Source organism: Hetaerina americana, unplaced genomic scaffold (genome assembly GCF_022747635.1).
Source record: "Hetaerina americana unplaced genomic scaffold, ioHetAmer1.1.p SCAF_16, whole genome shotgun sequence".
In the NCBI taxonomy this organism is placed as follows: Eukaryota; Metazoa; Arthropoda; class Insecta; order Odonata; family Calopterygidae; genus Hetaerina; species Hetaerina americana.
This window is the reverse complement of record NW_027286719.1, coordinates 5,903,826-6,048,004: the sequence shown is the minus strand read 5'-3', so window position 1 is coordinate 6,048,004 and position 144,179 is coordinate 5,903,826. Positions and strand designations below refer to the sequence as shown.

Here is a 144,179-nt window from a genome sequence, read left to right as displayed (position 1 = left end):
GGAATACGCTGCCCACTTTCTCCATTCTTTCCCCCAAGCAGACTTCGGGGGGAAACGAAACATGTGGAACCCAGCTGATGGAAGTCGGGGGTGAAATTTGCCCTCTCCCTGAATCAAAAACGAACATAACAATCCTCCTAAGTACCATGATTTTGATATATGGAAACTCAGGGCTTAACAATATTCTAATCAATAGACTGACTACTTAATGCTCTGGCAATTGGTTATTTGACCGAATTTAAACAAAATTTTGCCAAAATTAAGCTCTTGAGTTCCTTGCAAACGGCATTTCCTGCAGAAGATCACCATTAGACTTGGGCGCTTCGGATGGCTTGGAGTTCGTTGGCGACCTTGTTGAATAACATTACTGGTGACGACGCGTCTATATTTGGAAGAGAAATTGCTTAGCCGAGGTACGACTTTCTTCACTGTGGCTGGCAGGTAGTAAAAGGTCTGAGTGCAAAAATTTTAGCGGCAAAAATAATCCTTCAACCGTAAATTCAGGACTTAACAGGCGGTATACGTGGATTAGTGCCCTGGAAAACGAAAAGCGACAAGGACATAAAATGGAAATGGGAAACCTTTTCGATGGATTCCCGAGTCGGAGATGAAGGGATACCATCCGCCTAAGGAAAAGAAATCCTCGAGGATCGGGCCCTGATCGTCCTCATGACGATCGGGGCCCGATCGGGGCCTCGGGACCTGCTACTTCACACACGAAGCTCATTGGCATTACCTCCGGATGGAAAAAATAATTTCTCCTCGCTGCCCGGCTGATCCCAATTAATCAATATGCTTTTTCTGAGAGAGGTGAGAGAACACTTACCCAGAAGGCAGAGGATCAGGATGGTCCTCATAGCGCAGGAATCGTCAGAACATGCGAGCTGGTGGACACGAACGCTCCGGGCGACTAAGGGCCACCAGAAGCATACCACGCGCGAAGTTCTCAACTGATAAAATAAATGCTGACCGACTCGACCCGAGTGCAACGCGATCTGACCCCTTCACTGATTGACGTTTCTCTGCGAGTCGCGTGGATGCCGGGTAGGCATTTCGTCTGCTTGGTTAGCACATTGATTATTACAGATTTATGGATTATTTGCGGCACGCGCCGGGCATTCGATGGAATCTTAGCAGATTTGCTGCGCAATTCGGCGCCTTTTCAAAGAATATCTCGATGAGAGTGAGAAGTGGGGGAGAAAGAGATATAGCCGGTCAAATGAACACGGAGAGAAGTTAACTGGAAGCTAACCGGAATTTTTGTGGCCTAGATGATCGGCCATGGAGATTCTACATGAGGACACGATGAAAGTAAGGGAAATGATGCATCGGAATATCATCCCCACATATTTGCAGAATGCGTCAATCTCACGTCCGCACGGAGACTAAATAAACTTTTTCAGGTATGGAAAAGGTGAGTTAGGGCCAGTGCGTACACTGCCAATGACCAGCCAGCGTATAGTGCTCATACAGCAGATGACTTCGTTTAAAGTTACAAATGCTATGTATCCAAATGCGACTCGGTTGAGCCGTTTTAATCAGAATGGAAAATGTCCCGTCAGAAAAACCCCCTCAACGGTAATTTCTGCATTCACTCAAACACTTCTATTGGTCTCATCTCTCCTTTGGCACAATAGCTGTTCAGAGACTTAACAATTTCGAGCACCTTCAATCTGTAGAAAAAAACCATTGTCACTATTCATTTCTTTTTGTTCCGTCAAATATTTTTCAATTATTACTTTTTCCGGCATTATTCTCTTTTATGTGGTCCATGTCAGATGTTTCTAACCGATCGAAATGCAAAACATTTTTGTGAAAAGAGCATCCTTGCAATTCTTATGCTCTCTCTTTGCAATTCGTCGATAGGGGTACACCACACAGCCTCTCTTTCTCTATCACACTCAAACACTAACTAATCCCTCCGATCCAAGGCACAAATCAGATTCATCTCAATAATGCTTTCATTTCCATTATGGACTCTCCCGGCTTGATTTCATTGAGCCCGGAGGCCCTTCCGGGGTTGAGCACCTCACAATGGATTACGCAACAATTGCGTTGGCCTCTCTTCGGAACCCCTCCACATCTTGCGCGCTGATCATCGCCTCGTGGACACCCTCATTAACCCCATCACGGACCGTACTGGAGAATTTTCCGATGCAGCAGATATTTACGCAACACATTCGTCATAATCTTGTAATAGGGTTCCCACCTCTCCAGGGAGTAGGCCTGCTAAAGAATGATGGCATAAGATCCGGCAATGCGGAGAGCCCGCGTTTAACCACAAGGGAAACCTGCTATATCTCCCCCTATTTTTTAAAATACTTAATATTTCACGTCCCCTTTAAAGGTGGTTTGAAAGTAACTGTTTTATTATAAAACAAGAATATTTGAACAAATCATATTTTCAAAGTTTTGCTTTCGAAATTACTCGGTCTTAAAAATTTGTCGGACTAATCAAGTTTTTGAGGGACCCCAAATTCTTAGAAAAGAGTTATTGTTCGTTGCGGCCCGCCCCTGAACACCCACTCCCCACACTGCAGTTTCCTTGGAGCAAACATTGTGAAATCAACAACGACATAATCTCATGATAAAGTCAGTTCGGTTGTGAAGCTTAAGTTTGCTGCCAGCTAGCCAAGAGGCTGCAAACCCTCGTGGGAGCATTGGACAGTCTGTGCGATAGGTATTGGATGAGAAGGAATGTAAATAAAACAATACTTATGCGGTTTTCGAGAAAGAGAAAGTCTAAGTTAAATGCTGAAATAAAAATATGGCAAAAACTAGAGGAGGTGGAACAGTTACATCTCCCGAAAATGTTTAGGATCAAAATGAACAAAGCGGTGGGCACAGAAAAAGGACTGCATAAGGCAGAGAAGCATTCACAAGGAGGAGGGATTCACAGGGATGTGGAGTAAGCAGGCTAAGAAACGTCGGGTCAAAACATTTTTACGGAGCGTGGTTTGGTATGGTGTAGAAAAATGGTCATTGAAGCAAGATGATAGGCATGGATTGGGGGCTTTTGGAGAGAGAGGTGATTGCTGTGAGAAACCCGAAGGAGGCGGTAAGATGGATGCGGAGCGTTTTAATTGGCAGCGGGATGTTGAGGACTGTGACAGAGGGCAAAAGTTAAGTGAAAGGGAGAAAAATAGGATAGGGATGTTGGACGCAATGAGGGGAGGAAGGAAAGATGCGGAATCGATCGTTGGTTTGTTTCGTAGGAGAGACAAGGATATGTTGTTGTACCATTTATGTCCATCCAAAACCTAATTAGCCGGTATATTATCTATAATAATAATTTCATTAAATGTGTGATATGTTTCACGATGACATTACCGTTTTTCTCAGCTCGTAATACGCATTATTTTTACTTCAAAATGTGCTCAAAAAACAACCTGCGGCTGATTGCCTGGGGGTACACTGGGATGACTGCGACTTAAAACCACAAGCTGATTCGCCAGAAAAATATTTACTACTAAGTTTTCCCGCCATCAGGCATAGTAAATGGTTGCCGTAATTGCAAATTTCACTGTTTTGAGCAAGTAGCGCGCAACAGAGTTTTAATTTTACCTTGAAATTACTTCCAAATTAATCGTAAATGTACACAACGTAGTGCTTTCAGTCGAGACTCACATGTGGTACTGCTGCCACACTAACAAGCATTGAGCTAACGGGTATGTCGACCCCCTGCCAATACCGGCATTGTACCTCTCCCGATAAACTCGGGTTCTCGATGGATTCAACTTCAAGCAGTGTGAGAGTGTCGTAAATACATAGAAAATTGTTGCTATTAATACAAATTTCGGTATATTAAAATAAATAACAGCAACTAAGCTTCGCATAAAAAGTTAATGATGATAACCTCGTCAGATCTTAAGAGAGAAGATTATCATTCAGCATTGCATTTAAACTTGTAGCTGTTAACTACGTTCCGACAGAGAAACAAGACAGCTGTAAAACGTTTTGGAATGGGAAGATGGTATGGCTAAAAACTTTTAAGTTTATGTGCTCTGAATAGGCCAAAGCTGATTTTTCTAGGAAAACGTCATGGTACGAGAGATTCACGAAGAGAAATTGTTTGTGCATACGTGTCAAATATACAATAGCAAAAAAAATGCGACATGGATACGAAAGAAAGATTAAAAGGCACCAATAATGACGTCACGCCGACGGTAAGAATAAAACAGCCGTCGATCCCTAGTGTTTGTGATGGACCGAAACTATTCCTGGCGGTAAGTCAAGAGTGGGACAATTATACCGTCTTTGTAAGAATGTGAAATCAGCAATGCAATGATTGGAAGTAAGGATGACGTTGTGTATGAATAAAGTGACAACCCCAGTAAAAATAAATGCGGAAATGATTTAGCAGCAGTGATAACCAATTCCTGGAATTATACAATAAATTAATGTTGATTTACCTGCGAATTTTTCAATGCTGCAATACCATGTTCTGCATGTAAAAACTGTTAAAATTAAAATACTTTGATCCTCTTACGACTGATCCAAATATTTTTCATAAAATCTAACCTGGAATATCGCAGTGTATTTCATTGGATGGTGAACACGGTAATAAACTGAGGGATACAATTTTGTGAATGAACAAATTATCTCTTCAAGTAATCAAAAATTATTCACAATTCAAGTGCAGACAGTATTATTATGCTCTCCTTTGTTTATGATGAAATATTCATCAGCCTGAATATATAAATAAACTATAAGAAGCAGGTAATGAAAAATATCGACAATGGGAGCTGTGAGGGAATAAAAAGTTTGGATGGGAATGGGAGAGTTTGGAGTGCTCCCACGAACCAATCCTTCGATTGATGGCACATGGTGACATTAAGCCTCTAACGATCCCATATCACAGCTACATTCTTCACTAACCCAACTGGGAATTTTACCAGTCCATGGAGACTCCTCTACCGCAAAGTGAATTTGGCTGTAGGAAGCCATGGCCCTAGGCTGAATATATCTTATCTCATGTTGAATCTTACACTGAGAACACAGGAGAGAATTAATATAAGCTAAAGACCCATAGTGCTAAATGGTTCCAGTGAACCTCCAACAGAGTGTTTCAGAGCTTGGGTGATGAACTACTTTCCGAAAATAGATAGCTACTTAGGGATAATAATTACAAAAAAGGGCATATATTCTCTCGTTTCAGGCTTCACTTCGTGGAAGTATTTAATATCCATACTAAAAAGAAAGACGCGTACTTTTCCACAGATTTTATTATACGGTACAACGCGTTTCACCGACTTGCGGCATCATGAGGTACAAATTTGCCCTTTGACCCTTTGTAACGAGCAATTGTTCCCATACCCCTCCCCACTCCTCTCCGAGAAACTAGCCTGGAAATGGTCAAAACAACCCATCAACGCACCCGAGAGCCCCCACCCCTCTCAGGCCCTTCCAACTCTCCCCGCCCCCATTCTGTCCTGAGGGTATATATTCTTGCTCTGTCTGTTTCGCAAATTTGTACCTGATGATGCCGCAAGTCGGTGAAACGCGTTGTACCGTATAATAAAATCTGTGGAAAAGTACGCGTCTTTCTTTTTAGTATGGACAAAAAAGGGCATTTAAGATGTACGTTTACTGCAACAACAGTATAACTGAGCAGTGTATCAAAATACAAATTAAAAATTTCAACAGTTGCATTACCTAATTTAAAATAATTATGCCAATGCAAGCATATTTATGATGCCAATGAGCCTTCCTGGCCATACTCAAGGGCCATTTTTTGTAGAAATCATAAGCTTGTGATAATAAATTCAGAATATTAAGACCAGTGTCTTTACATAATGTTTTAATAGTTCTTGAAACAACGGTATGATAGAATTCAGATAGCCCTTCCGGGGGCTGTGATAGAATTTAATAAGCAAGACAGCAACAAACAACTAGAGGTAAATTGCTAATAGATGCTAATGACCCCTTTGAAAGCAGATAATTAAACTCATTTCACGAATGGAAAATATAAATGATGGTTTAATTAGTGGCTGTGAAAAATAATGAGTCATCATTTTATAGGACGATTAGTCTTAATCATTCCTCATCTACAAAAAATTAAAATGCGCTGATTGCGAAGGGGGGATTTTTATACCTTGGACCATGCCATCAACACATGAAGATTCTGGTGTGTAAAATATTTGAGTATGCAACCCACAGGACAAAAATGGAATATACATAGCAATCAACTCTGGGAAATGCATGATCATTGCACAGCAAGAATCATTTCAGTTCAATGTGCTAAGTTAATTAAATGAAGAGCACAATGTACATTTCCACTGTTCTTTATTTATGCACAACTAGTTTCAATGCTTAGGCATCATCATCAGGTACCTGATGATGATGCCTAAGCGTTGAAACTAGTTGTACGTAAATAAAGAACAGTGGAAATCTACATTGTGCTTTTCATTTAATGAACATGAACTTCCACAAAGTTGAGCCGGGAAAAATTGAGTTAATGTTCACTCATCAGGGTACTAAGAGTTTTTGAAATTTTAGATTTTTCCCAGATTTTGCAGGTTTTTAAAACTAGATTTTTCAGGTTCAATAGCATCCCACTCAATGCATCAAAAAGGGCCACTCAGAAAAATACAGCCATGGAAAAATTTTTAAAAATTACTTTTTTAGGAAATTTTATACTATACATAGAAAATCAATAACCATATATCACAGTTTTCATTAAAAAATTTGAATGAAACTGACCAGCATTTTTTGAGAACTATATTATTTTTTGTGGTCAACCATTTAACTGTTCATCAACGGTTAATACTTTCAAGGATTGGGATGATGTAGTGGTTAAAGCACTGGCTGCCCACTCTGAGGGCCCAGGTTCAAATCCCAGTGGTGGCTGGATTTTTCAGTGGTGTCCACTCTAACATTGATTTCACAGACTCCTGGCTCTAATATATGCTGCAAATAATCCATAAAGACCCTTCCTCCTCCTCCCCCCACTGCCTTTTTGGATTTCATTTCCCTCAATGCCCTTTCTATCTAATCATTGAGTAAGCCTGAACCTAAGCTATCTTCATCCACCTATGTCATATTCTCTTTCTATGTCCAATGTTGCTGGCCTAAGTTCTTTGCCATATTCCATCCATCTTTCTTGGATCTTTTCTGGCTCAACTAGTATTTTTCCCAACTTAACTCTAATTATGAACACAGATTTTATCGGTATTCGATTGTTTCTGGCTCAACTCTGTGGAAGTTCATGTTCATTAAATGAAGAACACTATATATTTTTCCACCGTTCTTTATTTTTGTACTGCTAATTTCAATGCTTAGGCATCATCATCAGGTAGAAATTAGTCAAGCTGCGGTCAATTCCATCCAAACAGTCATGGTCCGAAGGGAGGAGAAACAAAATTTTGTTTGAACACCTCTCCCTAATCCCCTCTCCTCCTTCCCATCAATGCCAGCCACAACCCCACCTCTTTCCCCTACCTGCCCCCCTCTATCACCCACCCCTTCCCCCAATTGAATGGTAAATATATGGATCGCCCCTTGACTAATTTGTACCTGATGATGACGTCTAAGTGTTGAAACTAGTATTCAATTCAATTCAATTTATTCATTCACCATAAGCATAGAACTATGCATGGCTTTGTCAGTACATGTTTTACACTTCATATCAATAAAAAAAACATTATGCAAAATATCAAAACAATATGAAAAATACAAATACATACAATTTACAATTTTTTGGGATTAACACATTCCAATTATACATTTAAAATGGTATGCATTAGAAAATCATCTACACTATAGAATAATTTACATGAAAGTAGTTTTTTCACGGCACACTTGAATTTAAAGGAACTTTTGATATTTTTAATATAAGCAGGCAATTTATTGTACATAAGTATTCCCTGATGATCTATCCCTTTAATCGTTTTATTTACTCGGTGCTGACTTACATGGAATGCATTTTGGCTTCTCGTATTATGACTATGAAGGTCACAATTTTTAATAAACACATCTTGATTTTTGTTAATAAGAGACACTGTTTCAAGAATGTACATACAAGGATGAGGTAAGATTTCTAGTTTTTCAAAAATAGGTTTACTGAGAGCTCTATTATTAGAATTAGTTATTATGCGAATAATCTTTTTTTGCATTTTAAATAATTTTGGAAGGAAGATAGAGGAGCCCCAAAAGGGAATACCATAATTGAGAATTGACTGCACATAGCCAAAATATATAGTTCTCAATACCTTAATGCAAATGATTTCCTTGAGTACACGGAATGCATGACAGATTTGTGCCAGTTTTGGAGTTGATTTATTAATATGTTCCTCCCATGAAAGATTAGAGTCAATCCAAATACCTAAAAACTTTGTTACCTTTAGTTCTTTTATGGGGCAACTGTTAATTATTGGATTAAAATTTATTAACTTCTTCTTGAGATTGAAATTTAAATAATGGGTTTTACTAACATTTAAAGATAGCTTATTGTCAGTGAGCCAGTTCATCAAATTGTGTGTAGTTTCTGTTACCTCGTTCATCAACTGAATGGGATTATGGTTATTAAAAATTGAGTTAGTATCATCAGCAAATAGTATTGTATTGGAGAGTGGTAAATTTGCAGGTAAATCATTTATGAAGACTAAAAATAGTAGTGGTCCAAGAATGGAACCCTGCGGAACTCCGCAAATAACAGAAGTTGTACTTGATACAGATGAATTCATTTCAATATATTGTGACCTATCAGTTAAATATGATTTAAACCAGTCCTTTGCATTGCCTCTTATACCATATGTTTCTAATTTTTTTAAAAGAATTCCATGGTTAACTGTATCAAAAGCTTTTTTTAAATCAATAAAAAGCCCTGCAACATGAATATTACTATCTAAGGCATTCCATATATTCCTTGTAAATGAGAAAAGGCCATTAATATTGGACTTATTCCTTCTGAAGCCAAATTGATGATTGTCAATGACAGAGGATTTATCGAAAAAGGAAATCAATCTCAGATACATGACCTTCTCCAAAATTTTGGAGAAACCTGAAAGTAAGGAAATTGGTCTATAATTCTCAATGTTTTCCTTCTCTCCTTTTTTAAACAGAGCTTTAATTTTTGCAACTTTAAATTTGGAGGGGAATTGACCAGCACTTAGGGAAAGATTACAAATTTCAGTCAGTGGTTCAGCAATAAAGGTGGCACAACTTTTTATAACAGCATCAGGTATACCATCAGGGCCACATGAATATTTATTATTTAACTGATTGATTATCCTCAATATTTCATTTTTAGTAACAGGTTCTAGATATATAGAGGAGGAATTGATGACCATTTTAGAAGTACCTGTGTTAGTGGGTGACTGTTTGGGAGTTTGATTGACACTTACTTGGGCAAAGTAATCATTGAAAATGTCTAAAATTTTTTGGACACTTGTTATTGTTGTGCCATTATAACATATTTTAGATATTGTGTTGCTATTAATTTTATTTTTCCCTGTTTCCTGTTTCACTACTTTCCAGATAGTCTTAGATTTATTAGATGATGTTGTTATCAATGAGCTGGTATACAGCTTTTTTGCTAGAGTAATGGTAGTTCTTAAAATTTTACAATAACTTTTGTAGTATTTTATTAACTCTGGATCATTAGAATCAATACATTGCTTATACAATGCTCTTTTTCTATCACAAGAAATAATTATTCCTCTTGTTAACCAAGGACTATTTTCAGGTTTACTTTTATTATGCTTGACAATTTTTTAAGGTGAAATGCTAAATCATGGTAATAAGTAATGATATTGATAAGCTGTCAACTTTAGTATCAAGATCATTAGGGTAAATAATATCCTCCCATGTTTCTTTTGACAATAATGCATTAAAATATTGAAGACTATAAGGATCATATGTCCTTTTATAAACAATTTCTGCATTTAACTTTTTATGGTGTCCATCGTCATGTGATAGGGATAAGAGAATTGCTTTGTGATCAGAAAGTCCTGTACAAATAACTTCAGAGGACTTTTCATGAAAGTCATTCCCAATTATGAATTGATCAAGACATGAGTTGATCCTTGTTGGATCTTTAATCGTTTCTGTCATATCATGAGAGCACAGAATAGCAAGTAAATCACGTTTAATGTAGGAATTTTTCAAGAAATCTATATTAAAATCACCACATATTAAAACTGGTTTCTTTTTGTTTTTAAGTAACCCAATAAGAGTATCTAATTTATTTAAGAATACATCTTCAAGGCCGCTTGGAGATCTATAGAAACAAACTATAAAAATACTACCATTAAGAAGATAGATTTCAACGACAGAATGCTCAAAGTTTTTTTCCTCATTTAGAAATGAAGTAAAGGATTGTGTTTTGGCTTTAATATTATTTCTGACAAGAATAGCTGTACCTCCATTTTTGCAATGTGTTCTGCAATAAAGACTAACTAGATTATAATTGGCTAGATAAAATTGCTCACTTTCTGTCTTAGATACTTAGTAGTACCAAACTTAAGAACAGTGGAAAAATACATTGTTCTTCAGATTTTCCCTTCTTGCTTCCCTATAGTATTTTAACCTTCTCATATAGTGCACAAATTTCACCCTACTTCTGCAAACTTTCCATATCCTCGCACTGTCTCACACCATGCTTCTTTTGCACTATTTGTTACCCATTTCAATTTATTATCTAACTCTTTTTACATCCCTTTGCCTAACTCTTGTGTTTACATTCTTCCATTTCCTTCTCTCATACATCTTTCCGGTCATCTCATCCACGATTTGCTTGTCCTTTTCCTATTAACAATTCCTATAGTTTCTTTTGTGGCTTTCGATATCTCATTTCGGATAAATTCCCATAATTCCTCGATTGTGCTCAGCTCCTTTCCCTCACTCACGATTATCTCTACAGCCTGCTGATACTCCCTGCTTTTCAATCCTGTTAATGCTGCCACATCCCATTTCCTAACCCACCTCCCCACCCTTATCTTTCTGAATAAGACACTACACTTCACAACAACTAAATTGTGATCGGAGTCTGCATTTGCTTCCGGGAAACTGTGAATTGATCATGCTGTTCTTAAATCTTTGCCTTGCTATAATATTATCTAACTGATCCCTTTCTCCTAAGCTGATCCTAGTCTCCTAGCATTTCCCATGTATACCAAAACCATAAATGGTGTTGGTATACATGGAATGTGTGCATGTTCTGTGCTGATGCTATTGGTTTTGCTTTGCAAGGATTTTGTGAAACAATGACCCCAGAAGCCCTGCCTCTCCCGCTGCCGGGCACGACATATGGGTGATTGGGTCGAGTCTTGTAGATGCCAGGACTGATTTTCTCTATGCTGTGCATCATAAAAGTCTTGGAAATAATAATATAGATGGTTTCCCGTTTCCTTCCTCAAAAGTGTTTTTAACATGACACCATCACTCACCCCGCAGCGGCTAGATGCCTTTGCAACCTGAGGAATGGACACTGCACCTACCACCTTTAATCTGGCTCCTAACCTTTGACTTACTACCTTGATCAAAAATTTCCCGGAATTTATTCAGAAAATTAAAAATACAAGTTTATTCATCTAAATCTATATTGTCCCCTTCAAAGTAATCCCCATCGACTGCAACACACTTATGCCAGCGCTTGATCCAATCCTCGAAACATTTTTTATATTCGGTTTTCGGTATGTCCATCAGTGCTTCCTGCGATTTTTCCATTACTTCCTCTCGGCTGCTAAAACGCGTTCCCCGTAATGGTTTTTTTAACTCGATTGAACAGAAAGAAGTCACAGGGAGCCAAATCAGGTGAATTCGGTGGCTGTTGGATGGTATTTGTTGCATTTTTCGTCAAAAAATTACGAATAATGATAGCACTGTGCGACGGTGCGTTATCATGGTGCAAAATCCACGAGTTTTCTGCCCACATTTCTGGTCTCTTTCGGCGAATTGCTTCACGCAAACGTCTCATAACGCCCAAATAATACTCTTTGTTTACTGTCTGGCCTTCTGGCAAAAATTCATGATGCACTACACCGTTGTAATCCATGAAAACCGTCAGCATTGCCTTCTTTTTTGACTGAAAACGACGTGGTTTTTTTGGTCTCGGCTCATTTGGTGAACGCCATTCACTTGCCTGATGTCTGGATTGCGTGTCGTACTCATAAACCCACGTCTCGTCTCCAGTAATGATCCTTTTGATGAATGTGGGATCGGATTCAGCCTCGCAAATCATGTCTTTTGCGACGTCAACACGGTCTCTTTTTTGCATGAAATTGAGGTCTTTTGGCACCAACTTTGCTGCTACAAAACGGAAACCCAAATCATTAACCACAATGTCTTGGGCGGATCCATAGGCAATGTTCAAGTCCTCCGCTATTTCTCTGATGGTTAATTTGCGGTTATTGACCAACATTTCTTTTACTTTATCAATTTTTTCACCGACTTTCGATGTCGATGGTCTGCCACTGCGTTCATCATCTTCGATTGACTCACGACCACTTCTGAACCGCTCGTGCCACTGGTAAACGACCGTTTTTTTGGGAGAATCGTTGCCGAAACACTTTTCCAACATTTCCAACGTCCGTGCGCCACTAAATCCGTTTTTTACGCAAAATTTAATACAAGTTCGTTGTTGCAAATTTAAATCCATTTCTGCAATTGTAAAAAATCGCCAACACACACAGAGATAGATGTACTCTTGGCTACGTAACTTTTGCAAATGTCAAGTTATGACACTAAGATTTAAAGGGAATATCAACAACAGATGTACCCATTTAACAAAAAAAACAGAACTCAAATCGGAACGATGGGAGCGCCACACGGTGGTTATTCCGGGAACTTTTTGATCAAGGTAGTATCTGCCATGGGTGACCTACCAGGAGCTATTATCACTGGTGTCACCAGCACAGCTCCAGAGGCCATCAGAAGCGAGCCCTTGCACCACATCAAGGTTGTCGTCCATGGGAGGGTGCTGACCTCTACTCTTTTTAACTTATGTACACATAATTTGCTCACAATAGAATATTTAAAGCACTACTCTGCCTTAGAGTAAAGAGTATAATGCCACATAGTTATCCATATAATTATGAATCACATTGTATTCATTATCCTTACCAAGAGTGCCATGCAGCCAACGCATACATTCCATGAGGTTTATATCATAGGAGTGGAGTGCATAGCATTCATTGGATATGCTTAATTAAGGTATAACACAGGTGAAAGTGGATGGCGTAGCATCGGAATATATTCGGAGCTGTTTCTCGAGTGAACAAGATAATAACATCTTATAGTGGTATGCGACAAATTATATATTTCTACCAATTCACGTCCCTTTTAAAAATTTCCCTCATAAGGAACTGAGGAAGGAAAAGAATATAAAACATCCATGTAACTTAAACCACAATCTTTTGTAGATTTTTGTATGAGCATTGTGGGATTATTTTAATGCACAGGGTGGAGCAGAATGGACTCCCTGATTTGACGGGTGAATTGTAAAAAAACCAACCAAGATAATTAAAAAAAGGTTTTATTCAATGCATTTCATTTTCATTGGGTTTTGAAAATTTTTTCATCCAACCCAACCTTGGTGAGCGATCCACATGCTGTGTTTTTCAAAAAAGTTTTCAAAAACTCTTCTCGCCATATTTTGCATTATTTCAGCCATGATATCTATAATTGCCTCCTTAAGAGTCTCCAAGGTCCTGGTCGAACTTTGGAAGCCTCAGTTTAGAGATATCCCACAAGAATTAAATCAGATGGGCTCAAATCCGGGGAGCGAGGGGGCTATGAAACATCCCCACGTAAGGAGATGGGGGGGCTGGGAAATTGTTCCGCTGGATTTGGCGTGAGCGATGGGCGGTATGAGCCGTGGCACCATGCGGTTGAAACCAAAAGCCTTCTGCGTCATATTCTTCACCACACCCTTCCATTTAGGGGAGTGATGAGCTCTCCAGCATCTTACAATAGCGCACGCAGTTCACAGTAACAGTTGAACCTCGAGATTCAAAAAAGGAGGGCCCAACAATGTCTATGGAGGACACAGCATACCAACCTGACACTTTGGGGCTATGAATAGGTCTTGGGTGAAGTTTGCAAAGGTTGTCAGTTGCTCAGTAACAAATATTTTGCTGAGCCGGAGAGGTGAAAATGCACTTCATTGCTAGACCACGGCGCTCTCTGCGTCGCCACTGAACTATCATTGTTCGTAAAGAACATTTCAATGACAAAGCCTCGGTGCTCACCAGAGCACTGCATGGCGACTACTAAAAATGGCGTTGTTTCCCCCAGCTAACCCCACTGCTTCGACTCCACTAAGTAACCTGTGCACTCTTAAGTGATTTTTTGGAACTAGGGAGTCAATTCTGCTCCACCCTTCATTTCTTAAGCTTTTTTGCCGAGCCTTGCAGTCATTGAACTTAATTACACCTTCTATTAATTTTTTACACTTAAGTAAACTATTTCATGTGTTGGAGTTGACGTGCTTTTCTGGAAGTTAATGGTTATACCTAGCTGGAACTGTATGAATTCTTGCACTAGGTCCACTGATGCATCATCTTCAATTGGAAATATCAACCAGTCATCCAGATGTGGAATCATATTTAGCTTGAATTTATGATGACTTTCCTTAACGATCACCATTGCACAATGCTGCATCATATTATGGCCATGATATGACCATTGGCAACCAATTGAAGGTGCAATAGTTATTATTCATGTAGATTACATAAAATCATCATTAGGTTGCATACAATTGAAGCAAAAAAAAATCCTGATTTTAAATATATTTTTACCTTCCTCGAGTCATTAGGTGCTCTATGCAATGCTTGAGCTGCACTACATAATGAAAAGGATGGTTGAATATGTCCCCTGTCCATGGGGAGATGTCATCAATGAATCTGGCCATATGATTTTGAATTGGAATCAAAAATGCTCTATAAGATGTTACCGGCCTTTTTATACATGTCTAGCAATAAAAGACCAGTTATTAACATCAGTAACCATATCAATAGAATTACCAGAGTATATAAAAACATTATTCATTAAAATATCATTATTCAAACATTCAATATCATCATTATCAACAAATTTGGACACATCGAGATCTCCTGGTCCCTTTCCAGACGTCCTAAATCTGGGTTGGTAGCGAGTTCTGATACGATAGAAAATGGTCCGCCCATTGGAGCTTATAACAATAAAAATAAATAGTGTTTCCGCAGCATCTTCAACCTTCATGCGAGTTTAAGTCTTCCCTTTAGGCTCCCAAATTTTAAATTTGAAGCCCACCCTCACCTTCTTCATACATACCTTTCACCCTTCGTACAATCTCATTTGTCATCAAGTTCCACTGGCAAGCACTATCTTGTTCTATGGGCTCTTTTCACAGACATATAAGCCTATATGTTACCAAAATAACATCCGCCAAGTAACAATTGCACATTGGTATGTATAACATGCATCCCAAACTGCACAAAAAACATTACAACTGGACGTCCATGGGCAAAATTCCCCAGGAAATTTAAGACTTCCTTAATCTGGATTTCCTTGCACAAAATTGTTCTTGTTGTAAAACAGGGCTTTCCAAATAGGGTGAGTTTTTGAGGTATTATATGAGATAATATTCCATGCTATTCCAGAACCACCCCTAAGGAAATTCTTCCAGTCTACAATTTTAGTCTTACCTCTTCCTCATTGATTAATAACAGCACTATCACCCACACCCTCCTTCCAGGGAAATCTCCCACAGAGCTGGTAATTTTAGCATTTCTTTCTCTCTCCCTTCACTTGGCCTTCAAAACTCAAAAATATTACTTATCACAGCATCAAAAATCTTTTCCACATTTTTAACTGTAAAAATATGGAGGCAATGTATCAAGGAAAAATATCCAAATTATGATGCCCACCGGAAAGTATGCTCAATATTTGATCAAAATATTTTTTGTCATATTTCAAAACTGAAAACTATCTTAGAATGACTAAAGCAGAAGTCATCAATTCAACCTGCTCTTAAGACCTGGCAGTTGTGCTATCAAATGATTTTTTCAAAATATTGAAGTCCCTGTGCAACCTGACAATAGCCATCAGAGAACCTAGAAATTAGGGTTGAAAAGTCTTGCTTTCCTCCGCGTTAGAGGAGAGGAGGCCATCTATCAGCATAACACTATTTGGTGGTTTAATGTTCATTAAGATATTCTTTTAGAAAACCCAGAACTCAACTGAGAAGTCAATGGCCATTGTCTGCAAATAACATTTATTGTACTCCATACAGCGTGATCTTCTGCATTATAGCACTTCAACCACAATTCAATATTGTGTTCTTAATCACAAGAGAACCATTTAAAGAAGCCCAATTGAAACCATTCAGTGTTTAGTAGAAGTCTGGTTGTTCAAGGGTAGACGCTAAGCTGTATATAAAAAACTTGCTTCTCTCACTTTTTCCATAATTCATGGACCTAATGCACTAATATTTAGTTTGTACAAGTGTGCTTCACCAATTTAATTGTGGGAATATGATATCACAAAAGGGTTCACCAGTTTGAGGTTGATGCAAATATATTCATGTTTCAAGTTAATCATCTATGTGACATGAATAAATTATGCATCCTTAAGAAACTTCACCACCATAACTAACCATCAACATGAAAGATACCTCACTGGTATTACACCTAGAAGGTGTGCTCTCTTTAACCGAAATTCACTTCTGCGAGCTGAAGTTAACAAAATTAATTCAATAATTGGAGATCTGCTCCCCTTGATTCATTTTCATATACTCTCCTTTGTTTTGAAACAAAGATGACCACTTGGTCACAGTCTAGTTAGCAGATGCTAGCAGCTCAAAAAGTAAAGGTTTATATTCATGGTTTGTATGAAAAGCATTGGGAAAAATTTAGGAATTTGAGATTTATTTCAGATATTGCTACAATGCCTCAAAATCTTCAAAGCACATCCTTTGAGGGTCAACACACTTTTGCCATTGGCTCCTCCACAACTCGCAGACTCCCTGGTGAGTGGATTACGGAAGGTCCTTAATGGTACACATGCAAGCAAAGTTTCCTTGAGAGCACTTATGGCCCCATGGTGGCATCCTTTGAGGAAGGATTTCACTTTTGGGAGAAGGAAATAATCTATTGGTGCCAAGGTGGGACTGTTGAGGGCTTGGGGATTTGTCACAATGCAGATGCAGGTCTTCACAGGCAGACGCTTGACTCTGCTCTTGGTCGTCCGTCAAGACCAACAGGACGACATTAGCACAGATCTTTCGCATCGCCAAATTTTCAGTGATAATGGTGTGCATTGTTATCTTATCAGTGCCATATGATCTGTGATCATGTGCACAATTAACCAACAGTCTGAATTCAGCACTTCCCGAACACACATCAGAAAAATATTGTTACCGATACTTATTATACAAACCTTATATATGAAGCAACAGATGACCTTAGAAGAAAACAAGCAGATGCCAAGTCAGTAACCTATAGCAGTAACACATTCCCAGCGGTAATGTAATTCTGAAAGATCGATTCTAATCTTAAAAAGAGTGTGAAAGAATTCCTAGCTCTCTTATCATCACAACAGCCAATATTTGGAGGTCTACATAATCAAAGAGCTATCACATCGCTTTATGAAAGAAAATCATGTACCCTCCTCATATTATCCAATAGGTCCACAGATATAAACAGTGCCATCGACAGTTGAAAGCATTTGGATTGCATTTGAAAATAAAAATTATGTATCACTCGCCCTTGTGAGGAAGAGGAAGGGTAACTTAATTTTAAAATAGGAGTGAAAAAATTAGAGTGGTCGGAACAGTTTACCCAACTCAGAAGTGCTCTGGACCAAGATGATCAAAGCAGTTGGGACATCAGGAGGAGGCTTGCATTAGGTGACTCTTTCACAAGGAGGGGAGGGGGTGTGATGATGGGGACATTGAGCAAGGCTGTTGAGAAAAGACTCAAAAACTTTGCTGTGGCGCACGGTTTTGTGTGGCATGGAAACATGGCTCTTTGGTACACATAGATTGGAGACTTCGGAAAAGTGTGTGTGGAGAAGGATGGAAAAGGTGAAATGCACAGAAAGGAAAACAAAAAAGGAAGTGGTAGTCAGGGTGGAGAGGGTTGGGAGAAATTCAGGGGAAGCAGGAAAGATGTGGATAAGCATTTTGTGGATAAGGAGTAGTAGTAGTATTTAGGGGCGGCGACCGACTGCCGAGGTCATTTGCGCCATAGGGGATGGACAGGAAAGGATGAAGGGTGGAGAGAAACCCGGTGTCGGCATTAGCTTACTCTTTACGAAAGGTGCCAAGGGGTCCACAGCTTAACATCCCATCCGACGGACGGCGTACTCACTCAAAGTGCCCTCCACAAAGCACCTCAAGTAGGGATCGAGATACCTCTGAAAAATATTCAAGCGGCCGGAATTTGAACCCAAGCCCTCTGGGTGGGAAGCCAGTACGTTAGCCACTGCACCAATCCCGATCCCCAGAGGATAAGGACACTGGAGGGAATGAATGAAGTTAGATAGAAAGTATTTAGATTGAAGAATGGTTAAATGCAGCTTGGGTGACCGGGTTGTCTTTAGGGAAAGTGCTGGGAAGTGCAGTGATGATCAGCCTGTCTGCTCAAAACCTACTTAAAATCCAAATCACCAATAATTATAATAATAATAATCGCTCACTATCTGTGATCTATCAAAGCTTTCCAAATCTTGTTTTTTCCCATAGTGATTCGCAAATCTTTTAAGGAGGCTATAAGTGATACTTTGCTAATACGTCCCAATGTTTTGCACACCCATGTAAATGCAAACCTGCATCCTCACTTGTATGCATACCCTAAGACGATTGATTCTAGAGTCAATGAAGCCCTATCTTCCGTTATGGTCACGTAGTCGCTACTCACTTTCACCCTACCACCCAATCAACCGCGACCAACCATCTTTTTTCTGCCCCACCTCCTCCCTACTCCTGACAGTCCCACATTGGGTGCCCTTCACTCGTCTTTCCCCTCCCCCCTCTCCCTTCACCACCATGTACCACTCAGTTTCCTCATTCCGACTCATTTCAACATTGTGTTGCAGGGGTCTTTCTCCTTCCAAGTGCTGAAGAATTACACACATCTGCTTTTCATACTATCGTGTTTCCCTTAGTTTGTTCATGCTGTTTTGCCTTCCTCCAATATTTACAATTTGTTTCTTTCATTTGACTTGAGGGATTCATTCCCTACCAGTTTTGGTTTGACAATGCCATTAGGCCATCAAGTGCTTTGTCCACTTCATAACCCCTAGTCTTGTTGGTGTTACCTTTCGGTAACACCCGAGCGGAGTAGGTGTATGCCTGCATGTGAGTTTGTGAATTATTCCCCCAAATTTGCTCACTGGCATCCAAATTAATTTCCTTGCTCACCTATTCGGCCGCCTTCTAGTAAACATGCAAGGTGTTAAGGTGGCCCGGATCCAGCCCCTGGCAATGGCAATCTGTCCCAGTAAATGAATTGGGGCTAACCAGTTTGACTGAGTGTGAATTTGTATGTTCCCTAATACAGTCCCTGGCAATAGGATGGATTCCCTTGTAAACCAATTCGGGAAACCTGAGTAAATTTGAATGTGTCTGATCACTGGCATGGGATTAACTTTCCCTATTAGTCACCACACCAAACTTAATATTCCCTTCCTTTTCCGTTTCTTAGTAGCACAGAGGTTTTAAGGAGGCTATTGCCCGGTCCCTGGCATTTAGAATATCTCCCCACAAGCTATGTTGGGCTAACCAGTGTGATTGTGCATCTTATCAATGAGGTCTAAGGAGAGGGATTGACGTTACCCTAAATCGCCAATCCAAGCATAATATTCCCCTCCTTTTTCCTCTTACAGTGGTGTAAAAATATTTCATATAGTCATGCACCTGATTTAGAAACCAGAAATTCCAGGGACCAAGCGTGAGTTTCCTCACAAAATGAAGCACCTCGGAAAGATGTAAAACTTCTTCCTGTGCAAACCAAAAACCGTAACTCAAAAAGCAGGGCTGATGGATTATAAACATTCGATGTATCTTAATAACTAATGCCAATTATATTTCACCAATATGAATATATCATAATCTCAAGAGGCCTACCAATCCTCTTCATGTATAGAATATTCCTCCAGATGCAGCTGATAAGATTTCCATTTGGCGGCACTCTGTTAGAACACTGAACAAATGAAATAGTCTTCCGTCCAAGATCTACTATTTACCACCACCCCCTTCTCATTTACACTAAAATTTACCCCCTATTGCAACTTTATGGCCATTAGTCTGTACACACTGCTAATCAATTTTATTTGCAATTTCATTGCTTCTATGCTTTGCTTGATATGTACTTATTCAGCTTATTCCAAGCATTTGACAAGGGGGAATGATTACTGAAGTACTGGGAGGTATTCATAGAATGAAATGAGTATGCAAATATGATTTTCTTTCATGCATGTCAGGTTATTTTCATTTAGGAAGATTCATTGCAGGCAGATAGTACCTTACGAAATATCAAAATGCAACTTGGTCAAGAGGGAAGCCAATTTTATCTTTCTTTTACTTTTATTTTGATCTAGCAGTTAGTGACAGAAACACCCCCCTTCGTATATTTTTTGCCACATCCTGTATGTACTTGGCTTGATTGAATAACATGTATTACCCAAAATAAGAATAAAATGGAATTGAGATATTTTTTTGTTAAGAAAAGAGAACTTGCAAAAAGACTAAAATATATTATACCACACCAATCAGATGTTTATAATATAACCAGACACTGATATGCGTTGAAGGCAAGTTCCATTTTAATAGTACAAATGTTATTGTGCAATGGGGAGCATACAACAGATAAGTTTGCCAGATAGAACCAGATACAAGGAAAATGCCAAAGAAACAAGTTTAAAAAATCAGCAGTTAGAGGGTAGTTATGGTATTTCACTTCCCTTTATTGAGAATTCTCCTCCCACCATCCTGTCAAATTTTTTTAAGAGAAGGAGAAGTCCACTGTTAATGAGCACGTGGGCTTTTAAGCGAGCTTTTTTCATTGGAACGCGCAACCAAGGAGATGGCAAAATAATTCAAATCCATAGTGGCCATACTCAATTCTCATCCTGAATTTTTCCGAACAGACATGCCATCCATTCTCCCGATTTTTCTTCCGGGTGTTGGGGTATCCGATTAGATATTTCTTATGCCAATTGCCACTTTATGGTATCAATGAATTCAGTCAAACTACAGTATTCAATAATCCCATTACATGTTCCCAATTCCATTATTAAATTCCCAACTTTTTCACAGATTTCCCAAAAGTGTGCTTTCCCAACCTGTAATCTACCAACTCCATGACAACTGTAAATATATTTAGCATCACCACTTCTCCTCAGCACCAGACAAAAATAGCCTCAAGTCACCTTTGGCAACTGCCAAGCAACTCCGCAATGCGTGGGAAAGGTTACAAATTATAAACTTTTAAAGAAAAATTTTCAACATTGAATATAATGACTGTGCCACTGTATTTATTACTAGATGAAGTTAATGATTACATGTCTTATATACATTTATGATAAATGAATGATTTCATTTTCAATTGACAGTATAAAAATTATACATTATTATTTCCTGTATATTGTGGGCGCATCATTAGGAAAATCACAAAATGAAAACCAAAATGGCTTATATTGCTATGATTTCTCATCTCCTATGTAACATTAGTATACTTAACACAATAATGTTAATAACAATGTTACCTTAGTAGAATCTGATATTTGGTATGCATTCATACTACGTATCAAATATCAGAACACAAATTTTATAAAGCTGAAGTTTTAGAGACCGAACAGATATTCTTCCGAATACTGCAATGATTTAACTCCCTACAATGGCTGTCAAAGAGTAGATATTCACATGACAGTGTACACATCATCTTCAAGTCAGACATTAGCTCTAAAATTAACAAATGACACAAACTACCACTATAGTAATAATGTGCTGCATTTATGAATGCATAGAATCTGATTATAAATCACAAACTTACTTTTAAGTAGATTGGTAGAAGAAAAAGACTTCTTATTGACAATTAAACAAAGGCATTGTTTCAACTAACAATGCTAATCAACTATGTTGCTACCAAATGTATTCACAAGATAGTTTGATTTAAGGTGATGAATGACACAATATATTATTTTTAACTGGGGCATCTTTAGAGTTAAATAACACAACCACCACACCCGCTAACTGCCTCTGCAGTTTATAATGGCACACACAACACCTTTGATGTTATATTTTTGGAGTAATTGCATTGTATATACATATATATATATATATATATACATATATATACATATATATATATATACATATATATATACATATATACATATACATATACATATATACATATACATATATATACATATATATATATATACATATATATATATATACATATATATATATATACATATATATATATATACATATATATATATATACATATATATATATATACATATATATATATACATATATATATATATATATACATATATATATATATACATATATATATATATACATATATATATATATATATACATATATATATATATACATATATATATATATACATATATATATATACATACATATATATACATACATATATATATACATACATATATATAATACATATATACATATATATAATACATATATATACATATATATAATACATATATATATATATATATAATACATATATATACATATATATAATACATATATACATATATATAATACATATATACATATATATAATACATATATACATATATATAATACATATATACATATATATAATACATATATATACATATATATAATACATATATATACATATATATATATATATATATATATATATATATATATATATATATATACACACACACACATATATATACATATTTAGATTGTTCGGAGGCCCAACTACATCGACCATAACCAATGGAAATGGTATTTTTTTGGGAAAACTAATCTAATTTAAATTTTTTGTATATAACAAATATATAATATTGACAATCCTACAACAAGCATCAGACCCAAAGCAGAATCTCCCATTCATGCAACCATTGAAAAGTGATATCCATTTCTTTCGCAAGAAAAATCACTTGGCTACTTTAAAAAAGATTTCATCAGGCTAAATTTCAGAATAACTGTGGCTTTGAGGAGGGGTGTCATGACCACAGGAAAAAGTGCACAACTAAGCACTTGACGCACCAGCGATGGAGTAAAACCCTACTGTTTGTACTACAAAGATGTCATCACGTTTAAGCAAACCAACATTAAGTTTGATTTTACATGGTCTCGTTCTGGAAATTAATGAGATAAACATACAGATATTGTGAAAACTAGAAAAAAAAATCAGGTGATAGGCTTATTACTTGCAAGGCATAAGAGATTAGATGATCACATATTCCCCAAGAAAATTTACCCCTTGCAACTTAAGAAATAAAACAGACGGCAGAAAATTAGGCAAACATATATGACAAAAGTTGACAACCATTCCTAACACACAAGGAAAAGGAGAATCCATTTACCCCAGGAAAAAATTTAGGAAGCGAACTTGTACACACTATGTTGAGTGAATTTCAGACATCGTTGGTCTTAGTACAGGACGAACTCTAACATCACCCATCAAATAGACATTTGGGTTGATAACTATGTATATGGCTTTAAAAAGCAAATAATAATAAAAAACAATCATGAAACGGCACGAAGAAGATAGGTTGCCAACGATTTCTCTTTCATAGATAGGAAAAAAAGAGGTTGAAGCCTCACAGGTGAGCTTGATTGATACCATAACATAATATATCAATGGAAGTTGGGCTGGTTAGATGAGCTAAAGAAGTGCATCTAAGAAATAGTCAGTTTTTAGGGCACCACTAGCACTGCTGGCTATGATGATTAAATTAGAATGTAGTGAAAACACAAGGCAACAGCATTGAATGCCTCTTATGCCCCGTGGCATTATGGAATAGTTTCCTCACAACTATTTTCGATTATGACCCTTTTTAATGATGACCCTCGGAGCTGTTTTGAGTTCCTTCAAGAACAATCAAACAAAAATGTTATTGGATTATACTTTTTAATGATAAATTTTAATAATGTTAAAAATTCCTTGTGCATGTATGATAGATTTACTGCTTCAAGGGTCTTTACAAAATACCTATGTACATATACACTTCTAATTTCAGAATAACAACTTCAAAAGTACAAGTATTAAAACGAAAGCATTTAAGTGAATTGGTAGCCACTGACATCATAACAAATAAGATGGATGTTTTTTTGGACAATACAAAGCCCAAGTCACCTATTTTTTTACAGAACAATTTTTATGTAGTACTCCTTGGCAATTATTAAAATCCATCACTGCAATTATTCATACTGGAATTGCGTATGAATTTAATGCTTCCAAAAGGTGCATTTATCCATAATTTATCAAGGTCAATACAGTAAACCCTTGCTAATCTGAACTATATGGTATCATATAAGTATGGAAAAATTTGGATTGTCCTGGGTTTTGACACACACAAACCCATAGAACATTTTCTCCCTCTAATCTTGAGCATCATTGATTGTTGACAACTCCTAAAAGTGGGATAGATCACAGAAGTGTAAGATTCGACTCAAATATATGAACTTAACTTGCAGTAAAATCTGTTGCTGTTTTTCTCCAAAAATTAAATCAGTAGTAACTCAATCTTCAAAAGTACAATGGTATTTCGTTTTCAGTTGAATTATCTCATTTATAGAATCTATTTCCATTATTAAGATAACTGATCGATCAATTATTATTCAAATAAGAGGCACTTTACCTCAGAAAAATAGCACTAGTAAATAGTAATAGCACTAAAAAATCATTAATTTTGTCCCTCAGAATTTCTGAGAACATCAATTGGTATTTCATGATTTTAAAAAATGATACTGGAGCCTAGAATTCATAACAGTATTACCCTGATAAACTATGCATTTATCTAATTATTTTGCTGTAGAGGAGACATCCATGACCCTTTTAAAGCCCAAGGTTGTCAATCCAATGGCAGCACTCTTCAACTACTATCAGACTTAGCAGACCAATTTTTCATCCAGGAACATTAAATTCACTTTGTCAAGCTTGCATATTTCCTGCCAAAGCTCTTCAGCACACAGCAATTTCAACACTATTGTAAAGCCGAGATTACTGAAAAGTGTATTGTCACCATTGTTTGCAATTTTTTTGTAAATAGTTCAATGTTATCACTATCAGCACTCATTATTCATGATTTAAGCACAGCACATACCTCCTGAACAGCAGTAGCAATCACTTATTCCATTGTTTCACGCAACAATTGTACACTTATTTTGAATGCACAGGTGCAATATTGATTCAAAAATAGTTATTTTTCCAACCATATTCATAGAAACCTACAAGCTAAAAATTTATTTTGACAAATTACAGCAGAACTGCTTCTCGTGACCCCTAGTGGAGCCACCTGCCCTACACACCCAGACTCTTTTCAGATTAAGCAGTGGCAATAGTTTTATTATACGACCTGGATTAGCAAGGGTTTATAATACATAAAAATATTTAGAGTATTGCGGTTTCAATCATTTGCCTGAACACCATGCAAATGCATTTGGTACTATTTCCTCAAGGTTTTCAACCATAATGCCCTTGATAACATATGGTGCTGAGTAAATTTCACACTAGTTGCGTTAATATCATATTAGATTATGATTAAAGCATGAAAATACAGACAGCACATTAAACTTTCCTTCAGCTGACTGAAAACAATTCAGAATGCTTACATACACCACCCATATTATGAACCCTTTAATTTTATTTCTTACTGAATTAAACTTACCTAATGTAAAACATTTGATTAAGAACATATTGCAGTTTCCTAACACGGACTAAGCCCTGTTGAAAATTCAAACCTATGACAATCCTAATAACTTCGAATTCAATATATGACAGCTATTAAATAACATAGAACAACAAATGAAAAACATGAAGGCCACTACCCAAGTAAGTAGTAATTAAATTTTAGATACCTCAACAACCGAGGTCTTTTGCACCACCACTATCCAATATGCACTTTAAGACGTAATTTGAGATGCCTTATACATTGAGAGCTATGGATATGCTATTTTAGAGCAAAGTGGTCGGACTAATGATGCAGTATGTGCGTGAGGACTTGTGTGGGAATAGTTTTCAAGTTACATTTACAACCAAACATAATAGGTACCTTTCCAAACAGTTTCTCATTAAATGATGCCTGCATATGGACTCCTGTCATTCGTATTCCAATTGTTAAGGGATAAAAGAAGTTAAGCAGTCAAATTAATGAAACACAAGAGTGTGTAGATGTTTCTACCTCAAGTGTCGTATGCTCACATCTTGCCAAAATACTCATTTCTGAAGACACTGAAGTGTAAAACCATATTTAAATGAAGCAAACACAAAATATAAATTTGCCTGTTTGAAAAACATACATATAGCTCTCATCTACAATAAAATAACATACAAAAACTCTTCACCTTATTTAAGTACCTGCCAGTAGGGGCTAATTATTATCATTTTGTATGAATATATATGCATATTTCAAAAATAGGTTAGAAATAAATTACAATCCCTGGCAGTATTGTATAAAGAATATAACCAACTCATACAATTTCTTCACTTTTAAGTTCATTATAACCACAGCTATCATTAGGACGGAAAACTTAGCAAACCATATTCTCTATCACACAAGCAATTCAGAATTCTGTCTATTATTAAAATCTGTTAACATGAAATTATAAATACTCCACACCTGTCCAATTTGGAATACATAATATTTTGTGGTAAGTATATACAACAATGAACAGTTGAGTTAAGAATGGAATTATGCAATGGCATTAGGGCACTAAGTGTAAACTATATTAATTATCATGAGATGTCAATTTGCACTCTATAGCACACCCGCGTTTTGAATCACAAGGCTTGTTGGTGATCATTGCGTAAACCATTACTCTAGAACAACACCCTAATACACAATGCATCAAACCAAATACATGAAGAGGTCATGCTTTCTCACATTTCCAAGCAATCAAACCTCTTCCACAATTAACCAAATATTGAAGATGAAATATCAAAATAATATGCATCTATGTACCTAAATGCTAAACTTTAGGAATTAAAAGGAATCTAATGTGAATTGTTGGTTTGAGGTAAAGTGTTCATTCGCCTTTGAGAAAATAATCTTTTAAATAAATCAATCTATTAGTAAAAAAACATCCTATCAACTAAGACACCAATCATCGCTCAACAACAGAAAAAATGAAGTACAATGCAGTTCCTCTTTGCTCCATTATAACAAAACCAGATCTTTGAAGGGACTAACATTTTTTTAAACTGTGGCACCATGTAAATTGTCATATAGTCATCAACAGAAGTCTAAATTAACGGCTTGGTATTCATAAAGAAAATATATTTCTCCGTAAGATTTGAGATCCAAATGACAAATAACTTACAACAGTCAACAGTGTTACAATTTCTACCACTAATTTGATCCAGAGTAATCTTATTTACAAATTGCTGTCATCAGCATATTTATCAAAAGTATGAGATTCATCCCAAGGCCTAAGGAGTAATTTAAGTGCCATGCAACAATATTGCACCAAAAGAGGATCAAGCGAAGTTTAACCGGGCATCTTAAACACAACTTGCCCACTTTGTTACCTTCCTTTGAACAACGACCACCACTCCTCATGGATGCCATGACAAATGGTTAGGGTTATGATTTTTAACCTGCATTACCCCAATATTAAGGACTTATTTTCAGTTGATTTACATTTGTGGGTAATAAAATTTTATTATTAATAAATTTTTCATATTGCTATTTATAATGCGCCACATACGCTGGAAATAAAATTTCATTAAGGCTTCCTTTTTGATTGTCATGATTGAGAAAACCCCAAGTATGTATGTATTTACAATGAGAAAATGTTTTGAATCTGTCTTTAACATGAATGTAGATAGTCCATATTTGAGTATAATACAGTCCAGGGCAAGTTGATATACACTCATTGGTTAAAGCATTTTTACATGATTCTACCACTCTTTATCAAGAGCCTCTTAACTGTGTATGTTGGCATTTAGCATTTATTCGGTAACAGCAATCTTCAAGTTTAACTCTCAATATAATTGTAACTACAACAAGAGGTAATATAGCCCCTCTTGAAAAATTTGATCCCATATTATATATAATTATATATAATAGGTATTAATGATGTAATTATTAAAAGCAAATGGTCACAAAACAAAATGTCTAGGTTAAATGCATTAATGGTAAATTAATCCATGTGACATAAGACCACACAGTTAAGTTAAATTTTACAATAAATGTCTAAAACTTCATTTTAACGTGAAATAAATATTTTACATTAAAATATATGAGTCTAAAATTCATTTCATCGTCAGACCCATGAGACAAAAACAACACATCCAATTGCACTAATTTAAAACAACTCCTTCACTGTATCAACACTCGAAATTAAAGACAACAACTCAATTTACCCACATTTGTGGTACCCTTAATGATTTCCTTCTGTAATATCATGTCGGAGATGTCAATTTGAAAGGTCCATATTTGTTGGCACTACGTAACATTTTCTGCTTATTTTCACTCGAGATGCTCTCGCGATGTAAAGGCGAGCTCTCTTCGAGCTGCTTCCTTTTCGAGCCATTTCCCCTCACCTCACAACAATCTGAAACCACTTGCACAACTAATGCCACTCCTTGTTATACTACCATGAACCCACCAAAACACTAATCGGTCACAAACAAACTTGCAACCGGGCTACTCAGTGAGTTTGTATGGAACCAGAAGTGAATGAAAACAGTAACACCAAGCTATCTTTCCAATGCACATCATGAATCCTATTTGCTGGTTAATACTTCAGACAAAGTTATGAAAACTGAGGTGAGACCATAGGAACTTCAATGCAGTGATTAGATGTAGCCTATCCCACTCACCCGGATCAGATGATAGAAAAGCATGTTTTTAAATGCATGGGTCCATCTTGGCTTCATTAGTGACAACTACTTCACTTTTCTTTGATTGGCAATAGGGTGATGTAATCCCCTACTGCAACCTACCCCGTTACGTTGTTCATATGATCCAGGTTCCAGAGCTGCAAGTTAGTCCTAAGTGGTGAGTGCAGTTGTCTCCACCGTGCAGAGTTACTTAACACAGGGAGGGTTCCATGTTAGCACTCGAAGCCTACAGGCCAGGGATGTTGTTAACAAGAAAAAAGAAAGAAAAACAGATGGTTAGTTTTGAGTTTGTGGACAATCCCATGTGTGTGTGAAACAGTGGCTACGATGGATCAGTAAGGATAGGTCAACATTAGTTTATGTCACTAGAAATGAGAGGAACTCAATGAAGATAGGTTACCTCTCTAAATTTGGGCAATATTTCTCAATAGCTGCATGCAGAACTATACAACATTAGGATACTTTATAAGGTATGTAGTCAAATATAAACTATGTTAAAGTTATTAAAACTTTTAATGTCTTACTTCCCAGTATGAATTTCTAAGATATGCTTCAAATTATGAGCAGAGCAAGATTAGTGGTTTCCTTTATGACATGATAACATATCTAGGCAGTAACTTGATTTTTAAGTGGTCAAAGTGCACTTCAGAGGTGGAACAAATTTGTGATAGGAGAGAAAAGCAAGTAGTCAAGAAAAATAACATATCCCAGGCCATAGAGATCAAGTTAGTTGATGAATATATGATTCTATATACCATTTTTATAAGTACTAATTACACATTTGAAGGTTTTTACAAAAACACAGAAATTAGTTACTATATAAATGGGTTGACTTAAAATGTAAGCAAAAAGGCATTCGGTTATGGAAGGTACAAAAAGGCTGAAACCCAAAAAAATTATAAAAATCCTCCTCTTTATGTTCCACCACCGTTCCGCAATCTATTATACAGTTTGGTCCCGCATTCATGATTAATTAATCCAGAGATTTTTCCAGGAATACCTATTGCTGGATTCTGGAGTAGGTATCTAAAAATTTTTCATGATATCATTAGTATCCAATTAGAACAATTTAGATTTGTTCAAGAGCTAACAATTGAGAATCCCAATGCATAATAGCTACACTTACATTATTAAATTTATTTAAGCAAATAAAAAATTTAATTAAATTATTTTAAAGACTTTCAAAAAAGCTTAAAGAGGCTTTTGATCTAACTGGATAAATGGAAAAAGGTTTGCAGTTTAGGACTCATGCCAATTTAAAGTCAAAAGTGATTCTTAAAATTTTAAATTTAAAGAAGAATTGGTAAGAGTGAATTAAAGGCTAAGGTATTCTACTCTTAAATGTAGAAGAGATTTATCTTCAGAGTATTTCAAGGGGATAACAAATTGATCACTCAAAATATGAGATACAACACATTTATAAAATATTTGTTTATTTTCAGGTGTAATTTCACCTCATATTTATATATATATATATTTACGTATACATACTTGAGTACATATACATACATATATATATACATATACATTTATTTATAAATATATACAGACAGGAAAAGCTCCACTCTTTCATATTCTATTTCTAAACAAAATAATACAAAATAGTTTATATTGAAAATAATTTACATCATATAAATAAAATGACCTTACTGGACACTAATGCCAGGATTCCATTAAGAAAAGAAGCTAATGGAGAGAAGTTCTATTGGTATTCATAAAAAATCTTCCTCTTTCAAATATACAAAATAGTGATGAGGAAAGAAGGACACCAGTTTGGCAAACCAGCCAACCAACATATCTTCTACCTAAAATAAGATACTGATAACTGAAAATAAAATTACAAAATATCACAACCATCAGATATATAAAATATCATTGTCCACTATTAATTCAATTTCAAACCAATTTTTAAAAATGACAAAATTTAATTAAAAGAATTGTCCGTAAGATTTCATCATAATACCATGCTCATATATATAATAAAAACAGCAAATTACAATGTCCTCAGTGATGCATAAAGCAAGCACACTGATATGCATTTTCCAAGAAAATGTTCCTTTGCTTTAGAGCAAGAGATACTGACTTGTCCAAATGCCATCCAATGAAAACAGATGACGGCTAGCACTTGCAACCACACACCAGAAGATACATATTTAAGTATCCAGCACCACAACAAATCACTGGCAACTCAATGCATTACTCCTCAGATGAATCTGAGAAACTCTTATATTATACAGTCAAGGGTTCATAGGAAATTGGTAGATGATGGGAGAGGTGAGGAGAAAAATGAGACTAGTATGGCAGTAACTGACACTGCAGCACTTAAAAAACATAATGTTACATAATCTCAGAAGTTTATGTATACACGGTAACATCAACAGTTTTTTCTAAAATTGGGTTTCCATCAGAGAGTGGTCTCTCTCTTGGGAAACCTCTTAGCAAGAATGATAGGGTGGAGGGGAGATAGAGTGACTGAGTGGATAGAGAGGGTGGATAGAGGGGGTGGATAGAGAGGGTGGATTTCAGGGTTCATGGGAGGGTGGTCCTTCTTTCCTCCTCCCTAAAAAGGCATTGCTGTGTACTGATCACCATTATTCTACTGCTAAGGTGTCAAGTGAAACAAAATAAGACATTGAGCAAAGAAACTAACCTTTTCATAGGTCAGTTTCTCATGAGAGGGCTCCTGCCCTTTGATAAGGATGTTCCCGAAACTGACCCATATGTCTCCGTTGCTTAGCTGCTCCACCTACAGTCACAGAAAACATTTAATAACATACAAAAGTCACCCACTGACACAATATCGTATTCATATGACTGGTTAAAAAAACTACTACTCTTTAACGTCTTGCTCAGTAACTCCTAAACCTGAATATGCTTTAACTAACCATTTCTGATTTTTCATCTACCTATGAAACCTGTACTCATACTCAGCAAACTACCTGACATGAAGGATATTTATCCCAAAATATAGAAGAGCCAAGATAGTAAGCACCTAGAGATCAAAATACAAGACGGCTGCTTTAAATTTATAAATCAGAACAACGCAGTGCAAATTAAGTAATTGATTACATGAAACATGTGGGCCAAAAATAAACATTATCCCTCAACACCTCATCTTAGGCTGCTTATAGAATGTCATGCTCTTTGTTTCAGTGTTATAGTTAGTTATCCACCACAGATTGAGGTATTTTTTTTACAAACAATCAAAACAAGGATTCAACATCATTAAGTTAATTGCAAATTCATGCAATCATTATAACAAACATGGCAATGTTATTTGAAGAGCCACTACACTATGGTAACAAAAGTATTGAAAATACCAAGACAATGACTATATGCTCTTGCACGAATTAAATTTTGCAATGACAGAGACTACTTCTGTGACAATGATTAATATTACCATTAGAATTCTCATTCTAGAGTATGGAAAATCAGATATTTTCAATCAATTTTGAGAATGCAGTAATAAGAACAAAGGAATCTTCAAGTCTATTAGTTTATGCTCGTCTAAAATACTTTCAACTGACACATGGATTAAATTCAGATTTCACGGGTGAATATGAATAGCTGTTCAGAAAGAATAAAGCCAGGTTTTCAACAGCATGATATGAAACATCAACAAACTTGAATGCAGAAAATCATATGCAACAGCAATAGAAGGCCAGTAAATATTATGCGAGTGGTGAATGATGAAAGAACATGACTAGAAAATGGCGGTTGTTTGTCTAATCACCTTTTAGCACCATTTTGCCACATTTTTAATTGAATATTTTCAGTTCTTTACACTACAATTAGATTTTCACGATTAAAATTGATTTTCATAGGAAATTTCCTTAAGCAACTACAGAATTTTAAATTCCAAAGAGAACAAAGTAAAATACAATTATATTAAGCAAGCATACTGCACATTTCACACCAAAGCCCTTAGCAACAACGTCTGAGAAACATTCGAAATAATTTCTCAACATGCACTAGCATTATAAATAAGCACACAGGGTGTATGCCTCAAGTACTTTAGCTTACCCACTCGCCTGGTGGAATTACTGTAACCCTGGCATGATGCAAACTTTTGTTTCTAATTTTGAATTTTAATGACCAAATGGAAACTGGTTCGCAAATTGAAGCAAAATATAAAGCAAGCTAAACACTGATTTATTTCAGGTTTTTAGGATAAATTATTTTTTTATGATGATTAGAGTTACTCGTGATTTTATATAAAATACGAAATTGCATTTTCAATCAATTAAAAAAGTTATAGGGGGAAAATATTCTTCAATCAAAACTGCATTAGCCTGAAAAGAGAGTACCCACTTAAATACGAAGGAGTTTTGAATTGTATTCACATCTTTTCTGATAAATGGCCCAAAGGAATAGTTTTGCTGAGACTTCTACAAATCTGAGCTGCATTACTTACATTCAAATTATCAGTTTCGTTGAAATTATACATTTTAAAAATATTTATACTTGCTCTTATATAAAATTAAGGCATCAAGTATCTAAACATAGTGAAGAGAGCCAGAAAAGGTTAACCATGATGCACTAGTAAGCCTAATTTACTAGCAACGTAAAGATGTTTGAATGGCACATCATTATGACTTTGATGGAAAGTATTCCAATCGGATGAAACTAATGGCTCGATGGCAGAATGTCTAAATAGTATGATTTAAAATGCAACCTCTGAGAACTTCCCCACATTAATTAAGATAAATTAGTGACAGTAAATTATCAGTTGTTATGAATAATTCTTTCTGCTGTTAATCTCAATTCCCATTATTCTACTGCTACCATTTAACGGCACATGAATACAACTTCAGCATGCTTTGAAAAATACACCATTGTGAACCAATTAATAAAACATATTCATCAGTCATTTGGTTCCTGAGTTGAGTTCCCTAATTAGTAAAGAATTAAATTAAGTATTGTTTTAGACTCGTTTTGAATGGTCATAGAGAATCAAAAATGTTAATGCATACATTGAATGAGGTAATTTAACTTGACGAGGGTTCATAAAATTTTACATAATATATTTGGTAAATAAAAAAATTTAGCCCAGGGATAAATAAGATTCTTTTTTAATGCTGCAATTTTTCACAAATGGGCATGCAATGAAAGTAGCTATGTGGCATGACTAAGAGTGGATTCATTTAACTGGTAAACTGTGTATTCCGCAAAGAAATACCCACAGTTGCCAAAAGTCAACATGCTTGCATGTTACTACTTTGTTTCCAAGTTTGGTGCCTACTTTTCACACAAGTCATTTTTACTTCCCAAGGCCTTATATACATCAAAATATTAGACACTTCAAATTGTGTCGCTACTAAGCCTGGGTAACCAAGGGGCTGTTTCTCCACACTACATGATTTCAGAATTTGGTCATAAAAAGCATAGTGGCAATTAATATGCTGCAAATTTATATCTCATTTAAATTAAACTTTATGCAGTTAAATTTATCATACTATGTGTATGACTGCTGTTAATGGATATGTGAACTGGCTCCATAATTAGCAAAACGGGCACCTAAAGAGAAGGTTTTCAATTACCCTTAGTTTAAGCAGTAAGCCTACCTACATGGAACTGGGATAGTATTATTGCGAGTTCAAACCTATTAGACATCCCAATATTGCTTTGAACATTGCAAGTTGCTCTCGTCCTATGGAAAAATAAGTTGAAATTGCATCCTGTGCCTGACATGAATGACCTGCATATTTTAATGGAGTTCAATTTGGATATGGGAACCCAAATGGAATGGAAACATGCCCAGGCTGCATCATCCCATGAATGCTGCAGCCATACTAACACCAATCCTGCATCTCCCTTCAGATACGGACGTCTGAAATGTGCAAGAGTGGAGCCACATTCAGGGAATTGGGGCATTCCAAACTAGCAGACATAATTTCAATTCGACTCTTCACTTTGCATAAAGAGCCTAACTTCATAATATCGTCCACTTTTAGAATGAATGAATCGGGAACAATTAGCACTACTGCTTTCAATTTCCTGGAAACTAAGCATACCATGCAAACATTTTTCAATATTCTTTTAAAATTCTAACAAAATTATGAAAATAACATGATATCTGTATCAAATATATATTTAATTTTACTGACACCAAGAAAGGCCTTTGATCAGTGATAGTGGTATTAGGGCAAAGCCCCTTTACTTAATGGAATAATATGTGACACTTAAAAAGAATTATTACCCTAAAGCCTAACAAAATATTATAATCAAGGTTCAAAGATATAATGCCAGTCAAAAATGCCACAACTAGACTTCCAACAAAGAAAAATTAGTTTTTGCTACTTTCCATTCATCTCTTTGTAACACGTCTATTTCTTTACTTAAAGCATGTTCCCCATAAAATACACTCCCAGAGGTAACGTTAGAAAAGAAGAAGTAGGCACTGATAACATTTCTATATACTGCAGACAACACCGGAGTGATGTGAATTCTAGCATTAAATATGCAAACTTGTCAGGAACAAAGATATAACCCAGCAAAAATTCAACGGATATGATTTTCAAAAGATAAGCCAGTATGACCGAGTTTACCATTACTATTAATAAGCATTGTTTACCAGAAATATAATGAATTTCTGCCATGGCATGCATTTTGTGATTCTACAAAGGACAAGAAATATATGAATTACTTTATCCAGCGAAATGCGGACTGAATATGCTACAGAAGGTCATAAATATATTAATGGCCATGTCAACCATCGAGGCTGAACCATGCGGAGCCCTTTTGGGTAACATGCTTCAAGTGAAATTCAATTAGGTAACTTCTAATTACATAGTATATATTGGAAATGAATAATGTGGAGCCATTGATTTAAAATCTGACTGACTAACCCAACTGAAGGTGTTCGCTGACAATTTCAATCATATATGTGGAGAATAGATTTCATGTGGGATATTAAATGTCAACACAAATGATGAATCAATCATGAATCTATGTGCCTTAGCTAGCCACATAATATCAGCACAGTAGTTAAAAATTACAGCTATCCAAGGATATTTTCTACGAGCTGAAAAATTTTAGAGACAAACTAACAAACCTAATCAAGAGTCAATGTGGTTACACATGGATTTTTAAGCAAATGCAAACTTAACTATCTGTACCTGACCGGCCTACTTCTGCGCCAAAAACTGATGAAGCATTTCATGATCACCTTTCTATCAAACTCAGTAAATGATAAAAAAAATATCAGAGATACATAAAATATCATGTACAAAGAATATGAATACCATCTAATGAGAAGTACACTACATACTCCATTATGAAAAATTGCAATATGCCTATTCATAACCTAACAAGCTATTTTTTTAAGAACCCCAACCTTTAAATGAGTTAAAGATGGTTGTCCCTCTTAAACTACATTAATACTTTCTAAAAGCAACAGATATAAATCATAAGCAATTTACATAAATAGCTAAAACAACTATGATATTTTAGTCAATAATAATATTTTTAACACAGCTAAGGTAACACAGCTAAACAAAGCACTATCTGCAGGGCAGAATAAAACAATTTGTTAGAGCTCTCACCACTGACTCAAACAGTTAGTTATAAATATCTTCAAGCCATCAAAATGACTGTCATAAGGCACCAGCCACTATACAGTAAAACCTCTATCTAGCCAAATTAATTAATAGCCAACATCCATCTCATGTTATGACTTGATGACGTACATAAAACTTTTGTGTATCATCATGAAAACTAAATAAATTTCAATTTAGTTCTGATGACACTCCTCTAAGTTCTCAAATGGGATAGATACTGGCTCAAAAATGCCTGCTGGTATCCATGTTCTCCCACACAGTATGAAAATGATTCAATTAGTCTCTCCACAGATTTTTTCAATCAAGACTATTTTTCTTGCATGCAAATATTTCTCTAATTACCCTAAGGTAATGATTTTGGCAACTCTTCACAAAAAATATGAGTAATTTCCATTCTCAAAGTACTTATTACTAATAGCACCACAAATGAGACAAGGTAGCAAATTTCTTAACAGTTGCCGAAAAACTAAATAGAATAACAATCACCAATTTGAAAAGTTATATCTCCCTTTGTATATTTTGCACGTAAATACAATGATTTTATATAACCCTGGTATTTGCTGGTAACTGGATTATAACTCATCATTTTTAACTTCTATATTTTAAATTGCACTCAATATCTGTAGCACCATGTGACAATATCAGAAAAATACTTAACGCACTAACTTCAGAATTATATGCCCACTAGGTTTAACTAAATAGAGGTTTTACAGTATGTTGAACAGTCTGCATACATCTCCCAAAGCTTAGTTATACCTACACAATTATCAACAATACAGGAAACATTATGAATTTCCTTAAAATATTGAAGTCATATCTCATGTCATCAGAATAAAACTTATGAATTCTCATTTGATTTCAACTGCTCGTCTACAGCTCACGGCACAACACAACAGCAATGCATCAGAAAAATCTCATCTAAGCCACGAAGGTCCATTCAAGCCAAAAACCAAATCCTATTCAATCCAACTCCATATCTCTGGCCTCTAAATGTCCTCCACCATTTGCATTTTTATTAAAAGAAACTCTCATACAAATCTCACTGATTCCTGAGCTCCACCAAATCACATCCTATGCATTCAAGTACGTCATCTAACATACTAACAGTAAACTCCATGCAGAACAGATAAATATGATTTCCTACACGTAAACGAATGCTAAGATGAAATATAAATTGAAACAGTACTTCATCAATAAAAAAATTACGACATTCAATTGATTTAAAAATAGAATGATAAATGCAAACTTTAAAAAAACTTGTATAAATATATCAAAATACGGGATGATAAATACATGCCTACAAGAAAGACAAATTTTACAACTGATTTTTAGGGTGCCGATAGCATAATCTTCTTAAGAAGCAATACTATAATCAGGCACAATCTTGAAACCCTTTTCAAAGAGTTCAAATGGCTTAGCCACGAAAAGAAATAATTATAACATACCATAAATAATCACATGACACCTACTTCACCCACTCTATGTGCATCGCTGTACATTCAAAGAGGGGCAGCAACTCCACGAACATGTCATGTCTAACTTCTTTTCTAATAAAGACAGCCACATGACTGCTTCCTATGCATTAACCACCCAAAATATAATTGTACCCAATCGAGTGGGCATTTCAGCACTAATGAAACAATAAATGCAACACCTGAATTTATGTGGGTCTGTCATTCCCACCTCACGTGGCACTCGCAAGAGAGCCATCAAGGCCAAGACCAGCGTGGACGGTGGCCTCGGACCGCCTATGGGAAACATGCAGACACTAATTAAAACATCCAAGAGGAGAGCATTGCACTATAAACAATCATCCTTCACACCTCCTCACTGCCATGTCTCACACGAGAAACACCACTAAGGGCTAGCCAGGGGCAGTAGCCTGGGCTAGCCAGGCGAGTGGAGCACAGCCGAAAGCATCGAGGCACGCTGACCCCCCCTTCCATCACAACACGACTGAATCCTAATGGGTCCAGACATATTAACGGGCCGAGCATTTCATGAGGTAACGGACAAAGAGGGAGGAAAGGTCAGCGTGCAAACAACCCACCAGCATGGTGGTCAGCGGCCGCAGCCGAAGCATACTCTGCCAACAGGGGCGATGCCAATGCTGCATAGTTGGCGTAATCAGCTGCCGTGGGGTAAGGGGTGTAGATGAGACCTGCGGCCGCCGCGGCAGCATCCGCTGCCGAGAGGAGAGGAGGTGGTGGTGGGGGGTGTGGGGGCCCGGAGCCATTGAGCATCGTGGCCGAGGAGGTGGGCACTGGGATGCGCGGGGAGAGGATCAGGGGGGCTCCCAAGGGGGCCGTGGGGGGCCTCATGGGCGGGCCCATGCCCGGAATTGCTCCACCACCTCCACCCCCACCAGGGCCGCCCAGCAGGCGCTGCGTCTCAGCTGCTGCAGCCACCAGCGCCAACCGCCTCCAGTCGTCATCGCTCACTGAAGAACAAACAAACACATGCCTCTGAAATGGCCATGCATTCACGCCGGTATGCATGTATCCCCCATCCCAGGGCTCCTCCAACTTGAGGCTACATTGGTCATCCATGTTAACTAGTTCCATACAACCAACACTACTACCAATGCTTTTTGTCTTTTCTGCAAGAATAAATATGATAAGTGTTATATACATCATTTCCTGGCACGATATCTTTTAATATTATTTTTTGCCTTTTTTCATGAATCTTCTCATTATGGAAGTTTTTTGCGAATTTGATCTTAGGGATTGAGATATTCCTGAGCAATGTTAAATGAATCATTGGAGGACGTATCCAAAGATGAAACAATCTTTCCCCAGGATATCCTAAAAATGCAGATTTCAAGGAACTGACTTTTAATTCTTGCCTTTGTTCTACGAGGCCATCAAAATTTTTTTTTTTAATTTATTAATTACCAGTCAACACTAAGAGTTCCACTTCACTCTTCTAACATAAAAAAATTGATCAATTGTTACGTTGTACTACCAAGCACAGTAGTATGTGACAGCCCGAGTAGATTCAGTTAACATAGGAGACTCATATTACATCAAGATATTCTGTGAACAATGGCAATGACTCTCTCCAGAAAGTAAAATGCTCACTAACTCTCAGTCAAATCACTCATATCTCTTACCTGCTCCAGCAATTGCTTTGGCAGAGGAATCTCGGTACGTGCCGTTGATGATGGCGAGCTCCATCAACTGCCTCTTCTTAAGCTCGTCCTCCCCATCTGCCTGCAACGATACCAATCCAGACAAGGTCACGCGAGGAAGACTGCTTCAGAGGGAGGTGACCAATTCAACTGGTATTGTTAATGTTTACATGAAGAGGGGAGATAAATGCGGCATAACATGCACTGAAAAATGATGGCTAATTGACAAATTTTTCCATCGAGTCCTGAAATCAGCTGATGCATTCAATACGGCTACAAGCCTTGATTCTGAACATGTCCTAAAATTACAAGAGTACAAACAGGGAGGGGAACCAATTTGGAAAATTAATCCAATACATTTAGCTGTTAACTGTAGCATTACAAATGATAGACTATATTATTGTGGTCTAAAATACACATTTATATTAAAAATGTTAACAATGTAATATATTATTGAATTCCATCAAGGAAAAAAGTCATTGATCATCAATCAAAATTTATGACAAGGCCCTTCTATCAAAACTGTTACGTTCTCAACCTTAAGTTTTGCTGTAATTGTTCACACATGTTCATAATTCATATGCGGGGGGTGAAAAGTATTTAAATACATCAATATAAGAGTAAATTTATCTTTCCTCGCACAAGCGGCCAAATATGGAAATACAGCATATGGGGTATCACATTTATTACCTCAATGTCAGAATTCAAGTGCAGTCTACCTTCTAAGAGCTAAGGATCTATTAATATTACAAGAGATACTTGGGTGTCTGGAAAGCAAAAGCAATATAAAATTACCAGGGGAATGACAATTTTCTGTTAATTCACTTTGGGTTTCAGTGATAACTATGAATACAGTGGCTATATCCTAAAGTTCACAGAGGAATGTCCACATTTATATGACCTAGAAGCCAGAGAGTGTGTGAGTAATTTGCTTTTATCATTATCATTATTATATTACGTGTGATTGACGGGTCACTGGTGCAGACAGGTCTCTCGCCAGCCCTGATTGAGTGTGAGTGCTTGAGACTAGCAAGGATCAATGCTGTATAGTATATCCAAGCTAGCGAGTACGCGATTAATTTGAATTTACTTCACTTCATTACGCGGGACCGGCGGGCAGCTGGTGCAGAGACAATTCTCTCGTAAGCCCCTGACTGCAGAGTGTTTGACAAGTGCGAGGGTCAATGCTATCCGACACCTTAGCCAGAACATATTTTGGTTCTAACAGTTTGCCCAATAAATTTATTTTCGTTAATTTCAGTTATTTATTTATTGATTTACTACATATATCCTCTCTAATTTCCCTCACCCATCCTTTGCCCATTTAAAAGAGTACGGCTGGGGTTGACTCTTCCCATAATAGGAGGAATGTCCACATGTAAGTGTACAAATGGAACCGGCTTCTGCCGGCAGTGGGTTGGGGTCCACTCACCACGGGAACCAACAGCTTCTTCACTTCCTCCACTGCTCTCTGAAGCTTTACTTTAGCTCTGTTTTCTGTGTCCTCTACAGTTATCAAAACATGAAGTTCATCGTTCAGGTGCTCCCAATTTGGCTTACCACGATTCTGCTCCTCCTGACATTAGAAAAAATTCCGATACAAACATTAATGCCAATGGTAATTTAAATAAAATTATTGTGAACAATTGCTGTCACTTTGCAAAATAATCCAACACATTCTTTTGAAAAAGAAGTTAACTTTCCTCGCAAAACTAAACAAAGCATTAGTGCTGCTAAGTATTCCAATCAAGCAATATTAAATACTGTGAGAAAGTTCTTACAAGTTTTATGGCAAAATGATAAAGGTTATGTAAATAGAAAATTTTTGCTACAAAATGTGCAGCTTCCGTTGACAGAATAAGATTATTAAGAAATAACTAATTGTATCCTATGAATGTTTTACCTCATCAGCATACCCAGGATGAGGTTTGCATTATGTTTTATATAATACTAAAGGCATCAAGAGTAGGCACTATAGAATAATTAGTAATAATAAATTAGTCCAATAATAATATAAAAAAAATAATTTATTGATACTGGCTATAACTTATCAAGAATTTCAGATAAGTTATTCAAGCTAAGAGGAGGATGACCATGATAAAACTTTTTTACAATGGAGGATCATCATATAAATTATTTTATGGATAACTCATTAAACTATGTCAAAAGGTATGTGAAAAAGCAGACATAGGCATGAAACCGAAAATGCCACGTTAAACTCTAGAAATCTCAGAAGTTCCAGAATTATGGACGACTGTATTATGCGTCTCAGACCTTAAAAAGGAACTGTATGTACAAATAAATATTAAGTAATAAGTAACACTTAACAAAATTAATTTCAAAATAATTGAAGTCAATTTAACAGTTAACAATTTAAATATTCAAAAAATAATTGAGACTTGGGGTAAAAAATATTTTCTGCAAATACAAGATCGCCTTCATTCAAGGGGCCACAGTCATTCACTTTCAAGTCATGTTCGTACTTTCACCCAACAAATGAGCATGCTTGACCAGGGGCAATGCAAAGCTGGCCATGAGCTAAAGTTGTGTTTCTTAGGTAGCCATTGCGAAGGCTGGAAGAATTGTGAATTGCATCTGTTGTTGAGCAAGTGGTAGTTATTGCTTCGATGGACATACTTTTGTGAGGCGTTAAGTAGCAAGCATAGGCTCCAGGACCTACTTTGCAGTCTACAGACTTTCTGTGCATTTAATTTGACTTGTTCGTATTTCAAAAATAAATGTGATTCTCTTTTACAACTAATTTGTGAGAAGGCACTCCAGACACTGCGAGACCCCTCATTTGAGTACTAATTTTGAATTATAGTCATTATCAGAAGTACTGCTGTCCACATTATAATATGATTCTGCTTCCGCTTCAGCATCTGCTACAATTTCAATTCAAATGCAATGACAGTGTCGTTCATTGGTTGATGCAAGAATTGCTACCACGACCCCTTTTCCAATAATTATTTACATCATTTCAATAATATCCGGTTCAAGTTCTGGGAGAACTGATAATGGTCTTCCACTAAGGCTCTCAGGGATTTTAAAAAAGTAAACCTTACTTGACAGGACTCATGCACACATTGAAATACTGCTATTAAACAATTATCAAAATAAATCACGCGGAACAGGCTCAGCCCATTGCTAGGTCTTCCTGTAGCATTTGTGTATTTTCATCTAGGTGCTCCTATATTCCCTTCCGTGACCTTCAAATCAATATTCTGAGAGATGATGGCACGTCTACTCAATGATGCCTTCAATTTTCATCTTTAAAATGTGTTCAGCCTACTACAATTAAGATCTGGTGGCACTAAATCCATTTCACCCTTTACAGTTTTCGCATATTTCAGGTGTTCTATTGAATGTTATCAAGGAGGTTAATGCATTAGAACATTTCATAGCATGGGGAAACTTCAAATTTTACTGCAAAAAATTCATATTTAAGGGCAATTCCTTGCCTTTGCCTGGTCATTTATAAGACATCTGAGAGATGACCATCTTTGATCTACTGCTGACAAATAATTTACACTGGATACTAAGTGTTTGGATTCTTATTAATATTGGAAAAATTAAATTGGAGTTGAGACACCATGAAACGCAACACAAATATCCAGTAACTATGATCTATAAAACGTGCTAATTTAACCCATTAACAAAATTACTTATAAACTTAGTAAAAAGAGAATTATTAGAAGTAATGACTGAGAGACAAAATATCAGAGTAAGTCCGAGCACTGTAACTAGATGACATTTTTTTTTATAAAGAACCAAAGTTAAGGAGGAATAAAAGTAAGATTATGTAATAATTTATGTGTTAGCAAATGGGCAAGTAGGATGCGATAGCACTAAAACAGCCATTAAAAATTAGGTATCAGTACCAAAAAAAAGTTAAAGATAGTTTTTAAAATGTTTAGTCAAACTTTGCCACACACATTCTTTTTGAATTTTCACGGGGAAAAACTAGTCTTAGAATTTAGCTAGACTTACAATTCATCTTTCATGACATTAAACCTTGTCTTTCAATGTAGTTTGAACCTAACAATACTTCCTCCACACCAACGTTAAAATTTCATTCTGAACACCTCTTTCACACTTGAACATGGAATGGTATTGCATGTTTGCCTCGTCAGGGATTTTCATCTTCAATATCAATTATTTACAGCTTTATACTACTTAGCATCATCACTTTAAAACTATAATCCTTAATATGAAAACCATATTTGAAAAATAAATATACTAAATATTGCTTAATGCCAGTTTCAAATGCCAACAAAAGCATAGTTGCACATTAAAAATGCCAATAGATACAGATGGCTACCAATTATACAATGACCACAAACAGTTTCGTGACCTATTCACAAAGCTTCCCAATGATTGGCGCAGATACTGGTCATAATTTAAGGGGTATAATATGGCATTGATTTTAATATGAAGAGTAAGGGAAACGTGGAAAATTATAACCATGGAGTACAGATAAGAGAATGCCATGGAGAGGAAATACTGTTGCAGAACACTAGTAAAACCACTTGGATTGACAGCGACAGGTTTAAGAATTGTTATTTAAAACCGCTCCACTCTTTTCTAACAGGTTACAGGTTTCAACAGAACTACTGTCAAATAAATTCAATAATGACTACAAATGTCCTGACAAATATATTTTAAAAATTTGAAAGAGTAAGTTAGAAAATATCCTCCTCAAATAACAAATGTGCAATCATATCACTTACTATTACATACTTGAACTTCAGCCAAAAAAGAACCTTAGGCTCACATGGATCATCATAGCAAAATGAACTATCATTCTTTTGTTAGTTTAGAAACGGATACATACCAGAACCTTGATTTAATGCTGCATGAAAGGACAACAAAAATTTCAATCAATTAGAAATGAAGCAACAGAAAGAGGTCAAAGGCCACTTCCATTTCAAACTCACCAAAAAAGCCCACAGAGAAAACACATGGGACATTAATAATGAAGAGTCACACAAACTATCATCTAAATAGATGCAAACACAAATATATGAAAATTAATATCTCTACAACTTTTACATCCAAGTATTATAAAAACTTCCACAAAAATGAATACCTGGCTTTTTTTCACATGACTTAATAACTAACACAATAGCAAATAGATTGGGGTCACAATGTCACTTACATATTTCATGACATGATGAACAAAATTTAATTCTCAGTAATGTGTAAAGCATGCACTAGAAGGCAAATTTAACAGTATACTTCTGGAACAGGGAATACAACACCAATGAATGTTATGCTTTTGATAAAGATTCTTGAAAAAAGGAAATAGCTAGCCTTTTCACTTTCTTCAATTATTTTTCAATACGATCCAATGAGAACATTTATTCAATTGAGCTCCGAGCAAAGTTATGAGGGGAACAATGTTTAGTGCCGAGGTTCCACACATCCCTTGCAATTCACTTAATGATCTACAAGAGATTCAATGGCATCAACACCAGTTGCATGCTGAAGAGACTATTATTCTGTTCCACTTTGGATTCACTCATTCTCCGACTTAAGGCATGAGCCAAACCCCAGTGGGCTTGCGTTTCCGGCTAACCTCAAATCATGAGAGAGTCTTTAGCGTTAATAAGACCTTCTTTACAACAGGAGACATACTCCAATCACATCAAAAGTTGAACATTATGGAGTTAGGATTGGCAACATTTAAATACTGGTTCAACGGCCTGCCAGAGTTATAATTATGCAACCCTGTTTCCTTAAAAGAATGACAAATTTTGCAGGAGTCACATTCCCAATATTTTAAAGCCAATTCTTGACAAATTAGTCATGATCTTAGCTTAGCTACTTTATCTTCATCAGCTTCAGATGTGACATATTTTTCATAAACATCTTTGGCCGTTAATCATTAACTCATTGCTGTTGTTTGATGTAACTCCTTGGTAAATCTCTCTCAAACACTGTTATAGCAAAAACAAAGATTTCCATACCTTCTTCTTATCCCTCATTGATCCCTTTCCACGGACCATGATCTTGCAGCCAGTTTCCTGCTCCAGCTGTTTCGCCGTCATTCCCCGGGGCCCAAGTATTCTCCCAACAAAATTGAACTGGAACACAAGAATATACATGTTTAGATCTTAAAAGTAATCAAATGCCATAGTTAACCCGTACACATACTACACTATTTCCAAACCAGCTGAACATAAATCCTTATCATAGACAAATATTTTTCTGAATGGGACACAGAAAAGAGGTGAATCAATGCTTCCTCTACATAAGAAACATCAATCACAAACACTTTCGGCGAAATATTTACCTTGGGAGAAAACTGCAACAAAATTCTCAAGTTTAAGTCAAAAATTCACAATTTGATAAGCCAGAATGTTCACAATGAAGCCCACTTTGCATCACTCGGATTCATGCCCGATAATGTTCCTGATCTCCATTCAATGGGTATTCTAAACAAATCTTACCTCAAGTCAACTTAAATCTGCCAAATTTATGTACCACAGACAATCATATCATCAGAGAGAAGGACAATACAAAACTCTTAAGTCAGTTACACTGCTTCTACGTCACAGGTATAGATTGTTTATAGACATAAAATGCTCTTTGTCACCAACAATCCTCATCCTAGAGTCTCAAATGCTAGACTCTTCTTTCTTTCAAATTTCCCTAAACGTGTGCATTACATACCACCTTCATCAAATTTATTCCTTTCTATTTTAATGCTTAACTTTTATGATGAAAATATTAACCTTCCTCCTTTCCAAGACTCTCACAGCATTCACATTCTTGCGATTTAACTTCATACTTAATGCTTCAGTCAAATTTACATTAATTCTCTCGGCCATTAGCACTAATGCTTCCTCACCTGCCATTCAGACACCACCACCTCCTCAGCCACCTTCAACCCCAACTTCTCCTCCCATGCCAACCTACACTTTCTCTCGCATTTTAAGTAAAAAGTGATTACGGAGTATTTTGCATCACTCCTGTATCCACTAGTGCCCACCTCGATACATTCTCTTCGCCCTCCCTTGTAACAACTACTGATTACTCAGAAGCTTCAAATAAGGTCCCCCCATTCCTCTATTCTATTCCTACATTCAGCAGGATGTCTTTTCACTGGATCCCGGCTACTTTCATCCAGCTACTTAATATCACACTAAGTACACATAGGCTTCCTGGTCATACTCTACATTCCCATGCATGTTCTCATTCATGTAATGGTGCCATGTGCTCTGCTTCCCTTTCTAAAACGAAAACTCCCGGGGTGGTTTTACACAATATCATGCAATCTACTATTTATGATTTTCCATAGCACATTTCATGGTTACGAAGTTACCAACTTGTGGTCCTTGAGCAAAGCCATTTTCTCTGTTTCATGATGGAGATTAAGATTAGAATAATTAAAAATACATATTAGCCGAACTGCTCCCTCAGAAATGCTACTCTCGAGTCAAAAACAACTCTTCCCTCCATTTCCCTCCTAACTCATTGGCGTATCCCACTGCCTCTTCTAGATCACCACCGACCCAAGTTTCCCAAGTCATCTTCGGCCCCCTTCCATTCCCCTCCAACATCTGCTATCTAATATCTTTATCGTTTAAGTTAGCATACTTCCACCGTATCGCACGCATGGACTGGAGAAAACATTTTAAAATCCTGCCATATATATTGCAACCGAATATAAGCCCTATGTATAGGAAAAAGATTAGCCAAAAAAAACAGTCCATAATTATTTCCATTTAAGCTCATTAAATACAGGATTAGGCTTGAGCGTGCGAAATCGTCATCTTCAGAATTTGCAGAGGAAATGCACCACCAGCAAGCTTCTAAATCATGGTGGAACTTAGAAATATAAGCCAAATAGATTCTAAATGAAGACCAAAAAACCTTTGAATACACTGCTTAACAATATTTTTCCAATGCGAGGCTAATTTCCAATTGTGGAACCTTGAATAAGGTCATCCTTATGGCTGGAAGAGGAATTTCTACGCGCTCCATGACTACACCTCTCTAAACATCCTAAAATCAACTCCCTGAAATCATATCTCAACCTTTTCACTAAAGCGTATCCAGAATTAAATTGGTAAGGGCATGGGAATACAATAAAAAGCAAAAATATCAATAATAGAAACAATGAATTCATAGAAAATTAATTTTCCCCGAGTGGCACTCAATTATGATAAGACGAGTTTAACTTCAATATATAAGAATACAATTGGAGATCACTGAGAACCATACATTAACCATTTCGTTTACCTTATTGCCACATATTTCAATGCATGACTCTTCCTTCATCCACCCATGTTTGCTCCGTGGTAAACTAACAACGTTTATATATATACATATATAATTAAAAACTCAAGTTCATGTGGAAATGGAAGTAATATTAACAAATTCACAGTTTCTTCCTTCAACCTGATGAATTGAAATGAAATCACATGTAAATAGCAAAAGAACCGCAGATCTAAAAATATGTTAATTCCTTCCAAGGCACTATTTCAATGGCTTTATGATTTCTGTAACCTAGTTGCCTACAAATTCATGAGTGCAGGAGGTGTACCAAATGTATGCATGCACCTCCTCACCTCAATGTACTCATCTTAAGAAGGACAAAAATGACACTGCTAACTGCTGGAGTCTAAGCACGAGACTCTCCAGCCTAGTCATGCCAACTACTCGCTCATCCAACAGCAGCCACACTAACTTACTTCCCACCAAAGGCATCGTACGCATGCTAAGCAATTATGACAGATGCATCATCGTTTAAATAAAATTTATTAACAATACCATTATTTTTAGTTTTCTGGAATTAAGACTGCAGAAATATTCCAGAGAGCATTATTCATTGGAGTAGACTATTCACAGAATATATTGTCCAATCTATGGCCAGGTGTTTCAGTCACTCCAGAGAAGGATCCAGAATAACTTAATATGTACTTGATAACTATGAACGAAATGGTCACTGCACAAACTCTGTGGCAACTCTGAATTCTTCGCACATCAATTACATTGGATTGATTGATCAACAAACATTAACAACTGACGCAGCATTATGTATCGATGTAGGAAAACTATCAAGCAGCCAACTTTTCATTTCATGGTCATCTAACATAACTTTGATTCGCTTCAAGTGGAAGGTGATGGAAGTATTTTGGCATTACAAGGAGCAGGGAATTCCTTCAGTGAAAAATAATATCAACAAAACTGAACGAGACCTCATATTTACATAATAATCGAATGTGCAATATTATTGTGGTCTATACTAGTTTCCACATTTAGAAATCAATGTAGTTAATAACCCACTTTTTTAGGACTTCTAATTTCCTTCATCTTGAGAATTTCTTCCAACAAATTCACCCATGGATTTCTTTCCTCCTCCCCCTGAAACCATTTCACTCTTCCCTCCCACTTCTTGGTGATTCAGCTCTCGTCAATCTTCTCAAAATGGCCAAACCTATGAACCAAGCTTCTTTCTTATTTGTATACAGTGAACCTAATCAATATTCTTTCAGGGCTAATTCATTCCCCTTCACCTCGCCCTCCTGTTTTTACCGCTATCAAACATTCCACGCCCAGCACATTTAATCAGCATCATCCAGGCATACCCAAGCTTCCTCGCCACACCATTTAAGCCTAAGATTTATTGACTGCAATTTTTGCTGCCTTAAAACCATTCATTTCTTTCAATATACCTCAAATGGCACCAAAAACATTTCCTTCCCGCACCACACAACTCTTTATCTCTCTGACTAATCAACATTATTTTTTACTAATAAATTTATGAGAAAGCAACATCCTATGCTCAATTGGTTGGCTGAACACCAAAGAATTTTATAGGGCTTCTTACATAAATGTTCCGTTACCAGCAAGGGATATTTCCAATTGGGGAAGCAATTATCCCCAATCCATTGTCACAATTCTTGCATCTGATCCTTAAGCCCTTTCCCTGAAGTGAAAGTACTTGAAGTTCCTGGTTGACCTAACATACCCTATATCACCCTCATTTTGAACCAAAAATCCAGCCTTAGAGTCAGCACAGGATTATATAGCACATTATATAGCTCGAGTTATTTGAAGACATTAGGCCAGCAAATGTTTAGAAAGTGCTGCATCAACGCTGCAATTTAAAAAAAATGTTAATTCAAATAATTATCTGACATTCATGTATTCATAATTTCTCTGCTGTTTCCCATTGATAAATATTACAGTTTCCTGAATTTTCTAAGTTTCCCATATGCTTTAGATTGGCAAAAGGCCAAGCAAAAAAATATGAATTGAATGTCGGTTCTGCACGCACGGCTTCAGAAGTCTTAATGAATTTGCCAGCAAGGCAGGCACACACATACGTACTTTCATCGAACTCCTTTTTTGAGCCAAATTTAATGAACTAGCGCTTAATAACAGCAACAAAATTAACATTAATATTCATTTCACCCAAATGTCGATCATACCATTCCCCGGTGTGGGAAGGGAAACCGGTTATACGGCATACATATACTGTTTTCGATTTTCTTTAAGACTTCGGCATCGTTCAAGATGACTCTTCATCAGGCCAAATAGTCGGTCGGCACTAGGACTACGCGTAGCTTTCGGAGCTCGGCAAGACGGAGGGAAGCCAGGAGGGTAGGGGGTAAAGGTGTTAGCTAGAAGGTTGTTATTTCTGGCCAACGCCATACGTAAATAGAATAGAGGAGAACCGGGGATCTCGGACGCGGATCCAACACCAGTCTGCCTCGCCCCTATTCCATCGGTGGCTTCAACACCCGCGCTGAGCAGATGGAAACTATTACTGGAGAGCAGAACATCCGGGAGGGATGCAAGACCTCCTCAGGGCAGTTAAGGCCACTTTATCGCCGACTACGTGCCCCACGCGTGCACACCCTCGCGTGATATTATAAGGGTAATTTTGGCAGACGTCGAAAATCTGGTGATGAGGAAGAAAAATCGCGTCGTTTCAATTATTTCCCCAGGAATCCCGGAGAGGAATAAGTGAACTGACGCATCGGACACGAAACTAAAATTAGGCCCCTCGCGGGTGATCGAGGGCCGAGGCAACAGCCGTCTGCGCGGATATTCCCTGCCAAAATAGAAAAGGAACCATTGCCACCCGTTTCCCCACACTCCCATCTTGGTCACAATGCTTGGAAAATAACGCGTACACGCATAGCCGTGGATCTGTGCGCGGAAACCTCTCGTTTCTCAATAAAAATCTACTTGGCAGAATGCAGGCACACACCAGGCAGGGGTCGCTCTCGCCGGGATGGGAGGAGTGGTATCGCCGTAGTCGAGGATATACGAGATCGGTTCGTCGTTCGCAGCCATTGATTACGTTGAGAAAAAACCGCAACGCGCATTCATTATCCGATCTCGGGAGTTCTCAACAAACGAACAGAACAAAGACTTCATGGTAATTACGATATCAGTGGTCCCGAAAATTACAAGGGCTTCGGGAGAATCCTCTCCGGCGCTTGGGGATAAATCGGGTACGAGGAGAATGCCTAGAGTCTTCAAATTGTTAAGTTCTCGACGTAAATCTCCGTCTTAAGAATGCCAGCCAGCATAGTGCTCCGCGCAGCCTCCCTCCCAAGCCGCCCCTCTCGACGCTCGGAACCTCAAACACCCTCCCCCCCTTGCTCCTCCGCCCCCACAACCGGAAGGGATGGAAAAGGGTTCGGGTGTGGTGGGGAAAGGGAGGAGGACGAGACGACAGCGTTAGGGGGGCGAGAGGGGAGGCGGGGCCGGGACGAGATGGCGAGGCTTCACAGACGGCGAAGAAGGAAAAAACTGATTCCGGAGCACAGAAGCCATCAATTCCGAGAAACATTAATAGAGCCTTAGGCGGAAAAAGGGCAAGGAAGTTGGGCACGCTTTGTGCGTCCAAAATTAACATTAGCAACGGGCTCATTTAAAAATGGTAAATTGCGAGTGAGAATGGCTCACAAATCTAAGACGATATTACACACTTAATCAGGTGAAAATATTTTATAGTAAACTGATCCACGGAGCGAGCACGACTATCGCATTCCCAAGCCACGGGATTACGCCTTCAGAGAGGTTAACCGTCTAGATGATGATGTTTTTAATAATATCTTGACTTTATTTCGCAATGGCAATGCTGCACTATTTTATGTAGATTAAGATAGCGTATTCGCTCAATGGCGCGATCAAGTACCTTCAACGCAGTCATGCATTAAGCTTAAAAACATGAAGGGTGAAGAGAAAATCACTCCCAGCAACTAACGTCTTTTCTTCTACATAACACCATTAGGAGCAAGTGGTGCGGGAGTTTTGGGCGCGGAGCGCAAAAAATGGTGCAAAACAGAAATAAAAATGACACTTTCATCCGTTGCCATCCCCTTTGACCGCGGACTGTGAGATGGCGAAGAGAGCCCTCGTGCTTTAAATTCATCTTTCATTTCACCGAACTTCTGACCTCCAGCTGCAATTATGGGTTTGGATGTCACACGCAAAATGGCGCGAATGATACATTCGCGGAAGCAAAATCAAGCGGCGAGCCTTCGTCGAATCACTATTTTCAGAGACTGCTCCCAAATGATTATTATATATTCGATGTGGGGTCCAAATCTAAGAAACAACCTGCCGTCCACAGGTATCACACATGGTAGCACACTTTCATACAGGCATCTTTTCCTCCTGCTCGCTTGACAAATGTTAGTCGAATGATATCAACGACGGTGCCTGCAATCTTTAAGCTTCCCTTTTTGGAGGTCTGGAGAGGATTTTGACCGCAAAAGGCAACTACATGATAAATATATCAATAATTAACAGGTAAAACTTTTGTTTTAACTTGCCTGTCCGCTTTTCATAAAACCAAATTTAACTCATTAATAAAATACTCGTAAATTCCACGAGTAACGTTATCTGGTCCCATCTATTTTCATAAAATTTTTAACTTTTTTGGTTACCTATTGGGAGGAGAAATAAATCCAGATTGTCATTTTATCATTCATTCCACAGGTGACATATTAGGCAGGGCTTGATAGAAAGATTTATAAAATATATTAATATATGTCAGATGAATCAAAATGTACACTGATTTTCTCACTTAATACGCTTTTTTCGACAATCGTGTGGGTTACCAGATACCAATCTTTATGTCAGGGACCGTCGTAATGTCGTCAGCAATGAAGTATGACAGGATTTTATAGGACAGACGCCCAGAGAAAACGGTCGGAATTCGCAAGGAAGTGGTTTCTCTCTTTAAACGATGATATAAAACCATCCGTTGGAGTACCTGGGACAAGGATCCTTTCGCTTCATAGAGGTCGCCATGCAATAAATAAGAGAAAATCGTTTACAATGTTCGTTTTCCGTTTACAGCCAGTGAATAAATGACAATCGCTTTCCATAACTGAGCGCTTTTTCATTTATGAAGCGATTCTTTACGGAGAAACAAGAAACTTCCGGATCAGCGTTCAACCTTAACTTCAAGGAACTGTCGACGCCACGACAGTCACTTTACGGGTTTTTGAAGCCTTCTGGTGCCTGAAATACAAGTACACACTAACGCAAATCCATGGCGATATAAATCTATTTGTTAAAAGAACTTCATGGAGTTAATTAAATATCTCGAGACAATTTTCTAGTGCTCGCAGAAAAAAATTGGCAATGGTAGCATTAAAGTCATTTAGAGACATTCCCATTTTCTGAACAATTTTTGCTGTCTTCGCGCATTCCATAATGTTTCCGATCGCGTCGCTTTCAAATTTGCGCTCAAACCTTTGAAGTGGCATTTGAAAAAAATGACCACTCCATATCCGACCTCTCTGTTTTCCAAATCGTTTGGATTCCAAAATACAGGGAAAAAATAGCCTTCCATACCACTCTAATATCACTCTACCCATAACCATATCGGAAATATATTCGACCTAAACCACTTCGTTTTCAAGTGTAGCACTACATATACAGGAAGACCATATTGGTTCAGTCATCTCATAATCCCACCGGTTATGGCTGAGTTCTCATTTCTGCATTTCTACGCAGGCACAAGTGCAGAATTACCGATTGGAAAGAAATATTAGGTCCGGAGCTACACCATTCGCTTACATGGGCTCTCTTTGAATTATCCACGCCAGTTCAGACGCAGGAACTTCCGCTGAAAGCCTCTTTTTTTACGGTTACTCTCTGCGTGGAGCCGCTAGCCCACATTAATTCTACGAAATAATAATCCGGCAGATTCTATTTCATTACGAAATATTAAGAATACTTGACCATCTTATCCTTTCTCATTTTCCCCTTTTCGTTTTAGAAGAGACCGAAGTACTAGTCTCGCCCCAAAAATAAGAGAGATCTTCTCCCCAGACACCACCTCACCGAAGAGTCCGACCGCCACTCCACTCCTTAGGAAATACAAGACGAATTTTTAGCTCATCTTAGAAGACTCGGAACGACTAAAGCACACCTAGAAGGAGAGCTCTTCATCGCAGACGATTCCCGTGATTTATCTCACGAATTCCCATTGCTTGTTTCCAGATTCGTAGAGCCCTCATCCCCCGCAACTACCGTTTCGAAGCAAAGAAAGATAGTCCGTAGATATATGCTCCAATAGTTGTGCCTCCCTTCACGCACGGTGCGTGCATGAATACGCACGGTGCGTGCATGAATGCGCCCGGTGCACACGGGGCGGGCGGGGAAGGAGGGAAGTGGATGGATGGATGGTAGGCGGCGACGACGGGCGGCTCTGCTGGAATGAGGACCCTTCTTCCCTCGCGCGCCCCCCTCCATCCCCCATTCCCACCGAGGGTTTGCCTCGGCGGAGGCAACCCGCCGTCGAGGGCGGGATATGCCCCGAGGTTCGTCTCCACCGGACGGGACGCCAAGCTTAGGAACTACGCGATCCACCAGTCATTTGTTGCGAAGGACCGTAATGACGGCGTCGTCTTTCTGAGCAGGGAATCTGTCCGGCGATCCCTCTCTCTGCCCCCCCCCCTCTTCGTGAGAGCACATTCGCCTCGAGCATCGTCTGCGTGCCATTCCTGGGAGTTGCATCGCGCCCGGCCTGCATACAACGCACTGTGCTTCCGAGTGAAATGCATTGCATTGCAAGTACATTTCCGACAGCGGAAAGCCAATTTCTTGGGCATTCGGTCCCTTCGACACCCCTACGGGTATCCACAAATATTTTAAAACAGGAATGTTCCTCCCACGTTGAATCCCTCTCTCCCTCGACACAGTTAACCTTGGAACCCCTTTAGAGCGTGTTCCGACTCCCTCGCCCTACTGATAGGACTTCCGTTTCCAAGAGACTCTCGAAGTACATTCGGTTCCGAATTCATTTTACCTATGGAAAAGAAATAGGAAACCGCAAATAAATACAATTTCGCGGCGCTAACTTACGGGGAGTCGTCGATTTCAACACTGAACTTGGCTCCTTTCGCCACCTTCTAGAGCCACTGGCCATGATATATTGTGATGATACACCTGACTTTTGCAGCTTCTTTTAAGACGATGGGGGAAAAACAATAGATTAGCTACGGCTGTCACAGACTTATTTCAACTTTAAAGTTGGTTGACTTCTCCACAGGCAGATGTCGAGTCACTTTTGTCACCAAAATCATTACATTTATAATAATGATATAGAACACATTTAACATGGAACTTTGAGTCATAACAATTGCGCATCGATGGCGAAATATTATTAGCTATGCGAAATTGAAACGTGCAAAACGTGTGAGAGGAGATAGAAATGAGATAAACGAAACACCAGTGGAATGGAAGTCTCGAGGAGACCGGAGTCAAGTATCGCCGTTCCCTCTTCATTTGCATGACGCACGTCGGTGAGGCACGCCTCCCGGAGTTAGAAGGTCAACCTCCATGCTCTATGCTCCCTCTCTTCATAGGAGGGCATTACAAATGGCTGTTAGCTCTTACACCGACCCGATTTGATAGAAACGCACTAAAGCCGAATATATTCTTAAAAAATAACAACAGACATGGCTTTCACTGAATTAAAAAATAGCCCTGAACAATAAGAGGCGGCATGGGGAGAGAATGTGTGGACAATCACGTCACGGTCACAAAATATCACCTGAAGAGTGAAGGCGACAATTCGACCTTCAAGGCGTGGAATTTGACTTGGACAACATGGCAGCACAAGCCGGAGAGGACCCACGACTATATTCCCAAATGGCTTCTCGCCGTTTATGATTTTGTTACCGAGTAAGCTTTTATAGAACTGTTTTCCTCGGAGGCTAGGCGAGCAGCCAGCATTTATCCTCGCGAGGGAGTGGGCTCAAAGGGAGTTGCGATAGCGGGTGGTGCACTTCAAGAAGAGCTCGGACGACAACAGCACGTGCAAAGAGGTGACATTCGGTCTCTCCCCGTACCCACTTCCTGACTCAATTTAACACAGTGACGAAGAATCAACATACAGGTTACGATCAATTATTGGGAAGTAATGATTGAAATGAGACCCACTGACCATAAAGAGTCTAAAGGAAATTTTATCTGCCACACGGACCTCTGCACTAGAGAGAACTGATGATCAGAGAGAGAGAGAGAACAATATTTTTCTGAAATTAATTTATTGGTAAGAAACTGCAAAGTTCTAAAACAATATCTTCTCAAACGTGCAATGTATGGCTAATATTTGCAAATATTCGAACACTACACTACGTTATCCTACGTAAGTGCATAATGAATAGCAATTATTAACCACAAATCAGTACGTCAGACCAATTTAAGGACTCCTTTACAAAAATGCGAAGCCTTTATCCGCAACTTATTCGGCTGATGTCATCGATTACAAGTGGGGTGTCGAAAGACATTTCAAGTTAGAGACAGAGATATGTCTTCAACACTATCTACGCAACAACCATAAACGGAAGGTGTTTAGCGGAGCAATTACTCCTTAGAAAAGACAAGAGTAATATTGCACTTTCTCGGCCTCGTTTTTCACGAAAACCAAGGAATCTTCATTGATATATGCTTTAATGACATTTTAAATAGACCCATGCATACATTTTAAATACACCCATCTTTATAACATCGTTACTGCACGATTTGAATACACCCTTTTATTAAATATTCTTGCATGTAAGTCAGTCCTTTCGTATGATCATATTTGTTCCGATTCATGATTAAACTGATATTTTTGCAGAGATATAATAATTGTGCAAGCATGGCTGGCGACCTAACACCCCCCGCCACACGCCCTTGCGGCGCTTAGCGCCGCAAGGGCGTGTGGCGGGGGGTGTTAGGTCCTTGGCCCTTAGGTTAGGGCCTTAGGCCCTTGCGGCGCTTAGCACTTGCGGGACATATGATAGGTGTAGATGCTCGAGTAGCTCAAATAAAAAATTGTTTCAAAAAGTAATTGCTAAATCAAAATTTCCTTCGGTAGCCGCGACGGATGTTTGGTCCATAAGAACCTGATATATCGCGAGGGTGACCTTCTGTTCGCTCATGTCAACAGGTCTAAGGAATCCAACTTTTTTTAGCTCGCTCAAAGATTTGACGCATGCCCCATGATCAGTCGCCAGTGAATTCACATCCACACACGCCCTCGCGAGCCGTTACAAGGACATGGGGGGCCGGGGATGGAAGATCACCAGCCATACATACCACGTCTGCTCCAACACTTCCACAAACACATGGCGCCCCGATCCGTGGAAGGGGGGCTACCGGACACCCTTGATGCACCATCCTTTACACACATTGGTACTGACTACGGCCAATCAAGTTAAATATTTTGGGGTTGTTCTAACATCCAAATATTTAACTGTGTTCATGGGGAGCACATATCAGGGCAATATGCGGATCAGCTTTAAAGAAACTTGGCTTCATAAAACGGGTGGTGGGGAAATGTAAAAAAAAAGTTAAAGAGAGGTGTTATTTTGCTCGAGTTAGACCTCATTTTGAATAGACCGCAAGTATTTGGGATCCTTGGGAGAAAATTTGGCAAAAGGAATTAGATAAAATCCAGAGAAAATCCGCCAGATTCGTTAAAAATTGTTATGATAAGAACACAAGAGTGACAGGTCTCTTCGGGAATTTAGGCTGGGAGCCACTTGAAGTACGGAGAGAAGAAGCTAGGCTTAGACTTTTAGAAAGGTTCAGAACAAACGAGTTTAATGATGACAGTAAAGGAATTATAATGGCCCCACACTACTTAGGCAAACCACAAAGATAAAATAAGGGAGATAGATTCAAATACTCATTCTTTCCCCGAACAATCAGAAATCATAATAGTAAGAAACCGAAGTCACTTACGAAATATTAAAAACATTGAATTTTCAAGTCGGAACAAAATTAAACATTGCAAAGCTGTTAGGTATACTTTCAGGTGCATGTGTATGTTAGTTGGTAGTTTGAGTGTTTGCATGTGTGTGGGGTGTAAGTGTTCTTGCATGAATTTATGCCATGTTTTTTTTGTGGATTTATGAATTTGTGGTTCTAGCATGCGGTTTGTTTTCTTTTCTAAATTACGGGTGGTGTCCTAACACTCCCCGCCACACGCCCTGACAGTGGCTTGCGGGGTATTAAGTAGATGTAGATTGCAACTGCTATGCTCTTAGCAACCACCCCACAAGCTACATTAAGAAGACTAATGAGGAAACCCATTAAAAAAGCAGGCTTACATGCGATGTAGTTACCAACTATCAGGTAGAATTTTGGGCATGCAGGACGGCCAAAACAAAAATGCATCAGATCTGCAAATTTAATTACGCGACAAACCGCCGCCCGGCACTAGGTGCGAGGCGGCAGGACGCCAGCCATGAATTGAGTTGAGGAATAAGTGTCAACTTATGTGTTCCTATTAACGTGTTAACTATTTTGGCCAGTACCTCTCCAGTTCTGTCAGCGTTCCCCCCTTGACTTTATTTGGCGGATAGTGGGAGGGAAAAAGAATACTTGGATCAATTTGTTCGGTCGACTGTATCTCTCAATCTGAGACAATTGTCCGAATTTCACGTGTAATCAGGGGTCTGAATTACATCCTTTATGCCGGATGTAAAACCACACGTTTGGTATATTTGCAATACGTTTTAACTTGCTCCCGAGTCGACGAATTTCTCACGAATTTGGCGACCGTTCCTCTCCACCTTATTCCATCATATATTCAGTCTTTTTTTTAAATATGGATGCCATGCATCTCTAAGTGTTTGCTTGGCCGTGCGCGTCTCTTCGGGGATTTTGAGTGGATGTGTTTGCCTCATTGCCTAACACTTTCGCTGCTGTGAATGTTGCTGGCACGCTCGCACGGTGGGCTGCTGTAAACGTACTCCTCACCCCCTCTGTCATATCCCTCGCTGTCATAGTTTTTTTAATTTTATAAAATTTATGTTCATCAAATTAAATCAATAAAAAAATTTCCATTAAATAAATAGTGAACCCAGATTACTTTTCTTCATTCAATGTTTTTATTACTTGGATTATTTTATTATTTCGGGAGCAATAAAGGTTACGGAGACGCTCGACACTCAAATTTCGCCGCAAGTGAGAAGTATGATTCCGGAGTGAAAGAGTTTTAGCACCCTTCCTCTCCCTTATCCCTTCCCAACTGGTGCTTGCGCCCCGGCCTTGCACCTTCGTGGATCGCCGAGAAGTTACGTACATATTCGCTCGCCATATACTCCTAAGTATACGCTTTAGTACATGTAAGTGCATGCGCGTCAGTTAAAATGTTTTCGCGTGAATAAATACGTCTCTGCGGGTGTAAATTTGCATGAACTTGTTAGTTTTGCATGTGGTTTTTTTCTGCTTTACGGGTGGTGACCTAACAGCAAAGGGAAATAAGGAGCCAACTAGATCGCGAGCTACTCTCTAGAGACTTAGACAATATCTCGGAATGGTGCAATAAATGGGGATTAACACTTAATATAGATAAATGTGCAGTTTTGAAATTTTGGAATAAAGGAAGCGAGGAACAGGATATAAACTACAAAACAGAGGGTTCAGTATTGACTACGGCAAATCAAGTTAAATATTTGGGGGTTGTTCTAACACCACGCCTTTCAAGGGGAGCACATATCAGGACAATATGCGGATCAGCTTTAAAGAAACTTGGCTTCATAAAACGGGTGGTGGGGAAATGTAATGAAAAAGTTAAAGAGAGGTGTTATTTTGCTCTAGTTAGACCTCATTTGGAATATGCCGCAAGTATTTGGGATCCGTGGGAGAAAATTTGGCAAAAAGAATTAGATAAAGTCCAGAGAAAATCCGCTAGATTCGTTAAAAATTGTTATGACAAAAACACAAGTGTGACAGGTCTCTTAGGGGATTTAGGCTGGGAACCACTTGAAGTGCGGAGAGAAAAAGCGAGGCTTAGACTTTTAGAAAGGTTCAGAACAAACGAGTTTAACTATGACACTGAAGGAATTATAATGGCCCCACACTACTTAGGTAGATCAGACCACAAGGATAAACTAAGGGAGATAGATTCCAAGACAGATAGGTACAAATACTCATTCTTTCCCCGAACAATCAGTAATCATAATAGCAAGAAACCGAAGTCACTTTAGAAATATTAAAAACGTTGAATTTACAAGTCGGAACAAAATTAAACACTATAGAGATGTTAGGTATACTTTCAGGTGCATGTGTATGTTAGTTGGTAGTTTGAGTGTTTGCATGTGTGTGGGGTGTAAGTGTTCATGCATGAATGTATGCCATGTTTTTTTTTTATATATATGAATGTGGTTATTGCATGCGGTTTTTTTTCCTTTTTCTTTTCTAAATTACGGGTGGTGTCCTAGCACCCCCCGCCACACGCCCTTGCGGCGGCTTGCGGGGTATTAAGTAGATGTAGATGAACAGCACCCGCCAAAAGCCCCAACGGCGGCTCGCAGGATATTATGCGATGTAGGGTCTTACTGAAGAAATAAAGCACCACTCCTTCACTTTTCTTAGCTAAATTTTCCCACGAGACGTTCGATGAATGCCAGCTACTTTAAGGCTCCTCCACAAATAGTCCGTATGTTTCCCCCATGGTGGGAACAGGAGATGGTGACATCCAAGAAATAGTATACGTTGGTTGTGCGCAAAGTTCATCCGAACACCTCCGAGAGTGCAATTTTGTTTAAGTCTGCTCGGTTTTTTAAAGAAGAAAAATGTGTCCTCTCCGGATATCGGGGAAACGCTCGGACAACACTCGGGACGCCTACAGCGCCTTGAAGTCGTCGTTTGTTCCCTCCAGTCCCAGCTGCAATAAGAGAGAGAGGGAAGGATTTCGGGTAGGAGTAGGTAGGCGTGTCGAGAGGGGCAAGTGGACTATACAGGTCGGTCGGACCCCGTGGGTAGGATCACGTGACGACTGCCGCGTGGGTAGGCACTCGTGGGGGCCTTCGCTTTAAAGGCAAGGAGAGTCGAAGAACTTGATTCCCCATTTACACACACACACAAGCAAACGCGAGGGAAGTCGTAGGAGTGCTCGTTCCCTGGATCCCAGCGCCTCTTCCAACTTTCCCTGTGCAAATTAGGCATTATGCTCCGACGAGGGCAGGTCCTAGGCGTGGGCGACCGAGCGCGCTCAATCAGGCGGCCCTGAAGTGCCAAATTGGGAGAGGGGCGAAAGTAAAAATGACTCGGCTGACCAGGACTCGGGAAAAGGTGGGACGGCCCCCGGGAAAGGAGGTGTCTGCGAAGGAGTGGGAGCATTTCCCTTTCGCTTTCGGGGGCCCGAGACATTCCTCGCCTTTGTCCACTTGGGGGGCCCTTGGACCAACCACCTTGAGCACGTCTCCACTTCATCATGTCCCTCTGCGGAGGAGGTGACAACACGGCGCCGGTGACATAGCTGGAAGAGCGTTATGCAATTACGGACCCGCGTCCTCAAACCACTGCCATCCGCCCATCTAGTGGCTCGCACAGCGTGATCCGCATGCAGAAGCGGCCGCCGCTCGTCCAGGGAATTGACTCGCGACGCACACGAACGGGCCAAAGGGAGTAGACTCTCCATTTAGCTCGTGGTGTCAACGATCAATTTTTGTCGTTGGACATGATTGGGAACCTCGGTTGTTTTCTGAACGATGTTGATCCTCATCGATAACGGAATTTGGATTAACCTGAGAACTTCCAAGAGAGTTAGAGTGGGAAGCTTGAGGCCAAAAAAGAAATTTAATGGCCGATGATCTACGAGAATTCCAGAATCCCTCGCATTGACTCTAAATGCACCAATAGGCTAATGCCATGTTTCGCGGTCCCTTCCCAAAACAAGATATTGGATCAAACTCCAGGCGGCCCTCGCCACCAGTGCCAGAAAGGCAATACTGCGTAGTCGCGAGCACGCGTCTCCGTTTAAACCCGAGTTTCACTTTCAGCCATCACGGCATCTCGTCTCACGAATCGGACCGAGATTTCCTACCTAGAAGGATGCCTACCTAGGAGGATACCTACAGCTCATGTTCATCGAGCTGGACGACGTTTCGCAACACTACACCTCTCGACACCAGCTCCCTCTTCATTCAACCCGCCGCGCACTCCCGACGGTTTTCTGAGCCAAGGAGTTTCACTTACCAATTCCTACCCATAGCCTCTCCGCGCTATGCAATGAAAACTTGGCCTTTCAATGAAGGTGGGTTGGAAGGTTAGCGCTGAACTGATCACGCTTTTTCCTTAAAATTCCTGAGCGAGTGATCAAAGAAACGAGCATCATCGTTGCATGTACAAAAATCATCCCTGTAGAATGGGGGCGGGAGCGGGTAGCTTGAATCCTTAACATTACTGACGGAGACTCATTTTTCAACTGCGTTAGAATTTATGCGTGAATTCTGATAGGAAACGATCAAATCTTTATAATCGCGCAAGGAAATTTTCAATATTCCTAAAAACGTTTTCAACAAGAAGGTTAAGCAAGCATTGAAGGCTCAAAAATGAATGAAAAGAAGGAAATATTGCTCAAATATGACTGTATTCCGCCATACATCGATTATCACACGAATGCAAGCAGAATTCTTTCCAACAGACATTTAGGGATAAACTAGATCAAATATCCCATGCAATAAAGATTTATATATACATATATATATACATATACATACACATATATATATACATATACATACACATATATATATATACATATACATACACATATATATATACATATACATACATATACATACACATATATATATACATATACATACATATACATATATACACACACATATATATATACACACACATATATATATACACACATATATATACACACACATATACATACATATATATATATATATACACACACACATATATATTATTATTATTATTATTATTAGGTAATCTACCGGCTAAGGCAGGTTTTTGGATGGACAAAGCTACTAAATAAAACATTTGTGACTCCTAGCAAAACACAAAGTACACCATCCTACTCTATATCAGGTCCCTCTTCCTCTCAGAGTACTTTCTTCCTCCCTTCATCCCGTCCAACATCCCTATCCTGTTCCTTCCCTTTCCTCGTTTGCCTAACATTCTCCCCTTAATTACAGTCTTCAACATCCCACTGCCGGCCAATACCCCCTTCATCCACTTTTCCTGCATCCATAGGATTTCTCCCAACAAACCCCTCTCTTCGTCCACCATACCAAGTACTTCCTCGTTTGTCTTCTTCTCTGTCCATTTCACCTTCTCCATTCTTCTCCACACCCACATTTCAAAAGCCTCCAGTCTACGTCTATCCTCCTGCTTCAGTGACCACGTTTCCGTGCCGTACATAGCTACGCTCCATATCAAAGTTTTTACGAGTCTTTTCTTAACATCCTTACTCAACGTCCCCGTCATCAACTCCCTCCTTGTGAAAGCCTCCTTGCCTAGCGCAATTCTTCTCCTTACGTCGCTACTACTTTGAGCGTGTTGGTCCAAAACACTACCGAGATACGTAAACTGTTCTACCACATTTACTGAGCGTGTTCAATTCTTCAAACGTGCGCCGCAAATTCAATAAATTTTCACTCAACTGTTTGCGCCTGTTGCCCCCAATACGGAATCTTGACCGCTATTCGGAGTAACTTCCACGGTGGCCGTGCAAATCGCCGTTGGCAGCAATAATTGGTAACAAGTTAACTCAGAAAAGGAGTCATCTCCGGGGCGGCCAAAAGACTTATCGCCCACACAGTCAAATTACCTAATTCCACTGCAAATTGAGCGCATGCCAATGGCTATCTACACGGCAAATACTAACAGCACGTTTTTATTTGGCACAGGGACATTCGGATGCCACTTCACACTGCGGGTAAGGGCAAGTGAGTACAAACTTCTGCAACGATGCAGTGATCCAATAAAATGCAAGTCACTAAGTAATTAGTGTACTATGTGCACGCCTTGACGTTAAGTCACTTACACCAATCCAACTGACCTTCGTGTGATTTCACACAGAGTTCCTTCCATGAGAAACAAGAGTAAAAATTACAGGGCACAGGTAACGGATGACGTAGCCACAGTTATGAAACCGATGTTTAGTCGTGTGGGGAAATCTATACACGCTACATGCAGCGTTCAAAAGATAGCTATTGCTTGTCCTACGATTACCGATTTGATGAATGACACAGAACAATTTCAGGTCCCCACATCGGGGTGGGGGAGGGGATTGCAGAGCGTACACAAAATTTACCAACACACGCATGAGGAAATTGACTTGCTCAAATCACTCATCATAAACACAGGCCATCGCTGTGCAAGTCGAGTTTGTTGAAATGCATAGTTGTACTTACATCTGGGTGCTCTTTGACAGGAACGTAGACTTTCTCTGAGAGCGTAGTGTTGGGTCCTTCTGCCTCTGGTAAGACCAAAGGCTCTTTTTTCGTACCATTTATTTGAAAGAGACTGCTGCGGACCTTTCCGACCTCTGCAAGAAAGAATAAACAATAATGTTAATCTCAGTATCGGAAAAATCAATTTTGATTGAACATTTTCAATGTTATAGCACTTGACAATACGGCCTTTATACATTTCACTATGTTATCGCAGAAAACCTTCTGAAATACCGAATAGATTTTTATTTATTTAATTTTATCCATGCATATTCATTTAATACAGACTTCTCGCTGCCTAGAGATGCTTAAGAGTTTTGGTTTTGTCTATATTAAATATACGAGTATCACTAAAATTGTTTCGTAAACTCATGCAGTTAAGCCGACTGCTTCATTGGCCACCAGCCGAATCACCAACGGTGCAAAATAATAATCTAATTCTCGGGAAAGCTAGCACTGAAGCAGATAATTTTACGCCATAAATTCTTTCTTTACATCACGATTTTTACTTCCGATTAACATGTGTAAGGAGTGGGTCCTCAGAAAGTCCACGAAACCAAGAAGAAATGGAATCGCTTAGAATCGCGAGAGAGAAGACTTCCACCTTTATGAACGGAATCGAGACCACCGCCTACATTCATTCGATTTACCTCCAAGGACAGGTGGGAAGTCACAGCGATCGGCAACCAAACATCACGAAGTTTCCACAGCATTTAGAAAAAGTCCGAAGGCAATGACGTCGCCACATTACTTTCAACTCTCGGCATGTCGTGCTGAGCCGAATGTTTCTGGCGGCATCACGTGCCTTGCACATTAATTATGACGAACCGCCGCCGCTGTTCGCCGAATGGGTGGGAGACGTGAGGGAGGGAGGAGGCGCGGCGGGTCCCCGGAGACAATTCCCCTTCTTCGCCGCGCCACGTCCTCTTTCAACTCGCTTCACAGCTCCCTTTTTCTAGATATTCCTCATCCACTTGAGCCCAGTCATCAACGGTGTTTGGTCCTGGCTCTCCAGGTTTATTTCAAGGGATTCTCTATGATTCACGTTCATACAACCACTCGGCCACCTCGCACATTAAGGCCATGACTTTGCCTAATTCAAAATTGACACGTGCCTACCGAAAGCACATGGATATTATGATGGCGGGATTAACGTTATGTAACGTAACGGCTGGAGGCACTCGAGTAGCGTTTCAATCGCAGTCTTCGCCAAGATTCACCAGCAAAAATACCCGTTATGGATACTAAACGCCCAGAATAAATATTTAGTACTCCGTCGAAACTTTTTCATAATAGAGCACGAAAAAAATTATCCACTTGAAGTCCTACTTTCATGCCTGGTACGGACTACTGAGAAATCAAAGCCGGAGACATTGGAACAAATAAATTTTCTAAAAGAATAATGAAAACTCACTAAAAGGAAAAAGGTTTCTAAAAGTTTTCAAATAGAGAAGGCAATGGAAAATACTGAAAGGGCAAAAAAATGAATTTCTCAGAAAACTACCAGTGTAGCTGAGCACTTCAAGACAGTCGCGGAAGGAAAAATAATCGGGAACAAGAACAAAAAAAAAGAATCAATGCGATTACTGAAGCAAATTATGGTTACTGTGAAAATAATTAAACAAATATGAGCGGGGGCAATAGCGCTTTCATAACGAGCTAATATATTATCAAATGAATATAATAACTAAATAGTAGTGCACGTGTGGCTGATGGCGCGACCATAAGCCCCTTCCGCTGGTTTTCCGCGAGTCGTGTAGCCGCGGATGATGAGATAAAGAGATGTTCGGAGATACGAGGTACACATCCGCGCCAACATAATCCTACGGTGATTACCAGAAAACAGTTTACAATACATGTTTTCTGGATTTTCTTTCGAGAAATACTAGCATTGCTCTAATAATCAATGAATATTTTATTGGTTTTCAGCTGCACTACGAGTACATGTTGATAACATTTGCTTAAAAAATTCCCAATTGAAAAAGTTTTATCGATTTGTCATGCATCCATCCATGTTACTTGGTAGAAGTATTTTGGGTGCCTCCAAGATTTAAAGAAACTTTGGATGAGTTAAATTCACGATTTGGAAGCAATTGAAGAATTTGTAATGGAAAAAAATATTTCCCCACGCATATCATACTTAATGTTCAATTACACTGAGATTGAGAGAGAACAAATTTGGAGCCAGAGAGCAAAGTAAATGCGATGGGGCCCACCTTTCGATCTCAAGTGAACGACGCACTCAAAACTCAGCAATCACTCCAGCGAACCCCTTCCCGCTGGGATTTACTATTAGTGGAAACTCGAACGAAATTCCATTCGCACCAAGATTGAAAATGATACAGTTAGAACAACAAACGCTAAACTGGACCAACGAATTAAGCCAATAGTAAGCCATGCTCTTCTTTTAGCAAACTAACTGGTCACTTAAAACAATTATTGTCTCATGTGTGGTGGAATGAAGAAATGAAACGCTGAGCAAAAAGAAGAGGCATAGAAGAGACTGCAGCCAACGGTGATGCTCGAAAGATTAAATTCACGAAGTGCGAGAAAAAGTTATTGCAAAAATGTGGCGAAATAAATTAAGGGAAGAACACGTATGGCAGAGGGAGAAAATATCGAGATCGATTTCGAAGAAAAAAAGGTTTGGGAATTAATTTTTTATAATATAAGAAGTAGTTCGGAATGTGATGAATGTAATAAAGTGTGGCGGAAGGCAAATATGTCACGCTTAAGATGTTAAAATCAGGTAAATAAGCGGAAATTGTAAGACAGAAACACCGGCTGGCGACATTTGGAAGTTCAGGGTAGAGACATTAACTCGATTGGGCTCGATTCACTCCACAGAAGTGGACTATGAGAAACGGTCTCGCGTGAGGTATGATGGGGTGGACAGAATATTCCACGGGTGAATGTGGTCGCAGAGATCCTCAAAGAAAGGAATATTAATGAAAGTGGCAGAGGTACATATTAGAATAGTCTAGGTCGGCTTGGAAGAAATTAGTGGGGAAAGTACTTTCATAGCCTTGTGCCTGACTTTTCTTGACGGTTCCTACGCCCAGAGGAACCACCGTTGAAGATAGGTACGTCGTCAATGATTAGAATTAATGCCCTACTCAATAATGGAGAAAACCAATTAAGTGAATGCACTGTCATTTACCCAAAATGATTTCATTCCCTACAGGGATCCACCATCAGCACTAATCGAATTCCTAAACCCACAAACCCCACAACGTGAGGCGCGCGTAAAAATTAAAACGAGTGCATCTGCAAGGAATTTATTGAGTAGGGCTATTCAAATCAAAAGTAATCGCACCTCCATAAGGAATAAATATGAGAATGAGAATAAATGCAAGATTTTTCTCGTAGAAAATTGTGACTTCGGAGTGAGAGATTCACCTGCCTGAAACGACGGAAGACGGCGGCAGTAGAGTAATACAGCTGTCTAGCTTTCCCTGCCGAGATAAGAATGGCAAATAGACCATTTTCAAACATCGAATTAATAACTCGAACCCTATTCACAGTTAAAACACCACGGTACTGCGAGAGCACGTGCACTCGGCAGTTTGCAGGAGATGGTGCCGTGAGAAAGAGAGAGAGGGGGAGGGAGAAGTCGTCGTCATATTGATCAACAGATACCCCTTCAGTTTATTTCAATTATGTTTGTTTTCAGTTCTTTTTTTTCGGAGGTCGACCTCGTCCCGTAAAAATATTTCACTTCTGGTACATACGTGTATTATAGGCATGCATATTTTACTCTGAGAACTTTCCCCGAAATAAAACAAACGCGTCCATTCATCACTTGATGACAGCGAGTGAGACTCATGCCGAGTTCGAGGGAACGGATATTTAACATTAGGCCACATGTCAAACTGATCATCGTACGCTTTAAATATGGAATTAAAGGACCCGCCACACCAACTACGACTTTAGGCTGGCCATGGGTGACATTTTCTCAACATTAATCCATTCATTTCACGCGATATTTGTTCAGATGCATTTGGCATACAATCTTGCCATGCCTGGCACAAATTAGTTGTCTTTAATCAAATATTGCCAAATATGAGCCCCTAATCGAATCAGTAATCACTTCATTCAGTCGAACACTTCGATTACAATTACACCGCGTCATCACTCTACGGTATTTTCCGAGTCGATGTTCCCCAAATGGACAGAGTGGTAGCCTTGCGACTCGAGTATTCGCCAGGAGACCAGGGGTTAACTGGGTGCAATTCCAAGCGATGACTAAGAGCAACCCATTTTCAGATTCCAGCGGAACGAATTTCTGGAACGTCGTGGCGATTGGTGGCACAGGAAAATGAATTGCTCCCCTACTACCCTGGATGTGCCCGTTCCACGGGCCGTTTTGCGAGGCTAGGAAACCTTCCCTGAACCTCGCAGGCTAGGAAGCAGCTCTTGGGATTTGATTCAGAGTGAGCTCTACCCTCGCCCTTCGAAACACACCTTCGGGTTCACCACAGAGATTGATTTCTCGTCCGAAGTCATTTCCACATTCCATCTGCAAATTAAAAATAGGACGCGGCAGCGGCCATTGCTCGTCTACGACCGCTGGCATTGTTATTGAGGAATTGGACAGAACTATTCAACCCACAAGCTGCCCGATCAGGCCGCCCCTATGAGACGCATTTATAAAGGCGTTTCACGTAGAGAAAGGCTTTACTGTTCTCAGTTAAATTCTGACTTCAGAGGACAAAATTACACAAAATTAATTTCACGTTAATGATGAAAAATGTAATACCTAATGACACTGGTCAATCGTCAATGCAACAATGATTAAGAGGGCGTGAGATTTTAAAACCCCTTGGTACGATGCATTCGGTGAAAAGAAATGTGATGTGTGTCGAAGTGATCGTGGAGCTATTTTTATTGCAAAAAAATATTGGAAATACAACATCAACTCAATTTCTCGATTCCTATTCGCGACAATTTCCCGATTTCCAGTGAACACAAATTCTCCCTCAACTCATAGCGTGCCACTGGATCACCGCAGTCGGTCCTACGACAGTTTTGGATTTTGTCATGGTCTGCAGGCACAATGGCTTTCATCGAATGCCTTCAGAATGTGTGACTAGGGGGAGCATAGTTCCCATCTAGGATTCCCGATCCGCTATCACTACGGGGGATATTGTTTACGCGAAGGTTAATGAACTACGTAGCTGCACAGAATGAGAGCCGAAAACAAATTTTGAAGCAAGGCCCCGAGAAGGGTGATGGTTACGTGTGAGCAAGTTACTTCCACAAAAGAAGAGAGTCGTGTCACAAACAAAATTACAAAAGATTACAATTTTACAGAATTTTAAATATTCTCCACAAGCGGTAATCCATTTTACCACGTCTCCCTAATGAGTCAAATTTAAGTTCCCGGTACCTCTCCAATGAATCACTCACGATAAACGGAAATAACGCTTCCAGTTCCAAAAATATATTAACCTGGTGATCAAATAATCTCACGAGGTTGCACGAGGGAAACATCGAGCTGGATTAAATAAGGAAAAAAGGAAGTCCCACGTTATTCAGCCACAAGTTCGGGGGAAAACACATTCGCAAATTTTGTGGAATAGCAGATATAAAATTAGGATTCATAAGAAGGGTACAGGAGAAATGTAATGAGAGGCTGAAATCTCTAATTTTACTTTAGTTAGCCCCCACTTTGCGGACATATGCTGCGGGTGTACGGGATCTTCGCGAGGTAGGCTTAGCTCGGGAACTATCGTAGATGGAGGGCAACGCAGAGCAGCTAGGTTTGTGAAAATTTGCTATGAACAAGGAAGCATTATCAAGACGATATTGGAAGAATTAGGATGGGAGTCATTAGTTGAGCGTCGGTTGAAATTCGGGTTAAATTAACTATTTTAATTTAAGGCACAAAATGTTTCCGAGGATGTTAAAAGCATATAAGCCGTGTTACTAAGTGAGATCAGATCACGTACAATAAATCAGGGAGATAGATTGCAGAATGTTTAGTTCAAATGTCGTTTTTTCCTCCTACGATCAGCGATCAAAAGATACATGCACGCGGGCGCGAAGGGGATGATTAGTATAGGTACCCGCCTCCTTACTTATCAAATTCTAGCTTGCATGTTATTGGATACCTTTCTTACTGCATCCTAAGGTGCAATTATTTGGAAAATGATAGTTTTTTGAATGAATGCATACGCCTCTGTGGGTATAGGTTTACCTCTAAGTGTTGATTTTGAATGCGGTTTTGTTCCCTTCTACAGGTGGCGACCTAACACCCCCCGCCACACGCCCTTGCGGGGTATTACGTATATGTACTCCTAGTTTATGTGTTTTGTCGTTTTCATGCATGCATCTTAAATTTTCCCATTTTCATAACATTTGTCCCGTTTGATTTCAATATTGTCTCGTTACTGAATATGTTTGAACGTAAATAGCTTCTTGCGTGGCGACTTCACTTGCTTCGATTGCACGTTTGAACCAGCATCTGCGTAGCCGTGGATGGAATGACTGTACATGCGTGACTTGGTGGCCCCCCGCCACTCGCCCCTGCGGAATATTATGCAGATTAAGATTGATTGTAACTTCACAACTATCTCCCCACTCACCAACACGAGGTCCCACCGTTTACCTAACTAACACGCCCGAAAGGAACTTGACGAAACATGATGCAGAAACAAAATATATCTGATTGAATTAGAAACCCCCAAAATAAATGAGACAATTCCCCCAAGTCGTGTTACATGAAGCATTCAATCTTTTGTGTTTTTTTCGTCATATTAGCATTCTTGATGACGAAGACCCTTATGACCAGTCCCCCAACAATCATGAACCGTGCCTCAGACAACCCTTTTCTTGCCCACTTAACCATTCGCGCGTTGCTAAAGGGCAATGGAGACAATGTACTTAGCATGAGAGACGGGCTGCCCTCGACAATTTCTTATCCTCCCTTCCCCGAAACGCCAGGGGTGGTCCCACGGGCTCAAAAACAAAGGGATTTGTCCACCTCGCCGGCGTATCTTAAGACACGCGCCTCGGAGGGATTCGAATGGGGATCGTCAGCGCTTTCCGATGGCTTCGCGAAGAGGACAGACTTCGCAACGACATTTGAGATCTAGATCCTGCCGGGGCCGGAGGAAAAACAAACCTACTTAGAGCCATGCCATGCTAGCCATTCTAATCAATCCTCTTGCAACACTCGGCTGATACAAATTAACTCTAAGCGTCATTTCATTGAGAGACTTGACGAATCGCAAGGAGTTCAGGAAGGGTGGGAAGAAAACAGAAGAGATTGTTTCATTTGCAGTGACAACGGCATCGCCCCACAACATCACAACTAGTTTCCGTTGTCTAATGACGTCTCCGAGGTCGCCTGCGCTCCAAGGTTACATGAACACAAATTTTCAAACAATGATGAACAACCTCAGGATGCTCGAAACAAAAGAAATCGAAATTACCATCGTGTTCCACATTTGGTCTAGCGCAATCGCCTATTATACCGAGGGGAAGAGGCGGAGGAAGCATTCACGTACTCCACCTTCCCATATCCGTGAATCGAATCCCGTCCCACGGCTCAAAATACCGGCGTTCCAACAAAGTGCACCGCACGGCCGCAAAAACGATATGCGATTAGAAAATATTTCACCCTTTAAAATCCAAAATTTCCATCTCCACTCGCCCAGCAGCAATAGTTTTAACGATTCAAAAGCAATTCACAAATAACTGCCTCATCCCAACGGCCTCAATTAAGTGACGAAGGGAAGAGCCTGCGAGGTGACGTCACGGAGTCGGCCGGAAGGTCAACCCGTCTCGGAGTTTAACCGCGCACACGCCGTGGGACACAATTTATTTTGATTATATCAACTCACGTAAAAATAGGCTAAGAGAAAACGAGCACCGCGTTAGAGTGCCTCATCCCTCGCGGAGTAACGACCACTCACGATTAACCTACGCCCCGAATGCAAAACTACTGCCCGATTAGCACAGATTTCCTGGCCCACACGACATTACTTCACGCCGTCTCCTTCGGACGTCCCAAGATGTCCCAAGAAAAGGAAACTTTTGGCACCCCGATAAATGCACAAAGATAATATTTACGGATTTTATTCCACCCCAAACCTCAATACTTACAATACATTCGCAAATTTGACACATTTCACCCAATTATCGAAACAAACATCGATAGATTTCGACTGAAATTTCACTTGGTGGGGCACTACAAGAAAAGGAATCATGACAGTTTCATTTGCGATTTATGATTTCCAATGACGGTGTACGACGGCTATTAACCGCGCACAACCATCTTAATTATGAAGCATTAATTGGGTCACCATAAATTGGGTTAAGCCCGAATCACACTTCTAAAGAAAGCAATCCTCAACCCCAAGGAAGTGGGGAAGTGGAAGTCGATCACGAGACTTAAAAACTGAAAAAGGGCAGCGAAGTGGCCCACAAAACAAATAGACTGGCGATATGACTCTTACGGTGATACCACACTCCTTCCAACTGCTCTTGACCAATCAAGATGGATTGTCTCCGTGATACCCACCAAGTGCCGCCTCCTCATATCCTTGGCGAACCATCTACGCATTCGCACCCATTCTCAATTCATTCAAAATGCAGCAATAGTCGCACGACCTTCGACTTCCATTCAAAACCACTTGGCTAATCGACATTCTCTTATTTTCACATTGCCTCTGAATAAATTCCGATCATTCTTGCCGATTGACGACAACGCTCAACTATTACGTGTATTGCCATCCACAGGTAGTCCATCATGTAATTCTGAGGTCATTTAATAAACGGCAACACTGAATCTTCTCTTTCGCCCGTCTGAGATATCTTTTTTATGGAACGACCATACACTAGGGTGCTGCGCAAAAACTGAAGGAATATTCTCACACACAATGCTTAACACTACAACTCCCTACTTCCGCCGTCATTAAATGTTGTAGTTGAGGGGGTGTACACCCAAGAGGCGTGGCCGACACTTCATTCATGCATTCCTCAGCGGAAACCCGTTCTTCACTACGCGGCAAAAGAAAAAGCAACTGGCCCAACCAGTACAAAAATTGTTCACTTTGCACTAATTTCGATACGGTGGAAAAACGCAAGAGGTTCCATTCCACCCTATTACTCCTACGGGAGAAGCAGTCAGTTCCATTTGCGCAACTAAATTTTCAAGTATCCTTCCCAATAGAGCAGTATTTTCACCCATTTCTCTTAACGAAATGACACAATATCTAGTCGACGGAAACGCAGACTCAACGGCTCCCAAGCGGCAGGGAATCCTGCCAGCAATTATTTTCAAAATACACCATATTACAAATATACATTGCGTCAAAAGAATCAAGCAATATACCAAAAAACCAAAACGTTACTTTTTAATTTGAGCAACGAAACTTCAATTACTCAAGCGCTCCGAAAAATAAAAAGATTGAAATTTATTATTTGATTTTCTCCTGCAGAACGAGCAACTGGGCTTTAAACGAGTAAATTTATTTCGTATGTTAATATTGCTGATCTAATAAAAATATTTGGCATACTGTATCTCCTACCCATTCGCCTTACCATTCAACGACAATAGTTCTGGATGACCGTCATTTCGTGATAGGCTAAACTGTTAATTGGCGAGTTTATATCGATAAATGACCAGCCAGGATTCAACACAAATCAAAATGTGAGTTTTTTGTTCTTAAGCCTCAAAAAAGTCAGCCAAATGACAGTTAATAATTTCCGATTAGAAATAAGGTTTTACTTCAAACTTGAATGAGGAAGAACGCGGGACAAATAATCATTTTTTCAGCAAACGCTCACAAAAACCGATGGGTTAACGATTGGATGATCTCATAAGATAAAAGATGACACTACCCAACATGCTGAAGGAGAGAAAAGCAGGAGGGGAAAGAGCGGAAGGGAGAAGGGCGAGAGAGGCAAGGGATGGCAGGGGCGAGGGGGTTGGCGGCTGGATGAGAGAAGGGGAGGGGAAGGGGCACGAGAGAAGGGGAGGGGTGAGAGGAGGGGAGGGGTGAGAGGAGGGGAGGGGTGAGAGGAGGGGAAGTGGGGAGAGGAAGGGAAGTGGGGAGAGGAAGGGAAGTGGGGAGAGGAAAGGGGGGAGAGGAAAGGGGGGAGAGGAAAGGGGGGAGAGGAAAGGGGGGAGAGGAAAGGGGGGAGAGGAAAGGGGGGGAGGAAAGGGGGGGAGGAAAGGGGGAGAGGAAAGGGGGAGAGGAAAGGGGGAGAGGAAAGGGGGAGAGGAAAGGGGGAGAGGAAAGGGGGAGAGGAAAGGGGGAGAGGAAAGGGGGAGAGGAAAGGGGGAGAGGAAAGGGGGAGAGGAAAGGGGGAGAGGAAAGGGGGAGAGGAAAGGGAGGAGAGGAAAGGGAGGAGAGGGAGGAGAAGAAGGGAGTGGAGAGGGAGGAGAAGAGGGGAGTGGAGAGGGAGGAGAAGGGAGAGGAGAGGGAGAAGAAGAAGGGAGAGGAGAGGGAGGAGAAGAGGGGAGAGGAGAGGGAGGAGAAGAGGGGAGAGGAGAGGGAGGAGAAGAGGGGAGAGGAGAGGGAGGAGAAGAGGGGAGAGGAGAGGGAGGAGAAGAGGGGAGAGGAGAGGGAGGAGAAGAGGGGAGAGGAGAGGGAGGAGAAGAGGGGAGAGGAGAGGGAGGAGAAGAGGGGAGTGGAGAAGGAGGAGGGGTGACGGAAGAGAGGACGGGATACGAGAAGGGGGAGGATAGGGGAGGGATGAGGGGAGACGGAAGGGAGGAGGGGAGAGGGAATGGGGGAGGGGGGGAGGGGAGGGAGTGGGGGAGGGGCAGAATGAGAGAGAGCACTTAAGCCTGGCATTTCATGATGTCCCTCCCACAAATACTTTACAAGGAGATCCATTCATTACACACCGCCCGGCACGGTGCTCATAATCAGCGCTCCACGATCCTTATAAACAAATGTTAGAAGCTCCCTCCGTTCGAAGACGGCGGCCTGTAACACAATCTTCAAACTACGTCCTTTATGGCCATAACTTCACCATCTGAGCCTTCAACGGGTTCCTCTTGGAGACTTAGAAGAGATAAGGTTCGTCTTAGATAAACTAAATCGCCGTTGTATCTACTCCGTGATTGTCTGTTACGATTAATAATCAAAAACAACACACATCCTTAGTGAAATCGCACAAGGCATTATCATGATTTGATACTTGCTTCGACGAATTTCATCGTCATCCGAGGACGTCCCTCGATACAACTAAAAAGCGAACCTCGGCACTTGCATTCAAAACCCGAGGACAGTTATCTGTTCATTCATCACCAGCATGAAAACGAACTAGTTGAGAATTCCATAAACGCCAAAATAAACATTTTTTTTTACTGTGCTGAATGAACATCGACAAATCGGAAACGGTGATCCCATCTCAAATAAAATTTCAGAATGCACTCGCGTTCAAGAAAACACGAATGGAACCAAATAGTATGGAATGCAATTCCCTCAAACAAGGTTTCTTCAAATTATAATGACACCTTCAATTGTCTCCATAATATCGACAACGCGCTACGACAACCATTGCTCAATAGACGGGCTAGGCCAGGTGAAGCCAATGTAATGCTAGGTGGTTAAAAATCATTTTGGAAATGGCTCATCAGAAAACTGATCTGTTCATGCTTCTGCTTCTAAAGCTAGTAGAGAGGGCAATAATAAGTTCCTACAACTCGCGAAACAAACCCTTTCAATGATCTGGAATCTATTCGCGACATTCTACCACGAGTAATCCCAGATAACCTTGTGATTGAGTCGCTCTAGATAACATTCGCGACTTTTTCTTTGAGAAAAAGCAAAAGGAAATCATTGGAAGAAAGGGATTCAGGTTCTGCCTCCATCAGCATCCAGTGTCTCGCGGTAAAGAATAAGCGGTCCACTCATACTTCGTCTTTTGATTGGCAACATAATCTCCATTATAACCAAAAATATAACGTTAGACGCCAAGAACACGATAAAAGCACGAGTTGAAAACTAAGTCGGGATCCTTCCAAGCAATCTCAACAATGCGACCACCAGGGCAGTGGTTCTCCTGTCAATTCTGGAAAAAAGACAGCATTGCATTCACAATAATAGGATTCGTCGCTCTTAAGCCCCATGACTTCGAGCTATAGATATTATGCGAGTAGCGAAGCGAGGAACGTACGCGAGTCACAAAAACATCCCAGTTTATGTCGAGTTTTTCAAACAAACATATCGAAAAGGGAAGCACACATGGGAACTCGCAAAAAAGATCCTAGAAGTCGGGGGTGGTTAATTAAATAACATATTGGTGAAATATTCAATTGAAAAAGATAAGGAGACGGAAATCAGAAAGTGTTTGGGGATGTTTGTTAAAATGCAACTACCGCATTAAAAATCATACGAAAATAAGAGGCAGTTTCGTTCAAGAAACAGTGGGCAGCGGAAAGCGCGTCAGCAGGTTAGTGGAAAGCCTAGGATGGAAACCGCGAGATAAACGAAGACTACACGAACGACTCGGCCTACTAAACGACCACGAGATTTAATACTGAAAACTGACTTTAGTGGATAACCCCGGGAGTAAATCTAGACCAAACAAAAGCAGAGTTAAGCCATGTGATTCAAAGAGAAACTACGACGTTTTCAAGCGGGAGTGCTCGGGGCGAGTCCAAGAAGAAAACCAAATACTTGACACCTCGTTCGCCAGCCACTCGATAATTGAACTGTTTGTAGGGGATGAGTGCAGCCATTAATCCCTAGAGGGAGTCACTTCCTGGGGCAGCATTGAAAACCGCTCCAGTCCTGATACAAGCATTTCCGTGATTCAATTCGGCGACTTGTTTTAGTTAATCTATTTATTAGACAGTATGATGCGCTCATGTATCAGAGAAAGAGAGAGGGGGGGGGAGCTTAAGGAAAAAGGAGTTTGAGAAGAACGGGAGCCCTCCTGCAGGACATTGAGCCCTTTCTGAGCCTGGAGAGGAAAATGGTACAAATATAGTACGTTGAGAAAAGAGGAGGAATACGAGGAGTCGACAAGGCCATGAAGAACAACAGAAGAAAAAGAAGAACCGCCTGGTTCAAGGCACGCTAGGGAAGGTAGACCCCATGGATTCATTCATTTGTGCCAACAGAGAGAGATATCAGTACAAACGAAAATTAGTATCGGCCATGTATACGGCCGACGTAAAATTTCGGCCAACCATTCAAACGTTTGAAGGGTAAGCGAATTAATAAGCTAATCTTGAGACGGGTGTTAAAATTGGGACAGTTATTTCGCATGCTATACCCTCGACTTGAGCTAATCATCGTACTCACGCTTGTTTAGCCAAGTAAGGACGCCAGAACATACGATTTCGTTTCCCAAAATTACATACCAAAGTGTGGAATATTTAACCAATCTGCACAAATAGCGGAGTGCGTCACTCGACATCGATTCCCAGTTTAAGGGATGCAGGGCCGCGTATAGAGGTTCCCCTGGGGCATCCAACCCAGAAGGCTAGAAATCTTGAGGCCAATATTAGAGCCGCGACCTGCCACCGCAACCAACCCATGGTCCCCTAGGCGTTTATTCGCACGGACACCCACTGAACTACGCCGCCCAACACGCGGGATTTCCTTGTGAGTAGAGTCACCAAGTGATTCGTAGGAAACCACATGGAGGGGTCGCAGGAAGTGAGCGTTATCACAGAGGAATAAGACCACGTCACTCGAAACGACATCGAGACACGCGATGACTGACTGCCGTCGGTACCCGAGTCTTGGCGATGGCGGCGGCACCAAAGGGGGCCGTGCGACGAGGGGGAACCTCGTCGGACTCGGCTACTTCGCACGGCTATTGACTAAATTGCATTCAATTCCACGTTCCGCAAGTAAAGCAACGCCGCCATCGGCGGAAGCAGAGCCGAGGAAGATAAATGGAGAAGGGGGGGAGGGGGAGAAGGGGGCACGTTATCTCCTTTCCGATGACTTCGGGAGTTTGACCAAGAGTGGGTACGAGGGCGGTTATCACGGGGGGAGCAGCTTAATACCAACTATTCCAACGGCTCGGCCACGGAGGCTCCGCAGCTGCAACCGCTGAGGGGAAGTACGTCCTGCCGCTGCTGTTCCATATCAAATCAGTTATCACGATTTTATGAGGAACGCTGAACTATAACCTGCGATCTGCCTCAAGCTACCAACTGCACTAACTGGAACGCCCGTGGTTTTCGCGATTGCCGTTCCTCACTTAAAAACCACGTTTTTCCCGAATAGCATTGCCGACTATTCCCGACCCCTCCCGCGAGGTCTGAAATTTTATCAGCCATTTCTGGATAATCACCACTCGTGCTGCCCATGGCACCGGTATCGCCGAAGTCGGCCCTGCCCTAGTGTAATCGGGTCGTTGCTTCTCTTGATTTTTGTTACCGATTCGAACCGCGAAGTAAAAATTAAAATGAGGATGTTCGCGGACGACACATGGTGACTTAACGGGTTGATTTTGCATGTGGTTCTGTTCCCTTTTACGGGTGGGCTTAACACCCCCCCGACACACGCCCTGGCGGCAGCTTGCGGGGTACTATGTAGACGAAACTTAATTCAAAACAACTGTCAATTTCACCGAGTGAAATGGTGATTAGGTATAATTAATGAACCACACCCCATTTATAAGATAGATCTCCACCATACCAAGACAGGTAACACAGCATTGGAAATTAGAAAAGGGGAAGTTCTATTAATTCACGACCATGCAAACTGAAAGGCCCCACCGTCACAGGCATTTATGCACAACATCTAAGTCGAAAGTAAAAAAAAACTTCAATTCGACGTCACTTAAGGCTACCTACATATAACCGTACATTCCTTCTAAATTCATTTACATTACGTGCCTCACAGCTGACCCAGCTCCCTTCAAAAAATAACTGATTTCACTACGCAAATATAAGGCATTCATCAGAAGAGCTGAGTTTTACGAGTAATAACCCCTCACACGCCATTAATAATAAAGCAATAAGATTCACAATCCCTTATTCTAGCTACATTTAAAACCAAGGAAATTAAACCTGAAGCAACAAGCCATATGGCCTCATGTCAGGGCGGTTCTAGGTATTTAGTCAAATCTAATATCATGGAAAAACAACGAAAGGAACAGTAAAATAGAACGTTAGAGAGATAATTTATTTAACACCATCCAAATTGCTTTTACTTAGTGCCAGCAAAGTGCACGCATTTATCACTGATGACTTCCAACAACCGATGCAATAACATTCTCTCATCTCGGCATAGAACGCCAGCTAAAGATCATTTAACCCCAATGAATCGTCATGTCTCGATCAATTCCTTTCCTTGTTTATAAAACGATGACATCAGAAATGAAACCTAATATGGAGACAGTTTCTGATAAACTTTAATCGATCACAGAGCAAAAAAGTACCGTCAAATGCATAAAGAAGAATCCGTATTTTAACGCCTATTTTGCTAACTGTTAAGTTTAAAAAGCATAGTATAATAAATGTTTGGAAAAAGAATAGTACACCCAATCAAGTAAACAGCACCGAGGAAAATGGATCAGCAAGTGTCAGATCTCATAAGTAAAAAATTGTTACTCTTACGCACAAATGTACACGATTCATCAATTACCTAGCTCAGAGAAACTTTGGGATATGATACGTGGAGATGTTCCGACGAAAACCTATTTTTTCTCAAAACATTATTTGGTTCTAAGATGAAAAAGCGCAGCTATGTTCAGTTGCAAGGTCTCACATCTCCTGGGAATAATACATGGGATCCTTGGGAGAAACTTAAGACATGCCAATTAGTGGGTCGTGAGGATCGGAGGGCGAGCTAGGTTTGTAAAAGGAAGTTCTGATAAGTGTAGCAGTGTGCCTTGATGTTTATCGGCCTGAGGCTGGGAATTACTCGCACACCGAAAGCAAAATCCCCTGCTTCAATTCGAGATGGATTTTTTTTCTGGAAATATTAAACGCACATTACAAACCCTATCGCAGGATTGATCTTGAACGAAAACGTGGAACTCCTTCCACGCCAGCGACACAATATAGAAAATATACTACTAAAATAATAGTGAATAAAGAAGAAAAACAATTCTAACGATGGAAATGCATTTTACTGTTAGTTGCACTGGCGCTAAGGGATCTAAGCCCGAAAAATACTCGACCCATGCTAATAGTTGTATAAAATAATTACCATATATTTGGCTAAACAGCAAAACAAAAATTTCACCGCATGGCGGCCATTCTTATCCCTTATCGCTCGTGGGAAACGCGTCATTTTAAACCAGTTTACTCTCCATTTATCTTTCCAAGGCCTCGGAGTACTACGCCGAGTCCAAATATTCATACTGGTTAACCGTCATTAAGGCCCTCGAATCTTACTCCGAAGCCCTTCGAATCGAATCTTCGAAGCACTTCGAAGCATATCGAATCCGCGCAGCGACCGCACAGTCATGATTCGCAACGCGGATTAAATATTTAAAACATTACAATTAATCTACGCAGGAGTCTCGCTAAAGAAAATTAGCACGTCTCCTCCACCTTTTCATCTCAACACTTTCCAACTCTACATTTGATGAGCGCCAGCTTCTTTGGGGCCTCTCCGCATGCAGGAGTTGCCGGACTAATAATTTTTAGCAGGCCGCATTTGCCACTACACGAAAAACGGAAGGAATGGGTCGGTTGTCGAACATTTATTAGCACTTGGTGAAAAATTTCTGAAAGAAGTTCGAAAAATTGGCATTATAAACCATTACCTACCGATTAACTTCTTTTGCCATTACCGTATTAAAGTGACTTCGAACCGTACGAGGTTTTCCTCATACCTGATTTTTTACCGAATTTACCCAATTATTCTTAATTCCCTGTCAAATGACTAATATTGACATAGAGCTTGCCTAGCCCACACTCGAGCGGTGACTTGCAGGTAGATAGGTATCCATGCAGACAATTATTTATTTAGCTTCTAATTCTATCATTTTTCGTAAACATTCATTTCTACCATTCTTTTAGCTATTACTTTTTTGAGTCGCTCTACGATTAGTTCTATTTTCGTCTGCATCATGAATGCCTTGAAATATTTACTCGAAAGACTGAATTTCGAAATACGAAACAATCGCGTCAAAGGAAACATTAAGCCTATCGAAAACCAAGCCAGAGCTCACAAAACTCAACTCCTCCAAGACGAGCGCATGTTGCACGTGAAACGGGAAATTCAGAGCGCACTCACATTAGAGCAACAACCGAGCCCTCCTTTCGGCCACTGTAAATAGCCAGGACCGACGCAATGCCAAATGCAATAGAGCGCAAAAGGCCGTTAAGACGGAATTATGCACGCCGCCAAAAACAGATTTTTCCGCGAGCACAACGAGCCCACCTCGCATCGGCGTTCCCCACTTTGGGCACGCCGAAAAAAAGCAAGGGCGGGCAGCGCTGCAACTTCCCGATTTAAGCACGCGAGGAAACGCAACATAGCCCAGCATATACCCTGGGGAGGTGATGTGGGCGGGGAGGATGGGGTCGGGGGGTGGGAGGCCGGGGCCTGGAGAACGCAACCTTCGGCGGAGAGGGGAGAGAGAGCCGCCGCCACCTTCCCCAACAATGTCGCCCTCCCACGAGTGACTCACGAGAGCCAAAATTCACCCCCGGTTACCCGACTCCTCCCCCGTGCTTCTCTTTTGAAGCATTCCACCGGTTGCGTCCTGCATCCGCGCACTGCCTTAGTCATGCTACGCGAATATCCACCAACGGTTAGAATTAGCCCACGACCATCGACTGAGGAGGCACGGGTGGAAGGGTTTCAATAATCCACACCCCGAGCAGTCGCATGTCATGAAAAAACGCCCCAAATTCCGAAACGGTGGGGAGAACATTTCTCTCGAGATTTCTTCGTTCGTAAATTTTAACTTTGAAAGTGGGCAAAAGAGTAGAAGGTTTAATCTACTTAATACCCCGCAAGCCGCCGCAAGGGCGTGTGCCGGGGGAAAAACGGTCTTAGGTCGCAAGCCAATTGAGTCACTGGTGACTGCACGTATCCTGAATAATAGCACTTTCGTAATCTATTCGCCTTTCATGGGGAGCACACATCAGGGCAATAAGCGGATCCGCTTTCAAGAAACTGCTTTATTAAACGGGTGGTGGGGATATGCAGAAAGTATGAGAAAGGTGTTATTTCACTCTAGATATGGTCTTATTTGGAATATGCCGCAAGCATTGGGATCTTTGGGAGTATATTTGGCAAAAAATGAGATGTCCAGAGAATATCCGCCAGATTCGTGAAAAACTGTTGTAATAAGCTAACGAGTGTGACGGGGCTTTTGGTGAATAAGGATGGGCGCAATTTGAGATGCGAAGAAAGCAAGCAAGACTTTTAGAAAAGTTTTGGACATAGACATAAAAAAATTGTTAAACCAAAAAGAAAAATTTATAATCACCATAAATCAGACTTTGTAACTTTTGCCAATCAATTAAACTCTTCACTACCCGAGTTCAAAACCCGCTTAAGTCATGCCAGCGTGGAAGAAACTTGGACAGAATTTGTCAATATTATGCAAAAAGGCATCATAGATTTCATCCCTATAAAATACGTAAAAGCAAATCGCGACCCCAGGTGGTACAATAAATACGTTAGAAAAGCCCTTCGAAAGCAGAGAATGCTATACTCTAGGGTAACGAGGGAAGCCGTGAACACATCATCCCCTGAGAATAAATAATTATGGGACAAATATAGATCCTCTAAAATCGAAACCAAAACACAATTACGTAGCGCTTTACTGGACTTTAAACGCAAAGTACTTTGCGAGTACTTGGACACTGACTCCAAAGCTTTCTGGTCATATGTCAGGGAAGTAAATGGGAGTAAACAAACCGTGGCTTGCTTAAGGGATTGTAGCAATATAATCCATACAGACAGTGAGGGTAAAGTTAACATCCTAAATTCATTCCTCCAAACCGTTTTCACGAACGATGTTGCCACCGCATGGAAAAATAACAGCTGACCAAAAAGGAATTCTAAAATTGCTTAATGAGATTAAACCCAACAAATCCCCGGGTCCCGAAAATATACCAGCTAGGGTGATATAACAGTTAGCTCCAAACATTGCCCCGTACCTTGAATTTATATTTAACAAATCTCTCACAGAGTGCTAAGTACCTACGATTTGGAAAACCGCGCAAATAACGCCTATTTTTAAAAGTGGTAACAAGGAGGACCCCAGTAATTACAGACCTATATCTCTCACTTATATCTGTTGCAAATTCTTAGAGCACATAATTGTCAGTTCAATAATGAGACACCTTGATAGCATTAACTTTTTACGTGACAATCAACACGGATTCAAGAAAACCCGCTCCTGCGAAACCCAAATAGGATAATTTACTCACGACTTACTTTTACCGGGTGAGAGAGGTAGGCAAGTGGATGCGATCTTCTCAGATTTTCAAAAGGCATTTGACAAGGTTCCCCATGATAAACTCATTCATAAATTAAAGGCCGCGGGTACAAACAAGGGCGCAATGAATTGGGTTAAAGATTTTCTTTCAGAGCGGAAACAGAGGGTAGTCCTTGAGGGCGCTAGTTCCGACAGCGTTCGAGTCACGTCGGGGGTACCTCAGGGAAGTGTGATCGGGGCGTTGCTTTTCTTGATTTTTGTTAACGATTTGAACCGCGAAGTGAAAAGTAAAATTAGGATGTTCGCGGATGACAAGGTGATCTATCGGGAGATATCTGGGGATGAGGATCGTTTTATTTCTAGCACAGGATTTAGATTGCATTACTAAATGGTGTTCTAACTGGGGATTGACACCAAATTATAATAAATGTTCGGTGGTAAATTTCTTTAAAAGATCAACGGGATTTGCTTACAAATTAGCTGGAGGTGACCTAGCAGTAGTTGATACGGTAAAATACCTAGGTGTCACATTCACAAAAGACAACTTGGGGGACTCACATACGTAAAGTCTGCGGTCAAGCATATAAAAAATTGGGATTCATTACACGCATTGTCGGCAAAAGTGACTCGAAGGTCAAGAAACGTTGTTACCACGCTCTTGTAAGGCCTCATTTAGAATACGCATTTAGCGTGTGGGATCCGAGTGAAAAAGGCCTCATTCGTGAAATAGAGAAGGTTCAACGCCGGGCAGCCCGTTTTGTAAAACATTCTTACGATAAAACGCAAAGCATCACCGAAATACTCATGGATTTGGGGTGGGAATCATTGGAAGAGAGACGACTCAATGCAAGATTGAAATTATTAAATAAATTCAGATCCGCATGTTTCAGCACCGAGGTCTCGCAAATTATTCGTACTCCTACATACATTGGTCGCTTGGATCATGCATATAAAATTCGGGAAATAGAAGCCAGAACCAGCCGCCTTAAGGACTCCTCCTTCCCACGGACAATACGGGATAGCAACTGCAGGGTTATAGATAGCAAAAATTCCACTTGCCACCCTCAGCGTCTAAAAGATAATTAGTTCTATTTAAATGAATGCTCTACCACTAACGTTCTATTTAAATGAAATCGTGTAATTTTCCACGTTGTTGTTTTGCATGTGGTAATGTTCCTTTTTACGGATGGTGACCTAACACCCCCCGCCACACGCCCTTGCGGCGGCTTGCGGGGTATTATGTAGATGTAGAGATGTAGATAGGTTCAGGAGGAACGAGTCCAACAATGACATTACCGACAGCGTTGGGTCACACATTCCCTAACGGTGTCCTTGGAGGAGGCCGTTGCGTCCATGGCCATATGGGAGTGGAATTTCGCCTTCTTACTCCTCAAATTGTAGCTTACACGTCATTGGATAAATTTTACTGCATCCTAAGGTGCAATTGTTTGCAAGTTGATAGTTAGTTGTGTTTTTCATGCGTGTAGGTTTAAAGGTTTTTGCACGAATGTATACGCCACTGTGGGTATAGGTTTGCAAGTGGTTTTCTCCTCTTTCCCGGGTGGTGAACTAACACACGCCCTCGCGGGGTATTATGCACATGTAGATGACACTAAAGGAAATGTTATGCCCCCCCTATTTAGGTAAATGAGACCACAAAGACAAGGTAAGGTACAAGCGAGGTACCACGTAGATGTAGAATTCCACACTATGCTTCGGCATATTGGGAGCTTGTCATTTCGATGACGAAAGGAAAATATTTCACCAGCCCCATCGTGCAACAGTAAGAGACATCATGAAAATGACAGATCAAGCGTAGGACCATCATTTACATAATTCGATTATGTATATTATAATACCAGGAATTAGATTAACTGCAAAAGAACGCATTAAGGGGAAATTATCTTTTTAAATTATATGAAAATTAGAATGTTGATGTTTAAACTACTACCCCTTCTTTCTTCATCTACATCTTTCTTCTACATTTTTTGCTGTTTTGCGGTATATGTGTTTGCATGAGTGTTGGATGAAGGGATTTCTGCACGAGTGTGTGCGCTGCTGTGGGTGTAATTTTCCACGTTGTTGTTTTGTATGTGGTATTGTTCCTTTTTACTGTTGGTGACCTAACACCCCCCGCCACACGCCCTTGCGGCGGCTTGCGGGGTATGATGTAGATGTACATATACATTGCAGTTTTAGTCTATTTCACGGCTGTTGTCCTAATATTCCCCACCAAAATCCACTCGGCACCGTGGGGTGGGGGGCATTTGGTGTAGATGGTACATTCGTAGGTACATGTGCTTGTGTTGTGTGCATGTGCACACGCTAGTCTTCAGTTAGTATTTGCATTCGTGCACGGGTTTTCTATGAAAATATCTACGTCAATACATTTGCCACACGCCCTTGCGGGATATTACGTAGATGTGGATGAATACCCCGCGATCCACATAAGGAGGAGTGCGGCAGGAGGCACAAGACCCAAGTGGGAAAGGCAAGGACATGGGAGGACAGACGCTGGACACGGCATCCCAACCTATGTTAAATAGAGATCACAGAAGCAGTGACCGCATGAGAAGTTCTCTTCTTTCCCTCTCATTTGCTTTTGGCCCCAAGGTCCAATGCCGGGCCGCTCCCTTTCTCCTCCGCCATTTGAGCCAAGGATCCCTTTTCAAAGCCCTCGCTCCCCCTACACTTCCGACGACTTTCGCATTCCCTTCCGGCCCGGGCGAGGAGCTATTGGCACCCCTTCTTACACGTGGCACACCCACGCTTAACCGGTTTGCCCGCAACGCCCCCCCCCCCTTTAAAGGGCATTATCTCAGGCTACCTCGCTCGTGCAATATTCGCGCTCAACTGAATATCCCACTAATTTAGGAAAAATCCCCTGACGAACAAAACAGCAGCATTATCACAAGAGAGTACGATTCAACTTAAATGAGGTGTCCGTTAGCACTTCCTCTTCAATACACCTACGTAAATCATCCGCGATCCACCAAAAATAACTGTGGCTAGAGGTGCACGCACCAATATCCCCTGGTGCTCGTCAGCGCATACCTATCCCCATATACCAATTCCACCTGGTGTTTGCACCCCCCGCCACACGCCCTCGCGGCGGCTTGCGGGGTATTACATACATTGATATGTTCACGAGAATACAGATGCACCCACACCTCTGCATAAATACCCTCCTAGTGCACACAAGGCACCTACCTGGTCCGGAAGAAATACCTGCTAGAATATTGAAGGAATTAGCTGAAGACATTGCCCCGTTTTTACATATTGTTTTCTAAATTCGATAAAAGGCGCAGCACCTCTCGACTGGAAGATAGCCCACAAAACTCATCTACATGTACTTAAAACCCCGCAAGCCGCCGCCAGGGCGTTTGGCGGGGGGTGTCAGCACACCACCCGTAATTTATGAAAGAAAAAAAAATACTGCATGCCAAAACCACAACATCTTAATTCCACAAAAAAAACATGGCATACATTCATGCAAGAACACTTACACCCCACACACATGCAAACACTCAAACTACCAACTAACATACACATGCACCTGGAAGTATACCTAACAGCTTTGCAGTGTTTAACTTTGCTCCGACTTGTAAATTCAATGTTTTTAATATTTCTAAAGTGACTTCGGTTTCTACCCATTATGATTTCTGATTGTTAGGGGAAAGAATAAGTATTTGTTACTATCTGTACTGGAATCTATCTCCCTTATTTTATCTTTGTGGTCTGATATACCTAAGTAGTGTGGGGCCATTAAAATTCCTTCAGTGTCATAGTTAAACTCGTTTGTTCTGAACCTTCTAAAAGTCTAAGCCTCGCTTGTTCTCTTCGCACTTCAAGTGGTCCCCAGCCTAATTCCCCTGAGAGACCTGTCACACTTGTGTTCTAATCAAAACAATTTTTAACGAATCTAGCGGATTTTCTCTGGACTTCATCTAATTCTTTTTGCCAAATTTTCTCCCAAGGATCCCAAATACTTGCGGCATATTCCAAATGGGGTCTAACTAGAGCAAAATAACACCTCTTTACCTTTCTCATGACATTTCCCCACCACTCGTTTTATGAAGCCAAGTTTCTTTAAAGCTGATCCGCATATTGCCCTGATATGTGCTCTCCACGAAAGGCGAGGTGTTAGAACTACCCCCAAATATTTTACTTGATTGGCCGCAGTCAGTACTGAACCCTCTATTTCGTAGTTTATATCCTGTTCGTCGCTTCTTTTGTTCCAAAATTTCAAAACTGCGCATTTGTCTTTATTAAGCATTAATCCCCATTTCTTGCACCATTCAGAGATATTGTCTAAGTCTCTAGAGAGTAGCTCGCTATCTAGTTGGCTCCTTAATTCCCTGTATACCACCGTGTCGTCAGCAAATAACCTCAGATTGCTACCAACGCGTGTGCTTAAGTCATTAATGTATATTAAGAACAGAAGAGTCCCTATTACACTTCCCTGGGGGACGCCCGAAGTTACATCTCTATCCGTTGAGCACAACCCATCTATGACTACTATTTGTCTGCCATTTGACAAGAAGTCTCTAATCCAATTATTAATTTTCTCATTGACTCCATAGTATTTAAGTTTATGTAACAGTTTATTGTGTGGGACTTGGTCGAAGGCTTTTTTGAAATCCAGGAATCGACTTGTGTGTTGTTTTCTCCCGTTCTAAGTATTTCGTGATTGAAAAGACTTAGTTGTGTTTTGCAAGATCTGCTTTTCCTAAATCAGTGCTGGTTTTGGATTAGTATTTTCCCACTTTCAAGAAAAATCCTAATGTTTGTTACAAAAATCTGTTCCAATATTTTATAAGACATCGTTGGTAAGGAAATGGTTTGACAATTGGTTGCTTTATCCTTGACGCCGCCTTCATAAATGGGAGTTCGTCAAAACAAACAAAGAAAAGCTTAAAATATACCTATAGAAGAAGGCAAATTTTCACGGACTACGAGAATATTTAAAAATAAAATTACCAGAATACAAAACAAAAACACTGACAACCAATACAGAGAACACTTGGAATTATTTCTTAAATATTTTACGCGAAGGAATGAAGACGTAAATCCCGTCCCAACTCAAATGCGACAGTAAGGAACCAAGATGGTACAACGGGGAAGTCAGATCGGCATTAAGAAGGCAAAGAAATCAGAAGAAACTTGGCTTCATAAAACGGGTGGTGGGGGAATGTAATGAGAAAGTTAAAGAGGTGTTATTTTGCTCTAGTTAGACCCCATTTGGAATATGCCGCAAGTATTTGGGATCCTTGGGAGAAAATTTGGCAAAAAGAATTAGATGAAGTCCAGAGAAAATCCGCTGGATTCGTTAAAAATTGTTTTGATTAGAACACAAGTGTGACAGGTCTCTCAGGGGAATTAGGCTGGGGACCACTTGAAGTGCGGAGAGAACAAGCGAGGCTTGGACTTTTAGAAAGGTTCAGAACAAACGAGTTTAACTATGACACTGAAGGAATTCTAATGGCCCCACACTACTTACGTAGATCAGACCACAAAGATAAAATAAGGGAGATAGATTCCAGTACAGATAGTAACAAATACTTATTCTTTCCCCGAACAATCAGAAATCATAATGGGTAGAAACCGAAGTCACTTTAGAAATATTAAAAACATTGAATTTACAAGTCGGAGCAAAGTTAAACACTGCAAAGCTGTTAGGTATAATTCCAGGTGCATGTGTATGTTAGTTGGTAGTTTGAGTGTTTGCATGTGTGTGGGGTGTAAGTGTTCTTGCATGAATGTATGCCATGTTTTTTTTGTGGAATTAAGATGTTGTGGTTTTGGCATGCAGTATTTTTTTTTCTTTCATAAATTACGGGCGGTGTCCTGACACGCCAAACCCCCTGGCGGCGGCTTGCGGGGTATTAAGTAGATGTAGATGTACTAGCCACCGGGAAGGTGACACAGGGATGCAAAGCACACAGGCTAAGTCACGCACCATGCACGAGACCTGAAATGCCTCTATTTGCATGAGTTGGTTGATTTTACATATGCTTTCATTGTCTTTGACGGGTGGTGCCCTAACACCCCCCGCCACACGCCCTTGCGGGGTCATGCATTGATGTAGAATAGGCACACCGCATGCAAAACAAACATACCATGCCAACGCACACCCACACAAACTGACACATTCGTGCAAAACCCATTTTAACTTACACAGATGCAAAAAAATACACTCGCTACTAACATATAGCTATTAACTCCACTTGCACACAGCACCCCGAAAGACGCAGCGAGGCCGCGCGGAGTGGGCCGAAATCCCTGCCACAAATCCATCGGTGCGAGTTGGTATGTTCAAATGGTGACACCCGTTCCAACCCAACACAAGTTATTGTGTAGATATGGATGTACATATATAGGTTACTGCAGAGCGCGTGGAGTGGTGGATTACTATAATTCGTGTACTTCATGAAATTATTATTAAAATCTTTTAATTATGAAGTATATTTATTGGAAAATAACATTAAAGACTCCCAATTTTTATGTTGAATACCTCTGTGGACTCCACAGCTCCCAGACACCCGTGTGAGAAAGAGCGGGGACCCTATCATGCTATTAAATGGAATAACTGCTATACACTCATCATATAAAAATGAATTTACCACCACCCCCCCCCCTCTTAGTCAACGACTCCGTACTCCAGATTAGCAGAAGAGAGTTGGCCGCCGAAAATTCCTCCTCCATACGAACGACACCAACCCACGTGTCAGGAGGTGCCACGGCACGTCGTCGGGTGAAAAGCGCCTCGTGACTTTGCCCGCCATGGGTGCCGTGCACACTTGGCGCAGATACTACCCTCACCGACCACCTTCTCGGGGGTTTGCAGCACATTATGTACATGTGAAGTCAACCATCCCACCAAAATGATAAAATTTAAAATGAATCGTATTCAAACGAATTAGTTGCCTTCCCTCAAATTATGTGATTGTGAGTCACCTATCAAACTATTTCTCACCCTCTAAGGTGCTCCACGCACGGGGAGCAATAATTCCACTTTCATCATGGTCATTTGCGATCTCTAGCATTCGACAAGTTCTATGAACTATATCCAAACCTACATACACAAGTCCAGCGACAACGTATTTCACAGATTCCCCGACGACCCTTTACGACGACTACAATAAAAACGTCCCCAATGTTTGGCGGCCTCTGCGTTTTTTCGTCGACGGAACAGACGTGCGTGCGCCCTTTCGCTCGTGTTTGACGCCTGTTTCGTGTCTCGGTGCCCGAAAATTTCTTCCCCGACAGCCTCCGACTCGGGAGATACTTGCCGTCTGAGCCTTTTCATTTTATTGAGCATCGCCACCCTCCCTCGCTAAGTCGACGGGAGTTTCTTCAAGGGCACTCACGAGGGCTTGGGCGACCCACGAGAGTTAACGTTTAATGATGCATTTGAAATGTATTTGGAAGTGAATTATCCATGAGAGAACACGTTCAATAATGCTTTCGAAATGTATTTGGAAGTGAATTAACACTTTTATTGAATTAAGTCTTCCTCAGGAATGTATATAAAAATTTGCATGCTATTTGATAGTTTTCTACGGAATAATTTTCCCTTTTCCCTGCCTCTCCCATACCCTCCCTCATCACTCACCCTTCCCATCTGGTGCTTGCACCCCATGCCCCACACCTTTGTTGGTGGATCGCGGGGTATTTCTGTCGACCCGTCCGACTGGATCGCGATGGAAGGGAAACATTTTCCCATTTCTCCGAAGAATCGACTTTCTTTGATGAAATGAAATTTCGAATTATACATTTGGGGTAGGGCCCCACTAACGTAAGACCACTAAGCTCCTCAACCATCTCATTACATTTCTTAAGCCTCGTTTTCATTAATCCCAACTTTTTTCTTTTATTTATCATTATTAATGTATCATGGACTCGAACTAAGATATTCTACACGAAATTAGCCGCTCACATGCAAAAATATTCAACAACAGGATATATGCAAGTGACGCGAAAGCAATTATATAAAAACGGATCTACTTTAATTTTTACAGAATATAGTCCAAATACATATAAACATACATACATAACAATTCCCAATTATTTGATGGAGAGAGTTAAGGGGGGAACTGGCATGTTCCTCACTATTTTCCCAAGGGCCGACCCATTTCGGTATCATTGTTTCTCCCTTGTGTTTTTTAATGTTAAAACTAGCTAACTCAAGCGCCTATTAACTAATAAATCTACATCACGGCTTTCGCAGTGAGCATCATGAGACACTCCCTGCGGTTTGCAACGCGCATTGTGGATTTGGATGCCAAAGGAGGACTACGGAGGCAAAGAAATTACCACAGAAAAGCCTTCCAACGGTCTTAAAACTTTGGCACCCGAGGACCGTTAAAGATGCCCCCCCCCCCGTCTGCCATGCGTGCAAGTGCACGAAGAATGGACATTTCGGGAGCGAGGGACCCAGCCGCTGCTCACCCCCCCTCCCTCCATCATCTCCACAGACGGGGCCAGGCTTTCCCTCCGGCCCCCTCGCAGCGCAACCCGCACCCCCGGGGGTCAAGTCAATGAGAGGGGCACGCTTCCCTCATCGCAAGAAACGGCGACTCGGGGAACAGCGTTGTCAGATCATCCCAAGGAACCCGCTTTTTGAAGAGAGTTGCCCAAAATGCCAGGCAGGAAAACCCGATGAGGACAATATCCGTCTACTAGACCCTTTCGGCATCCACCATTGTTACACACCAACCCACACCGATCCATCCCACGTCAAACGCCTTTGCGAGGCACAAGAGCATGACAGAATTGTTGAAAGATTTCGGGTGGGATCCCGTCCAAAAGCGAAGCTTACATTTTAGACACTCGCTCGGCTAAATTTAAGACCGATCGGTTTTCCGAAGACAAGTACATTACAATAATCCCACATTATTATGGAAGACATAATCAAGATTATAGAGATATGTATTTAATGATTTCGTCGGAGCAAGATTGAGACTTCATAGCCTCTCCTTCCACCAACCCATCAACATATGCACACAATTACAATCAGGCAAACCCTAGAAAACCAACCTAGGCGGGAATCGAACTTCTGCGTTGGCAAGCGAGGACGTTACCCCGCCGCCACCGGCGCCGGAATTTATACCGCACGAGAGAGAGGTTTAAGCTATTTTTCCCGAAAAAATTCTTTCGGTACCGTGACAGCTACTACTCGCATTCACTAAGGGTGAAATAGAATCATTATTCAAGTATATAAACAAAAATACTTTTAAGATTTGTACATGTACGTGTGTGCATGGGCATACGTATTTCAGTGTTTGACTCTGCGGGTTTGCTTCTGTGGGAATGCGATTGACGCACGCATGCGTCTGTACAAATATATTAAAACTAGTTGAGGCTATCATCAACAAAAAGCACATTACTCTTGTGGCATGACTTTACGAGAAATGGTGGGGAAAAAATGCGCGCAATTCACTTGTTTCGGAGAAATGCTTACTATTTTAATACATGTTAACAGAGAATGGATGGTGACCGACCACACGCCCTTGTGGCGGCTTGAGGGGTCATATGTACTAGGTAGATCAGACCACAGAGATAAAATAAGGGAGATAGATTCCAGTACAGATGGATACAAATACTCAATCTTTCCGTGAATAATCCTAAATCATAGTATTAAGAAACCGGACTCACTTTAAAAATATTGAATTTACAAGTCGGTACAAAATTACACATTGCAAAGATATTAGCTATATTTGCAGTTGCATGTTTATGTTAGTTGGTAGTAAGTGTTTGCATGTCCGTGGGGTGTGAGTGTTCTCGCATGAATGTATACCATGTTTTGTTTGGGTCTGGTAAAAATTTGTGCCTTCAGCATGTGGTTTTTTTTCTTTCTTATTTACGGGAGGTGTCCATACAACCCCTACCACACGCCCTTGCGGCGTGTTAAGTAGATGTAGATGTGGATGCACATTAACTTTTCTATTTTGAGGCAATACTGTGTGTTCGCATTCTGTACATTCCTTGTGAAGATAGAACCCCTGCCACACACCTTGCCGGTGGCTTGCAGGATATCTGGTAGATTTATAGAGCAAACGTACGTGCGACTTATATTATGGATTTAAAATGGCCAACAGGCGTAAATATTACCATTGGGAATTCATCTGCTTTTAGTAAATACCCCGCGATTCACCAAAAAGGTGCGAGGTAGGGCGTGTAAGCACACCAGGTAATGGGTAAGGGATCCGGATTTCTGTAACGACCGAGGAATCATTGAGCAAATGTGCAAAAATAGTCAAGTGATATCCAGGCGTATCCTGCCCAAGTCGTACGGAGTCCAAGGGTAGAGCGTTGGACTACTGACGGGAAGGCCCGAGTTCGATTCTCGGGCCCTCAGGAGACAGCGTTTCGGAAATCCACATCCTCCCGGCGTCCCAAAATTGAATTGCTAGTCATACTCCTGGAACACAAAGTAATTCATCCCCGCCTGGGGTAAAGAACCTCTTTCGAAAAAATTCACGCGGCATGCCGGCCATGTTTCTCCCACCGATCAGACCTGACTATCGCCAAACACGAATGTTCCTCTCAGGAGGGGGGTTCCAATTTCTCGGCCCTACCCGACTAAATTCACTCCAAACCAAAGGCCATTCCGCACGCATTTTAGGCACGGGGCAGCCTCGCACACCAGCACCATAAATGTTGTTTCTGGCAAGGAATGGATTGAGAGATGATGAGCAAAAAAATTCACCCATAAGGCAATGCTGGGTGCAAACTGCCGCCACAGTCACCAAGCTCCAACGTCCACTCGGGTGAAGGGTGCCCGCGATACAAGCCAGCGATCGGACAGCTCGAGGGAGCTGGTGCTATCCCCCCCCCGCCCCTCCTCCTCCACTACACCCGATCCGCAAGTGGAGAAATATTGGCGACTATTCAAAAAGAAAGTCAGCAACTGCCTGATGTGGTAATTGCCACATGTTTTCCACAGAGAATCAAAATTATACTCATGTCTGCGAGGTATAACTGGCTTCTGTAAATTTTAACAACTAAAAAAAATTGTCAACAGAAAAAAAAGTCCGCAGTTCAAAAGAAAATTGTGTGCTAAGTGCTGAGCCTAGTTTAAACCCTGTAGAACGCGGGATGTGCAACCATGCGTCGGAGATTGAGGGTGATGGAGGCTGCCCAACCCGTATCTCCCGAGTTCCGACCAGGACCTTTAACCAGTTATACCCCCAGCCCGTCTTGTGGTTGCGCCGATTCATGGATTCACTAGGAACGAAGGGGAACCGTCGCGAGGGAATAACGACATTGATTCTCAATGATAAATTGACTTCAGTCGAGACTGATCCAGGATACTGACATTTATTGGCGAAAACGGGCCAATTATTTTATGGCTAACGCGCCCACCCTCACTCGGAGAAATGTTTGACGACGGTGTCTCGTCCAAGCTTTGCTCGATGATAACTCGTTTCATGGAACATGTAGCCAAGGATAGGTCTTGCCACCCAGAAATTCCACTACGTGAATAATGCCAAATTCGACTTTTATTTCCTTCAATAAAATCTCACAACCTCGACATTTTCACGCAACTACACGAAACACACAAATGTTTTGTTGCCAACACAAACAATTGAGGCGACTCAAGTAATATTGTCATACATAGTAACAGTTTGGAACAAATTTCAAAGCCTCGTTCTAAAAATTTGTGCGCATTATCCGAAATTAAAAAGAAAACGGAGAGAAGAATAATAATTTACACATATATTTCACGTGTGCGACCTGGCTTTCGACATATCGAGCCATCTCCACAGCACAATAACTCTCGAGGAATCGAAACCTGGGTCGTGAAAACAAATATATTTATGGAAATTACAAGTCTTCTTTCTAACACCTTGGAATTCACAGCACTAATCGATTCAAAAACCAAAACCAACTATTTTCACATTAAGAGAGGGCGATCTTTCAGGATATGAGCAAAGAAATTAATTTTTATCTAAATTAATACGGATGCCTCCCCTCTCCCGCTTCCATGAGGCCCGCGTAACATACGCAGTTCGGCTCGTGTGTACCACGCGAGCTCTATCCTCAACTATAGAACCATTTTTCCGGTTGATTACTACGGCAGCATGACATCTTGATGGCCACATAGAAAATTACACAACCACCACGGGAATTAATAGACGCGTCCACACGGGAAACAAAGCACAAAAAACTGGAAAGAGAGGAATGTTCCGACTTCAATTATGAGCGCGGGCTTTGCATCCTTCGCGCGCGCGCTGAAGAGAGAGAATGCCTCGGAATTCCCATCGCGAGATTCAAACTCGGGACGCGATAAAAACCCGAGCCCCGCTTCCTGTAATTCATTTCCTTCTCAATGAACGAACGCTTTTACGATTTCACTCATTCCATCCAGGAGAGAGCTCCGTCGAGCAGCGATGACGACTGCTTCTTGAACGACGTTCATATATAATAGAAAATCTTGGTAGGGGAAAATGTGATTTTTGTTACATAATAACTAGCTGCCCCCTGCCTCGTGTGAACAAGATCTACACGAATGCCTCGCAGACAAATTCGCATGGATACACTAGAGGGAGGATGATGAGGTTTCTCGGCCATTTCCATTTGAGCGTTATCTGTTCGAAAACTCAATTCCCTAAGCGAATCCATTTATTCTTTAACGACCTGTTCGAGGCAAAGAGCAATAGAACACCACCACCTTGCTGATTAAAACCTTGGGAGTAGCAGGGAAGTTAAGGGAGGGAGTGAATAACGAGACAATGCCTCGACGAAAACATTTCATTTACAAGAGCTCACTGCATTAAACAATGCGTACCCACACCTCCAGCGTCATTCTCTACCTAATTACACGTCTTCCAAATTGCATCCAAGCCTGCCATAGCCTACCTTAGCTGTGAAATACACCCAGGAGAATAGGGTTTAATGGGGAGTGTCTAAAAAATTAATTAAGTGTCAGAATACATCAACTATGGTCGAGTATATATTTGACATAAGGAACTTTTTAAATGAACCAAAGGAACTTTCTAAATGGACAAAATTCGACAGAATATTATTAATCAAAATAAATGTAATCCCGGAACTAGGTCTCCAACATGACCCTCCTGCTCCTCATTGGGTGGCCACTGTTTTCTAAATCCACGAACTCCCACCGGTGGGCATGCTCCGAGCGTATACGAAATGCAATATAGCTATCACTAGAAGCATTAACAAATAAATATAAATATTAATTCATTTAGACATTCACTCCATAATAGACGTTAACCTGTAAAATACTAATAGTAATAAAATAAAATAACTGACGCATTTTCGTAAAAAGCACGAACAGTTCGGGGCCAGGAGACGAACGACAGAAGAAGGTATTCTGCCCATTACGTTTATATAAATAAATATATATATATATATTTATTTATATATGTATAACTAAAGAATACATTAATTCATACTGAGAAATCCTAGGAACTGCCCAAATCTCATGAAATGGCCTATTTTCGCAATAGAAAGAGATTTTTCCCCACTCTTTTGTTAAATCATTTTAGTCGATAGGCAGCCTGATGTCCTAAGATCGTCAGAGAGGAAGATGGAATTGGAAGGTTAAAGCGACAACGCTTGGCAAGTGGGATGCGCAGGCAGAGGCCACCGACAGAGAAGGAGCCGACCCGGTCGCATTCAGACGCGTGGAGTGAACGAACGATTCGTGGAACGCACAACGGAATCTAACTGTCGTCGACTGGTTTTCAATGGCGAGCTCATCCGGTGTACCGTATTTGCCCGATTATGGGGCGGCCGCTTCGTCTAAAAAGTAAACCGAACATGGCACAAGCATGAACTTGTCCTGTCCCAAGGAACCTTCCGCTCCCAACAATAAATTTAAACATTTACCTCGGCACACGAACACCATTTACCTCAGCAACCATGAATTTTGGGAAAACTCTTCGTGTTGGGAGTAGCGTTGCCATCGGAATAAGTAATAACCGGTCCAACATATATCATTTGAACTTTTGTCCAAATACCGCGATGGCCACGTCAAGAGAAACAAGAGACCGCCGCCCTCTACAGGAAAACACTCCATTATTTCTCGTGATCGGGAAAAATCTGCGTGCCCAGAGCACATTCCTACCAACAGCCACCATTAGGGAGGAAGCCGTTCTCCGAACTTGCAGGTCACCGTGGAGTCGCATTTATTTACGACGCGACAAATCACGAAATTTGAGCTATCGAGCATTCTAAGGCCGACCAAACGAAAGATCAACAAGATGCCCTCAAGATATTTAATTATTGTTGCATAATAGCTCAACTTCGGGTCTTTCCTTTTCTTACCCACACAAGGAATACCGATCGAGGGCAAATCACCGACGGCCGCGCGAAACCCACATGGCGACTTCGCGGTCACGCGTAGCATCACTCGGGGTTCGGCGGGCACCAGGGAGATGACCCTAGATTAAAAAGGGGCGGAACGAGGCTGATGTGGAAGCAGACCCCTCTCCTTGCGTTTCTTTATAAAGCCCTTCTCTTTCCTCTCCGCTCCCATTGATATACACATTTCGTCATTGCCATGGAAATCAATAAAGAATGCGACCGGTTCTGAAGAATTTTCGTAGAAAATGCGGGTTGGGTGACCCGGCGTGATCTCATTTTTTAAAAATCAGACTCACTCCACCGAGTGAGCTCTTCCCGACTTAGCATTTTAAAAGATAAGTAAGTGCTTACCTTGTCCCTCGTTTACGGCCGACGGTTATCAGGCGATACAATAATGTTTTGTCGTTCCCGGCCGAAATTCACTGGACAACGGCTCTCCAATTCGGAACTGTCAAAGCCACTGGAATACCCATGCGAAGCTTTTAGCATGACAACACTGTTTCATTCCCCACCGTGGGATACCATCGTACGGCAAGAAAAGAAAAAGCCGTGATGCCCCATTTTGTATAAATCTTAGCGTATGGGATAAATAAAATATTTCCCGTACCCTTCATATTTTTACTAAGGATCTCGAGCCGCGCGATCTTTCAAAGATAATAGGCACCCACGTTCGTATTCTCCTTATGTTTCCAATCCCACGAGCCACAATGAATTCATAGGGAACTCGGAAAAATTCTTCAAGTACGACTACGAGTAGGCGTAATGAAACATTTTCATACTCTTCAAAATTATTATTTCCGTTTGTTATAGCTAGTAAGTAAAACCAGAATGTCAAAATAGAGTGATTCTTAAAATAACAATGACAATGACGCAGGTGTTAAACTTAGAGAAATTAGAATCAAGCCGATTTGAATACAGCAGACTGGATGGTTAAACATGGGCATCGTTGGAACACAAATTTTAACGGTGACAGTTACTGTCCTCCTCAAGTCAATATATAAACCAATCAATCGGTCTCGTCCATCCACATACGACTCCTTTCCGATCGCGCGGACGTTTTATCTATAACATAGACATGACACACTGACAGACACACGTCAATAAACTGTGCACGGCCATGACAGTGCCGTCCATGAGACTGCCCAATGTGTCCGATAACAACTAAATTGACCTAATAATAGGGTTTTGGGAAGAGCAAAGTGCACAACATGAGACTCGAAATCATTCCAAATAGGTGGCGAATTCGATTAGTCGCACATTTTCCATTTTATGACCAATTTTCATAGAATGGTTTGAAGTGCCTCTTTGTGGAAGCGATTCATATCGGAAAAGAGAATATTTTGTTCTTCCACACATACGCAAGTGGAAGAACGAAGTCTTTTCTTTTGCGAGACCAATTTTCACCAAAATATGATATATTTTTACCTTTAAACTTCGAGCGAGCATCTTATTCATTTTATATTCTTTTTATTTACAAACAGATCTACGAATCAACAAAATTGACCGCTCGCTGAATTACCCCCGCCCCCCCATAGTAAGAGCGTGATCCTATTTCAACATTTCACGATTTGCTCCCGTAGCTTAAGAAAAAAAAATGATTCCCTTCCCATAATCAATTCTCCCTCTCTTGGGGTGATGGACGAAGATTCCAAATAAAAAACCCCAGTGAATGGGAAAAAGTCCCCGGTCCGTGTGAAGCAAAAAGGATGGAAATCGCACGTAAGGCAAAAAGCGAAAACCAGACGCGCTCCACGACCAGTGCGCGCGCAGATGAACACACGGATATAATGATGCGGGCATATAAAGAATTTTACGTCATTCATTCGTCAGAATTACCTGTGGGGGCCCACCTTGGGACGGATTCCATCTCCGTGACGTCACTACAACCCCGTCCCCACTCCCTAACCGCCCCACCAATGTTTCCCCTTTCTCTCCCCGGTCTCAGATTGCCGCCTCCACCTCTTATCGGCCTTCCCTCTCCCCGCCAGGCCCGAGGCCGAAGAACAAGCATCGCCGTGATGCCAAGTCTCCCTCGACAGCCCTCCCCCGGCGCACCAACGGATGACAGCCACGGCTTAAGGAGCCAATATTACACCCCCCACCTCCCACACGCTCAATCCGCGACATTCCTTCGCGAATCCAACGATACAAGTGTCCCCAACAAGACGGAATACAGTCCAAACGGGTGGCGACGGGACGAGTCGACAATGCCGCACACGCGGATTCGCACGCGATGATGGCGCATCGGATGTCGCCGCCGCTCCGTCGACGGCCTCGCACATCCCGGGTGATAATACGTGGCAAGTGGAGGGAGGCAACAATACACGACGCCTCGCCCATCGGTTTCAAACGAAAAGGAGAGGAATTATACCCGTCGGAATTCTCCCGCTCCATACTTCTCGCACATCGAACGGGAAACGAGTCAAGATTGCAATGAGATGGCCTAACCGCGAATTCAGAATCTCTTAGGATTTCGCATTAAATTCAATATCCACGAACTACGAGTCAAGCAATCGACAGATAGTCAAAAATTGAGACTGAAGACCACCCACAGGGCTCAATTTTTATTCATGGATCAAAATGTATGTTCCGGAAAAAATGTCTCTAATTTATCCTCTCTTCCAAATTTAGGCATGGCAAAATTGAGAAGCTTTGATTTGCAAGTCAAAACTTGGGCAACACTATTTTGCATTCGGGCAGTACTCGATACTAGCCAGCGAAAAACTGTCCTTGGCTTTCTTTCTTGAGAGCTCATTCCGTTTGCCATGCACGAAGCATCACCGAGGGGCTGAACCGGTGACATCATCGTTGGCTACCTTATTCCAGGTCATAAGGTCATCGAAACGGCAATCTGCTAGAATTTACACACTTATTTCAGCACTAATCACTACGAAATATCACTGCCAGAGCCCAGACCAGATGACTTAACAGAATATATGCATTTTGAAGTTTAAAAAACAACAGTCATTATACATATACAACCATAAACACATTAAATATATGTGTGTGTGTATATATATATATGTATATATATATGTATATATATATATATATATATATATATATACACACACATACATATGTGTATATATATACACACAAATATGTATATATACATTTATATATGTTTATATACATATATATAAGTTTATATACATATATATATGTTTATATACATATATATAATTATATGTATATACATATATATATGCAGATAGTTTTTATACACATAAATATAAAACCATAAACACAGTATTCACCCCGAAGGTCGGTTTGGTAGGTGATGGTAGAGTTCACCCAGTACTAAGCCCGACGGAGTGTGAAATTCACACGTCAGGGTAGGGGGGCAGCTCCTTTCCCTGTGCCGGCTATGGTTTCCCAGGAAGATCTGGTACCCGAAAAATCACATAGCTGCAGGTGCCAAGAGGCTTGCCCGGGAATCGAACCGGGCCCTCCGGTCAGTAATCCAACGCTCTACCCCTGGACTACCACGACCCGTGTATATATTTCTTTATTGATGCAATGATTATGTTTATACTATATATCCAAAGAATATACATATACATACATATACATACATATACATACATATACATACATATACATACATATACATACATATACATACATATACATACATATACATACATATACATACATATACATACATATACATACATATACATACATATACATATATATATATATATATATATATATATATACACACACACACACACACGAGGGTCATCCGGAAAGTAGTACCCGTTCGTGCCGCATGAAGTGCTGACGACGCGAGTAGCCGCTGGACGAGGTCAGATAGCTTCAGTGGCTTGTCTGCCTTCTCTGAGCCAAGTTGCGTGACGCTAGCATTGCCTGTGTTGTTTCTGTGATTGTTTACAATGTTTAAAAAAATTGAGAACGCCGCCAGTTGTGAAGTGAGGGCAGTGATTAAATTCCTCAATGCAAGAAACGTTCGCCCATGTGATATTCATCGCCAATTAAAGGAGGTGTATGGAGACAATGTAACGGACGAGTCGTCTGTTCGGCGGTGGTGTCGCAACTTCAACATGGGGAGGGGGAACACACACGACGATGAGCGTTCGGGGAGACCGTCTGTCATTACAGACCAACTGGTGAGCTCAGTTGACGAATTCGTGAGGAACGATCGGCGCGTCACAATTGATGACATCTGTGAGCATTTTCCCAATGTTTCTCGAACAATTGTTCATGAAATTGTTAAACACCATCTGCATTATGCAAAAATTTGTGCAAGATGGGTCCCTCGCGTATCTCAATGAGCTGGCGGCGAAGGACTATGCAGCAGGAATACAGAAACTTGTCACACGTTATGACAAATGCCTTAATTTGCTTGGAGATTATGTTGAGAAGTAGTTTAAAATATCCTCTTTCAAATAAAATTTTTTATGTTTGTTAATATTTACTTTTGTGTCTTTATTTCACGAACGGGTACTACTTTCCGGATGACCCTCGTGTGTATATATATATATATTGCATGGATTATTGAAATACAATGGGCGTTCCGCTTGAACTATTCATGAGTAATCATTAGCTCGAAGCAGATGTCTGAGCCGGGCGACGGTCCACAAAAGCGATTATTAATGCACTAATTGTTTCCGCCGTCAAAAGGTCGTTTTCTGTGGCGAAAGCATTGCCAAGACATGCCCCGAGCGCGGGCAAAAACAGACAAGAGGATATGGTATGTAGACACTCCATACAAAAAATTTAACAGCTGTTATTAACGGACAACGGGGGCGAGCCCTAACTTTTCATGCCGAAGGAAATGAAGCTTTTCCTACAGATAATTAAAATTATTTCAACGTAGATTTACCTTGTGCTACGAAAAATTGCGTAGATTTACACACAAGAGAGGTAGATCTTTCGAAAGCCGATTTTAAAATGAAACACTTCCCCCATTCGCGAGCTCCTCTCTCCGTATTGCTACCGACATTTGTTATTTTTGGGGCTTGAAAATTATCTCATCAGTAATTCATTCGCTATACCTATTCCACTGCCATAATTCGAGATTCATAGCTAAAAACCCCATTTTAACAAGAACCAGGAGAAGGACATGGGACAACTCGACCAGAAACTGGAAAAACACGCTCTGTAGAATTCCTCCCTGTATGAGGGTAGAAAAAAAACTTTGCACTTCCACATAAAACAGACTTTTAGCGGAAGTGCAAAGTTTTTTTCTACCCTCACAATGAAGGAATGCCACCAAGTTAAGGCTGGAACTGTTCTGTTTCTCCCTATATGTTATTTTTTAAATATGGGGAAAAATTCAATCGGCAACCTCAATACGAAGAACAGAACATGCTAATGGTCGATGATTCATTTTATAATCGGCTGTCCGTTTTCTCGATAAAAAGTATTCAACTCGAGCCATTCCCTCTACGGCATTGAGCTCCGCCGAAGGAGCAGCAAGCAATAAATACCCTGCGCACGCTCCCCTCCGGCTACCTCCCCACCTCCATCCCTTCCCAGCGCAACGGTAGTCGAACTCGACGTCCAATACTCAACGGGGACCATGCACACAAACACTTGGGAAATGCGTAGCGCCTCGAGAGAGAGAAACCGAAGAATAGCACGTATCCAAAATATCACATTAGGAAAGATCAAGGAGTGAGTCAGAGAATCGCCAATATTAAATTAAACCTTTTAAGAGGACATATGAAACAAGGAGCACACAAAATGGAATATCGACTTCGAAAACGAGACTTAATTGAAAATATCGCCTCCACAAAATCTCGATTCGAAAGACTCGACGTTTTGTTTAGTACTGGGCGACCACTACAAACCACCTAAATCTATCAAATAACATTTCGCGTTAATTATTTTATTTAAGTACATGCCTCCTAACGCTTTATCGCAATTTCTGCAATTTTGATTGGTAGTTTTCGTGATTTGGGCACTTTCTACATACCTCTGGCGTCTATAGGCCTGAAGCCCTTTAATTATGTTTTATTTTCTGTCGCAATAAGTGAAGAATGTCTCCACATCTAATTTGCCACTATTTTCTCTAATCTAGTTTCATATTTAATTATTTTTTCTCTTTTGATATTTCCTTATTTTATGCTGTACATGTTTTATTTAAGCTGCTATAATATTTATATATTATTATTTACCTTAGTCTATGGAAGCACTATATGAATAAGATACACTATATTAATAAAATATACACCCTGTTTGTGTTTTTAATTCTTTTTACCTCAAATTTTATTCGATGGATTCATAAGGGAGTGAGGGCAAAATAAGGGAGATGGATTCCATGACAGATCAGTACAAATACCCTTTCTTTCCCCGAACAATCAGAAATCATAATAGTAAGAAACCGAAGTCACTTTAGAAATATTAGTTACTCAATATCCAATGAGTTGAAGAAAAACTAAGTTCGGTCATAAATTTTTACAATGCATTCATATTGCCCAGAAATGTGGCCGTACGTCGACTCCGCATAGTCATCAACTATTAGTCATGGGCGCATCAAACGATCGGTGTTTCCCTCGGTGAAGTTAGGAACTCGTTAAACATTTACTTAAGTACAACGTGCATAATTCGCCATTCTTCCCTTGCGCATTCCGATTGAAGAGTGGACTATAGCAGAAAAAAATCTTTCATCAGTCTGAATCAATTTCGAAAACAATCAGGAGCCTAAATTACATTCGCACTTCTTTTTATTATTCTATTGTAAGGAGTGGCCAAGCGACGTTACTCCAATCCCTTAATCTCCCGAAAGTCCCGACCCGATGGCGAGGATGTCACCCTGGAAGATAAACGGATGAGTCGACTCGCAGTTCGCCCATTCTATCGAACTGAAACCAGATTGCCCCTGAATGAAAAGGCTTTGTGTGTTCACTAGATCGTCCTTCCAAGCAGGGTTCGTGTACACACGCAAAATCAGTGGCTTGCACTGCTGATTGCGTCTATCGACGACTCCATTCAAATGCCCAAGCGACTTCGGCGAAATGGAAACAAAGTACAGTCGAACTCATGGTTTACGAATTCAACCAACCCATTTACCCGAGGTAACAGCATCCATCTTAAGAGCTTCCATCTATCGAAATTAACCATGCTCTGCCTTCTCCTCCGTGACCGAATTCTCAATTTCATTACATTGTCGTTCGCGTGCACCACACGTTACTGTATCCTTCCGATATATGAAGGTGCAGTTCTTTACGCATAATTCAAAAAATTAAATAACTCCCGACGCTCGCAAAATAAGTCATTTTAATATTTTTATGACACCAGCTTCATTACTCCGCTCTTTCAAGTATGGACGAAAAACTATTACAAACGTCTACCGAATGGGAGACGTGGGAAACCTTTCCTCCCGGGATAGCTGCAGATCTAATTCGTACAGGTTCTGCCCCACGCCCTAACATAAGCTAAGCATGCAAAGTCTCGACTTCGTAGGCCCATTAAGCGAGATCGGATATTCGGAAAGCACGCTGGGAAATTAACTATACATACATGGATGAGTTCGGCATCATCCAGCCAGTTTACACTATGATTATGCAGTGTTGCGTAAGCTTCGAAATTGGTCTGCTTGGAACTCCCACACGAACAATCGGAGCGAAATGATCTCGAGTTCGCTCCGACGGCGGCTACGTTTTCCACACGATAAGTAGTACACGATAACTTTAAAAAGTGACGAATTAAACGAGTCGAACGACTATCGAGCTTTTCACAATTACGTCGGCTGAATATTAATTAAGTCTGTCTGGAGTCCATTTGAATTGAGCGCGTTGACGCATCGGCTGGGGAGTAGTAGTTTTGAGGGGAGGCGACCGACAGCTGAGGTCATTTGCGCCATAGGGGATGGATAGGAAAGGATGAAGGGTGGAGAGAAACCCGGCGTCGGCATTAGCCTACTCTTTGCGAAAGGCGCCAAGGGGTCCTCAGTTTAACGTCCCATCCGACGGACGGCGTACTCACTCAAAGTGCCCTCCACAAAGCACCTCAAGTAGGGATCGAGATACCTCTGAAAAATATTCAACACCGCCGGGATTTGAACCCGGGCCCTCTGGGTGGGAAGCCAGTACGTTAGCCCCCGCACCATCTCGATCCCCGCATCGGCTGGGTTAAGAGTAAACAAAAGAGTTGGTTAACCGATGGGGGGGGGGGGGGGGAGAAAAATCCAACTTCAAGAAACCAGGCCGAGTATATTATAATAATCTATTGTAATAGTCCTCACGCACATTAACAGAAGAAAACGTTTCGGTCATCGTCAATCAGGGGAGGACTCGAAGAGGTGAGTGATGACGTCACTATAAAAAGATTGCATTCCAGTGTTATTTAAATCTTGGAAGCGAGTCGGTATCATAACACTTGCATCATTTTTACGTGTCCCCTTCTTAGACTGTACGCATCGGTATAACATGATAGCGATGCAGTCGATTTGAAATAATGAACAGGTAGGTATTTGAGTTTGCACTGATTGGCGATACACATTCTAATAGCTTTGCGATTCCATGCTTAACTGGATAAACGCGCAGCTTTACTCACGGCCATTATTTGTGGATTTTTTCTTCGGTTGTATATATTTGGAGACGCAGTGCCCCCCCCCCTGCTGAGTTTTCTTCTTCTTCTTCCGCCAGATGGTGACTCGAAATCATCTTTTTTACTTTCCGGGGAGCGCGGCGGAGGGAGCGCGTCGGAGGGAGCGCGTCGGAGGGAGCGGGCGAGAGGGGTCGCCCTCGTGAGCCGAGCAATTCGTTCCGCTCCCCGAACTGAAATTGTTCAGTCCACCGCCACTCGGAGGAAGGCCGCCTACCTCCCCCATCCCGACTGAACAGTACTGCCACCGCAAGGCCGCCGCCACCACCGAGAGAGGTATTTCGGTGCTCCGACCCGGGGGACCAGCGAAGGTTTCCTAAGATGCGCGTAAGGGTACTATTTCCGCTCTATTTCCCCATGCCATGCCCTCATCTCGACACTATTCAAGCATCTTTTAATTCCGTTGCTGTCGAAGTCTGCGACAGGGACACGGCAGTCGACCAACATCGAAGGTTGAAGTTCAACTCGAGGCCATACACACGTTTGAAGAGTACGTCGACGATGGTCTTCGATATGAACGCGCGCGAGGGCTAACTCGGGCGGTCCGAGGGTAAGAGAACGCAGACCATTTATTCCCCACTTGCTCGGGATACCTCCGAAGCCCCGCTTCCAAACCAGTAGAGCTAGATGTTTAAAAAGGAATACATCCCATTCCCCGCTTCATTTCAAAAAGGTGAAGTCTCATCTGCACAATTTCACCCAAATCGGGAAGGGCCGCACTATTAAATATCAACGGGCGCGAAGGGTCAAAAGGACACCCAGGTTATATTTTCATTTTTTAATTTAATGTAAACGCAATTTTTATGTGAAACTCCAAACCACGCTTTTGAAAATTCTGCTCATTTCGAAAGGCAAACGCCCTCGGCCATGAATAGTTAATATATTTTAAACATATTCTCAGCGTGTTTTCCTCGGCATCAATCAATGAAGTCCGAGTAGATATTTTTCTTACCCTCATCCACTAAGTTAAAACTTAAAATTTAATGACCGGAAAAGTTTCCGAACATTTTCGCCACCAGAGAGCAGGTCTCATTTTCCTAGTTAGGAACTCCCACTATGTACTTCCAATGGTAACAAAACGAAATTAATCAAGGACCTCCTATTAACGTTTGTTACCCCGCGCAAAATCCACGCCCTTTGCTCCATTTCGATTTTCATTCCATTATAAAATAACTTAGCTAATATTATAAATCATGTCGGAGCCTCCTGACAATGAACCAAAATGGCAATATTTATAAGTGAGCAATGCAAAGCCTTTTCACACCAATTTTCGTTGAGAAATTGACTCGGGTTCCATGTTGTCTTCAACCTTAGTCCCGCTGTCAGTCTCACCACCGCTTCCAAAACTCCTAAGAATTCGCCAACCTTCAATGGAAAACCAAGCGGAAAATTTAACTCGCAAAGGCTTTTTAATAAATATATACCCTACAATAATTATTGAAGCTTAGCCAAAGCACTTGAATTTTTTCCTCCCACCCGCAAAGCCTCGGATGCTGACGTCATGTGTTCCCCACGTCACGTTCGATTATAGCGTAACCACCAGCTTGAAACTGTCTCGGACCAAGTTAAATTTCTCGCTCCCCTGTTCTCGAGGCTATCTAATGCGGGGAAACGGATGCATGAAATCCATGTATTTAGTACCGGCGGATACGAAAACACAAACACTAAGTATGGAGCTACGCAAAAAGTCATTTATTCGCTAGTTAGCTCGGTCGGCTGCTTTGGTCCTTCGGTGGTTGCATTAATTCATCCCGTGGAACTAACACGAACGAAATTCTACAAAACCCGGTTGACAGGGGGGGGGCACCTTGCCTTATTTATAAAAGCCGCCTCCCAAGGAACTAACTCCCTCCCCCAGGATACGATGTCAACGAAGGCACACCGACCTCCAGCCGACGTCAAGAGCCAACCGGGCACAAAAAAAACATTAAATGGTCACACCACTGCTGCTAGTCAAGACGAGAGAGTCTAATTAAATGACTCCGCGACTCCAGTCTCGGCAGCGGAGCAAAACCGCAAAGGTACCAACCACAGCGACACCCCTCTTCCTTTCAAAACCCGCCAAACACGCTTGGGCTGAAGAGGGATTAACGGTCAACGCACACTCGCACATTCCGCGATTTAATCGTGTTCGCCCGAGTGTCGGTCGCCACATGCGGCCATATCATCATCCGAAGCAAGCGCAGTATCAACAACCCCTTGGCGTGCGATTTGACAGCGAAAAAACAAGGCCAATTCGTCCTTTTCCCACGAGCCGACGAAGAGAAACAAGGGAAAAGTAATCCATGGGGAATGAGAGGGGGAGAGACGGAGAGATTCGCATTTTCTACTTGATCCACCTGGTCTTCTCCTGCCGTAAGGCTGGCGTCCAATGCTAGGCTCTCGTTGCCCTTCAAAACTCCCCGACGGAGTAAGCAAGTGAGCGAGGCGTGAAAAGATTATCTATCCACGAGGCTCGCCACTCGAGGGAAAACAATTCAGCCAAATGCCAAGTCCACATAATTAAAAAACATTAGAGGCAAGCTGGATTGGGTGTAGCGGGGGGAGAAACCGGTGCGAAGGGCTTTCGTGGCCAGCGACTGTGCCTGGTTGACCTACATCCCCACACCTTACTCGCACCAAAGCTACGGGGAGGGATTTTCCTCACCGCTCCGGCGACACAGGCCCACACACGAGTCGCAGCGTGCCCGGCCCACGACCGGGGGCCAAACCCCCGGGACACACCAGACGAATCTCTTTCCACATTTTTAATAGAACAAAAATGACGTGGTCATGGCCACGATGATCATTTAATTTATATGATAAGATCTCGGACATGCTCGGACGAGACTCCGGGTTCATGCGCTCGGCGTGCTGCCCCTCACGGCCGACAGCGCAACGTCTATTCCATCTCCACACCAGCGAACGGCTTCCACTAATATTCACCATCACATGCGAGTTGAACTGCAAATGGCTCCAGAAAATGTCACTACTTTCAATCCGGCCCATCCACAAATGTGGTGCCCACGGACGAAATAAAAGTTAACTATGGATGACAACGAACTTGCATACGCGCTGCTACTAAACGCACAATTACGTGCCGGAAATTACCAGAAAAAGTATAGCGCACTCGCACTCACTTTCGAATCGCTTGCGAAATTACTTGTACAGACAAGAGACTAGCGAATTTAAGAGACTAGCGAATTTGTAACCGAAGCCCTGCCGCAAGGGTGGGGGGAGGGGGTAAACTGAAGCATTCATACTTAATCTTGGGCCCACCCTTTCGCAAAAATGAATGCTACAAATCCGTCGCGTAATCCGACGGTATTTTGGTTGGAAGAAGCACCTAGAAAGCTTCGCTCGACTATTACATCATCCTAACGGCAACATGAAGTCATTCTGTGTGGATGGACAGAAGCAACATACCCCATAGTTTCATTACGAGATTTCAAGAGCCGTCTAGCCTCGCGAATTTAACTACACTCAAAGACTCAACACTAAAAATGTATTCACGGCACCGCTCGATAATATGAGCCGCCCCACCACTTCAAGTACTAGACATTTCTCCCAAGATCACAACTTCCCCAAAACAATGCCCTGTACTTCATACTCACGGCGCCATACCATTTTAACACATTAACGCATTTTTCCATTCTCCAAAAGGACACGGAAAGGCCACGCGGCGTGGGAAATTCTTCCGAGGAAGGGCTTCGTCGCCGCCCTCCATCCGACCCCTGGCCGCTCCTAAGGGTGCCATCCTAGATATGGAGTTCACCGACCGCCCCTGACCCGCAATAAGTCGTTCTATACTTACGCTCGAACGGAGGTCAACTGCTGGTCTGTCGCGCGGGGCTGTCGAAGCCAATGGCGTGGGGCCCGACAACACTGTTGCTTTTTCCTCCCCCCCCCCCCTCCCCCTCCTTATCATTCTGACCCGACGCTAACATGACCCAAGCATTTTTTTTTAATAGTGACCCCCGGTCAATGGCTGGCTGTGCGCGTCTCCGCGGCGGAAGCCAAACCCAAGGATCTCGTGCACCATTGCCACTCGGCACGGTTATCACAGGAGCACCGATGATGCACTTCTGCCCGGGGGAGGGGAGGGGGGTGTCTTTTCCGCGATAAGTGGGGAAGAGATTACTTACTACTCTTCTTCGCTGCGTCCGGAGAAACTAAGCAGGTTGGATCAAATTGCACCTGCCGTGACCGCGAGACCGACGGCGGAAGTCGGTCCACACGCGCTTGTCTCAAGGACGCAGACGCCAAATAATAATCGCCATGCGGTAAAGGTCAGCCAATGAACGACAAGGCAGGCATTTCATCCAGTTCATTCAGTCTTCCACCCATGCGCGAACACGTGCACGCTACGGTGCAACGTTTTTCATTTCCACTAATCAAGAGAAAAATTAAGTCGTCTTAAATAATTTCATGCATAAACAATTCAACTCCGCCCATTCCATTCATTTCCTCGGGCCCTCTTAAATAAATTACGGTGCCCACACGCATGCCATCAACCTCTTCGATCTGGGCGAAATTCGGCTCCGGAGGGACCGGAGTCCACCTCCCCTCCGGCCCCTCTCCTAACTATACGACACTTCCCTAAACTGCTCCTCTTCTTCCCCCAGCCACGACCACCAAATCATTTGCAACTATGGAGGAGACTGATTCCGTCTCTTCCACCATGAAACCCGGCTACATCTACATGCTTCCACATTCCTATCATTTATTCTTCATTAAATTCTTGCGGGGGTCATGGGAGGATGGTCCCACGTGCCTCGAAGATTTGTTACCATCACTCACCCAAATCCTATTTCTGAATCCATCGCTCTTGTTTTCCTGACTTCCGACGCAAGTCATACAGGAACGAGGATGGATATTATTTCCAATGGCTCATCGTGGCCACAATGAATCCCAAAAATGAATCATTGCAATATAATAAACGATGCTGACAATAGCTCCACACGCGATAATGACAACTGAGCCTTCCTCACAGGAGGTTAACGTTAATAAAACTAATGATTATGAAAGCACAAAATCACAATCCCGTAACGTTAATTTAATTTAAGCCTTGCCGGTTTCGGTAACTTCAATCAATTTCACTCGGGGACATAAACGTCGTGGATCTAGAGAGTTAACACATAATTCTCCCATTCACCTATTATTAATAAATTTATAGGATTTTCTCGCAAAATATTTTGCAATGATGAACCGTTTCAAGACTTCGTATAAACATATATGGCCATAGTTTCATCAAATATACCCCAAATTACCTTTCTTAAGTTTGGAGCGTCATTAATGTAAGCATACGAGCAGCAGGTCGTTCATGTACAGAAAATGACCCTAATAGTTTTTCAAGTATTAGAGGTCTAAGCAAACATACTTATTTACTCAAAGATCGAAAACTGTAACTGCAGTACACAATAAGCAGCCTATTGAATATGACTTCTAATAAACATTGCAAAGCAAAAACGCCCCGGTTGCATCTCTTTAAACGAGATGCCAACTCACTAAATACAGGGTATGAAATTCTTTTACTTTGATTCTTGGTGTATTCGATCGGCTGTATTCCAGGAAAATGGGGTCGAGGTGACGAGAAATAAAAGCAACCCATCCCTATTAGCAATGCGATTTATTGAGTCGGCAACAAAAAAAAGGCGACGACTCGAGTGCCTATTGAGTGCTGAAAGCGAGTGGAACCGGAAGCTCTTGAAGGTAGGGGCAAGAGCGACATATGACACCACGAACTTCAATTCCCACATATAAACAGTGAATCAAACGGGGTGCGAGCCCGCGACCAGCCATCCCCGTTTACGAGCGCGCCCCGCCCGTCCGATTGACGAAACAAGAGCCCCGTGTCTCAACTCCAACGGAACAAACTCACTTCGCCGGATGCCAACTTTAAGAGGAAGCCCTCGGCCGACCCCTCGACCTCCTGGTTTAGATGGGCGAAGTCAATCGAGGGAAGGGGGCGTGGCAACACAGGGGCGTGCCGATACGTACCAAGGGGTGGAGCCAGACTAGAAGCGGAGCTCACCAACCTTCCAGTGGTGCACCACAAAGCCATGCTCTCTCCCTCCTGTTAAATAGAGGCCTGCGCTCAATTTTCCCTCTCCTCACACTATTAGCGGATATTTCACTCGAATTTTCAAGCCCGGGCCCGCCAAGATGGAAACTGACCGGTGGCTTTCCAAACTTGGCTCACGAAGAAGCCCTTTCATCAGATTCAAATAAACGAGATGCAGCCGCAAAAATGTCGATGCATGAGACTCACTCCATTCCACCCAACAATTGCCGCAATACTTGGCGATTCTCAACACACAATAATAAAAAACAAAACATCGCAATGAATATTTCAACAAACCTTGACCGGTGTAATATTTTCACAATGCCAAGAGATGAGCTCATTTTTCTCTTTTTCGTCATGGTATCTACAACTACAGAATATCCCGCGAGCCGCCTCAAGGGCGTGTGGCGGGGAGTGTTAGGTCGCCACCCGTCGAAGGGAAAAAACCACATGCAAAACAATACCCACAGAGGCGGGTGCATTCATAAAAAATCCTTTCTACTTACACGCATTCAAATACATATCCTGTCAACTGACAAACAATTGCACCTAAGGAAGCAGTAAAAATGTATCCAATAATGTGCAAGCTAGAATTGGAAAAGTGAGAAGACGAAATCCCACTACCACATGGACATACCACGGTCTCCCAACCCAAGGACAACGGCAGGGAATTCGACCCAACGCTGCAGGTAGCGGGAGCCCCCCCCCCCAGGGAGAGAGACGAGGGATGGAAGGGGGAAATTAATAGCAGACATGGCAGGGAAAGCAATACTGTTAAGAGCACTACATTATGTAATGTGGTGCTCTTTCATGCGGAAAAATGACGAGGACGTGAACCATTGAAATCGGTCAGTGTTTACTCAGGGATTGGAATAATAGTAAGTTTCATTACTCGGCAACTGCTGCCTCCCGCAAAGCCATAACGTGTACCAAAGTCATTTTTTTGGTGACAAAGCGGAGTCATTTTAATTCGTTCTTTTTAATTAACTAAAATTAAATTTAAGTTTGTTCCTGCACTTGAATAATTCGGGTACACCCAACTTCTAGGGAAAACACAAACAAATGGAGGTCAAGCGCTAGGGGATATCATCGACCCCCTCGCCTATCATATCTTCGGGTTCGTGTAGCTCATGCATGCAACTGTTTTTATCAAGTGCAAATAAATAAGGAAATGAGTAGCGGTAATTAAATGATTACACACTGTGGTTCAACATGCAATTGGGTAATTTCGGAAGCCCGGGCAAATAACAACGCACATACATATTAAGAGCGAGAGATAGATAAAACGTCGAGAACGATTACACCGCATTGCTTCCTTGTGAGATAGAATCGAGCTTCGATGTAATCCGCAACATATCATAATAGAACCATAGCACAAAAAAACCCATGATAAAAGAAATTCATGGCCAACCCTCATGGTGCGAGAGGGCCACTCCCTTGCATGCCTGCCTCCCAATTACTTCAAGCCATGCGAGAGAGGACTTCGACATGGCTCATTCTTACCATCAGTGCGGGAGAATTGCGAAAGCTTGCACCAGGCAGAGGCATACTTAGAAAACAAAAAATGCAACAAACATTGAAGAGTCCACGGTACGTCACAAGTTTTTAAAACAAATGGATACGGAAACGAAATATTAATTAAATTAACGCCACCACGCCTGGCAATGCATGAGGACAGTTTTTATTTCACCTTAGGAATCGTGCCTTTTTGAGGAGTCCATCGAGTAATAATTTCTAGAAGAAACGCATTTGTGCGGCCAGAAGATTAGATCTGATAGCTATCGTTGAGTAACCTTGACCGTAAACACGGAAATGATAACTGGTTAACTGATTCAACTGAAAGCCATAAAAGACGAATTCAGAAGTTGGTAGAGCAGAAGAACTGCGGTCAAAAATGGCAGGAGGCAAGGGTTCCAACATGTGTCATCTCTACGTTTTCATACATGTTTATCTTTGGTGTAAAATATTTGCACGCAATAGTCTACTCAATTCTACGGCGATATGGCCTCGCAAACCAAAAAATGAGCGGAGGCATGGCAACCTCCTAGACACTCCCTGGGCAAGCACTTGGACAGCAGCAGGAGCTCCACCAAACGAGCTACATGCGGGGAAGGAACCACAAACACGGACAGAGAAGGGAAGCCGTCGAAACACACTTGAATGGTATTCCCCTTCAGGAACTCAACTTTGGACACAAATTATTTTTCAAGCGGACGTGTCGTGGCAACTTCCATTTTGACGTCAAATTTGTATTGAGTTTAGCGTACTATGATTATCAAGTTTTACTACGCCAAAACAAAATATGATTCTCAGCTGCTCACATCTGCTTATAGGTACCAAAGGGGCAGGTTCGGCAAAAATACGATGAGATTTAACCACACACTGACTGATTATTTCATTATATTTTGGGTCAATAATCATTTTTTTAAGTTTATGGTGTCTAAATTGCACCGCTTTTCACAGCTACTATATCCAATAGATATTTGCTTTAAGTATGAAACATACAGAAAGCGTGTGCAATCACAAAATGGTAGACGAAATCAACTACCGAATGTCATATTTTCAAGATTCGCAAGAACGTTAATTTTTCCGTGCCCATTGAAATTAATTGCATGCGAAAACCCAAACCGTCTTTGCAGCAAAATGTTCATATTCACCTAATTACATGCATGCATAAACTATATGCCCAACTAATAATCTATACAATTAGTGGTTTCTGTACTAACTTTAACGAGCCAGTCAAATAATTGTATACACATCGAAAAAAATATAAATTGATTTATCTGTAAACACAACATCGACAGCTATGAATTTCCACCGAAAAATCGATTATTACAACGAAATGTAGAACTGAGCATCGTCGACACGTTCACAATCTGGAAAATCGGGCCTCCACAAGCTTGGCTCGTGGCCCGATCATCTAGCGGCTGCTTTTAGAGATGACTCATTTTCAGGATTGGAGAGCTGCCTCATGACTATTTCATTCGAAAAATTGAGACGGCTAATAACGGAAAATACGGAAATTCAGGCGAATTTTTTTCTCCAAAAACGACATGTATCGAGAGACAACGGCAAGCAGCGGCATACTGCAGTACTGAGTCACCATAAAACCATTTTTGGACAATACCAAGCAATTGAAGACATTCGGTGCACGTGATGTGGCTCATATTTGGATTAAATCTAATATTCACATTTGTCTGAGATATATGCAATTGATAAAGAATTTTTCCGACAACACAGCGATGAATTTTAATTAGAAAACAAAACATTCACTTATTTTAGGAAACAAAATGTAAAAGTAACGAATACCGATGAGTGGTAGCCGTTTTAGTGAGTAAAAATGAATTTTATCGGCCAAAAATAATTCCCAGTCATTTCCGTCCAAAGAGCCCACGTTATTTCCAAGCCAACCTCTAGAAAAGTATTAAAATTGGCTTTTTAACACCAGAGGTACTGGCCAATAAGTTTAGTAAACCTGAAGACACAAATTGCATGGAGTCCAATGCCAAACTTAAATTAATGTCTCTGATTCTACTATCATTAACAGTACGTAGAAATTTGGGGGATATATCTTCACATTTTGTTCAAGAAAAGGGACAAAACTAATATTGAAAAACCTACCTACCAGTAGAAAATATTTATGCATGGATTTAATTTTCTCGAGGCCAAACGTCCAGGTATTTCTAATACATCGGGCACAGAGGTTCGGCGGTCTTATCCTTATATATCTTCCTTATCATAAAAAAAATCCAATTCCAAATGAGTCCGATTTAGAGGGCTCAAAATGTGTGAGACGATGTCCATAGTGGTCCAGCATACAGATATTAAACAAAAACTTTCGTATAATTGTTCCACCATGCGATTACACGAAGAATCTATCACCAGTATTTTGTAAAATAAGTTAATTTCGTGAAAATAATGGTGGGAAGTACACACCGAGATTAAACTATCTGGAGTTTCAACAATGACCAGAAAAAAACTATAAGTCTGAGAAGCCATTCTAATATAAAAAATAATTCGGTTAATGTCCTTATATGACTTGAGGTTACTTTATGATATAGGATATTATTGCAGTGAGGCTAATTCATACAAGTTCCCAAATACTACTCACACTCAAAATCCGGAAATAATCACGATCTAAATCCCACTCTTGAGGTATACATTTCCTGAAATGCAAAACTAAATGTCACGGGGCTCGTCAACTCAATGGGAATCGAGTCACTGTGATGGAACACTACTGGACAATACACATTTTGGGAATGGCACTGCGTTATTAATACTTAAGTTTGTGTGTTCCGTACTCACTGAAAAATTACGGAAACTCGTCATAGCACACAGCTAAGCATAACTCGCTCAGAAACAATGCAGACATAATTTCAAGTTCCAGTGGACTGTGTGGTGACACTAAAATTATTTACGTACCAACCACCCCTCTGTGAAATTAAATTTTCCACTCGCATCCACCCCACAGAAATAAGTCATTTTAATAAAACAGAGAACTAATGACTCATGCAAAAATAACATAATATGTGCCACGGCAACTACAAATAACGTGGAAATGCATTTTCCATGGAAAGCCATGAGCGTAGAACGAACGACCCACTATCGAAGAGCGGAAGTAGCGTCCCGGGTGAGCCAATGACCAGGTGAGGGTGAGTGATGGGGTGTGGCAGAACCACAAGAATACTAAATCAAAGATTTAAAATACAGTATTAAGAATATAAGGAAAAATTCTGGGCTAAACAGGGCTCTCGTAGCAAAGGAATCTGTCAACATATCCTCGAAGCTTCGCGGCTAAACCTTACCCCTGCGTAGCCTTAATATTCGACAGCTGTGCGAAAGTATAATTCGCAACCCAAAACCGGGCGCAATGCATTACGCCATTCCAATAGTCTTGCGACGCTGGGATGTGAAAAGGTGAGGTAGGAGCGGCCAGAGGGAGAGAGAGGCGGAACCTCGGTAGGGGTAGTTGAGGGATGCGAGGAGGGACGGGAGGGAGCGGCGGTTGGACGGGGGGGGGAACCGGTGGAAGCCGAACGCCAGGTAGGCGAGAGAGAAAAACCAGTAGAAACGGCGAAGGGTGAGAACAGACTTCTAATTCAACGGGATGCCGAGGAACCCTTTGCAAAACTGAACTGGAAGGAAACGCATTGCTAAGATACTGAACACATTTATCACAGATATCCACCACCTTCCGTTGGAATTCACAAATAAAAGTAGGATGTTAAGAGCTACAGCTACCATGGTAACGAATGTTTATACTTCCCACGAATTCAACGAACGCAGATTTAGAAAGCTATGCACTAAATCGCCTTCAGTACAAAAAGTTCAATGGCCAAGACAAAGGTTCATTTTATTAAGACGCTTACTAAATTTAAAACGCTCAGTCTTCTTTGCACACACAGGAAAGAGACTTTCTCATGTAATTCAATGTTCAACATGGAAACGAGACAAATGTGACTACATGCAACAGACCGAAAACCACAAGGACCTTGAGATATAATGGGATCCATTCTCCCGACGGAATTCTGTCTAGATGTCCAAGCCACGTACTATAGTTTTACCGATATACTCTACAAGAATGTGCTTAACCAACGAAAACATATTATTCGCAAAAAATATACTACATATTTAGTTTTCAATCACTATTTACTTTCAAACGGAGAAATATTAAAGAACATAACGAATAGTTGACTAATAGGTGACGTCGCACGTCTTGCACATTTTCGCGCTAAATTCAAAGGGTAAGATAGCTTCTCAATCAATTATAATACATAACTGCGACAATTCTTGAATGCAGTCTCCTTAAATATCACGATTCACGTCTCCAATATACTTACACTAATTCGAATGGCACGAGTGTTTCAACAACAAGATAAAATACGCAAAAGTACGGCTTCAAATTATTTTAGGCGAAACTTTTTTATTTTTGGGTTACTAAATTGTAAATCCAACAACACTTTCACTAAATTATATACACTATCGAATGCACACAGGAATTCTTATATTACACAAAATCCAACGATAGTGCAGTCACAAATTTTTCAGATGAGCAAGCACAAATTACGCTCGACTGAAACACATCCCACATCCAAAGAAAAAGCATTTAGTAGTAGAGTATTTCTTCACATTACCTTCATCGAGGAGCCTTTCAACGTGGATGAAAACATTGGGAAACGCAACTAGTTGCTTTTTATCTTTCAATAGCTGCGCTAAATAATCTGCTGTACTCTGCGTGTTGATGTTGGCGTTTTCACACATCTTCATGCAGCTGTAATGTGATAATTTAGTCTTTCGAGGCCCACAGCACCCCCCAACTTTGAAGCGCTAGAGTCACTACTATCAATACCTTCCGTCACGAATTTCACCAGACGACTGCCAGGAAACGATTTCAACTAGTCAAGTGGAAGCAACAAGCCGTGGAGCCGCAGAGGGAGTGGATGGAAGCGCTAGCGCCATCCCCCTTCAGCGTCCACAAATGAAAGCATTCGAAGCGCATGGGATGAGGGACCGGGGGTGGGGGTAGCGCGGTGTGGCGCGCTACCGTATACGGTGTATTAGATCTCCGAAGAAGTAAACAGAGCTATTACTCATTTACAACGATACTGCGAAGCGCCAACATCTGCCAAAAATTTTCTTTCTACTAGATATCAATACTGTTTAAGTACTAGGTATATTATTAGCGAATTTGTGATAAACATCAGCGAAAAGCGACGGTCATTTGTTTGAGGCTAATATCGGAAATTTTTCTGAATCCTCAGGGCGAGGGAAAAATAATTCAATGGTCCAGTGGCAGCATCCTACTTCCTCCTGCCTCTCATCCTCAACGGACTTGGTGTCAAACAACAAAGCTACCTTCATTATATATATATATATATATATATATATATATATATATATATATATATATAAACCATAAACACAGTAATCAACCCGAAGGTCGGTTTGGTAGGTGATGGTAGAGTTCACCCAGTACTAAGCTCGACAGCATGTGAAATTCGCACATCATGGTAGGGGGGTCAGTTCCTTTCCCTATGCCGGTAATGATTTCCCAGGAATAACTGGTACCCGAAAAATCACAATGTTTGGGTGGACCTGCAGGTGCCCAGAGTGCCTTACCCGGGAATCGAACCCGGGAACTCTGGTCAGCAGTCCAACGCTCTACCCCCTGGACTACCGCGACCCACACACATGTATATATAATATATATATATATATATATATATATATATATATATATATATATATATATAATATATATAATATATATATATATATATATATATATATATATATATATATATATATATTTATATATATATATCTTCGAAATAGAACACTTTGGCGACGCACAAACATATAAAAAGACAGATATAGATTTTTAAATCATAGAAATATAAAGAAAGGACACTCACATATGAAGTTTTGACATTTCGACGGCACCACCGTCATCATCAGAATCAGAACATATGTATATATATATATATATATATATATTTATATATATATATATATATACATATATGTATATATATATATATATATATATATATATATATATATATCATTGGAATAATATATGTAATCGGATAATGATTTATGAATTTATATATAATCGGACTATAGAAGAAAATAGATGAAAAAGAGATATTGGAATAAAAAACGAATATTTTAAAAGAGAGGTGCCTATTTATATTTCTTCGTGGCCAAACAAAAAGGGACAGGACATTCATAATTCGCGAGCTCATCAACTGCGCCATTTTTTCATTTTAACTCGTCCAGAAGGTAGAAACAATCCTGCGAATTCCATTTTTTCGTCGTGAGAATAATAACTGAAGTGCTTTTGCGTACAAGTGTTCGCGGAAGTGTTCCCTTTTTTCCTTGGCATAAGTGTGCTCCTGGGAATTTAAAAACTTCACAAATTCAATTTTATCCCCATTGCGTTTATTTATTAAATTATTTAAATTAAAATTTTTGAAATCTGCTGCAACACGATAGGTTGAACATTCATATGCTTTTCTCCGACATTTTCTCTTCTCCTTCCAACAAACTCTTCCTTTTCAAGGTGTCTATCCTCCACACGCCCTTCGTCCTACCCCATCCATTCCGTCGCCTACACATCCACTCAACTACCCCGCACTCTCCCCGCCCCCTCTCCAGAGACGCACCAGCAGGGTTCCAATTAAACTACATGATAGCCTCTACGGTATATGGTTGCATCATTTTCATCCTCACAATATGCAGCCTGTAAAATAACATTCGACACAACTAAGAGCCACCATTGTTTTGTTCCTTCCAAATATTTTGTACCAAATCATCAGCCTCTTCCCTACGCCCAATTACATTTTAGCCGATCCTATGAGTTGAAAGCTCGCGCATTTGGCATCAGGTGCTCAAATACTACCACTTAATATCGGCAAAATGAATTTTAGTTTTGCATGCATTGATTACATGTCTTAATTCTTGAGAACCTATTCTGGACGATACTATTATTTTCCACGGCTGAAAAATGACGCGGAACTGGTGCATTACCATCACGTCACGACATGTTTCACTGCATTCGGTTTCTAAACCTGTTATTAATTCTAACGCATCTATCCGCAACAAAGAACGATCAAGTGACGTGTGTTGTGGCAGTGGTGCAGAAAGTGAAAACATTGTCCTTCGGCCCTTGCATTTTGAGCGGGCCCAAAGCATGGCCGGAATTCCGTTCCCTCTTCTCGTCACTGCCGAGACCCGAGCACCTTATTATTTTCACGAGAGCAATAATGATTCACTCAATGATTATTATTACTAATTCTCCTGATGTCATCTAGGAATCACGGTCTAGAGATGGTAGATAATGCGGCGAAGCACACATTGCACTCCGGGTGTTCGGCGTGGGAGAAGTCTCTTCGCTCTTCGGAGGCCTCCGCTAATTTGGACGCTAAGCGTTAGGATTCTGGTTGATGCCCCCTCCCCCATTCAACCAAGTCGCCGTTCTCCACCGCGACCACGGTCCACACTTTTTACCACCATTTACCCTGAAATGTCCTCGATGCATCCGGCAAAATGATATCACTATAATTCCCGCCCAAAAAATAAGTATCACCGTCATGTTTGTAATATCCTTCCCCAGTAACGTTTCCAATGCATCCCTCCGCTCTCCCCGCTGCAACCCACGCTATCCCTCCAACCTTTTTCCGACCCCGGCCTCCCGCCCGCCGTCCTCCGCGCTCCCCTCCCGCCCACTCGCCTTCCGCCTCGCCCACGACAACACCTCCCCCACGGCCACTCTCCTTGCCCCCGCCCCAACCCCTCTCCACCTCCGGACACGCCCCTCCCGCTCCATGTCTTCAACTAAACGCATGATATTCTCTAAATATTGCGCTTGCCGATAACTTCCACACGAAATAATGCCTCGGGCACGCGCGAATCGGACCATCAACACCTGTGGATCACACCCTAGCGAGGTGCGCGCTTGCGACACGGGCCATGTGATCGCGTAGCTGTGGGTGAACGTATAGATACAGTCATGAAAGTTACGGCAGACGATCGACTATTTGAAGCTTCTCATCGCACATGATTACGTTCGGATCCATCAATGCTAGCAAAAGTTTCCCTTATTTTTTTAATCAATGTGCTTCGCTCTGCTCATGTGGGATGAGGTTACAATAAATCACTCGAAATTGAACTCTCCTATTGTATAAATGTGTGCCCGGATCTGACGCGGGGGAAAGTGCTGAGAGAAAAATCTTCGCAGCCGCGTTTGGGTATCTAGGGTTCATCACTGGAACTGGGAGGAAACATTCCGAGTGAACATTTAGAGAGTTGGATTGGTTAGACCTTGTCCACGCGTCGAGCGTTTGGAATCCTTCGCAAATGAACCTAATTTCGGAATCAAACGGAGTTCAAGGAAAAGCAGACCGTTTCGAAAAGTCGCGTTATGATTAAACGGAAACGTCACGTTGTTTTGGGATGGCCTGAGATTGAGCAAACGGTGAGCACAAATATCGCATTCGCAAATTGTAATTTTAGGTCAATACAAATCATTCAAGGCTAGCGGTGACAGAGGACGACAAATTTTCAGCCCCGCATTAAAATTGGCAGGCGAGACCACAGCAAAATGTTCCGGGAAATTGAGTTCAAAAACGATCGATATGCCGAATCATAGCAATGAATAACCCTAAATCATTTTGGTCCACCGTCGTGGGAACCAATATAAGGGAAGCGTCCAACTTTGCGTTCTGTAAAGGTATAAAAGGGCGACATTGTTACAGACAAGGTAAAAAGATGCCGAATATTATGAGAACAACGAAATCAGCACTTTTCCACAGATTTGTGGAAAATAATTGCGCTTTGCCACAGATTTGTGTAAATCTATGGAAAGTGGAAACTTTGTATTTCTCATAATGACATACTTTCACTACATCTCGCCTCAATCTGTTGAATATAATTGGCGAATATCTAAAATCAATTCTTTCGAAACTTCTAAATCAAAAATATTGGTTCACAAAACGAAGGCCGCCACCCAACTAATGAACACATGAGCAAAATACTATTTTCCCAGTAAATAATCAAAATAAAGCTGCAAAACATAAAAACCACACCCCAAGTACAGAAGAAATTCCAATAGTATGCTGAAGGAACTTGCAAAATACACCGCACATTATTTAAAAACCATTTCTTACAAATCGATAGAAGGTGGTAAGGTAACCAGCTACCAGTAGCTAGCTCACAAAAGCAAGCGTTAGACGTAAACGTCACATACGAAAGACCGACTCTAGGGATGACCGCAGTAATAAGAGACATTTTTTTAAATAGACATTCTGAAAATTCCGATAACATTTCATTGTTAAAAAAAATAATAGCCATCAATAACAGTAGAAAAATACTCTCAAAAGTCAAAGAGCACGGGCTTTAAAGAGGCAAACCATGAGATTCACGATCGGATCTTTTTTCATGATTTCATTGAATAGAGAGCAGAGAATATAGAGTGGATAGAGCGACCTTATCGAAGATCTTCTAGATAGACGATTTTCGATTAAGTCGATTAAGAGAAATTGATGCACCAAATTAAATTATATGATGCCAGCGACTTTTTTTGTCTTCGGCTAAATAAAGAGTCGACAATTCAGCTAGTTACTTTACATAATCGACAAAATAAATAATACCATCTCTGACGAAAAATCTTCCTCATTAATATCATAAGCGACCATTCATGCCTCGCATCGGGCCAATTGGATATAAACCATATACAGAGTAGTCATCCCGAAATTTCATGTACATATATATATACATATGTATATATATATATATATATATATATAGATATATATGTATATATATATATATATATATATTATGTATAAGTGGGTCGGTAGTCCAGTGGGTAGAGCGTTGAACTGCTGACCGAAGGGTCCCGGGGTCGATTTCCAGGCAAGGCACTCTGGGCACCTGCAGCTCCACCCAAGCTGAAGTGATTTTTCGGGTACCAGGTCTTCCTGGGAATCCATAACCGGCACAGGGGAAGGAACTGGCCCCCCTACCCTGATGTGTGAATTTTCACACGCCGTATAGGGCTTAATACTGGGTGATCTCTACCATCACCTACTAAACCGACCCTCGGGTTGATTACTGTGTATATTGTTTATATATATATATATATATATATATATATATATATATATATATATATATATATATATAACACTTTTTGAATGTCTCACGGACGTGAATAATAATTTATAACACTTAGCACCAATGGACACAGACAAAAACACACAGAAACACAAAAAAGAGACTCACTATTTTTAGAATTTTCGGTGGTCATGGCCACCTTTATCAAGGAAGAGAGCGACAGGACTGAAGGGAATACGAGGGCTGGTGCGATGGATGGAAGGGGAAGGTGGGGAAAGAATTCGGAAGGGAAGGGTTTGGAGGGGCAGCGTTAGAAGGGTGGGGAAAATGTAGAAGGTGATGGGGGTGGAGGGGGAATGAAAATGTTTGGAGCAGGGTAATTAATCCCTAATGTTGATTCCTGGCCAATTCCAGGACTCCAAGAGCCAGATGAAGGATTGCTCTAATGTCTTGAGTTTCAGTGGAGGATCAGAGGGTGGGAGGGATGTTAAGATGGAAACACTATAGTATTTATCAAAGGGAGTTTTGTGTTCGGAGACGTGTTTGGGGATAGGGAGCATATCATTAAGGAAGAATTCTTGCATGAGGCTCGAGGCCCCTTAATATTAGAATGAACAACCACCGAGCCTCATGCAAGAATTCTTCCCTAATTGATATGCTCCCTATCCCCAAACACGCCTCCGAACACAACTATCCTTCGCCTACGCCTTCGAAATCTAGGAAACAGGCAAACACTTCCTGGTTCTATTCTATATTCCTGTCCATTAGTGATCTCATTTCTGCAATGGCATCACGGGTTCCTCTCCCCTTCTTGAACCCAAAATGATCATCCCCTAAGTAATCATTTGCCCTACTCTCTATCCTTTTGTTTATGATCCTGAGAACAACTTTAGCTGCGTGGGATATCAAACTTATCGCCCTGTAGTCCTCACATGATGTAGCCTTTACCTTTTTCGGAATAGGAACTAAAACTGATCTCACAAAGTCTTCCGGCCAGATTCCTTCCTCCTGGATACAACGAATCAGTCCATATGCACTCTCCCTCCCATATTTTCCTGAAGCTTTTAGTAGTTCCGCAGGAATGTTGTCTACCCCAGCGGCCTTATTTGATTTCCCTTTCTATCTCATCGTCGAGTATGCTTGGACCTAAGCTATCTTCATCTACGTCATGGTCTCTTTCTACATATAAGCTTGTTGGCCCATGTTCTTTACCATACAGTTCTTCTATATATTCCTTCCAACCCTCTTAGATATTTTCTGTTTCAACTATTATCTTACCCGCCTTATTTCTAATTGTTAACACAGATGTTAACCTTCATGTACAGTGCACCAATATAACCCTTCCTCTGAAAACTTTCCATATCCTCGCACTGCGTCTTCTACCGTTTCTTTTACTTTATTTTTCGCTCGTCTCAATTTATTCTTCAACTCTTTGTGCATTCAATTTCCTAGTTCTGTGCTTACATTCTTCCATTTCCTTCTCTCATCTATCTTTCTTATCAACCAATCCGTATTCCATTATTTTCTTGTTTATTTCCCATTAAAAGTTACTATAATTTCTTATGCGACTTTCATTATCCCTTTCTTGATACATTCCGATTTTTCTTCGATAGTACTTAGCTCTTTACCATCCTCCATGATTTCCTCTACAGCCTCCTGGTACTTTTTCCTTGCCAATCCATTTAATGCTTCTACACTCCATTTCCTAACCCGCAGCCCCTGCCTTATCTTTTTGAAACGGACGCTACAATACACAACAACTAAATTGTGGTCAGAGTCCGCATCCGCTACCGGGAAGCTGTGGGAATTTATCACAATGTTCCTAAACCTGTGTCTAGCCAGAGTATAATCTAGCTGATACCTCTCTGAGTCACCTGGTATTTTCCATGTATACCTGCGTCTTTTGTGGTGTGTAAACCAAGTGTTGGTGTTGACTAACCCCTGTCTCCTGCAGAACTCAACTGCTTTCTCCCTTCGGTCATTCCTCGTGCCTAAACCGTTGTCGCCCACCTTGTCACCATCTCTTCCTTTGCCTACCGTCGCATTCCAATCATCACCCCCATCACTATCAAATGTTTCCCTGCAGGAACACACGCGATCATGTCCTCTAACTGATTATATATTCTATCAATCTCTTCCTCCTTATGTTTTTTTCGTTGCATGTATACCTGAGCAATGACCAAGTTCGTCGGATTGGAAAAAATGAATCCATTATAAATGTTCAGATTCAATTTTAAAAATTTCACGAAGATTGGTGATATAGGGTTACATGTGAAATATAAATACCACCATATATAAATAAATACCACATATTTACCACAAATATAAATTAAAATAAATACATAAATTCCACTAATTTTCAAAAAGGAAACCTAAAAAAGTGCGAGTATTTCCACTGTTTTCGATATAATATTTCGAGAGGTCAAGGAGTGTTCCATGTAAGCTTTGCCTCTTGGAAACGAGTCAATAATATCATATAAAACGTCATTTAAAGATAAACAATAATATATGACATTTTTATGATACCTCTCTGCGCTAGACTCGCAGTAACATGTTGATTCCTAGTTCTGGTGTGGACAGCCCTCGTGTATGCTATACGCATAGGGTCTGTCCCAACAGTAAGTAGACGGAATCCGGTAAAAAATATATTGCAATCTTAGGACAAATTACTAAAATTCTCAAAAAACACCATTATGCATCGACACATCGGCGTCAGTCCCTTTGCCAGTCACGGCACGCTTCGTGGAAGGCGTCCTTATTCCAGCACTCCGTCACGGCCTCTTTGACGTTATCCAGCGTTCCAAAATGGTTGCCTTTCAACTGGTTTTTATTCTTGGAGACAAAAATAAGCCCAGTGGTGCCACATCGGGGCTCTGGTGCAGCGTTTGCCACTTAGTGCGTGGCGAGGCACTCGGTCACGAGAAAGGCGGCGCGGGGCGGCGGTGTGGGACGGCGGTGTGGTTGGGTAGCCTCCAGTTTGCAAAAATCTCCCTCCCGACGCGTTGCAACTCTTTTGCGCAATATTATTATTATTATTTACACAATTACGTTGCAATTAGGCGATTTTCCTGGTGACAACGGTCAAGTTAGGTCAAAGATAACTCTTACAACGAAAATTACATACGAACACATATAAAAACAGATAAGAGACAAAATATTTTTACATACAATGACACTTCCACATCACATACAAACAAACTTCCACCTCACAGACAAAATGCGGTCCACATCACGTACAAATATTTTCATAACTACAATGAAGTTCATTTCCCAGTGGCTGCTTTACATTTAAACTTAAAACTTCTAAAATTGGATAGAAAGGACTCAAACAAACCTCCAGGCAGCTGGTTCCAATCAATTATAGTTCTATTTAAAAAGGAGTATTTTTTCTTATTTGTTTTTTGAGTCCTTATTTTTATTTTGAAACTATGATCGTTTTTTCCCTTAAAATTAGGCTTTTCTATCCCTTGTCATAAATCTCCCCACGCTTCATCCTTTTTAACAATTCTATGCATCGCGCCTAACCTACGCCTTTTTCTTATATTTTTCAAACTCTCCCATTTCAGTACATATAACATTTCTGTGACACTATCTGTCCTTTTGTACCTTCCGAGTACATACCTTGCTGCCTTTCTTTGAACTTTTTCTATCTTTTTAATATGTCCCACCTCATATGGATCCCATAATATGTAGGAGTATTCTAGGAGAGGGATAACCAGTACCTTATATGCTTTTTCTTTTGTGGCTACGCTACTTCCTTCTAAATTTCTCATCACCCATTGCAATACCTTAAATGCCTTCCGTGTCAAATTATCTACTTGGACTGCCCACCCAAGATCCCTAGTTAAGTAAATGCCTAAATATTTGCATTGACTGGTACATGGGATTCTTTCTCCAAAGAGGGTGTAAATTTCCTTTTCTGCATTCTTTTTATTTAAAAAATGTATATGCTTACTTTTACTTATATTAATGCCCATAATATTATTTTTAATCCAGTCACCAAGGCGATCGATGGCATTTTGTAGTATTACGTGGTCATTTAAATGCTCTATCCGTCTGTATATGATGCAGTCATCAGCAAAGAGTCTTATTTGGGAATGTAAATTGTATGGTAGATCGTTATAATATCTTGAGGACTTCCACGTAAAACATACTATTCCCTGAGTGCCCCTGAGGGATAAACCCTTTGTGGATGGCGTCTTTTCAGCCGGAAAATACAACATGAAAAGGACTGCTTCTTTTCGGAACGGACCCTAATACTAAGAGATTAGGCTGAATAGTAATGCACACCTGCTTGTGCAGCGCGAACAAAAACAAATAGCAAGATCGGGAAAAAATTACATTAAAGTATGATTATTAAGTTTCAAAATCATATATTCATGAGAGAAAAACAAAAATAAAAATCGCAAGGCGCAATATCGGGGAAATAAGGAGGGTGTGGAGTCGGTTCAAGTTTCAAGTTGCGCAGATCTTCTCCAGTTGCGCGGGAGGCGTGTGGACGAGCGTTGTCATGTTGCAAGGTTATTGGCGCCAGGCTGCTGCCTTTAACACGACAAACGTCGGAGGGGTTTTAGAGTCTGTATATACTGAGAAGATTTGACCGTTGTCCCTAGTTCCAGAAAGTATGTCACATAAACTCGGTGAGCATCCCAAAACGCAGTCAAAAGAAGTTATATAAAAAATTATGGCTTTTCCAGGCTCGCTACCACAAAAGTTTACCACCCATCGATTTACTGAAGACCTATAAACAGCATCGTCACCATACACAGCCTTTAAACAGTGATGAATCTCAGTAGGAGTCAATTTTTTAGCAGTTAATAATTCGATAACAGCAAGCTGTTTGACTCGCGTTGGCATTGCACTATAACACGGCTCCATACTTTGGTTTTTCGAAATACACTGGATGAACGCAACGACCTCAAACCTAAGCCTGAGTATTAAGGGGGAATGTTACTTCCACGTGCCGCCTGGCGCGCTTCTGAAGGTCATTTCGTTCTCGCTCTACAAGCTTGTGTGCATTACTTTTCTGCCTACCCTCGTAGCTGTTGTACCTGCCTCCGTTTGAGCTAGTGTCGAAATGCATAGATGTTTAACTTATCAGCATCTGTAAGCAAGTATTTAAGTATGCCGCACTGATAGTCTCTCCTGATTCTGTCCAACGTAGGCAGATTTTCAGGAATTTATTGGGAAATAAATTTTCTTGAACTATTGTCCTATTTACTTTTACTTTCATCTTAGTCTAATTCACTAAGGCTCGTAGACTTATCTGAAATTTATATTGTATAGAGAACTTGCGTCACAATTATGCTCGCTTAAGAATTTAGCATAGTGGAGTTACGAAATTAAGCGGATGCATGCGTGTTTGGTTGCCAACATTGCGGTAAACCTCAAAGGCTAGGTCGAAAAGTTGCCCATCGGCAACCAACTCGCATCAACCACCGCAAGTAAATATTCGAGACATCCACTATTTTTATTCATACGGATGGGGCAATGCTTAAATATTATTCTTGCGAATATTCAACTATAAACGATAAAGCGCATAAAAGTTCAAAAAGCCATACACCGACGTCAGCGATGGCCATGGGTCACTGCTTTAATTTGTCAAAATAATTGTTTGTCTGATCAATTGATGGAACTAACTTCATCATTGGCAAAGTGGGCTTTTGGTATCAAAAGAGTGATTGTCATTCCTGCAAAATTTTTGTGGATTGAAAATTTATAGAAATCCGCCCAAATGCGTGGAAAATATTGATTCATGCAATATTTTTATGAATATTACCAATAGCAACCATATTAGTGCATCATTTATCTCCTTGCAATAACATTGTTCAATTAATGAAAAGATTTTTTTGTTCATTTCTGTATGTGAAATGAACGAGTATGACATAGCCTTGGCTAGTAAATGAGTGTTTTATGAACGTGTTTGAGTATAAAATGATCTTTTGAAGATCTTGATAAGATGATCTTTGCATTTTTTTCATATCCTTCCCTTTAATGGGAATATATAGTATTTAGGGCTATAAAAGGAATCACTTTTCCCCTAGGAAGGATAAATGAATGCCCCTTCAACGAGTTGTGGCACTTCTATATATCAGAGCGGTACAACTTGGTTCTGGTTATACAGTGTGAAGCAGAATTAACTCCCTAGCTTTAAAAAATAACTGAAGAGCGCGCAGGTGAATCATCGGAGTGGGAGCACAGGCGATGGCTGGGGGAAACAACGTAATTTTTAAAAGCTTCCATGCAGTGGTCTGGTGAGCATTGAGGCTTTGCCGCAGAAATTTTCTTTAAGAACAAATCTAGTGTGTTGGCGACGCAGAGGGCGCTGTGGTCTAGTGACGAAGCGCATTTTCACCTCTCTGACTCCGTAAATAAGCAAACCTTTGTCACTTGGCGACTGGCAACCCTCGCTAACTTCGCCCAAGACCTTTCAATAGCCCCAAACAGTTAGGCAGTTTGGTGCACCGTATCCTCCATAGGCATTATTGGGCCTTACTTTTTTCAATCTCGAGGTTCAACTGTTACTGAGAACTCTGTGCGATAGTGTGAGATGCTGGAGAATGTTTACTCCCCATAATGTAAGAGTATGGTGAGGAATATGGCACAGAAGCCTTTTGGTTTCGGCAGGGTGGTGCCACGGCTCACACCGCCCGTCGTTCACGCCAAATACGACGAGAACAATTTCCCGGCCGCCTGATCTCCTCCTCACGAGGGGATGTTCCATGACCCCTTCGCTCCCCGGATTTGAGCCCATTGGTTTTTTTTTCCTTGGGGATACTCAAAGCTGAGGTTTACAAAGTTCGACAAAGGACTCTGGAAGCTCTTAAGGAGGCAATTACTGATGTCATCGCTGGAATAACGCAAGATATGCAGAGAAGAAAGAGTTTTCGAAAACCTTTTTGAACGACTCAGCATGTGCATCGCTCACCAAGGTCGTCACCTGGATGGAATTATATTCAAAACATTATGAAAACAAAATTAAATTGAATGCAGTTTTCAGAAATAAAAACCTTTTTCACTTATCTTTGTTGGATTTTTTACAATTCATCCATCAAATCAGGGAGTCCATTCTGCTTCACCCTGTACATTCACGGCGTTTGAAACTTCGAAAAGACAGAGAGTTCGCGCAATGAAGCACGTACGAATGAATGCGATTCTCACCCACGTGTTCGACCGATCGAGCGCTCTTTTTCTCTCACTTAAAATGTGATATGTGTTCTGCTGAAGGCGCCAAGCAACGGCGGCAATTTATGCCTCAACCACAAAAAGCCCCGCTCACTCGCCACTGGCAAATGTTTCAAGGAGCACTGAGAAACAAGAGAGGTGAAGCCAATAGGAGATGGTTGAGCTCTCGAACACATCTGGTAAGAAATACCTCCGGTGGAGAAAGACGTTATCCTCTGGGATTTCATTTTTTCCTCATCCCTTGAGTTAGTAGCCGGGGGCGTTCACCAGAGGCCATTGCCATGGATGCACAGCGTTAGTGGAAATTGGACAACTCAGTTCTATTCCACCAAGGGTTTCCTCGAAAAGGTTCGTCCATGAGTTAATTGCTGGTGCATCGCTTTCAATAAAATAAGACTTCCGTTAAAATGACGCGTAAGCGTCGAAACAGCAATCGACACTTTTTTATTTGTTCCCAGGGGAAAAAGAAATAGGTTCGCAAGTTTCATTAACTGTAATCTAATTCCAAGAAGTTATGTTGGCTAATTATGACCAATAGACTATAATTTCCGAGGTTTCCACTACGCAACGAGTTAATATCCAGAAGTAAGGAATAACTGACGCAAATGACTATATTCGGTCACTGAAGAAAGGGAAATCCTCGTCATAGCATTGGATATTTTACAAGTGGAGAGGAGGTTTTCGAATGGGATGGGGGTAAAGATTAAATTGAACACATGGAAAATGCTATTATCTTTGCAATGAGCCGGCCATGATTGCGCGGGGTGGTCGCTTAATAACAATAGTAGTGAAATTGGGCTTCACAGTTTTTGCATCCACATAACAGTTACGTCTAGATTACTGCCAAGGTTATTGAGGATATTACTTCTACAGTTTACGTAACTGCATGTAAACCCGACAATTTTGTTAGTAACATTTCCAAATTATATGCGTCACATGGTTTAGTATCAGTATAAATAATTTTTAGTTCCACTCTGAAATCACTGGAGGATTCAGTACATGCTAACTTAAACACAATTATGTATTCGCGGTAATGCTAACCGCATGAAAAAGAGGAAAGACATGAAAATTAATTTGAGAATTGTAAAAATATGCGTATAATATTTTGATATGCAGGTTTTTTTTATTCCTCATAGCACAAAGAAATCAGCATGATTGTAAGTCGTGAATTAATACATGCGTATCTATTTGTTTGACGTTATTTTATGGTAATTTAGCGTTACCGATAATTAATATTAAGTACAATGCTTACAAAAAAGGTACATTATTTCTGAGAGTGATGTTGAATATATCTTTATATCTTTTAACACTTTCTTTGCATTAATTGTGTAAGGAGCGTTTGTCAGTTATACATAGAATGTAGCGCTTCATGCATCGAAAATTCGGTCTTTGAGGCAAGGCGATGAGGGTCCGCTGTAGGCTCCTGAGATGTGGCCGCAAATGCGAATGGAGGAGGGAAGTTGGACACAGAGGAAACGAACGATGAATTCGCATGCAGAGTGGGCGAAGAGAGGAAGTGGCGACTAGGGAATCCGAAAGAGGCAGATAAAGTGGGTGGATCAAATAAATTTGGAAGGTAGATCGTTGGTTAAGGGACAATGTGGAGTGAGTGGGGCAGAGGAAGGGAGAGAATAGGATTTTACACAGCATGAAACCAGCCAGAAGTTACGAATAAATGCTGTGGTGCGAATTGGAATGCTCTTGTTTGCTTCGCATGTGGCTGCATTCTGCTCAACCTAACATCCCCACCGCACGCCCTTGAAGCGGCTTGCGGGTTATTTTGTAGATGTAGATGAAGAAGGAAATGGAGACAGACAAAAGACAGTTCACATGGTCCCAGAAAGAAGGTGATAGTCATTAAGGGCCGTCGAAAATTTATCTTTCATTGGTTAAATACCTTGATAGAGAATTACCACTACGAAGTTTAAGTCTGAATTTGGTAATCGTAGCTTATTTGAAACTTGGCATCTCGTGGCAATTGGAGGGAAAATTGCCGACAAAAACGGAAAATACCACTCACATTAATAGCTAAACTGGAAGAACAGATTTACGTGGAGAGCATCCTAACTAACCACGGGCAGAAGGAGCTAGAATGCTTGTGTGTGGGGCGCGGCTCCTCCGTCCTCTGTCGCGGTAGTTAACCTCAATGCAGTAGCTTTAGGTATGCAAAAGCCACGACCACATCAAATAGTTTCTCCGCCTCGCTTTCACCCCTTTACTTGGAACTCCAAATTAATCGCATACCCTCTCGCTTGACACAGAATAGGTCTCTACCTGTTTCTCCTTGTATTTACCAGCACTTATTTTCGCTTCTCCGGTGACCTGGAATAGAAATGGCGTGGCGGCGGATCATTCAATGGTTTAATGTGCCAAGCTTCCACGCCCACAATCAATTTGGAAGAGAACTGGAGGATGAACAAAATCTACGAGACATTTGCAATCCGATTAGGGTACCAAAAAATTCTGGCAGGCACAATAATAAATGCATGAACAAACTGAAGTACATCTAATAATAAAATCCATTTCAAATAGTAACGTTTTAACGCTATACCACCTCCGGTTCCAGAATTTTCTCATAAAGACAATAAAAAATCTACTCTCTTATTGGAACATTCGATAACCGCGATTGTTTTTTTTCCTGTCTCCCGCTTTAGTTGAAACGGACACTTGCTCGCGCCGGGAGAAAGCTCGGCATGGGCCTGAAATAGCTTCCATCATCGCCAGCTCCGTCCTTCGCTGACCCAAGCCCCGTCGCATCTTATCAGGCGAACCAATAAACACTCACTTATTCATCCTTACTGCTTCTGTGGTAAAAGTTGCCGGCAGAATGCCAAGTGATGCTACAAAGAAAGACGTTATCTCTGTCCAAAAAGGTTCATTATTCATTCAAGTTATGATTGTAAGAGTCCTTATCTCAGTAATAAAGCTTGCGTTAGATAGTCGTAGATAGCCCATCGTGATATAGCCAGAGATGATGCGAATGTTCCCCGAGTACGTTACGCATCCAAGATTAAGTATCTATGCGAGGGTTATATCATTTAGAAGAATGCACTTGTCAGCCTGCAATGAAAGTAGGTTTCAAATCATCAGGGGAGTGGTTAAATGCAATGAAAAGGAAAAAAAGAAGTGATGCTTCGCTTTACTTCGCCCATATTTGGAATATACGACGAGTTTTTTGGATCCGCGGTAGGAAACGCTAATTAAGGAAATGGAAAGGTATATAAAAAACCTTTAAGTTAGTTAAAACGTATTACTAGAGAGGAGTGCCATTTATGCTTGAGGAATTACGATGGAAACCCCTAGAGATCAAGGGGGGAAAAGGCCCAGTGTTCTCAGTGGAAAGGTCCTCACTCTCCACGTCCAAAGAAAGATCGCTTGTCCCAGACTTTTTTTTGTTTCCTAAGTTAAAATGAACCTAGAAAGGGCGCCGATTCGACCGTATTGCGGGCTTAAAAACTAATTGTACGGCTGATCTGAAGAGAATCCCTAAGGCGGCTTACCAGGCAGGGTTCGAAAGCTGGAAGAAACGTTGGCAAAGGTGTGTCGTCAGCCAAGGCATGTACTTAGAGGGCGACAAGTTCGATTAAGCTGAATCCGTCGAAATAAACAAGTTATACAATCAGTCCTGCCTTTTTTTGATTTCACCATGTACTTAGGTAAACCAGACTACAATGATAAGATAAGGGAAATAGATTCCAGACAGATATGTACAAATACTCATTCTTTCCCAAGACAATCAGGAATCATAATAGTAAGAAACCAAAGACAGTAAGGAAATATTAAAGGCATTTCATTTACAATTCAGGACAAGGTTAAACGTTACGTAGGTATAAGGCACATTCGTAGGTGCAAGTGTATGTAAGTTGATACTATATATATATTTGCATGTGTTTGAGTTCTGACAGTTTTCGCATGAATGTCGCATTCGCCTCTGTAGGCATAGATTGGCATGAATTTGTGGGTTTTGCATGCGGTATTATTATCTTGAACGGATGGCGACCTGACACCCCCGCCACACGCCCTCGCGACGGCTTGCGGGGTGCTATGTAAATGCACTATTATTATTATTAGGTAATCTAGAGGTTAAGATAGGTTTTTAGATGGACACAGCTACCAAAAAAATATTTTGTGATTCCTAGCAACATACAAAATCCGGTATCCTACTCTACATCAGGTCCCTCTTCATCTCTGAGTACTTTCTTCCTCCCTTCATCCCGACCAACATCCCTATCCTGTTCCTTCCCCGTTTGCCTAATATTCGCCCCTCTATTATAGTCTTCAACATCCCACTGCCGGTCAACACCCCCTTTATCCACTTTTCCTGCCTCCATATGATTTCTCCCAACAAACCCCTCTCTTCGCCCACCATACCAAGTACTTCCTCATTTGTTTTCTTCTCTGTCCATTTCACCTTCTCCATTCTTCTCCACACCCACATTTCAAAAGCCTCCAGTTTACGTCTATCCTCCTGCTTCAATGACCACGTTTCCGCGCCGCACATAGATTCTGTATTCAATGCGTGAAGACGCTAGAACAGTTTACGTATCTCGGAAGTGTTTTAGACCAACACGGTCAAAGTAGTAAGGACGTAAGGAGAAGAATTGCGCTAGGCAAAGAGGCTTTCACAAGGAGAAGGGAGTTGATGAGAGGGACATTGAGTAAGGATATTGAGAAATAACTCGTAAAAACTTTGATATGGAGCGTAGCTATGTACGGCGCGGAAACGTGGTCATTGAAGCAGGAGGATAGACGTAAACTGGAGGCTTTTGAAATATGGGTGTTGAGAAGAATGGAGAAGGTGAAATGGATAGAGAAGAAAACAAACGAGGAAGTACTCGATATGGTGGGCGAAGAGAGGGGTCTGTTGGGAGCAATCCCATGGAGGTAGGGGAAAGGTGGATGAAGGGGGTATTGACCAGCAGCGAGTTGTTGAAGACTGTAATTGAGGGGAGAATGTTAGGCAAACGAGGAGAGGGAAGGAACAGGATAGGGATGTTGGACGGGATGAAGAGAGGAAGAAAGTACTCAGAGCTGAAGAGGGACCTGATGTAAAGTAGGATGTAGTGTTTTGCTAGGGGTCACAAATTATTTAATTAGTAATTATGTCCATCAAAAAACCTACCTTAACCGGTAGATTACCTAATAATAATAATGTATATATATATATATATAAATAAGTATATATATATGTATATATATAAATAATATATATTATATATATATTATATATATATATATATATATATATATATATATATATATATATATAGACCATACATGTCTATATACGTATATGTATACATATATGTTTATATACATATATATACATATATAAATATATATTATATATATATATATTTATAGAAATATATATATATAGTATATACATATAACACGAATAGAATAGAATAGCAATATTTAAAAGGACACTCACACGGTAAATGTTGCTATTCTATTCTACTTGTGTTATATTGTGTCAGCCCATCACTGTGCCGCTCGTGTAAGTTTTTCTGCACAATCGTCATATATATTATTATTAGGTAATCTACCGGTTAAGGTAGGTTTTTTGATGGACATAACTACTAATTAAATAATTTGTGACCCCTAGCAAAACACTACATCCCACTTTACATCAGGTCCCTCTTCAGCTCTTAGTACTTTCTTCCTCCCTTCATCCCGTCCAACATCCCTATCCTGTTCCTTCCCTTTCCTCGTTTGCCTAACATTCTCCCCTCAATTACAGTCTTCAACATCCCGCTGCCGGTCAATACCCCCTTCAGCCACTTTTCCTGCCTCCATATGATTGCTCCCAACAAACCCCTCTCTTCGCCCACCATACCAAGTACTTCCTCGTTTTATGTATATATATATAATATATATATATATGTTTATTTATATATATATATATTTTATACACATATATATATATTATATAAATAATGGGATGGTACAATAGAACGCAAATAGAATAGCAACATTTAAAAGGACATTCACACGGTAAATTGTTCGAGCTTTCGGCCCTCTAAGAGGCCTTCTTCAAGTGAGATATATATTTATCGATATATATAGATACACACTTTATATATATAAACCATAAATACATTAATCAACCCGAGGGTCGGTTTGGTAGGTGATGGTAGAATTCACCCAGTACTAAGCCCTAAACGGCGCGTGAAAATTCACACAGCAGGGAAGGGGGCCAGTTCCTTTCCCTGTGCCGGTTATGGTTTCCGAGCAAATCTGGTATCCGAAAAATCACATAGCTTGGGTGGAGCTGCAGGTGCCCAGAATGCCTTGCCCGGGAATCGAACCCGGGACCCTTCGGTCAGTAGTCCAATGCTCTACCCCCTATGCTACCAATATATTTAAAGATGTACCATAAATACAGTAATCAACCCGAAGGTTTTCGCAGTGAGCTAATCACTCTGCCCACTACCACAGAAGGGTGCTTACTGAGTATAGGGATATTTAGACAGGAAGTTGGTGGCTCTAGCTCCGCCCACCGCCACGCTAGGCCGAAACGTAAGTTGCTCTCTTGGGATGTAGGGAGAGCCCATGGCTGGGGTTTTTAGGAGATCGGAAAGGAAAGGCATTCTCAACACGTGGTGTCGACTCAGACTGCAACCCATGCCCGGCGCACTACACCTCTACTGCCTTTATTAAGAACTACTGTCCTACACATTTCTCATATGCAATGATCATGGATAAACCCATGTTGTAAATGTAAAAACTTCTCAAATCTAATGCTGGGTTTCACTAAGGCCTTGTGCCTGCATTAGAATTTCGCAAGCCATTGGTTGCACTATCTCCTCCCGTTGGTTTAGGATATATCAGAATCCATACGATCTGAATCCTCCCCCCCTGGTGTTTTCCAAATTATTGATATGAAACATTTACCCTTATCCAAAAAAAGAATCATGCACTTGCAGCTCCCTCGATGACACCTGTACGATTACTCAGCAGTTTAATTACATGCTTGCATTAAAAAATTTCAAAGCTTTGAAAAACCATTTGTTTTGTTTCCTTATATTAGAATATACACTTCTGGGATGAAGAAACATTTTGAGACCTTTGGATAAGGATGGTAAATGTTTACATGACATTGAAACGTTATTTTCATTAGTGCGTAGTTTTGAAATGGCTTCTTTGTTGATCAAGGATAATTCAAATACTTTCATCAGGCTGAAATAATTAACTAATTGCCCTTACGTGAGTCCTGCTCTAACCCCGGACGTCATGAAACTGCATACCTCCTTTTCCCCCTAAGAAACCCAGCGTCGGCAATTTTCTACTATTTTAGTGCTCAAAACTTGAGGACAGCCCCTTAGAAATGCCAGCTTGCAATGGAGAGGTTTCTTATTTTATTAAATGCACTTTATGCTATACGGTTCCAATTCATACCCCATTGCGATTCTTTTTCAGTGATAGACTTAAAGAAAAACGGCAATGCCGTGTACGGCTGTGCCAATCATGCTACTGACGAGAAGAACCTACTGATCCATTTCCAGACAGGAAATCTAAGGGTACTTCGAGAAAGATATCTGCCCCTCCGTATTACACGTCTACAGATTACATGTTTCACGGGAAATTGGGAATAGGTATCAACCCTTGGGATACAAATGAAAGAATTAGGCTTATATCTCTGGAATCCAGATAACATTCCTCAATTGCTCTAAAATCGACATATTTCGACAAAAGCCTCTTAGAGAAATTATCAATAGTTACTCTAGCTCAAATAATTTATTATCCCGGGAGTTAACTAGCATGAAAAGACTGCTTGATCTCTCTTCACGTTTTGAACGCCAAACTTGAGCTCTCCAACGGCCATTCATTTCCCCTCCACTGCCCAACTCGGGTGGTAGAACTGGAGGAGTGGGGAAAGTTCGGAAAGAAATGATTCCTCACGGGGAATGGGGACTACTCATGATTTCTGTTTTTTTCTATGGCTGGGAAATCGAATTTTTTACTTCCGTCTCCATAACAGCTATAATTCATAGCGTTCTGAAATTATTAAACTTAAGAGGGCTAAATGGAAGAGGGGACCTTATGGTCTCAATTTCGCCCGAATGTCGTACGGCGTTCATATCTCAATCATGTGGATTTCATAGTTTCAATAAGTTCTTCCTTTTACTATATTTAATGGCCAAGGATCTAATATCAGTAAAACCGGCATGCAATAAAATAAATAAAATATTGAATAAAAAATAACTGGTAAATAAATAAAAAACAAATAGGGCACTTAGAATTTTATAAATTATTCCAGGACAAATTTAGGAAAGCATTAAAGCATGCCACTAGGTTGAAGGGCTGAGTGAAAACGTGACACTAAATCGTTTTCTTCTGATCCTTATTATATTTGCGTGTTATGGACAAACTAAGCACTCGATCTAAGAACATACGCCCAACACTTTTAACTGAGTATTCATATTTCGTGCATTTGAAAATCAACCAGCAAACTTTTTTCCGAAACAGATCATGAATTCCTCTCACATGAGAAATTGTTGGCATATACAGCAATCACCATCTTCGGAAAATACCCATGATTTCTAATTCTCAATTACCCCGTTTCGCCCCTAATGGCTAGTAAATGACTTTCGGTGATTGGAATGGCATGATATTAATAGTTCTTCAGGATATCACACAGCAACCTTAGCAAGAAACATTTCGAATCTAACTCAGGCAGCACTCATAGGTCTTATTTCCTGCGCAAATATTTTACTTTGACGGATCAGGATTACAGGAAAACGCGGAGGACAACACTTTCAACCGTTTACGTTTCAAAGCGCGTAAAAAGTGTATTTCAAGCAGTTTATTTTTCTGCCAAAAAAAGTGCATTGAATAATGAAATTGTTGGCCAATGCAGGACAGAGGACACAAAGGAAGCAGCCATCTTAACAAACTCACCAGTGAATTCAACAATACCGTGTAAATGAATAATTTAATGGCTGTTACATTAAAAGCACGAAATCTTCCACGATGCGAGCGAGGTCTTCGTGATCGACGCAGGTATTCGGGAAATCGTTGATATTCTCGCAAGAGAATTTCAAAGATTTCCCGAATGCCTGCGTCGAATGTTCACGTGAACTAAGAAGTCGATATCTAAAGGTATGATTCCCTGTTAATGGATTATATTTAATGTCTCCACGATCTTAAGAATTGAAAACATTCAAAACGATAGCATTTAGCAATCAACCTCAAAGAATTGAACTTCCCTGGAGATTTTGATACATGATATTCTCCATTCACGGGATATTAGTTAACTGGTAGCAAAAAAAAACGCCGCAGATTATAAGGAAATGTCGATTAACTTTCGCAATGAAAAATTATTTGATTAATGTCGGGCATCTGTATCAGCAAAATCACGCAAACCATTGAAATGGTGTGTAGCGGGCGGCATTAGGGCACCAGCCATAATTGCAGAATTACACGTATTAGTCTATACATACATGTACACTTGAGCACATGTCAGCTCGCATACAGATATCGAGCCAATACAATCCTGCATCGTACAATAATTGATCCCTCTGATCAATTAATCAAATTCTAGTGTCGAAGTTAATTTAATATTTTCGGGGTCTTGGGATCGGTTTGTTATGTGTGCGAATCGTGCGAGTGAAGAAAGATCGTTTGAATCTATTCGCGACGCTGTCCATCGCATTTATTTTGTTCCAGTGGTCGAGTCTACCGATATAATTTGATGGCGTCATGATTTCCCCGTCCCGCAAGAAAACTCGGACCCAGGGCACCTTTCTCAAGTAGTCCTTCGCGCACTCCTCGAGATTCGAGAGCCTCCCAGCATACCCGCTTCAATCCATATGACGATTTCCTCCCCATTATTTCCAATACACTTACTGATAGACAACCAACTTCACATTATCTACAAACTTACTGGTTGGTGCCCCGTGTTAACCACCGCAAAAGGCAGAGGAAAGCGGGGTGACCGGACACCATTCATGCAACAATCGTTTTACACATTGTGATTATTAAACTCTAAGTAACCATCTCCACTGACTACGCTAAGAAGACAAATGAGGAAACCCCTTGAAAAGGGCACATGCCACTCGGTCACTAAACCCTACGTAGCATTCTACCCATGCAGCACGGCCAATTCACAGATGCATTAGATCTACAAATTTATTCACGCGGCATCCCGCTCCCCGGCCTAAGGGCGCGCCCGGGGTGAGGGGCGTTTGGACGCTTACGTTTTATTTTAGATTCAGTTTTGGCATTATATACATGTCTGCTAGATCTTACCTGGTTAGTTACTTTGGGGGAAACACGCATACCCCTCTAGTGTGCGTGCCCCTTCAAACGCGTTATGCCAGTGTAACGCACGAAAGTGTTTAAAAGAGACGTCTCAGGTGTGATATAGTGGAATGTCATGATTAATTAAAAATTGGCAATATTCCACAAAATAAGATTTACTACGACTAGTTTCACTGTATCTGCATCATCATCGGGTGAAGTTTATTACCTATCTTTAAAATTCTTAACCCAATTCCATCTACTTCTTAACGTTTGTCTTATTCATATTTTCGTTCGTTCGAAAATCTCAGTGCTTAACATTTCCGGTTACAACATCAACCCCCCTAACCACTCCAATATTTATCCTGGGGAGTCGTCTGAGGGTAGCGCATATGAATTGACGATAAAAAATAAACTATTTTCTCTCCAAATGATTTCATCGGGCAGGAGATAGTTTAACCCCTGACTAGTCAAATACTATTTCCGACTTTAACTCGGAAAGCTTGGCGTACAACATTCAGTAGCAATTACTTTGGAGGAAACATAAAAACGCTAGCATATACGCGGTAAAACACTTCCCGAAAACTGCAACCCTTCCGCTCTCGCAACGTACCTACACCATCACGCTCGGAGGGAGAGATACGGAGCGCCGGGTGAAGAAGCTCTGGGTGTCAACATCACGCCGGAGCTAACGAAACGCAGTATTCGCAGGCAGTGAAGCCTCGGAGGAAAATGCATTTCCCAAACGAACTAGAGGAAAAGAGAGCCAAGGAGAAGACGAATAAATATACGTCTGAAGTGTCTCTTTCTGCAGAGAATCATTGTTTATTCTCCAAAATATCATCTTGGCATATTTAGGCAAAATAGAGTTGATGAAGTATGGTGCAGCATCCTATATCCAGGAGAACCTAACTAAATAAGGATTTAAAAATGGGGAAAATCAATTATTACTGAGAAATTTCTGAAAATAGCACATCAACTCCAAATAATCCATTATGAATGAACATTTTGCAACCTATTGATCATTATTATCGGTAGCCTAGCGTTTATGGTAGGATTTCGATGGGCATTAACTAACCATGACGACGTTCGCAACTCTGTCATAAAACGACAGAACGTCACACCCTGTAATACTACAAGCCACACCCTTCTTCATTTACGCATTCTCAGTGCTTCGTTTCATTTCGCCCAACAGCCTTCTTCCTCTCCTGCTTCTACTGCACGTGCTTACCGTTCCCTCGTCCATCACAGTCTCCAGCATTGCGTCACCAATTCAAATGCTCTGCAATCATATTTCCATTTATCGCAGCACTCCTCCCTCCTCCGCCACACAATACCTAGCACCTCGCCGTTTGTTGTCCCTTCTCGCCATTTTGCCTTTTACGTCCTTCTTGTCGCCCACACCTGAAAATTCTCCGATTCACGCCTATCATCCTATTTCAACGACCATGTTTCCGTGCGACATTGTTTTTTAAACTTCGACAATTAACTACCAATACAGATAAGTTTGCCGTGAAATTACGGTTTTTTGAATTTTCGACGAGGATCGTTTTCTTATTAATATGGAATCCCTTATGAAAATATCTCGACGGTCGAATGTAGTAATTTTACTTGGTGTCCTAATAATTTCATTAAAAAGCATGCATTGATATACTCCAACACAGCGAAACTAGTCCTTCCAGATCGCCGCAAAGAAGCTCATGTGCCATGCATACTTTGGGGTATCGTTTTTACTAATATGAAGGGCTACAGTGCCCGGCAAATTTAGGATGAAACGACGGCTGAATATGGAAATTATGCCCCTTCATATATGACACAGGTGTGAGTTGGGAAAGGAATTTTCAAACTGGCCACATGTCCCTCACAGACAATCCAAGGAGCGGAAGACTCACGGGCGATGCTGCCGCGGTGATGAAAAAGGAGGATTTCTCTTATCAGACTGAAAAGAAACCATCCAAATTATCATGTGTGAGACTGATCTTAGTTACGGCAGTGCGTGGCAAATTATTCATGAAGAATTGCGGACGTCAAAGGAGTCAGGACGTTGGCCTCACGACTGCTGACTACTTTTCAGGAACAAACTTGGCTCGACCAACAATCCCGACCACGCCACGGTTATTCCAAGAACTCAAAAAACCATCGCGGGGTCGGAGATTTGACAACAAAAACAACGTCATTCAAGAGGTGGAACAATGGTTTTCGACGCTGAATTCGATAATGATGGCCTGAGAATATCTCACTGAATTTGGACGACGTAGAGAAGAACAAATGGAAATTAAGTTTCTATCTCGATTATTTTTTAGTATTAATTCAAAGTTTACGACACTCCTTCGTATTTCTAAAAGTTCTAGGCCTTGCCGGCACTCTTTGTTAATCAAGATTCTCCCAGCGTTTTTTCCTCAAGCGTAGCCATGACGCTCATTCGCC

General features: G+C 40.8%; 2 protein-coding genes across 6 annotated transcripts in view; both read right to left on the bottom strand.

Annotated features, from left to right (window-relative positions):
• The window catches only part of LOC139686996 (vitellogenin-like), a 112,977-nt gene extending 112,080 nt beyond the window's left edge, over positions 1-897 (bottom strand). The window contains exon 1 of the mRNA XM_071584060.1: positions 827-897. Coding sequence (XP_071440161.1) covers positions 827-857 — 31 coding nt within the window. The 5' untranslated portion in view covers positions 858-897. The remainder of the gene's footprint in view (positions 1-826) is intronic.
• Positions 898-22,887: 21,990 nt separating this feature from the next.
• Positions 22,888-119,090, bottom strand: how (protein held out wings). Of its 5 annotated transcripts, none has more exons than XM_071584055.1 (8): positions 118,838-119,090; positions 64,373-64,506; positions 45,680-45,796; positions 41,145-41,286; positions 39,693-39,797; positions 38,631-39,020; positions 31,672-31,767; positions 22,888-29,247 (listed from the first exon to the last, which is right to left on the bottom strand). In XM_071584055.1, the coding sequence occupies exons 1-7, from the start codon at positions 118,968-118,970 to the stop codon at positions 31,691-31,693; spliced, it is 1,098 nt and encodes a 365-aa protein (XP_071440156.1). In that variant the 5' UTR covers positions 118,971-119,090; the 3' UTR covers positions 22,888-29,247; positions 31,672-31,690. The 5 variants fall into 5 exon arrangements, with proteins under 5 accessions (XP_071440156.1, XP_071440157.1, XP_071440159.1 ...); XM_071584056.1 differs by lacking the exon at positions 22,888-29,247 and adding an exon at positions 30,493-30,846; XM_071584058.1 differs by lacking the exon at positions 22,888-29,247 and having other exon boundaries at positions 30,493-31,767; positions 39,693-39,792; positions 41,143-41,286.
• Positions 119,091-144,179: the final 25,089 nt, after the last annotated feature.

Coding starts and splice junctions, on each gene's coding strand:
- how (XM_071584055.1), bottom strand. CDS start 118,970: ATGAAGATGTGTGAAAACGCCAACATCAACACGCAGAGTACAGCAGAT. Junction 45,797..64,372: donor CTGTCAAAGAGCACCCAGAT/GTAAGTACAACT, acceptor CTTGTGTTCCAG/TTCAATTTTGTTGGGAGAAT. Junction 39,021..39,692: donor CAAAGCAATTGCTGGAGCAG/GTAAGAGATATG, acceptor TTTGTTCTTCAG/TGAGCGATGACGACTGGAGG.